The sequence below is a fragment of the Nerophis ophidion genome, linkage group LG15, assembly GCF_033978795.1.
Source record: "Nerophis ophidion isolate RoL-2023_Sa linkage group LG15, RoL_Noph_v1.0, whole genome shotgun sequence".
In the NCBI taxonomy this organism is placed as follows: domain Eukaryota; kingdom Metazoa; phylum Chordata; class Actinopteri; order Syngnathiformes; family Syngnathidae; genus Nerophis; species Nerophis ophidion.
The window spans coordinates 40,130,171-40,254,653 of NC_084625.1; the positions used below are offsets into that span (position 1 = coordinate 40,130,171).

Below are 124,483 nucleotides of genomic sequence, written 5' to 3' on the forward strand. Positions count from 1 at the left end.
AATATATAACAATTATTCTCAACAAAAGAGGAGAAATATAATCTTAGAGAAAAATGTAATTTAAAACATTTGTATGCACGTACAACACTTGAGACCTTCAGTACATCAGTATGTGGAAATAAATGATGGAATGGGTTAAGCAAAGCGATTTATGTACAAACCTCGTTTTCATATGAGTTGGGAAATTGTGTTAGATGTGAATATAAAGGGAATACAATGATTTGCAAATCCTTTTCAACCCATATTCAGTTGAATGCACTACAAAGACAAGATATTTGATGTTCAAACTCATAAACTATTTTGTTTAGCAAGTAATAATTCACTTAGAATTTCATGGCTGCAACACGTGCCAAAGTAGTTGGGAAAGGGCATGTTCACCAATGTGTTATATCACCTTTTCTTTTAAAAACACTCAATAAACGTTTTGGAACTGAGGAAACTAACGTTGAAGCTTTGAAAGTGGAATTCTTTCCCATTCTTGTTTTATGTAGGGCTGCAATCGTTCAACAGTCGTATTTTACGCTTCATAATGCGCCACTTATTTTCGATGGGAGACAGCTCTGGACTGCAGGCGGGCCAGGAAAATACCCGCACTCTTTTTTTTTTTAAGAAGCCACGCTGTGACTTGGCATGGTCTTGCTGAAATAAGCAGGGGCATCCATGAAAAAGACAGCGCTTAGATGGCACCATATGTTGTTCCAAAACCTGTATGTACCTTTCAGCATTAATGGTGCCTTCACATATGTGTAAGTTACCAATACCTTGGGCACTAATACACCCCCATACCATCACAGATGCTGGCTTTTGAACTTTGCGTCGATAACAGGCTGGGTGGTTCGCTTCCCCTTTGGTCTGGATGACACGATGTCGAATATTTCCAAAAACAATTTGAAATATGGACTCGTCAGACCACAGAACACTTTTCCACTTAGCATCAGTCCATCTTAAAGGATATTGGGCCCAGAGAAGGCGGCTGTGTTTCTGGATGTTGTTGATAATTTGCACTTACAGATGTAGTGACTAACTGTATTTAGTGACAGTAATTTTCTGAAGTGTACCTGACCCCATATGGTGATATCCTTTAGAGATTGATGTCGGTTTTTGATACAGTGCCGTCTGAGGGATCGAAGGTCACGGTCATCCAATGTTGGTGTACGGCCATGCCGCTTACGTGGAGTGATTTCTCCAGATTCTCTGAACCTTTTGATGATGTTATGGGTCGTAGATGTTGAAATCCCTAAATTTCTTGCAATTGCACTTTGAGAAACGTTGTTCTTAAACTGCTTGGCTATTTACACATGCAGTTGTGGACAAAGGGGTGTACCTCATCCCATCTTTTCTTGTGAAAGACTGGGCATTTTTTGGGAAGCTGTTTTTATACCCAATCATGGCACCCACAGGTTCCCAATTAGCCTGCACGTCTGTGGGATGTTCAAAATAAGTGTTTGATGAGCATTCCTCAACTTTATCAGTATTTATTGCCACCTTTCCCAACTTCTTTGTCACATGTTGCTGGCATCAAATTCTAAAGTTAATGATTATTTGCAAAAAAAAAATGTTTATCAGTTTGAATATCAAATATGTTGTCTTTGTACCATATTCAACTGAATATGGGTTGAAAATAATTTGCGAATCATTGTATTCCGTTTATATTTACATCTAACACAATTTCCAAACTCATATGGAAACGGGGTTTGTACTAATATGATCCACTTAAAGAAACTCTTCAAACTTAGTCTTTACAAAGTACAAAGAAGAACCACCATGACAAACATTCCTTATTTCCTCCATCCATCCATTCATTCTCAAAATAATCATACTTATCTCATAATGTGAAATATGACTTACTCCACCACTTATTGCTATTAAATTATTGTTTTTTTTATTTCTATTGTGATTACTTATGGAGTATATTGTGAATAAATTGAGAACAGGAAGTGAACAAAAAGTGTTTGCAACTGTTATGTAAAAGAAAAGGGGTTGGATTAAATAAGCTCTGTTTCTTCCTACTCCTTTTCGAACACGTTGAAAAGAAAAACTGGAAATTGTGATGTATGTTGTATGCTTGCATGTTCGAAATAAACTCCAACTCAACTCAACGCCCCTCTCGAAAACCTCCCGGGGCAACCATTCTCCCGAATTTCTCCCGATTTCCACCCAAACTACAATATTGGGGGTGTGCCTTAAAGGCACTGCATTTAGCGTCCTCTACAACCTGTCGTCTCGTCCGCTTTTCCTCCAAATAAACAGCGTGTCGGTCCAGTCCCATAATATATGTGGCAGTGAATGCAAAGCATACTTGATCAACTGTAACAAACCCGCCAGAGTTCTCCAGCTGTCGCTGCCACTACGCAATTATCGGAGTCACTGGTGGGACCTGATTTTCAGCCGCGAATGAATAATCCAATCCACTTTATTTATATAGCACATTTAAACAACAATAACGTTTCCAAAGTGCTGCACAGCCAAGTTAAAAACAATATTAAAAAAACAATATTATGCTCCACTAATGACTGAATAAAAACAAAAAATAAATAAATATAAAACCAATATAAAAAAAATATATTTTAAAGGGTAAAATCAATTAAAACAGTAAAATAGAAATCAAAGTGTATAAAAAACACAGAGGACAACAGAGGACAGAGGACCACACAACTCACGTAGTGTTAAAAGCCAAAGAATAAAAGTGGGTCTTAAGACGAGACTTAAAACACTCCACTGTGGAAGCAGTTTGAACATGGAGCGGCAGAGTGTTCCAGAGCTTAGGGCCGACCACAGAGAAGGCCCTGTCTCCCCTGGTCTTAAATCTGGTCTTGGGCACCACGAGCTGGAGCTGGCTCTCGGACCTCAGAGCGCGCAAAAGAATGTAAATTGGGATGAAGTCCAAGATATATTGAGGTGCCAGTCCATGTAAAGATTTAAAAACAAACAGCAATGTTTTAAAATCAATTCTAAAATGAACAGGGAGCCAGTGCAAACTCTGAAGAATTGGGATTATATGCTGGCGTTTCCTGGCCCCTGTTCTGGACTAACTGCAACCGAGAGAGAGCTTTTTGGCTAATGCCAGCATAAAGTGCATTGCAGTAGTCCAGGCGACTTGAAATAAAAGCATGCACGACTTGTTCAAAAAGGTTAAAAGATAAAAACGGTTTAACCTTTACTAAAAGACGAAGGTGATAAAAAACACGATTTTAAAACGCCATTGACTTGTTTGTCTAGTTTAAAATCGCTGTCTATAGTGACGCCAAGGCTGGTGACTTTGGGACGCACATAATTTTGCAATTGTCCCAAGTCAGTGAGGGCCGGACCAAAAACTAAAATTTCCGTTTTTCCCTCATTCATTATTAAAAAAATTCTGGGCTAACCAAGCCTTGACGTCCCATAGACAGTTGAGAAGGGCGTCAGGGGGCCGTGGCCTTTTGAAATCGGCATATAAATTTGGCAGTCATCTGCATAAAAGTGATAAAACACTCCATGTTTCTTAAAAATATCTCCAAGAGGGAGGAACTAAAGAGCGAACAGGATGGGGCCTGAATAAAACAATAAATAAACACAAGACATATGTAAACTATTAGCCACGACAAAACCTGGCTTATATGTAATATGCCACAAATTAATCCTGCATAATAAACACCTCCCCTCCCATCGATATAACCCGCTAACACAAATCAAACCCCTGCACAACACACACAATCCCACAGCCTATAGTGAAGTTCACCTCCCCAAAGTTTATACCGCACATATATTTCCCCAAAGTTACATACGTGACGTGCACATAGCGGCACGCACGTACGGGCAAGCGCTCAAATGTTTGGAAGCCGCAGCTGCGTACTCGCGGTACCCATCCAACTCAAAGTCTGTCATGACTTGGACTTTGGTGAGGTTTGTTTTCCTATGGTGCAAAGCGACTGGACCGGACACGGCGTGAAGGTAATGATATCTTTTGATTAATCACTCAAAAAAAGGAACAAACGAAAAGTGCTTTCAGCAGAGGTTCTAAACTTGGCTCTGAAAACAAAAACTCGCACAATGGCGGAACTATGTACAAGAAAAACGAAAAAAACTAACATGAAAAGTATGATTTTATGGCAAGTGAGCAATCCGGTATCAAGGGTGTGATGTCTCCAGGCTGACTGCCTGGCAACCACAGGCTTAAATGGTGCTGTGATTGACAGGTGCGTGAGTCCAAACAAATGAGCCAGGCGAAACTAATGGTTGTCATGGAAACTAAAACAAACCAGGGTGCGCAAAAACAGGAACTAATGGAGTCAAAAACAAAACAGAACATAACTAAATAGAGCATGATCACAAAGACATGACAAAGTCTTCCTGGCAAAATTCTCTGTTGTCCCGGTTCTCCACAGGCCAATGGTTATGTCCGCAAAACAGTCGAAAAATTAGGATCCTTCCATGAAGTGGCTACGTAGAAAAAACACCGTGGCTGACAGGTGGTCCAGGTGTGTGACGTCTATTTCCGCTTCCACCCAGTCCGATAGCACCGGATGACTTTTATATCCCCACATTCTATTAAGTTATATTATTAATATCAGCTGGGTTATTTAATACCCCTGTAACAGTTCATAGTAAGTAAAAGGATGACGTGATAAGTATATATATTTATTTTCCCAGCTGAGCACAAGTTAATTGTGACTGGCAATATTTATTATATATATGAGGTGGCGACTTGTCCAGGGTGTACCCCGCCTTCCGCCCTATTGTAGCTGAGATAGGCACCAGCGGCCCCCGTGACCCCAAAGGGAATAAGCGGTAGAAAATGGATGGATGGATAAATGGAGATATATATATATATATATACATTGATGGACCCCTATTGCCATTACACAACAACTATATAGGTCACACTGAGGGTGGCCTTATAAACAACTTTAACGCTGTTACAAATATGCGCCACAGTGTGAACCCACACCAAACAAGGATGACAAACACATTTCGGGAGAACATCCGCACCGTAACACAACATAAACACCAACAGAACAAATACCCAGAAACCTTGCAGCACTAACTCTTCCGGGACGCTTCAATATACACCTCTGCTACCACCTCAAAGATCAATAATGCAGGACACCATTGATTTTAATTATTTAATAGTTTTGAGTAATCACAGTGAAAAGTTAAATAAAATCCTACTAAATGTATTTGAGATCCGAAAGGTTCCCCACTCATAAAGTGATACATTTTTATTAGTTTTTTTTTTTTACTTTTAACACTTAAATTGCAAGATCAATTTCCGATATATCTGTCGATTTTAAGTTTGAACTATTATTTTGTTTGTTTTATCCTCTTTTGTCAAAACGTTGATGTTTTAATATGGCAACCACACAACAAATGCAATATTTTTTTCACATAAAACATTTTAAAGTGATAATTTTTAAGTAATAATTCTTTATAACATAGATTTATTTGTCCTTTTTTTTGGAGCAATGGGAAAAAAAAGAAAATAAAGACAAAAGGAACATTGTCATCATTGCCACTTTTTCTCATTAGATTTCACCTAATTCCACTTTTTTTAAATGTTTTATTTTTATTTTTGCAATACTATCAATTTTGCAATTTTTGCAGAATGTGTGGCGAGCCGGTAACGATTAGCTGCGGGCCGCAAATGGCTCCCGGGCCGCACTTTGGACACATCTGCCCTAAATGTTCTCAGGGGCATGCAGCATTAGTATCAGGAACCCGCATGGCTGCAGTTGTGTGTCCCTGAGTATGCAAGAATCCAGGAGAGTTGAGTGAAGGTAAGAATATTTAATCCATCCATCCATCCATTTTCTACCGCTTATTACTCATAAGAAAATAGCAAAAGCAAACATAAAGCAGTCGTGCAGATAAACGTTCTCAACATTGATTTTATCATCGAGTACTGAGGAGGGCTCGAGCGAAACCTAAATAGACAAGTTGATTGGCAGCAGGTTTGGACCACTGCCAATCACCGGCAAAAGAGAAAAAAACAGTGCGCCGTGAAATAAAACAGGAAATGCAACAAAATAAGAGCACTGAACAGGAAGTAAATACAAAAACACGAAAAACTAACAGAAATGAAGTGACAGATTGTCACAATTAGTGCCGTCTTGTAAGCAGTATCAATCATTGTTTATTTATATAGCCCTAAATCACAACAAATAATGCTTGGTTCGATCGAAATACGTTATGTTTGTTAATTTGCACTAAATTTGTTGAACCATTTGTTTTCCATGAATTTGTTTTAGTATAAAACATGCATCAAATTGAATTCAAGTTTGGTTAAAACAGTTTAAAAATAGTTTCACATAAATGTGGAAATCAGGCAGAGGGGCAATCCATCTATACATTCATCACTGGGTCACGGGGGCATCAGCCTAAGCAGAGAAACACAGACCTCAGTCTCCCCAGTTTACTTCGTTCAGCTCCACCCGGGGGATCCCAAAGTTTTCCAAGACCAGCTGGGAGACTTAGTGTCTCCAACGTGTCCTGGGTTTTCTATGTGGCCCCCTACTGGTCGGGTGTGCTCTGAATACCACCCCTGGAAGGGGTCTTGCCTGGGCCAGCTCATTTGGCCCGTCTTGATGAGGTAGAGCAGTGACTTTACTCCAAGCCCCTCCCGAATGACAAAGCTTCTCACCCTATCTCTAAGGGAGAGTTCCCCCGCCCTACGAAGGAAGCACATGTTTTCTGCTTGTCCTTGCAATTTTGTCCTTTGGTCCCAACCCAAAGCTTGGAACATACAGTAGATTGACTGGTAAATTGAAAGTTTTGACTTCCGGCTTAGCTACCGACTACTTAGCTCCCGACTCACCACAATGGACGAATGCAGTGTCCAAATCACTGCAGACGCTCGTGAACAAGACCCAAGGTACATGAACTCCTCCACTTGGGGCAGGATCTCATCCACAACCCGGCACAGAGTTCTACTTAGGGCCCCTTGGGTCAACCTGTCAGTTTAATCATAATGTTGTATTTTTCACATCCCCCTGAGAACCAGCAGCCTCTGGAGTGGAAATGTGTGTTTTGTATGTAATTGCGATGTCATTTTTTTCAAAAATTTGCAACCCAAGAAATAGACCAGCCCTGCGATGAGGTGGCGACTTGTCCAGGGTGTACCCCGCCTTCCGCCCGATTGTAGCTGAGATAGGCGCCAGCGCCCCCCGCGACCCCAGAAAGGGAATAAGTGGTAGAAAATTGATGGATGGATGGATGGATGGAAATAGACCATAAAAAAAATGTCCACTGTAGAGGATGCTGGTTCTCCAGTCACCAGTCAATCTGTCCCAGGGCAAAAGTCTCATTCTGTAACCTCGGACTTCCTGCTACCTGGTTTACAGTCAACTCTTCCAGTTCCCACTGGAGGAACATTGAAGAGTCAGCTGTGACAAGACATAATTCAGCACGTGTTACAACAGCGTGGCTTCGTAAAAAAAGGGTGGGTACTTTCCTGGCCTGCCAGCAGTCCAGACCTGTCTCCCATCGAAAATGTGTGGCGGATTATGAAGCGTAAAATACGACAGCGGAGACCCCAGACTGTTGAACGACTGAAGCTGTACATCAGGGGTGTCAAACTCAAATACAGAGTGGGCCAAAATGTACAACCGAACAAAGCCGCGGGCTGAAGTTGAACAAATTAACCTTTTAATAGGGACCCAAACAAGTTTTGCATGGCAGCTCCCTCCATCAGTGTGTCAACATGTAAGTGAATGGGTAAATGTGGAAGTAGTGTCAAAGCGCTTTGAGTACCTTGAGGGTAGAAAAGCGCTATACAAGTACAACCCGTTTATTTATTTATTTATTAATATTGAACAAGCAAGGCTTATATAACTTTATAGTGACATGCAAAATCGAGTTTCAAATAATAATAATAATTTAAAAATATCAATGGCATATAAAATACAATTTAAATAAAAATTGAATGCCTCTTTTCGGCGGTGGAGTTGAGGTGGACGGGGTTTGATGCTAGTGGGGGGTGTATATTGTAGCGTCCCGGAAGAGTTAGTGCTGCAAGGCGTTCTGGGTATTTGTTCTGTTGTGTTTATGTTGTGTTACGGTGTTACTTGTTTGGTGTGGGTTCACAGTGTGGCGCATATTTTTAACAGTGTTAAAGTTATTTATACGGCCACCCTCAGTGTGACCTGTATGGCTGTTGACTAAGTATGTCTTGCATTCACTTGTTTGTGTGTATAAGCTGCATATAGTATGTGACTGGGCCGGCACTATGTTTGTATAGAGGAAAAGCGGACGTGGAGACAGGTTGTAGAGAACGCCAAAGGCAGTGCCTTTAAAGCCCACCCCAAATATTGTTGCCCGGGATGAAATTCAGGAGGGGCACTGAACTTCGGGATTCTCCCGGGAAATCGAGAGGGTGTTAGCGGTGAAAGCGGTGTTTTAGCGGCGGGCCAGCTCTAATGTTAATTTGATATTGCCTCAAGGGCCAAGTAAAATTACACGGCGGGCCAAATTTGGCCCGCGGGCCAGAGTTTGACACCCATGCTCTACATAAAACAAGAATGGGAAAGAATTCCACTTTCAAAGCTTCAACAATTAGTTTCCTCAGTTCCCAAACGTTTATTGAGTGTTGTTAAAAGAAAATGAGATGTAATACAATGGTGAACATGCCCTTTCCCAACTACTTTGGCACGTGTTGCAGCCATGAAATTCTGAGTTAATTATTTGCAAAAAAAAAAAAAAAGTTTTTGAGTTTGATAGTCAAATATCTTGTCTTTGTAGTGCATTCAATTGAATATGGGTTGAAAAGGATTTGCAAATCATTGTATTATGTTCATAACTATATTGGATGAATAGTCAATTTCCCAACTCATATGGAAACGGGGTTTGTATTTCCACTGTCGCTGGGATGCCGACCGACGGGACCCTCGCATAATTTCGTTTGGATGAAATATCAACCGCAATCCTCACGAAGGGTTAAAAAAAAGTTCCTGCGGGAAGAGTATTTTTGTGTCTTCTGCACAACTTTGGTGATGTCAAAGTCGACCAAGCCTCTCAAACCATGGCCACATTTGTATCCTACCAGGTGAGAGATGCATGAATTATAATCTAGAATTGACTTTTGGCAAAGTTTGAGACAAAGTAGAATAGTGAACAATAGCATTAAGCTCACTGCTATCAATGTGTTTATAAAATAGTCCATTTGCGTTGGCGCTTATAATAACAATAATACTCCTATTTGGTTCATTTTCAGGTTATGACATGTAAACGTAGTTTTGCTGGCGCTTTCTGGATGTTTTTAGAGAGAGTATAATGAGTGCAACAGAGGACCCTCGATCTATCTACTCAATTGTTAGCTATGTATTTACAATTTTGAACAGTTTCTTGACTTACATAAGGATTGTGAATGATAAACGCCACATCTCTTTCCAGTTTTTGCGTATTCACAGTATGACTGATCTGATAACATGGTCAGAGTGCAGAATCGTTACGACAGTGACGTAAATCTCCGAAAGTAGCTGAATGTAGGGCTGGGCAATATATCGATATACTTGATGTATAGCGGAGTTGTCTCTGTGCGATATAGAAAATGACTATCGTGATATTCGAGTATATGTTCTCACGCAGTTTCTTTTAGCTGCTGGCATTGAACTACAGGCTTTTATTGCTAATTCTTGTCTTTCCTTCTCACATACAGCAAGCTGTCACGTCATACGTCACATACGTATACGTCCTCGCGGAGCAGAGAGGTAGCAGCATGGCTAACGCTAACTGTAATACTAGCGGTAACAAATGAAGGAAGAATTAATTCCCAAGAAAAACAGCAGGGGGTCCATCGTCTGGCGGTGGTTTGGCTTCAAGTGGGAATATGTCGAACAGACAACCGTAATTTTTCGAGTGTGGGGCAAAAGCGTTGCTACAAAATGTAGCATTACTGCTAATGTGTATCATCATTTGAAAAGTAACTTGCTAGAGAATGAAGAGTGATTACTCTGCATGTCAACATCTCCATTCGGTGTCACACCAACAAAATGCCAAAGCAACCATTTCCACATCAACATTGTATGAAAAAAATAGTGAACAACATAAGGAGATAACGTCCGCAATAACCGACCACATAGCAATTTGATTTCCTATTATGCAGCTCATTTTTATTTGACAGTTATTGAAATATCTTGTGTGACATCATGCACAAAAGTGCACTTTATTTGTTTGAACTATTGTAGTGGCGTTCCGTACAAAAAGTGCACTTTAATTTAGTGTTTTGATATGTCATCGTACTGACATCATGCACAAAAGTGCACTCAGAGCTTGTTTTAAAATGTCTCTGACAATCTTGCACTTTCTGTGTTGAGATGACATGAATATTTGTGCCACTGCTTAATAACTGTTTATTAAATACTGTTTTGGTCAATTGACTTAGTTGTGATTTCCTTCACTGCATGAAAGTTTAACATGAGTATATATTAATGCAGTATGAAGAAGAATGTTTTAATGTAGACACATAGAATCATCATACTGCTGTGATTATATGTATCAAGTGTTAGTTCAAGGCTAAGACAAAATATCGATCATATCGTGTATCGCGATATGGCCTAAAAATATCGAGATGTTAAAAAAAGGCCATATCCCCCAGCCTTAGCCGAAGGTATCCGGATCGGAATGTTCAAAATAGCTGACTCAGTTCGTGGCTTTTTGTGATGTTTAAACAGTGTTTTCACATACTTTGCAAATTGTAAATACAATTGGATATGGTTTAATGCAGTGGGCCCCAACCACCGGGCCGCGGCCCGATTGGTACCGGGCCGCAGAAGATTGTTTTATTCATGTTTATTTAAAAAAAATAAAAATAAATGTTTGTTTTTGTTTTTTTATTAAATCAACATAAAAAAACACAATATACACTTACAATTAGTGCACCAACCACAAAAACCTCCCTTTTTCATGACAAAAACGTCCCTTTTTCATGACAAAGAAAAAAAAAAAAAAAAAAAGGATCCCCCCCCTGGGCCGCGGGACAAATTATTAAGCGTTGACCGGTCCGCGGATACAAAAAGGTTGGGGACCACTGGTTTAATGGATACAAAGAAACACAAATGAGCATATAAAGTCATCTTGTTCTTCTACTCTACTGGAACTTTAAGAGAACCAACTGAACCCCAAATGAATAAGCAGTTAGTGAAAGGATAAACCTCAGACAGAACCTCTACTCTGTGCTGTGGCCATCTATGGCTTGTGCAGCCCTTTGAGAACCTCTACTCTGTGCTGTGGCCATCTATGGCTTGTGCAGCCCTTTGAGACACTTGTGATTAGGGGCTATATAAATAGCCCTTGATTAATCGATTGATCTCTCTCTACCAGTTGGGTTGGTGAGATAGACGAACAGAAACAAAGGGTAGTTTGTGACAGAAAAGGTTTTTTTTTTTGACGCGGATCGGGATAAGAAATAATAGACACAATTGTTTTATACAGAAAAACTGTTTTAATCGTTTATATAGAATGTTTTGTGTACTTTCTTGTGTCATGCAGTGTTTTGTACATCATATTTTTTTCAAGGTGAGGGTGTTGCAAAAATATTTCCCTTCAGACTTCACAAACCCAGGACACGTGTCAACAATTAAAATTATTAAGATATTACCTCCTTGTATTGTAGAGAAATAGTTGTTCGGGGTGTTCCACATATTTTGATAGAAACCAAAGGCGTTGGATTCAGTTGCTAGTGTCTGCGGGTTGATCGTCGTCATGGCTGTCAGCGTCTGCGTCCCCTCAGCATTTAAATTGTGAGACTGAGGAGGCTAAAATAAAAGAAGAAAGAAATTAGTCGATAGGAAAGTACAGCTGTGTAAAGCAAATTCAAGCCGCATGTTCAATCCATTAGTGTCTTCCGATGATTTGATTTGGAGGAATCTGATACCTAGACTTGGTTTGAGGAAACATAGAAGGTAGGATAAAATATTTTCATATGATCTTAGCATAGGCAGAGTAGCACCAGCATAAGACATGCAATGAATGACATGAACCCTGTTAAAGGCAGATTTTTTTATGCAGCTCTGTATTGATCTTAGAGTGGGGATACAACATTTCCAGATCAACACCGTATGAAAAAAAACAGTCAACAACAAAAAGAGATCATGTCCGCAGTAACCTACCACATAGTGAAGGACGAACACTATTTGATTTCGTATTATGCAGCTCATTTTTATTTTACAGTTATTGAAATATCTTGTGTGACATCATGCACAAAAGTTAATGGCAGGGAAGGACGAACACTATTTGATTTCGTATTATGCAGCTCATTTTTATTTTACAGTTATTGAAACATCTTGTGACATCATGCACAAAAGTTAATGGCGGAGGATTGATCATACTAGGTACCTAATCATGTTGTGAACAGGTGAATCTATACAAGTTTATTTTCTATTATGTCTGGAAAAAACAATATTGGTGATATTTATTGAAACAGTGTTGATTTTTAAAAGGTAAATGATGATACTTTTGGGAGGGCTGAGGCGTGGTTTCATTTGCAATCTGGGAATTGCCTCCAGAATCAAACGTTTTTGCAGACATACTCAGAAAGTAGGTTGAAAAAGCAACTGTGGAGCGAAATTCACACAAAATTTCAACCAAAGCATATCTAATATATGTACACCATATGTTGTAAATGTGGATTAAAATCCGTGGTCCAATTTTTGATGTGTGGCCCATCTCCAGCAACGTCTTACGGCTTGAGGACTGAACTCCGACAATTCGACTGAAGTTGATAGTCGAATCAGACTCCTCCGAAGTGTATGGTCAGATAGTCGACTATTCTAAGCCAGGGTTTTTCAACCTTCCCATCTCCAACAACCTCCTACGGCTTGAGGACTGAACTCCAACAATTCGACTGAAGTTGATAGTCGAATCAGACTCCTCCGAAGTGAATGGTCAGATAGTCGACTATTCTAAGCCAGGGTTTTTCAACCTTCTTTGAGGCAAGGCACATTTTTTTTCATAAAAAATTCCGAAGGCACACCACCAGCAGAAAACGTTAAAAAACGAAACTCCACCAGGTTGTCGTGCCTTATTTTGAGTTTGTTGGTGTTTTCCTGTGTGTGGTGCTTTAGTTCTTGTCTTGCGCTGTTATTTTGGTGGCCCTTCCTGTTTTGTTAGTGTTTTCCTGTAGCAGTTTTAAGTCTTCCTTTGAGCGCTATTCCGCGCACCTGCTTTATGTTGACAAGCAAGGCTATTTACGTTGTTGCTATCCTTCTTTGTGTGGACATTGTTGATTGTCATGTAGGGATGTACTTTGTGGATGCCGTAAGTTTTTGCTGTCATCCAGCATTCTGTTTGTGTTTACTTTGTAGCCAGTTCAGTTTTACTTTTGTTTTGCATAGCCATTGCCTTTTCCTTTCCCTTTTGTTTATTTTGGTTTAGAGGCCTACTGAAACCCACTACTACCGACCACGCAGTCTGATAAGTTTATATATCAATGATGAAATATTAACATTGCAACACAGGCCAATACGACCGGTTTAGTTTACCAAATTACAATTTTAAATTTCCCGCGGAGTTTCTTGTTGAAAACGTCACGGAATGATGACGCGGTGCGCTTGACGTCTCGAGTTAGAGGGGACATATTAGCGCAGCACCACTAGCGGCTAAAAGTCGTCTCTTTTTATCTCTTAATTACACAGTATTCTGGAAATCTGTATTGCTGAATCTTTTGCAATTTGTTCAATTAATAATGGAGAAGTCAAAGTAAAAAGATGGAGGTGGGAAGCTTTAGCCTTTAGCCACACAAACACACAGTGTTTCCTTGTTTAAAATTCCCGGAGGTGAAGCTTTACTATGGATCAGAGCGGTCAAGCGAACATGGATCCCGACCACTTGTCAACCGGCAGGTTTCGGTGAGGAAATTGTGGTAAAAAGTGGCCTCTTACCGGAGAGCAACGGAACTTCTGTCGTGCTGCTGCTGCCGTGACTAATTCCCTCAGAGACTGGCGTCAAGACACCCGTGGACACACCCCTCCGACTATCAGGTACTATATAATCTCACTAAAACACTAGCAACACAATAGAAAGATAAGGGATTTCCCAGAATTATCCTAGTAAATGTGTCTAAAAACATCTGAATCGCTCACAATGCAATCGCCTTTTTTATTTTTGACTTTATTTTTTTATTTTTGTAGTCCTTCGCTATCACTATCCTCAGCCACAAATCTTTTATCCTCGCTCAAATTAATGGGGAAATTGTCGTTTTCTCAGTCCGAATAGCTCTTTTTGTTGGAGGCTCCCATTATAAACAATGTGAGGACGTGAAGAGTACTCATACGGGTGACGTCATCGTCTGCGACTTCCGGTAAAGGCAAGGCTTTTTATTAGCGACCAAAAGTTGCGAACTTTATCGTGGATGTTCTCTACTAAATCCTTTCAGCAAAAACATGGCAATATCGCGAAATGATCAAGTATGATACATAGAATGGACCTTCTATCCCCGTTTAAATAAGAAAATCTCATTTCAGTAGGCCTTTAAACATTACATACTTGTTTACCTTCACCCTGCCTCCCACTGTGGATCACAGCAAACCATCCTCGTCTCATCCTACACATTCCAACTTTTCCAAAGCAATTAACTACCTGCTGCCACGGAGTATTACGTGGTTACCCTGCCGAGTTTTACACAGCACAGACACTACACAACGGCACATTATTTGCAGATTTTAAGTATTGATTTGTAAAAAATATATATTTTTGGACCAATTAGGTGAAGTTGCATAATTTCCCACAGCACACCAGACAATATCGCACTGTTCTAAGCTATTCTTAGCCGCTTCAGTACACACGCTTAGCCTTTTGAGTGCATAAGTATGTCTGTCAAAATGCAGCAAAACAGCCAAAATGGTGAGTGTGAAGGGCTGGACACTTACATTCTCGTTTGTCTCCATTTGTCATCTTGGCTACCAAGCATAAACGGAGGGACTAACCTAACTGGTAGCAACCCGCAGCAAAGGAAAGTAGTGAACTGAAGAAGAAAAACTAATGTGATTGTCTGTTCCAGTAAGGGCAAAACAATCGTAATATTTTTGGGCCGGCCTGACACTGTCATAATCAGCACACTTTTCCTGCACATGTGCAGTACGTGAACCCTTACAAAGACAACCGCATACAAAGGGAGGCTGTAATTGTTGTAAGTACAGTGAAAATTGTGTCCAGTACAGAACCAATGTTTGATGTTTGTTCCATTTGTACATACAGTTCTGCACACCGCTGTGATATATAACATTACTATTGTTATAGACTGCCTGAATCCTAATTGTTTCCTTATTTTTTTCTCACATCCATCATATCCAACTATTATTCAAACATGATCCAACTAAGCATAGAACTCTGTTTTTAAGTGAGTCATTTATTTTTTTCTGGGATGTGAGCACCCTTGGAGAAAAGAAAAGGACGAATTCTATCAGCACAAAGAAAGTTTTGAAAAATCAAGACTATATTTCCTGTAATTGAGTGCATTTCTGCACTGTATTTTAATTTTAGATTTATTCTCATTGGCCAACCTGTTTTGAATGCTTTTTGACACATGTTCCATGGAATGTACCACAGAAATGTTTGTTGTTTTAGGTACCGTATTTTTCGGAGTATAAGTCGCACCTGCCGAAAAGGCATAATAAAGAAGGAAAAAAAAAACATATTTTTGGGGAAATGTATTTGATAAAACCCAAAACCAAGAATAGACATTTGAAAGGAAATTTAAAATAAATAAAAAATAGTGAACAACAGGCTGAATAAGTGTACGTTATATGACGCATAAATAACCAACTGCCTGGTATGTTAACGTAACATTTTATGGTAAGAGTCATTCAAATAACTATAACATATAGAACATGCTATACGTTTACCAAACAATCTGTCACTCCTAATCGCTAAATCCCATGAAATCGTATACGTCTAGTCTCTTACGTGAATGAGCTAAATAATATTATTTAATATTTTACGGTAATGTGTTAATAATTTCTCACATAAGTCGCTCCTGAGTAAAAGTCGGCAAAACTATGAAAAAATCTGCGACTTATAGTCCGAAAAATACGGTAGATTATTTACTAACAATGTTATTATTGAAAATGTATATAAAAAAACCCCAAACCAGTGAAGATGGCACGTTTGTGTAATTCGTAAATAAAAACAGAATTCAATCCTTTTCAACTTATATTCAATTGAATAGACAACAACGACAAGATATTTATGTTCAAACGGAGAAACTTATTTTTGTTTGTGCAAATAATCATTAACTTTGGATTTAATAGCAGTAACACGTGGCAAAAAGGTTGGCACAGGGGCATTTTTACCACTGTGTTACATGGCCTTTCCTTTTAACAACACTCAGTAAACGTTTGAGAACTGAGGAGACCAATTTTTGAAGCTTTTCAGATGGAATTATTTCCCATTCTGGCTTGATGTACAGCTTAAGTCGTTCAACAGTCTGGGGTCTCCGTTGTGGTATTAATAGTTTGGACTACATGCAGGCAAGTCTAGTTCACGCACTCTTTTACTATAAAGCCACGCTGTTGTTACACGTCTTGCTGAAATAAGCAGGGGCGTCTATGATAACGTTGCTTGGATGGCAACACATGTGGCAATAATGCCGCCTTCATAGATGTTTAAGTTACCCATGCCTTGGGCACTAATACCATACCTAATACCATCACAGAGGCTGGCTTTTGAACTTTGCGCCTGTAACAAAGCGGATGGTTCTTTTCCTCTTTGTTCCGGAGGACACAATGTCCACAGTTTCCAAAAACAATTTGAAATGTGAACTTGTCAGACCACAGAACACTTTTCTACTTTGTATCAGTCCGTCTTAGAAGAGCTCAGGCCTAGTGAACCCAGCGCCGTTTCTGGGTGTTGTTGATAAATGGCTTTGGCTTTGCATAGTAGAGTTTTAACTCACACTAACAGATGTAGCGACCGATTCTAGTTACTGACAGTGGTTTTCTGAAATGTTCCTGAGCCCATGTGGTAATATCCTTTACTCACTGATTGCGCTTTTTGATCCAGTACTGCTTGAGGGATCGAAGGTCCGTAATATCATCGCTTACGTGCAGTGATTTCTCCAGATTTTCAGAACCTTTTGACTATATATTACGAACCGTAGATGGTGTAATCCCTAAATTGAAATGTTGTTCTCAAACTTTTCAACAATTTGCTCATGCTTTTGTTCAGAAAGTGGTGACCCTCGCACCATCCTTGTTTGTGAATGACTGAGCATTTCATGGAAGCTGCTTTTATACCCAATCATGGCACCCACCTGTTCCCAATTAGCCTGCACACCTGTGGGATGTTCCAAATAAGTGTTTGATGAGAATTCCTCAACTTCCTCAGTCTTGTGTGCCACTTGTTCCAGCTTTTTTAAATTTCAACGTAAAAAAAAATACACAATTTTTGAATATAGAGTAATTTGGTTTAAAAAACATAGTACATTTTACGGTAAATATGGTGATTAACCTGCTAGGATATTTTTTAACGTATAATCAATAAAATAGTTACGTTTGGAATTGAGACCCCTGCTCTATGGTAGGCCTGGACGATATGGCCTTTTATTATTATCTCCATATGTTTGGGGCATATCTCGATACACGATATATATATCTGCATATTTTGCCTTAGCCTTACATGAACACTTGATACATATAATCAACATTCTTCTTCATACTGCATTAACATATGCTCATTTTAAACTTTCATGCAGAGAGGGAAATCACAACTAAGTCATTTGACCAAAACTGTATTTATTAAACAGTTATTAAGCAGTGGCACAAACATTCATGTCATTTCCAAAACAGAAAGTGCAAGATTGTCAGAGACATTTTAAAACAAGCTATTAGTGCACTTTTGTGCATGATGTCACTAAGATGACATATCAAAACAACACTAAATTAAAGTGCACTTTTTGTACAGAACACCACTACAATAGTTTAAAAAAAATAAAGTGCACTTTTGTGCATGATGTCACACAAGATATTTCTATAAGTTTCGAATAAAAATGAGCTGCATAACATGAAATCAAATAGTGTATGTCCTTCGTTGTTTGCTAGGTTCTTGCGGACGTTATCTCCTGTTGTTGACTATTTTTTTCATATGATAATGATCTGGAAATGGTTGCTTTGCCATTTTGTGGGTGTGTCAGATAAAAATGAGCTGCATATTTGGAAAGCAAATAGCAGTAATGCTACTTTTTGTAGCAACGGTGTTGCCGCATAATTGTTCAACATACCATATTTCCTTGAACATGGCGCATGTAATATGCGCCTGCCTTGAATTACTGCCGGGTCAAACACGCTCACCTAATTAATAAGCGCAAGCTTACTTATAACACCGGGTCAAATTCGTGACGTCATGAGTGACGCTTCCCCTGCCGTTATTCTCATTTGCATCATACTCTCTCATTTTTTGCCTTTAGTGGGTGTAAACCAGGGTCTTGTTCCACAGCCATACAGATCACACTAATGGTTGTGATATAAAAAAATTTTAACACTCTTAAAATATGCGCCACACTCTGTGAACCCTAACCAAATAAGAATAACAAACACATTTCTGGAGAGTATTGGCTCTGTGGCACATTATAAACGCAGCATAGGGATTACCCATAATGCCGTGCATCCGTGACTCTTGGATATATTATACACGCGCGTTGGTTGAGATGGGCGGGGTTGGGGGGCGCTTGTATTATTTATCCAAGAGTCACGGATGCACGGCATTATGGGTAATCCCTATGCTGCGTTTATAATGTGCCACAGAGCCAATACTCTCCAGAAATGTGTTTGGTGTGGGTTCACAGAGTGTGGCGCATATTAGTAAGAGTTTTAAAGTTGTTTATATCACAATCGTCAGTGTAAAAGGTATGGTTGTTGACCAAGTATGCATTGCAAACTTGAATAAGAAACAGCGAAATGCATGCGTCCGGCAGGCACACAGACAGCATGGTGTAAAGGCGAGCATGACATCCTGTAGAACAGTGGTCCCCAACCACCGGGCCGCGGACGCAGAATCATTTATTATAATTTTTTTATTGTTATCACACTCAAATTTTTACTGCATGCCATTAGTAAGCGCAGGGGTGAGAAGAGTTTTTAAATTATTAGCGCATGTTTACTTTTACCGCATGCTTTGAATAAGCGCAGGAGTGAGAAGAGGTTTTAGATTAATTGGCGCCCCGGCGGCTATTCAAGGAAATACGGTATTCCCGCTTGAAGCCAAACGATGCACCGGATGCTGTTTTTCTTGGGAATTAATTCTTCCTTTATTTGTTACCAGATTGGCACCTTCTCTCTCTCGTATTACCACCCGCACCGCACCGTTAGCATCACAGCTAATGTTACCCATGTCGCTACCTCTCTGCTCGGGGAGGTCGTGTGACGTTGCACGTTTGACGTATGTAAGAGGTCTCTGTGAGAAGGAGAGACAAGAAAGAGTGGAAAAAGCAAGTAGTGTAATGCCCGCAGCAAAAAGCAACTGCGTGAGAACGTATACTCGAATATCACGATAGTCATTTTCTATATCGCACAGAGACAAACCCTCGATATATTTACTATATCGATATATCGCCCAGCCCTATGTCAGGGTAAAATTTGAAAGCAACCAAATGAAACTGGTTCCAGAACACCTGGAAATGGCAAAAATCTGCAGAAATTGACCTTTTTGAATGTTTTGGGGTTAAAAATGTACATAAAATGCAGACTAACTGAATTAGGCAGATGACTGTGATAAAAAACCAACAACTACAACCTTATATTAATTTTTGCACGTATAAGGCAATAAATTACTCACTCATGTTGCTGCTGCATGGTAAAAGTCGCTGTTTGGACCACAGACCATTGGCAAATTTTCACTTTGGCCCTTGGAACCAAAAAGTCTGCACAGCCCTTCGGAACTAACCGTGTTTGTCATTCAAATATAATCAGCAGCAAAAAAGATAGCCGGCAATGTTGTGGCTTGGACAGCGATTGGCGAAGACAACCAGTAAGCTTTGTTTCGGTACTCCTGATTGGCTGTCCGTAATACAACTCAGTGCAGCATTGAGGCAAGATGAACAACGAGTAACGTATTTTTCTGAATTTAGGGCGCACCGGTTTATAAGGTGCACTGCCGATAAATGGTATATTTTCGAACTTTTTTCACATATAAGGCGCACTGGATTATACGGCGCATTAAAGGAGTCTTTTTTTTTTTTCCTTCTTTCTTGTGGTCTCCATCAATGTTTTTCAACCTTTTTGAGCCAAGGCACATTTTTTGCGTTGATAAAATCTGGAGGCACACCACAAGCAGAAATCATTAAAAAAACGAAACTCAGTTGACAGTAAAAAGTCGTTGTCGGGTATGACTTTAAACCATAACCAAGTATGCGTCAATATAGCTCTTGTCTCAAAGCAGGTGTACTGTGACTTATTTGGAGTTTTTTGCTGTTTTCCCGTGTGTCGTGTTTTAGTTATTGTCTTGCGCTCTTATTTTGGTGGCCTTTTCTATTTTTTTGGTATTTTCCTTTAGCAGTTTCATGTCGTCCTTCGAGCGATATTTCCCGCATCTACTTTGTTTTAGCAATCAAGACTATTTCAGTTGTTTTTATCCTTCTTTGTGGGGACATTGTTGATTGTCACATCATGTTTGGATGCACTTTGTGGACGCTGTCTCTGCTCCACAGTAAGTCTGTGCTGTCGTCCAGCATTCTGTTTTTGCTAACTTTGTAGCCAGTTCAGTTTTAGTTTCGTTTTGCATAGCCTTCCCTACTAAGCTTCAATGCCTTTTCTTAGGGGCACTCACTTTTTGTTTATTTTTGATTTAAGCATTAGACACCTTTTTACCTTCACCCTGCCTCCAGCTGTTTCCGAGAGCTACAAAGCAATTAGCTACCTGCTGCCACCTACTGATATGGAAGAGTATTACGCGGTTACTCTGCCGCACTCTAGACAGCACAGAGACTCAACAACAACACATAATTTGCAGACTATAATTACTGGTTTGCAAAACATATTTTCAACCCAAATAGGTAGAATTACGTCATCTACCACGGCACACCAGACTGTATCTATTGTGCCGGGGCACAGTGGTTGGAAAACACTGGTCCACATAACATGTAATGGTGGTTCTTTGGTTAAAATGTTGCACGGATTATGTTTTACAGATCATCTTCAAGCCGCTTTCTGACTATTGCTTCAGGATGCACCGTTTTGTGGGCGGTCTTATTTATGTGGCTCACCGTCTTCTCCCCGTCATTTTTGTTGTAGCGGTGTAGCGTGCAAGGATGGGAATGAAAGAAGTGTCAAAAGATGGCGCTAACTGTTTTATTGACATTCAGATTTTACTTAAATCAATAACGGAGCAGCATCTCCTCATTCGGAAACAGCAATGCAACAATGTGTCCCTTGAGAAACGTCTGACCATAACGCTCTAACAACTAAAGTTCCTTTGGTGGATAATGTAAACTCACTACACACCGGTGTATGTTTTAGCTCCTTCATGGCGAGTTTACTGACAAGGTATAAGTAAGAACCATACACTATTTTATATCAGGAATGGCAACAGTGGAGGATGAATGTCCCAAAACAAGAAAATAAGAGAAAATGAAGAAGCTTATCAACTACGGGGTCGAAAAAGGACTACAAAGGCGGACGCGCGCAATTTTTTTGGACTTATGCAGATCCCAAATACAGATCAGCAGGTACCAGAAGGTAAGAAAAGTTGCTTTTGCATAATATTGCGAAACAAAACGCCAGTATGTCTTACATGATACACACCACAATAATACCTGTATGTTAAAGCACAGTACAATCCATCAAGCAATGCAAATTCATAGCTTACCAGAGTCGTACTAAAACATTTTGATAGATTTATGAGCGCCATGTGTAATGTTCTTTATTTTCAATGGAACATAAAAAATGTTGGTGTTGTTTACTTGAGTCATATTGCAGTCTACACGTATCTCTTGTGTGTGACTGCCATCATATTGCAGTCTACATGTATCTCTTATGTTTGACTGCCATCTATTAGTCACACTTATCATTACACCATGTACCAGATAAAATAGCTTCAAGGTCGGTAAGCAAAACCAGAAGTATTCCGTGCATTAGGCACGGGTTGTAAGGCGCAGTGTCGAGTTCTGAGGGGAAAAAAAGGATTTTAAGTGCGCTTTATAGTTTGGAAAATACAGTACCTGCGGCTGAGAGAAGCGTTCAACAAATTTAGTTTGGATGGTGTTTTAATTGATATTTCATTAAAAAACCCGTAAGTGATTATTTTAAAGTGAAAATGAGTGTTTGTTTAAAAATGTGGGTTTTCGCTGACACTTTACGTGCCTGTTTAGTAAAGGAAAAAAAACTGTCCAAACCTGCATGCTATTTAAGTGAAGAAGTAATAGATCCGCTTGTTAATTCACGCAGTATTTTGAATTATATTTTTGAATTATATTTTTTATATAGCGCTTTTCTCTAGTGACTCAAAGCGCTTTACATAGTGAAACCCAATATCTAAGTTACATTTAAACCAGTGTGGGTGGCACTGGGAGCAGGTGTGTAAAGTGTTTTGCCCAAGGATACAACGGCAGTGACTAGGATGGCGGAAGCGGGAATTGAACCTGCAACCACTCAAGTTGCTGGCACGGCCGCTCTACCAACCGAGCTATGCCGCCCCATTTTTAAGGTTGTACGCCACATTTCTTGAAAAGCACAGGCTTGATTAGTGCCAAACCTGTTAAATCAAGCCCAGCACTTACAGTAAATAAAACCGTAAAACTAAATTATCATGTCGTTTTCCAAAAGACTTCAGGAAAAGATGTGAAACAACGTATTTGACATCTATATAATTATTGAATTATAGGTAAATTGCTTCGTCGGCATTGTCGACAATAAAAATTTGTCACAAATTCATTTGTCGACAAGTCGTGACATCATAATTTGTGTTAAAAAAATTACAAAATTTTAAATAAATAATAATTCGTGTTTTCTGGACAGGCGCAAGTCAATACCGCCAATCGCAACAACATCGCGTGTAAAAAATGTAAAGTGTGGAAACATTTCCTCTTATTTAAAAAAATATATATAAATACCATATTTTCGGGACTATAAGGCACACTTAAAATACTTTTTTTTCCCTTAAAACTTCACAGTGCGCCTTATAACCCGGTGGACCTAATGTATGGAATAATTCTGATTTTCCTTACTGACCTCGAAGCTATTTCATTAGGTACATAGTGTAATAAGTGTGACCAGTAGATGGCAGTCAAACATAAGAGATACGTGTAGACTGCACTATGATGGCAAAATGACTCAAGTAAACAACACCAACATTTTATATGTTCCATTGAAAATATATATAAAATATATACACATGGCGCTCAAAAATCAATGAAAATGTTTTAGTACGATTTTGGTAAGCTATCAAGCCGCACTTATTGATGTGCTTCAACATAAAAGTATTATTATGGTGTGTGTATATAAGGTAAGACAGAATGTGGCATTTTGGTTTGCAATATTATGCAAAAGCAACTTTTTTTTTACCTTCTGGTACATGCTGATCTGTATTTGGGATCTGCATAAATCCTGAAAAATTGCACGAGTCTGCCTTTATAGTTTGCGGTTACCCCGTAGAACATAAGCTTCTTCTTTTTCTCTATCTTCTTGTTATGGGACATTCATCCTCTGCTGTTGCCATTTGTGGTATAAAGTAGTGTAAAGTTCTTACTTATATCCGTCAGTAAACTCGCCATGAAAGCGCTAAAACATACCGGTGTAGTGAGTTTACATTATTCACCAAAGGAACTATAGTTATTAGAGAGTTCCGGTCAGAAGTTTTTTCACAGGAGAACATTTCCGGCATTGTTGTTGTTTTCGGATGAGGAGATGCTGTTCCGTTATTGATTTAAATAAAGTCTGAATGTCATTAAAAAAGTTAGATCCATCTTTTGACACTTCTTCCACTCCCATCCTTGCACGCTACACCGCTACAACAAAGATGACTGGGAGAAGACCCTGCCGAAGGTGAGCCACGTAAATAAGACCGCCCACAAACCAGCGCATCCTGAAGCGATTGTCAGAAATGGGCTTGAAGATGATCTGTAAAACATAATCTATGCAACATTTTGACCATTTAAACGCCATTACATGTTATGTAGACCACAAGGAAGTGCTTTACATTTGAAAAAATAAATGACTCCTTTCACGCGCCTTATAATCCAGTGCATTTTATGGTCCGGAAAATACAGTACTTTGCTTATTTTGCAAAGCAGATCTTGTTTTTAGACAGTACATCTGTGATACGGGAACATTCAAAGCGGTGAAATGTCGGTGAAATGGAGGACGCGATCTCCATACTTGTTTTTTGCAAGAAACCTAACAATGGTGAAACAAAGTTGTGTAAAAATAACTTAACTATCATTTGAACCAAAGTCCGCAAACTTCACTTTGTCTGAATCAATTTAAGAACTGGTAGGAACTTCAGGTCTTAACAGTGTCAATTTGCATGGCAATAAAGAAAAGCACGATAAAAAACGTCAATCACGTATGTACGCACCACACACACAAAAAATTAGGGCACAAATGCGCCAATATCATGGAAGATTAAACATAGAAGATTAAACATAAAATCTATTATTTGCTCAAATGTTTCGAATTGTATCAAGGATTAACTTTAACATCAAGTCAATCCGATAGCTAAAATTGCCAGCAGTTCCTCAATATTCACCTGTGTGCAGCTTTTTAAACACATAATCACAAAATGCTAGTTTAATTTTGAGGATTTATGGTGGAATTATAGTGGAAAATAAGTATTTGGTCAACCATTCAAAGCTTTCACTGATGGAAGGAGGTTTTGGCTCAAAATCTCAAGATACATGGCCCCATTCATTCTTTCCTTAACACGGATCAATCGTCCTGTCCCCTTAGCAGAAAAACAGCCCCAAAGCATGTTTCCAACCCGTGCTTCACAGTAGTTATGGTGTTATTGGGATGCAACTCAGTATTCTTCTTCCACCAAACACGACGAGTTGAGTTTCTACCCAAAAAGTTCTATTTTGGTTTCATCTGACCACATGACATTCTACCAATCATCTGCTGTATCAACCATGTATCCATTTTGGTATAAACTCAACTTGTTGTGTTTGGCAGAAGAAGAATACTGAGTTGCAGCCCAAGAACACCATACCTACTGTGAAGCATGGGGGTGGAAACATCATGCTTTGTGGCTGTTTTTCTGCTAAAGGGACAGGACGATTGATCCGTGCTAAGGAAAGAATGAATGGGGCCATGTATCATGAGATGTTGAGCCAAAACCTCCTTCCATCTGTGAGAGCCTTGAATGGTTGACCAAATAATTATTTTCCACCATAATTTACAAATAAATTCTTTAGAATTCCTACAATGTGAATTCCTGGATGTTTTCCCACATTCTGTCTCTCACAGTTGAAGTGTACCTATGATAAAAATTACAGACCTATGTCATCATTTTAAGTGGGAGAACTTGCACAATCGGTGGCTGACTAAATACTGTTTTGCCCCACTGTATGTGCGTGTGTGTGTGTGTGTATACATATATGTAAATCTGTATATATATGTCAAATCTGTATATATATATATATATATATATACATATATATATATATATATATATATATATATATATATACACACATACATATTTATTTAATATATGTATGCATATATGCAAATACTGCATATGTATATTCATGTATGTATACACATGTATAATATACATGTATTTTTATATATATGTCTATACATAATATGTATACACTGAATGTATGTATGTATGTATATATATATATATATTCTAGGGATGTGGGAAAAATCGATTCAAATGTGAATCGCGATTCTCACGTTGTGCGATTCAGAATCGATTCTCTTTTTTTTTTTTAAATCCTTTTTTTTTTTATCAATCCAACAAAACAATACACAGCAATCCCAAAACCAAACCTGACCCAGCAACACTCAGAACTGCTATAAACAGAGCAATTGAGAGAAGACACAAACACGACACAGAACAAACCAAAGTAGTGAAACAAAAATGAATATTATCAACAACAGTATCAATATTAGTTATAATTTCAGCATAGCAGTGATTAAAAATCCCTCATTGACATTATCATTAGACATTTATAAAAAAAAAAAGAACAACAGTGTCACAGTGGCTTACACTTGCATCGCATCTCATAAGCTTGACAACACACTGTGTCCAATGTTTTCACAAAGATAAAATAAGTCATATTTTTTTGTTCGTTTAATAGTTAAAACAAATTTACATTATTGCAATCAGTTGATAAAACTTTGTTCTTTACAATTATAAAAGCTTTTTACAAAAATATTCTACTCTGCTTGAATGTCAGTAGACTGGTGTAGATCTTGCTGAAATCCTATATATTTAATGAATAGAGAATCCTTTTGAATCGGGAAAAATCGTTTTTTAGAATAGAATTGAATACAATAGAATACACTTTATTGTCATTTTATTTGCATATAACGAGATTAAAGACTCCAACTTAAGTTTTTGAATTGAGAATCGTGTTGAATTGAAAAAATCGATATTGAATCGAATCGTGCGACACCCAAAGATTTGCAGCCCTAATATATACTGTATATGTGTGTATATATATATATATGTATATATACACATGTATATTATACATATATCGATCCATCCATTTTCTACCGCTTATTCCCTTTTGGGGTCGCGGGGGGTGCTGGCGCCCATCTCAGCTACAATCGGGCGGAAGGCGGTGTACACCCTGGACAAGTCGTCACCTCATCACAGGGCCAACACAGACAGACAGACAACATTCACACTCACATTCACACACTAGGGCCAATTTAGTGTTGCCAATCAACCTATCCCCAGGTGCATGTCTTTGGAGGTGGGAGGAAGCCGGAGTAGCCGGAGGGAACCCACGCATTCACGGGGAGAACATGCAAACTCCACACAGAAAGATCCCGAGCCTGGGATTGAACCCAGGACTGCAGGACCTTCGTATTGTGAGGCAGACGCTCTAACCCCTCTCCCACCGTCAAGCCCTAATATACATATATATGTATAAAAATGTTTATATATAATATGTATATACTGAATGTATGTATATATACTTATTATAAAGGTAATATATATATAAAAATGCATGTATGAAGATTTTATATATATATATATATATATATATATATATATATATATATATGTATATATACATATATATATGTATATATACATATACACATACATATATATATATATATATATACACATAAAATATGTATGTACGTACGTATATATACTTACTATATAGGTAATGTATACAAAAATGCACATAAGATTATTGGAGGGACTATATATATATATATATATATATATATATATATATATATATATATATATATATATATATATATATATATATATATATTAGGGCTGCAAATCATTAGGTGTCCAACGATTCGATTCAATATCGATTCTTGGGGTCACGATTTAATATTATATCGATTTTTTTTCGATTCAACGCGATTCTCGATTCAAAAACGATATTTTTCCGATTCAAAACGATTCTCTATTCATTCAATACATAGGATCAGCAGGATCTACCCAGGTCTGCTGACATGCTAGCAGAATAGTACATTATTTTTTTTTAAAAAGCTTTTATAATTGTAAAGGACAATCTTTTATCAACTGATTGTATTAATTTAAATTTGTTTTAACTATTAAACAAACCAAAAATATGACTTATTTTATCTTTGTGAAAATATTGGACACAGTGTGTTGTCAAGCTTATGAGATGTGATGCAAGTGTAAGCCACTGTGACACTATTGTTCTTTTTTATTATTTTTATAAATGTCTAATGATAATGTCAGTGAGGGATTTTTAATCACTGCTATGCTGAAATTATAACTAATATTTATACTGTTGTTGATAATATTCATTTTTGTTTCACTACTTTTGGTTTGTTCTGTGTCGTGTTTGTGTCTCCTCTCGATTGCTCTGTTTATTGCAGTTCTGAGTGTTGCTGGGTCAGGTTTGGTTTTGGAATTGGATTGCATTGTTATGGTATTGCTGTGTATTATTTTGTTGGATTGATTGAAAAAAAAAAAAAATACAGTTAAAAATCGATTAAAAAAAAAAAAAGAGAATCGATTCTGAATCGCACAACATGAGAATCGCGATTCGTATTCGAATCGATTTTTCCCACCCCCCTAATATATATATATATATATATATATATATATATATATATATATATATATATATATATATATATATATATATATATAGGCATCTGCCTTAACAACACCACAGAATATATGAGGTTCTTCTTCGTTATGTCAATCCACATAGCCTGCCTTAACTTTCTAACAGAGGAAACAATGAAGAAAGTCTTTAAAAAGTATTCTAGACAGACTCCACATCAATTAACCTCATGAATGGTCAGAAGTGCCGAGTTGGCGATCACATGACAGTAATAGTGGTTTCTATGAGGAAATTGGGATAAGATAGTGAAGATGACTGCACCAGATGGTTAAAGGGGAACTGCTTTTGATTCACAATCCCTAAGACAAGAATCCTTTTTTTGAATGTACTCTAAGTCTTAATATACGGAAATATATCATTTTTCTACACTATTCCGCCCATCTAAAATCCACTAATATTGATACTCTTCCATTTTGTGACCCCATTAACCATAAAGTATTTGTGATACTGTTATTATAAGCACTAAAAACACAAGACAAAATACTTTAGCGGCGCCGTGATTACAGAGAGCTAATTAACTGCAAACATGGCCGTAACTACTATTGAGTAGTTTTTAAGTGACAAGAAGAAGATATGGCTGAGTGCAAATATACTCAGTGTGAGGCTTATTGTGCACTGAACATCTCTCAATATACAATCTTTGGTCATGCAGAGCTGAACCCTCGACAACTCCAGACATCAACTCGTCCTCCGTTACTTTAAACCAGGGGTCACCAACCTTTTTGAAACCAAGAGCTACTTCTTGGGTACTGGTTAATGCGAAGGTCTACCAGTTTGATACACACTTAAATAAATTGCCAGAAATAGCCAATTTGCTCAATTTACCTTTGATTAATAAATCTATATATATATATTTAAAAAATGGTTATTTCTGTCTGCCATTCCGTCGTACATTTTTTTCCTTTTACGTAAGTTTTTTTGTAGAGAATAAATGATGAAAAAACACTTCATTGAACGGTTTAAAAGAGAAAACAGAAAAAAATGAAAATTAAATTTGATCTTTTCATCAATTTCGACTCTTTAAAATTAAAAATTCAACCGAAAAAAATTAAGAGAAAAACTAGCTAATTCGAATCTTTTTGAAAAAATTAAAAATAGAATTTATGGAACATCATTAGTACTTTTTCCTGATTAAGATTAATTTTAGAATTTTGATGACGTGTTTTAAATAGGTTAAAATCCACTTTGAAATAAGATTTAAATTTGATTCTACAGATTTTCTAAATTTGCCGGAATAATTTTTTTGAATTTTAATCATAAGTTTGAAAAATATTTCACAAATATTTTTCATCGAAAAAACAGAAGCTAAAAAAAAAAAAAACTTGAACATTGATTTAAATTGTCAGGAAAGAAGAGGAAGGAATTTAAAAGGTAAAAAGGTATGTGTTTAAAAATCCTAAAATAATTTTCAAGGTTGGATTTTTTTCTCTAAAATTGTCTTTCTGAAGGTTTTAAGAAGCAAAGTAAAAAAAATTTATGAATTTATTTAAACAAGTGCAGACCAAGTCTTTGAAATATTTTCTTGAAATTTTCAAATTCTATTTGAGTATTGTCTCTCTTAGAATTAAAAATGTCGAGCAAAGCAAGACCAGCTTCCTAGTAAATAAATACAATAAAAAAAAAAAAAATAGAGGCAGCTCACTGGTAAGTGCTGCTATTTGAGCTATTTTTAGAACAGGCCAGCGGGCGACTCATCTGGTCCTTACGGGTTACCTGGTGCCCGTAAATGTTGTCACCACATTGGTGACCCCTGCTTTAAACATTGTCCAATCCTGAATGCGCTGTCAACGTTAAATTATACCGACGTCACTAATGTTTGTTTCACCTGAGTGAAATTGGTGTGAAACGTTGTCAGGTGCTGCTAGCTCAGAACTGGACAATCAATTAAATTGCTCTTTTTTTATGTTGTCATCACAAATTTCCGAATGAGAAAGTGTGAGCACTTCAAAACTGCATGTAAAAATTGACTTTATGAACTATATAATAGTGAGACAAGAAGAGTACATGCCTCCATTGGAAAAGAGAACTTCATGACCAGAAGCATCTTTCAGAACACATGGAAGACATACCGATAAAACTGGCAAGATGGCAAGCTGTTCCTCTGCATAACAAAGAAAGTAACTACCACAGGACATATTGCAAAATTAAGACATTTAGAAAATTTGCAAGTTGTTTTTTTTAAGTACAAGAAGGCAGGAAATAACCCAAAATAAAATATAATTAATGAGTATCAATGATATCCTGAATGTATTTATTTCTTTTATGTATGAAGATGCGGGAAATCACAAAATCTAAAAATTGATACGACACCGTGGGCCTGCTGTAAAATAGATTTTAGAATTTTTTTTAAATGTGGAGTTGTTTTTATGTGCGAATAGGCGGGATATCGCCAAATAAATATAATTGAGGTCATGCTGTAATATTTTTTTCTATTTTGTTGTGAGTTTAAGAAAAGGGGAAATAAATACATTTTTCTCATTATGAATTTATTGATATCATATATTTTTTTATGTAGGAACAGGTGTGTTATTTGCATTCATTTAAAATAAATGTATGCCTATATTTTAACACTATTATCAATAACATTAGCTTGTTATTGTAAATAGCTTTTTTATTGTATAGTTCCAGAAACCAAGGGGAAAAAAAAAACGCACATAACTTTTTTTCTCTTTAAAATGTTATTTTTAGGTGCGAATAAGCAGGATATCACCAAATATAATTGAAGGCATGTTGTATTTTTTTTTCAATTTTATTGTAATTTAAAAAAAAAGGGAAATATTTAAAAAAAATTCTCATAAGGATATAATATATTATGAATTTATTGATTTATCATGGGTGGCGTTGAAGGGGCTATTTTTGATGTCAAGTGTGTTATTTGCATTTATTGTAAAAAAAAAAAATGGTATGTTTGTATATTGTATCACTATTAATAACAACAATAACATTCGCATGTTATTGTAAATAGCTTGTTTTTATTGTACTGTTCCAGAAACTAAGGGGCGAAAAAAACAAAACGCACTTAACTTTTTTTTTTTTTTGCTTTTTCTTTGACCATGAGCCAAAATAAAATATAATTAATGAGTATTAACTGTATTTAATTTCATTTTATTTTTTTTAATGTAAGAAGAGGCAGGAATTCCCAAAATCAAACATTTTTTACGACATAATGGGCCTGCTGTAAAATAAATGTTATGTTTATAAATGTTATTTTGAGGTGCAAATAGGAAGAATATCACCAAATAAATATAATTACATGTTGTGATATTTTTTTCAATTTCTTTGTGAGTTTAAGAAAATGGGAAATATTGTATGTTTATATATTTTAACACTATTAATAACAACAATAACATTTGCTTGTTATTGTAAATAGCTTGTTTTTATTGTATAGTTCACTGATCCAGAAACTAAAGGGCGAAAAAACCAAAACGCACTTAACTTTTTTTTTTTTGCTTTTTCTTTGACCATGAGCCAAAATAAAATATAATTAATGAGTATTAACTGTATTTATTTATTTGTTTATTTTTTTTTAATGTAAGAAGAGGCAGGAATTCACAAAATCAAAAAATTTATATGACATAGTGGGCCTGCTGTAAAATAAATGTTATAATTTTTATGAATGTTATTTTTAGGTGCGAATAGGAAGGATATCACCAAATAAATATAATTACATGTTGTGATATTTTTTTTTCAATTTCTTTGTGAGTTTAAGAAAATGGGAAATATTTTTCTCATGAGAATATAATATATTATGAATTTATTGGTATCATGGGCGGCGTTTGAGGGGCTAGTTTAGATGTCAAGTGTGTTATTTGCATTTATTGTAAAAAAAAAATGTATGTTTATATATTTTGACACTATTAATAACAACAACAACATTCGCATATTATTGTAAATAGCTTGTTTTTATTTTATAGTTCACTGATCCAGAAACTAAGGGGCAAAAAAACTTAACTTTTTTTTTTCACTCACATCGACAAGCCAAAATAAAATAGAATTAATGAGTATTGTATTTAAAAACTTTTTTTTTTTTTTTTTATGTACGAAGAGGCAGGAATACACAAAATCCAAAAATTTGATACAACACAACAATTTTAGAATTTTTATAATTGTTGATTTTAGGTGCGAATAAGAAGGATATCACCAAATAAATAAAGTTGAGGACATGTAATATTTTTTTCAATTCAATTGTTGAGTTTAAGAAAATGGGAAATATTTTTCTCATGAGTATATAATATATTATGAATTTATTGATATCATCGGCTACGATGAGGTGGCGACTTGTCCAGGGGTACCCCGCCTTCCGCCCGAATTCAACTGAGATAGGCTCCAGCACCCGCGACCCCAAAAGGGACAAGCAGAAGAAAAATGGATGGATGGATGATATCATGGGTGGCTCTGGAGGGGTTATTTTTGATGGCAGGTGTGTTATATGCATTTATTGTACAACATTTTTTTATTTATGCCTATATATTTTAACACTATTAACAACAACAATAACATTAACTTGTTATTGTAAATAGCTTTTTTATTGTGTAGTTCGCTGATCCACCCAAAAATATTACAGCATACCCTCAAAATGCTTTTTTTTTTTAGCATTTTGTTTGACTCTCATCAACAAACCAAAATAAAATATAATTAATGAGCATTAACTCAGAGCCAGATGAGGTGGTTCGGGCATCTGGTCAGGATGCCACCCGAACGCCTCCCTAGGGACGATTAAGGACTGTCTCCCTGTTGACCTGGGAACGCCTCGTGATCTCCCGGGAAGAGTTGGACAAAACGGCTGGGGAGAGGGAAGTCTGGGCTTCCCTGCTTAGGCTGCTGCCCCCGTGACCCGACCGCGGATAAGCGGAAGAACATGGATTTTTTTTATGTAAGAAGAGGCAGGAAATCACAAAATCAACAAATGTTAAACGACACCGTGGGCCTAATAGGTTTAAAAAAAAAATAGTTGTTTTTAGGTGCAAATAGGAAGGATATAACCAAATACATATGATTGAGGAGGGCATGCTGTATTTTTTTTTCTATTTTTTTTTGTGAGTTTAAAAAAAAGGGATTTTTTTCTTTTTTCTGATGAGGATATATTATATTATGAATTTATTGATATGATGGGTGGCGTTGGAGGGGCTATTTTTGATGCCAGGTGTGTTATTTGCATTTATTGAAATAACAAAAAAATATGCCTATATATATATATATATATATATATATATATATATATATATATATATATATATATATATAACATTAGCCTATTATCGTAAATAGCTTTCTTATTGTATAGTGCACTGAGCCAGAAACTATGGGGGGAAAAAACACTTAACTTGTTTTTGCATTTTGTTGACTCACATCAACGAGCCAAAATAAAATAAAATAAATGAGTATTAACTCAGAGGCAGTTGAGTTGGTTCGGGCATCTGGTCAGGATGCCACCTGAACGCCTCCCCTAGGGAGGTGTTTCGGGCACGTCTGACCGGTAAGGAAGCCACGGGGAAGACTCAGGACACGTTGGGAAGACTATGTCTACTGGCTGGCCTAGGAACGCCTCGGGATCCCCCGGGAGGAGCTGGACAAAACAGCTGGGGAGAGGGAAGTCTGGGTTTCACTGCTTAGGCTGCTGCCCCCGCGACCCGACTTCGGATAAGCAGAAGAAGATGGATGGAGTATTAACTATATTTTAAATAAGTTTTTTTTTTTATGTAAGCAGAAGAAGGAAATCACAAATAAAAAAAATTAAAGACACCTTGGGCCAGCTGTAAAACATTTTTTTTAAATGTTTTTAAAAATGTGGCGTTGTTTTAAGGTGTGAATAGGAAGGATATCACCAAATAAATATGATTGAGGGCATGCTGTGTTTTGTTTTTTTTAATTCAATTTTATTGTGAGTTTTAAAAAAAAGGGAAATCTTTTTTTTTTTCCTAATGAATATATAATATATTAGGAATTTATTGATATCATTGGTGGCGTTGGAGGGGCTATTTTTGATGCCAGGTGTGTTATTTTAATTTATTGAAATAATAAAAAAAATATGCCTATATATATATATATATATATATATATATATCTATATATATATATATATATATATATATATATATATGTGTGTGTGTGTGTGTATATATATATATATATATACATATATATATATATATAGGCATATTTTTTTTATTATTTCATTTATTGAAATAATAAAAAAATATGCCTATATATATATATATATATATATATATATATATATATAACATTAGCTTATTATTGTAAATAGCTTTCTTATTGTAAAGTTCACTGATCCAGAAACTATGGGGGGAAAAAAAACACTTAACTTGTTTTTGCATTTTGTTGACTCACATCAACGAGGAAAATAAAATATAGTTAATGAGTATTAACTCAGAGCCAGATGTGGTTGTTCGGGCATCTGGTCAGGATGCCACCTGAACGCCTCCCTAGGGAGGTGTTTAAGGCACGTCCGACCGGTAGGAGGCCACGGGGAAGACCCAGGACACGTTGGGGAGACTATGTCTCCCGGCTGGCCTGGGGACGCCTTGGGATCCCCTGGCAGGAGCTGGACAAAACGGCTGGGGAGAGGAATGTCTGGGCTTCCCTGCTTAGGCTGCTGCCCCTGCGACCCGACCTCGGATAAGCGGAAGAAGATGGATGGAGTATTAACTATATTTTAAATAAGGTTTTTTTTATGTAAGAAGAAGAAGGAAATCACAAATAAAATAGGAAGGATATCCCCAAATAAATATGATTGAGGGAATGCTGGGTTTTTGTTTTGTTTTTTTCAATTTTACTGTGAGTTTTAAAAAAAAGGGAAATAAATAATTTTTTCTGATGAGTATATAATATATTAGGAATTTATTGATATCATGGGTGGCGTTGGAGGGGCTATTTTTGATGCCAGGTGTGTTATTTTCATTTATTGAAATAATAAAAAAAATATGCCTATGTATGTATATATATATATATATATATATATATATATATATATATATATATATATATATATATATAACATTAGCTTATTATTGTAAATAGCTTTCTTATTGTAAAGTTCACTGATCCAGAAACTATGGGGGGGAAAAAAACACCTAACTTGTTTTTGCATTTTGTTGACTCACATCAACGAGGAAAATAAAATATAGTTAATGAGAATTAACTCAGAGCCAGATGAGGTGGTTCGGGCATCTGATCAAGATGCCACCTGAACGCCTCCCAGTGGAGGTGTTTCGGGCACGTCTGACCGGTAGGAGGCCACAGGAAGACTCAGGACACGTTGGGAAGACTATGTCTCCCGGCTAGCCTGGGAACGACCGGGAGGAGCTGGACAGAACGGCTGTGGAGAGGGAAGTCTGGGGTTTCCCTGCTTAGGCTGCTGCCCCCGCGACCCGACCTCGGATAAGCGGAAGAAGATGGATGGAGTATTAACTATATTTTAAATAAGGTTTTTTCTTATGTAAGTAGAGGAAGGAAATCACAAATAAAAAAATGTAAACGACACCTTGGGCCTGCTGTAAAATAGTTTAATATATTTTTTTTTAAATGTGGAGTTGTTTTAAGGTGCGAATAGGAAGGATATCACCAAATAAATATGATTGAGGGCATGCTGTGTTTTTTTATTTTTTTATTCAATTTTATTGTGAGTTTAAAAAAAAAGGGAAATACATTTTTTTTTCTGATGAGTATATAATATATTAGGAATTTATTGATATCATGGGTGGCGTTGGAGGGGCTATTTTTGATGCCAGGTGTGTTATTTTAATTTATTGAAATAATGAAAAAAATATGCCTATATATATATATATATATATATATATATATATATATATATATATAACATTAGCCTATTATTGTAAATAGCTTTCTTATTGTATATATATATATATATATATATATATGTATATATGTATATGTATATATATGTGTGTGTATATATATATATTATATATATATATATATATATATATATATATATATATATATATAGAAAACATTAGCCTATTATTGTAAATAGCTTTCTTATTGTATAATTCCACTGATCCAGAAACTATGGGGGGAAAAAAACACTTGTTTTTGCATTTTGTTGACTCATATCAACGGGCCAAAATAAAATATAGTTCATGAGTATTAAGTCAGAGCCAGATGAGGTGGTTTGGGCATTTGGTCAGGATGCCACCTGAACGCCTCCCTAGGGAGGTGTTTTGGGCACGTTTGACGGGGAAGACTCAGGACACGTTGGGAAGACTGTCTCCCGGCTGGCCTGGGAACACCTCGGGATCATCCGGGAGGAGCCGGACAAAACGGCTGGGGAGAGGGAAGTCTGGGTTTCCCTGCTTAGGCTGCTGCCCCCGCGGAAGAAGATGGTTGGAGTATTAACTATATTTTAAATAAGGTTTTTTTTACGTAAGAAGAGGAAGGAAATCAGAAATAAAAAAATGTAAACGACACCTTCGGCCTGCTGTAAAATCGTTTTTAAAAATGTTTTTAAAAATGTGGAGTTGTTTTAAGGTGTGAATAGGAAGGATATCACTAAATACATATGATTGAGGGCATGCTGTGTTTAAATTTTTTTTTTTTTTTTTTTTTTATTGTGAGTTAAAAAAAAAAAAGGGAAATAACTATTTTTTTCTGATGAGTATATAATATACTAGGAATTTATTGATATCATGGGTGGCGTTGGAGGGGCTATTTTTGATGCCGATTGTGTTATTTGAATTTATTGAAATAATAAAAAAATATGCCTGTATATAAACTTTTATATATAACATTCGCCTATTATTGTAAATAGCTTTCTTATTGTATAATCCCACTGATCCAGAAACTAAGGAAAAAAAAACTTTTTATTTTGCATTTTGTTTAACTCAGCCATGTTTTCCATTACAGATACGAATGTAGAAAATGATAATTGTTACAGGCTTTAATGATGAATGTTTTATTATCCACGTCAAATCGGCCGTCTCCTCTCGTTTGCTCGCATTTTAAATGACAACAACGACTCGCACTTTTTTCGTTGCACTTTCTTCATGGAGTTTGGCGAACTGGGGGGGAAATAATTGAACTGTCGTAATCGCCGCGACTTTCTGATGAGTCCATTGTTGGCAGACTGACGCAGAGAGAGCGATGGTACTCACATCCATTGGTGGAAGTGGCGGAGGTTCCCTGCTGAGACCGAGGACGGGCTGAATCACGTATGTCTCCTAGTCCACCTTTGGCGCTTCATTAAAACTTACATGTTATTCAAAAATGGGCAAGAACAATGTCTGCAGTGGTTGGAATATGAGAGGGCAGCAAGAGCCATCGGGTTTCCTTTCAACCCGAGGTGTTTATAGCGTCATCAAGCCCTTTATTAGGTCAACAAAGCTCTGAATGCAAAGATTCTCATAACACTTAAAGTAGCGCAATATGAATTACTTTGTTTGACGTCACGTGACTTGTACGTCGACGCCGGTGACCAGCACCGGCATGTGAGGTTCATGTCCGCTCGGAAATATTAAACTTCTCATATATGTTTTACTTCAGCCGCAAAACCAAGCTGGGGTGTGGATGTCTCGTTCAGCATTCGCATCTTAATTACGCGAAATATGTCATGGTTATCATCATTTTACTGCCCACGAGTTTATAAAATTGATTGATTGATTGATGGATTTATTGAAACCTGTATTAGTAGATTGCACAGTACAATTGACCATTAAATGGTAACACACGAATACGTTTTTCAACTTGTTTAAATCGGGGTCCAAGTCCTTTTTTATTTGTATATATTAAAAAATATATTTAAAATATGCAACATTTTACATAATTACGCAAAATATATCATGTTTAAAATAATTTTACTGCCCACGAGTTTATAAAATTTAGTCATTTTTCATATTGTATTTGTATTTTTTCATTTTATAAACCTTTATTTAGAATATGCAACATTTTCATATCATAAATAAAGGTTTATAAAAATGTCAAAATGTCTAAATGTCATAATTATCATTTTACTTCCCACGTGTTTATCCAATTGAGTCCTTTTTTTATTTTTATTTATTATGTTTTTATTTTATAAACCTTTGTATTATGCAACATTTACAAAATTACACAAAATATGTCATAATTATCATCATTTTACTGCCCACGAGTTTATAAAATTTTGTCTTTTTTTTATTTATTTATTTATTATGTTTTTATTTTTATAAACCTTTATATAATGCAACATTTACATAATTACGCAAAATATGTCATAATTATCATCATTTTACTGCCCACAGCGTTTATAAAACTGAGTCCTTTTATTATTATCTATTTTTATTTTTTAAACTTTGCCAAATATGTCATATTTACAATCATTTTACTGCCCACGAGTTTATAAAATTGATTGATTGATGGATGGATTAAATGAAACTTCTATTAGTATATTGCACAGTACAGTACATATTCCGTACAATTGACCACTAAATGGTAACACACGAATAAGTTTTTCAACTTGTTTAAGTCGGGGTCCAAGTCCTTTTTTATTTGTGTATTATTAAAAAATATATTTAAAATATGCAACATTTACATAATTACGTAAAATATGTCATATTTACAATAATTTTACTGCCCACGAATTTATAAAATGGATTGTTTGAAACTTTTATGAGTAAATTAAACAGTACAGTACATATTCCGTACAATTGACCACTAAATGGTAACACCCCAATAAGTTTTTCAAATTGTTTTAGTCGGGCTCCACGTTCTTTTTAATTTAAATTTTATTTTTGAAAATAATTATACTAACGTTTATTTATAATATGCAACACTTACGTGATTACGCAAAATATGTCATATTTACAATCATTTTACTGCCAACGAGTTTATAAAATGTTGTCATTTTTCATATTTTATTTCTATTTTTTATTTTATAAACCTTTATTTAGAATATGCAACATTTTCATATCATAAATAAAGGTTTATAAAAATGTCAAAATGTCCTAATTATCATCATTTTACTTCCCACGAGTTTATCAAATTGAGTCCTTTTTTTAATTCTTATTTATTTATTATGTTTTTATTTTATAAACCTTTCAATTATGCAACATTTACAGAATTACACAAAATATGTCATAATTATCATCATTTTACTGCCCACGGGTTTATAAAATTGAGTCCTTTTTTTATTTTTATTTATTTATTGTGTTTTTATTTTTATAAACCTTTATATTATGCAACATTTACATAATTACGCAAAATATGTCATAATTATCATCATTTTAATGCCCACGCGTTTATAAAATGGAGTCCTTTTATTATTATCTATTTTTATTTTTTAAACTTTGCAAAATATGTCATATTTACAATCATTTTACTGCCCACGGGTTTATAAAATTGATTGATTGATTGATGGATTGATTGAAATTTGTTTTAGTAGATTGCACAGTACAGTACATATTCTGTACAATTGACCACTAAATGGTAACACACAAATACATTTTTCAACTTGTTTAAGTCAGGGTCCAAGTCCTTTTTTATTTGTATATATTAAAACATATATTTAAAATATGCAGCATTTACATAATTACGCAAAATATGTCGTATTTACAATAATTTTACTGCCCACGAGTTTATAAAATGGATTGATTGAAACTTTTATTAGTAGATTGCACAGTACAGTACATATTCCGTACAATTGACCACTAAATGGTAACACCCGAATAAGTATTTCAAATTGTTTTAGTCGGGGTCCACGTTCTTTTTAATTTTGATTGTATTTTTTTAAATAATTATAATAACCTTTATTTATAAAATGCAACACTTACATAATTACAAAAATATGTCATATTTACAATCATTTTACTGCCCACGAGTTTATAAAATTGAGTCATTTGTAATTTTTCATATTTTATTTGTATTTTTTATTTTATAAACCTTTATTTAGAATATGCAACATTTTCATATCATAAAGAAAGGTTTATAAAAATGTCAAAATATCAAAATGTCATAATTGTCATAATTTTACTTCCCACGAGTTTATCAAATTGAGTCTTTTTTTAATTTTTATTTATTTATTATGTTTTTATTTTATAAACCTTTTTATTATGCAACATTTACAAAATTACGCAAAATATGTCATAATTATCATAATTTTACTGCCTACGAGTTTATAAAATTGAGTCCTTTTTTTATTTTTCTTTATTTATTATGTTTTTATTTTTATAAACCTTTATATTATGCAACATTTACGTAATTACGCAAAATATGTCATAATTATCATCATTTTACTGCCCACGCGTTTATAGAATTGAGTCCTTTTATTATCATCTATTTTTATGTTCTAAACTTTGCAAAATATGTCATATTTACAATCATTTTACTGCCCACGAGTTTATAAAATTGATTGATTGATGGATGGATTAAATGAAACTTTTATTAGTAGATTGCACAGTACAGTACATATTCCGTACAATAAGTTTTTCAACTTGTTTAAGTCGGGGTCCAAGTCCTTTTTTATTCGTGTATTATTAAAAAATATATTTAAAATATGCAACATTTACATAATTACGCAAAATATGTCATATTTACAATAATTTTACTGCCCACGAGTTTATAAAATGGATTGATTGAAACTTTTATGAGTAAATTAAACAGTACAGTACATATTCCGTACAATTGACCACTAAATGGTAACACAAGAATAACTCCATGTAGTTTTTAATTTAAATTTTATTTTTTTAAATAATTATACTAACCTTTATCTATAATATGCAACACTTACATGATTACGCAAAATATGTCCATCCATCCATCCATCCATTTTCTACCGCTTATTCCCAAATATGTCATATTTACAATAATTTTACTGCCCACGAGTTTATAAAATTGAGTAATTTTTCATATTTTATTTGTATTTTTTTATTTTATAAACCTTTATTTAGAATATGCAACATTTTCACATCATAAATAAAGGTTTATATAAATGTCAAAATGTCATAATTATCATCATTTTACTGCCCACGCGTTTATAAAATTGAGTCCTTTTTTTATTGTTATGTATATTTATTTTTTAAACCTTTATTTATAATATGCACATTACCATACTTACGCAACATATGTCATATTTACAATCATTTTACTGCCCACGAGTTTATAAAATTGATTGATTGATGGATGGATTGATAGAAACTTGTATTAGTAGATTGCACAGTACAATTGACCATTAAACGGTAACACACGAATAGGTTTTTCAACTTGTTTAAGTCAGGGTCCAAGTCCTTTTTTATTTGTATATATTAAAAATATATTTAAAATATGCAACATTTACATAATTCCGCAAAATATGTAATATTTACAATAAATTTACTGCCCAGGAGTTTATAAAATTTAATAATTTTTCATATTTTATTTGTATTTTTTCATTTTATAAACCTTTATTTAGAATATGCAACATTTTCATATCATAAATAAAGGTTTATAAAAATGCCAAAATGTCTAAATGTCATAATTATCATCATTTTACTTCCCACGAGTTTATCAAATTGAGTCCTTTTTTTAATTTTTATTTATTTATGTTTTTATTTTTATAAACCTTTATATTATGCAACATTTACATAATTACGCAAAATATGTCATAATTATCATCATTTTACTGCCTACGCGTTTATAAAATTGAATCCTTTTATCATTATCTATCTTTATTTTTTAAACTTTGCAAAATATGTCATATTTACAATCATTTTACTGCCCACGAGTTTATAAACTTGATTGATTAATGGATGGACTGATTGAAACGTTTATTAGTAGATTGCACAGTACAGTACATATTCCATACAATTGACCATTAAATGGTAACACCCGAATACATTTTTCAACTTCTTTAAGTCGGGGTCCAAGTCCTTTTTTATTTGTATATATTTAAAAAAAAAACATTTATAAAGTTTTATTTAGAATATGCAACATTTACATAATTATGCAAAACATGTCATATTTACAATAATTTTACTGCCCACGAGTTTATAAAATGGATTGATTGAAACTTTTATGAGTAAATTAAACAGTACAGTACATATTCCGTACAATTGACCACTAAATGGTAACACCCGAATAAGTTTTTCAAATTGTTTTAGTCAGGGTCCACGTCCTTTTAATTTTGATTGTATTTTTTTTTAATTATACTAACCTTTTTTTTATAATATGCACCACTTACATAATTACGCAAAATATGTCATATTTACAATCATTTTACTGCCCACGAGTTTATAAAATTGAGTCATTTATCATTTTTCATATTTTATTTGTATTTTTTTATTTTATAAACCTTTATCTAGAATATGCAACATTTTCATATGATAAATAAAGGTTTATAAAAATGTCAAAATGTCAAAATGTCATAATATCATCATTTTACTTCCCACGAGTTTTTCAAATTGAGTCCTTTTTTTATTTATATTTATTTATTATGTTTTTATTTTATAAAACTTTGTATTATGCAACATTTACAAAATTACGCAAAATATGTCATAATTATCATCATTTTACTGCCCACGAGGTTATAAAATTGAGTCCTTTTTTTTTTTTTTATTTATTTATTATGTTTTTATTTTTATAAACCTTTATATTATGCAACATTTACATAATTACGCAAAATATGTCATAATTATCATCATTTTACTGCCCACGAGGTTATAAAATTGAGTTCTTTTTTTATTTTTATTTATTTATTATGTTTTTATTTTTATAAACCTTTATATTATGCAACATTTACATAATTACGCAAAATATGTCATAATTATCATCATTTTACTGCCCACGAGTTTATAAAATTTAGTCCTTTTTTTATTGTTATCTATTTTTATTTTTTAAACCTTTATTTATAATATGCTACATTACCATAATTACGCAAAATATGTCATATTTACAATCATTTTACTACCCACGAGTTTATAAAATTGATTGATTGATTGATTGATTGATGGATTGATTGAAACTTTTATTAGTAGATTGCACAGTACAGTACATATTTCGTACAATTGACCATTAAATGATAACACCCAAATAAGTTTTTCAACTTGTTTAAGTCGGGGTCCAAGTCCGTTTTTATTTGTATTTATTTAAAAAAATATTTTTATACAGCTTTATTTAAAATATGCAACATTTACATAATTACGTAAAACATGTCATATTTACAATAATTTTACTGCCCACGAGTTTATAAAATGGATTGATTGAAACTTTTATGAGTAAATTAAACAGTACAGTACATAATCCGTACAATTGACCACTAAATGGTAACACCCGAATAAGTTTTTCAAATTGTTTTAGTCAGGGTCCACGTGCTTTTTAATTTCAATTTAATTTTTTAAAATAATTATACTAACCTTTATTTATAATATGCAACACTTACATGATTACGCAAAATATCTCATATTTACAATCATTTTACTGTCCACGAGTTTAAAAAATTGAGTCATTTTTTTATATTTTATTTTTATTTTTTTATTTTACAAACCTTTATTTATAATATGCAACATTTACATAACTACGCAAAATGTCATAATTATCATCATCATTTTACTTCCCACGAGTTTATAAAATTGAGTCCTTTTTTATTTGTATTTATTAATTATGTTTTTATTTTAAAAACCTTTATATTATGCAATATTTACATAATTACGCAAAATATGTCATAATTATCATCATTTTACTGCCCACGAGTTTATAAAATTGAGTCCTTTTCTATTTTTTATTTTTTATTTTATAAACCTTTATTTACAATATGCAACATTTACATAATCACGCAAAATATCTCATATTTACAATTATTTTACTACCCACGAGATCATGAAATTGATTCCTTTTTTATATTTTATTTTTTTAATTTTATAAACCTTTATATATAATGTGCAGTATTTACATAATTTCGCAAAATGTCATAATTATCATCATTTTACTTCCCACGAGTTTATAAAATTGAGTCCTTTTTTATTTTTATTTATTATGTTTTTATTTTATAAACCTTTATATTATTCAACATTTACATAAGTACGCAAAATATGCCAAAATTAGCATCATTTTACTACCCACGAGTTTATAAAATTGAGTCCTTATTTATTGTTATTTATTCTTATTTTATAAACCTTTATTTATAATACGCTACATTTACATAATTACGCAAAATATGTCATATTTACAATCATTTTACTGCCCACGACTTTATAAAATTGATTCCTTTTTTTATATTTTATTTTTTAAATTTTATAAACCTTTATTTATAATATGCAACATTTACATAATTTCGCAAAATGTCATAATTATCATCATATTACTTCCCACGAGTTTATAAAATTGAGTCCTCTTTTATTTTTGTTTATTATGTTTTTATCTAATAAACCTTTATATTATGCAACATTTACATAATTACGCAAAATATGCCATAATTATCATCATTTTACTGCCCACGTGTTTATAAAATTGAGTCCTTTTTTATTGTTATTTATTCTTATTTTATAAACCTTTATTTCTAATACGCTACATTTACATAATTACACAAAATATGTCACATTTACAATAATTTTACTGCCCACGAGTTTATAAAATTGAGTCCTTTTTTTATATTTTATTTTTTTATTTTATAAACCTATATTTATAATATGCAACATTTATATAACTACGCAAAATGTCATAGTTATCATTTTACTTCCCACGAGTTTATAAAATTTAGTCATTTTTTTATTTTTATTTATTATTTATTATTTTATAAACCTTTATAGTATGCAAAATTTACATAATTACGTCAAATATGTCATAATTATCATCATTTTACTGCCCATGAGTTTATAAAAATTGAGTCCTTTTTATTTATATTTGTTTTTATTTTATAAACCTTTATATTACGCAACATTTACATAACTCCGCTAAATATGTCATAATTATCATCATTTTACCGCCACGAGTTTATAAAAATTGAGTCCTTTTGCATTTGTATTTATTATGTTTTATTTTATAAACCTTTATGTTATGCAACATTTACATACTTACGCAAACAATGTCATAATTATCATCATTTTACTGCCCACAAGCTTATAAAATTGAGTCCTTTTTTATTGTTATTTATTTATTTTTATCTTATAAACCTTTGTTTAAAATATGCAACATTTTACACAAAATCAATAAATAACAATAATCAAAACAAGTACAGAAATAGTACAAAAACCACTACAAAACAGCTCCAGGAGGTTGTAAACTCAATAAAGCACCGTATTTCCATATAGTATGCGCCTGCCTTGAATTACTGCCGGGTCAAACTCGCTTCCCAAAATAATTACCGCATGCTTAGTATTACCGCTCGGTCAAACTTGTGATGTCACGAGTGACACTTCCCAGGTCATCATTTTCAAAATGGAGGAAGCTGATTTCAATACCGGTAATTTGAAATCACATAAAGGGAAGAAGATTAGGAGCTATTCAGTAGGATTCAAGGTCCAAGCTTACATCACACTCAATTTTTTACTGCATACCTTTGGTAAGTGCCGGAGTGAGAAGAGGTTTTAAAATAATTAGCGCATGCTTACTTTTACTGCATGCCTTTGGCAATATATATATATATATATATATATATATATATATATATATATATATATATATATATATATATATATATATATATATATATATATATATATGTGTGTAAAATGTTCCGTAAATAATCCAAATATGGAACACAGCATCTTAGTTTTAAAAGCTTTTTGGTTGTTAAGAGGTAGAAAGCGTTTTAAAGTAGAGTTCTAATTTTTTTTAAAGGCACACAAAAAACAGGTCCGGTATTGACAAACTTACATTTATGATTATAAAACTTAGCCAATACTATAATGAGGTTGTTTTCTTTTTTTTTTTTTAATATTCAGTGTAAATCCAAATAGCATAAATTTGTCACGAACATTGTCCAGGGTGAAAAGACAGATTCAAAATGCCGCCCTTTATTCAATTGTTGTGGATGACCGTGACGTATGACGCGGATGAGGATCAACTCGCTGGAGCCATGTGTCGATTGTATCGATACCAAGGACAGCAGTAAAATCAGCTCGATTGGTATTTCTCAGTCCTTGCGTGTGTTTATTTTCAAGTGTAGTTCATATTGTTGATGACTCAAGGACAGTCGCTATCCGTATCATTTGCAGCACAATGGCCGCTTGGGGCGGCAGTGTCTGCTGCGCATGTGTCGGCGAAGAAGACTGTTGCTATGGTAACGACCACGTCCTCTTTTGCGGCTAAAGCGTAAGCTAGTTCGCTACATACGACAGCAACTTTATTTTGTTCCAACACGACAAGACGCCACAAAAGGTATCTATTTAGTTTCGTAGTGTTCCGGTGATTAAGTGTTTACGTTTTTGGTGAATGCTAAGCTAACGTCACTGACGACGTTTATGGAACCACGCACGTCGTGAGAGGAGGTCAACGAGAGTCCACACTCTATATTTATTTATAGAATATCTTCCCATTGTTCCATTTTTTCACCAGTTGACAATGGCAATTAAAATGCGTCAAAACCCATGTCGCCTGCGTCAATAACTTAACAGTAGTTAAGAATCGCCGCCACTGTATTTTGAATATGATGCAAATGCAGAGAACCCTGCACTATTAAGACATTTTCCTGATTTGCTTCGACGAAAGTAGGTACGATTTAAATTGAATACTCCGTAAGGGACAAGCGGTAGAAATGGATGGATAAACAACCTGGATGAGTTTCCCCCCTCCCAAACCCTAACTTTTACAAATATCTCTAAACTTGACCCAATCGTTTGTGCTGCAAAAATGTTAGGGTTTTTAAGTTATGAACGTGTTATGGTTTTTATACATCAAATGTATTGTCATTCATAACGAGCCCACCAACCATGTTAAAATCTCCCCAAACTTGTCCCCATTGTTTGTGCTATGTTTGGGCTGAAAAATGTTTTGGTTTAACTATTACGGTTGTTTTTCATTTAACGTTTTATGATTCATAACCAGTACCCCACACCTTCTGAAAATGTACCTAAACCAGTCCCAGTCTTTTGTGCTGTAACATTTTTTGGTGTATCTATTACAGTTTTTAGGTTATTAACAAATTATCAATAATAAGCCGTTTCAAAACGTTAAGAACTTAAAAACTATAACAGTTAGACCACACTTGAGCAAATTAAGGCCCGGGGGCCGAATGCGGCCCCTTAAAGCTTTTCAATCCGGCCCCTAGTCGCTAGCCGTGTTAAGAATAACCTCCACTGTATTTTGAATGTAGGTACGAATGTGATGCAAATGCAGCGACCTCAGAGAAACCTGCACTAGTAGACATTTCCCTGATTTAATAATGAATAATAATAATGAGGTACGCTACATACGCTACATTGTAATGCTCTTTACATTTGTTAAAATCTCAAAGTACTACAAAGTACTACAAACATCCATCCATCCATTTATTTTCTAGCTCTTGTACCTTTTGGGATCACATGGGGTGCTGGAGCAAATCAACAAAACAAAAAAAAAAGGTAAAAATTGAAAGTTAGAATATATAATATAAAAAAAAAGTAGAAATAAAAACACAAGATAAACACAAAATAAAACATGGAAACATAGATAAAATAGAAATAAAACATGAAAGCACTGGATAAAAACATTGATGAAAGTAGGTATGATTAAAATTGTAATACCCCCTATTGCAGGGGTAGGGAACCTATAGCTCTCGAGCCAGATGTGGCTCTTTTGATAACTGCATCTGACTCTCGGATAAATCTTAGCTGACATTGCTTAACACGAGAAGTAATGAATAATTCTGCTGATAATCCATCCATCCATCCATTTCCTACCGCTTGTCCCGTTCGGATCGCGGGGTTGCTGGAGCCTATCTCAGCTGCATTCACACTGTTAAAAATAACGTTCAAAATATAAAACATTCTCATGCATTTTAATCAATCCATCCGCTTTTTAGAAGTCGCATTCATGGAAAGAAGTATTTTATTTATTACCGGTTAGCTTCAGAATAACAGTGTTATTTAAAAAGAACAAGAGACTTATTATACTCTAAAAATGTTGTTCTTACTTAAAAATGCACACATTTAGTTGTATTCAGAGTTAAAAAAATATTATGTGGCTCTCACTGAAATACATTTAAAAATATTTGGCTTTCATGGCTCTCTCAGCCAAAAAGGTTCCCGACCCCTGCCCTATGGTGTAACAAAATGAGCAACTGTTAAGATATGCGTTCCCTAGAAACTATTGTTTGTGTTACAACAGGGACATTATTCAGTGATGCACCGGAAAGGGAGTAGAGCTTGCGATGTTCTGCAATGAACGTGTCTGCTGAAGTTGCATAATAAAATACGGCCCAGTTTGGTCTAAATCATAAATTCTCTAGTCTGTGTGTGATAGAGAACAGAATTTACCATAAGGGACAAGCGGTAGAAAATTGGATGGATGGATAAACAACCTGTGTGAAGTTTGCCCACCCCCACCTTTTCCAAATACCTCTAAACTTGACCCAATTGTTTGTGCTACGTTTATGCTGCGAAAATGTTAATTTGTGCCGTTAGGGTTTTTAAGTTATTAACCTGTTACGGTTTTTATACATTAAATGTGTTATTATTCATAACGAGCCCACCAACCATGTTAAAATCTCCCCAAAATGTGCTGTGTTTGGGTAGTAAAATGATTTGGTTTAATTAGTAATGTTTTTTTTTCTTCCATTTAACGTTTTATGATTCATAACCAGTCTCCCACACCTTCTCAAAATCTCCCCAAACCAGTCCCAATCGTTTGTGCTGCAACCTTTTTTGGTCTATCTATTAGAGTTTTTAAATTATTAACAATGATATCAATAATTATCAATAATAAGACTCTCCAAAATATTGATAACCTAAAAACTATAATAATTAGACCAGACCTGGGCAAATCAAAGCCCGTTAAACTTTTCAATCTGGCCCGCCGGACATTCCTAAATAATATTTTTTAGATCTTTGAGATGGAAACTGTAGCTGCCATTATGATGTGCAGTGATGTTTTCATATGACCGAAAGTCTTGAACTATACAAAGTATTTCAATGGTTGGAATCTGCGCTTTTGCATGATGTACTAGTTACTATGGTAATCTAATTAGTTACTATGGTAATCTAAGTCACAGGAGCTCAGACGAGGCACCAAGCAGTGTGGGTGGGAAGTGTTTCCACAGAGTGTTTCCATTGCGGCCATCCTAAAATGTGGTTGTCAGGGACAGACGCGGAAGGAGAATTTTTCAACAAAATTTGAAAGCTTAGTGATATATCAGATTGTAGTTGTTTTTTGTTTTTTTTACTCTTAGCGTTCCTATTTTGCTGTGTTAGTTGCATTTTGTTTGAGTTTCAATTGATTGTAAAATGTGTCGATCAAGAGGGGGTGTGACGCTCATATGTTGTCAATATTCAGTGTTTTATCGTTCATAGTTAATATTGTAAATCCCACTTTCATTATTTTTATGTACATTCTGGGTGTCTCATTTAGTAAAAAAATAAAAAATTCCATTCCGTTTTTTAGGCGGTCCGTCATAACGTTTTTAGCATTCAATCAGACATTATTGTGAAGTTTTTGTATTGGTGTTCCTAAAAATAGATATACCGGCCCCCATACACATTTCTAGTTATGATTAATAACGCATAAATTATATGTTAATAACATAAAACGAAAATTATTTGCAGCACAAACGACTTAAACAGGTTTGGGGTGATTCGGTCAAGACGAGAGGGCTAATGACATGATGTTACTAGTCAGAAAATGTTTTCTAGAATAACTTAAAAACCCTAATGGCTCAAACAAAACATTTTGCAGCCAAACAAATGGAGATTTGGACAAAGGGGGGGTCAACTTCACACGGTGCACGTATAGCAGAAGAAGCGTGTTTTAATGTTGCTAGTTGGAGAGACTTACTTATAGATTTGTGCTTTGGCTATTGTTCCATCATCGGCGGTCACTTGAACGAGGATGACGATCCTCCTGATAGGGGTGTATCCCTTTATGGAGGATGCCTGTGCGTGACTTTGTTTAATGTGGGGAGACTGGTGCACCGACAGTCACCACACGATCCTTGACAGAATCGGGTCAGGGACCAGTGGTATGGAGTCCAAGACGACAGGGGACCGTTTTCTGCTGCAGCCTTTTTTCCGCCATCGCAGCTGTTGTGGTAGTTTTTAAATCTACCGTCTTCCGCCTGCTCCGCCGTTGAGGTCTATTGTTTGCACCTACGGGAACTTAACTTTAACATTTTCCTAAATTTGGTGTGAGTTCTTAAATGTATGCTTGTCGTTATTTTTTAACTCGACCTACATTTTTGTGTAGTAATAACGACATGTGAAAATGGCACCTTTCAAAGACCATAAAATCCAGCAATCACATAAACGCTGCAGGTTTAAAGACAAAGGAAAAACTCCCACACACTCCCAAAACAACTGCATCAAGAGAAATGCTACAACCTTACTGAAGTAAGCCAGGTTGCCAAGGAAACCGTTTTTAAAGACTTTTACAATATTGTACAGCTATGGATTTTTATGGTCTAGTGTTTAAAAATGACAAAGGAAAATGTTCCTTCTTATTTCTACCAACTATCCTCTGAGAATTATGCTCATGTCTTTAAAAACTGATATCCTTCGATCTGGTTCCCCTGGTCGCCTGGTTACCTCTCTGTTTTCCCGGTTAACTTCCCATTTTTCGAGCTAAATTCCTGGGAGCCTGGTTTACTTCCTGGTCGCCGGTGTAACTTTCTTGGTAGTGTGGCTAAATTCAGCTGTTTGCCTGGTTAATGTCCTGTTTTTCTGGCTAACTTTCTCTTTTTCTGGCTAACGTCCTGGTTGCCTGGCTAATAATTTCCTGTTTTTCTGGCTAACTTTCTCTTTTTACGGCTTACGTCCTGGTTGCCTGGCTAACTTCCTGTTCGCCTGGTTAACTTTCTGGTCTTTTGATTGATTGATTGATACTTTTATTAGTAGATTGCACAGTTCAGTACACATTCCGTTTAATTGACCACTAAATGGTAACACCCGAATAAGTTTTTCAACTTGTTTAAGTCGGGGTCCATGTTAATCAATTCATGGTACAAATACTATATACTATCAGCATAATACAGTCATCACACAGGTTAATCATCATAGTATATACATTTAATTATTTACATTATTTACAATCTGGGGGGTAGGGATGAGGAGCTTTGGTTGATATCAGTACTTCAGTCATCAACAATTGCATCAACAGAGAAATGGACATTGAAACAGTGTAGGTCTTACTTGGTAGGATATGTACAGCCAGCAGAGAACATAGTGAGTTGATATAGCATAAGAGCATGTAAATACATTAGAAGTACATTTGATTATTTACATTAGGTTATTTATAATACGGGGAGATGGAATGTGAATGGAGGAGGGTATCAGTAAAGGGTTGAAGTTGCCTGAAGGTGTTGTTTTAGAGAGGGTTTGAAGGAATATAGAGATGCACTTACTTTTATACATTTTGGGAGTGCATTCCACATTAATGTGGCATAGAAAGAGAATGAGTTAAGACCTTTTTTAGATCGGAATCTGGGTTTAACGTGGTTTGTGGAGCTCGCCCTGGTGTTGTGGTTATGGCAATTTTTTTCTGGCTAATTTCCTGGTTACTTCTTGGTAACCTGCTTAACTTTTTATTTTCCTGGGTAACGTCCTGATTGCCTAGATTGCTTTTTGGTTAATTTACTGGAAGCTTGGATGAAGGACTCCGGCTTATTAGTGATTCCCAAAGCCCAAAAAAAGTGTGCGGGCTATAGACCGTTTTCCTTTCTGGCTCCAGTACTCTGGAATGCCCTCCCGGTAACAGTTTGAAATGCCACCTCAGTAGAAGCATTTAAGTCTCACCTTAGAACTCATTTGTATACTCTAGCCTTTAAATAGACTCCCTTTTTAGACCAGTTGATCTGCCGTTTCTTTTCTTTTTCTCCTATGTCCCACTCTCCCTTGTGGAGGGGGTCCAGTCCGATCCGGTGGCCATGTACTGCTTGCCTGTGTATCGGCTGGGGACATCGCTGCGCTGCTGATCCGCCTCCGCTTGGGATGGTTTCCTGCTGGCTCCGCTGTGAACGGGACTCTCGCTGCTGTGTTGGATCCGCTTTGGACTGGACTCTCGCGACTGTGTTGGATCCATTATGGATTGAACTTTCACAGTATCATGTTAGACCCGCTCGACATCCATTGCTTTCCTCCTCTCCAAGGTTCTCATAGTCATCATTGTCACCGACGTCCCACTTGGTCATCATTGTCACCGACGTCCCACTGGGTGTGAGTTTTCCTTGCCCTTATGTGGGCCTACCGAGGATGTCGTAGTGGTTCGTGTTGGTGTTTGTGCAGCCCTTTGAGACACTAGTGATTTAGGGCTATATAAGTAAACATCGATTGATTGATTAATTCTGTTTTTCTGGCTAACTTCCCTGGTAGCTGGGTTCACGTCCTTGTTGCCTGAGTAATTTTCTGTTGCCATGGCTAATGTCTTGGTTTCTGCAGTAACTTTCTTTCCGGCTAGCTAATGTCCTGGTTTCCTGGTTAACTTTAGTTTTGTTCTGTGAAGTTGTTCTTTTCAGCCTTTGCACATTCATTCGGATTTGGGAATATAGAGTTAATCTGGAAAGTATTCACAGTGCTTCACTTTTTACACATTTTGTCATCTTACAGCCTAATTAGACAAGACCCCATAATGACAATGTGAAAAGTGTTCTTTTTTAATTTTCCAAACTAATGAAAACTAAAAAGGCACATGTAAATAAGTTTTTACAGCCTTTGTTGATGCACCTTTGGTATTATATATACATACATTTTCATAACATGGTCACTACTGCCTAGTTTCTCTTGTTATATTCTAATTTTTACTGTTATATTTTCCTTTTGAATACTAAGTCTTTTTGAATACGATACCCCAAGCCTTTTTGAATATGAAGTCTTTCTGAATACAATACCACAAGCTTGGCACACTTATCCTTGGGCAGTTTTCCCATTCCTCTTTGCAGCACCTCTCAAGCTCTATTAGGTTGGATGAGAAGTGTTGGTTTTCCTTCAGGTTGCCTCTGTACATTGCTGCATTCATCGTTCCCTCTATCCCAAAAATATTAAAAACACCTCCTTGGGTATGACGTTTATTTCTACCTCACTGTATTGTCATTAAAAATGATACCTGTAATAAAGACACTAACAAAATGTAGACTTTCAGTGTAGTATTTTAAGTTTACTAAAATATTTACATTATATATATATATATATATATATGTATATGCATATGTGTGTGTGTATATATATATATATATATATATATATATATATATGTATATGCATATGTGTGTGTGTGTGTATATATATATATATATATATATATATATATATACAAACCCTGTTTCTATATGAGTTGGAAAATTAAGTTAGATGTAAATATAAACGGAATACAATGATTTGCAAATCATTTTCAATCCATATTCAGTTGAATATGCTACAAAGACAACGTATTTAATGTTCAAACTGATAAAGGAATGCTCATCAAACACTTATATGGAACATCCCACAGGTGTGCAGGCTAATTGGGAACAGTTGGGTGCCATGATTGGGTATAAAAGCAGCTTCCATGAAATGCTAAATAATTCACAAACAATGATGGGGTGAGGGTCACCACTTTGTAAGCAAATTGTCAAACAGTTTTAGAACATTTCTTGACGAGCTATTGCAAGGAATTTAGGAATTTTACCATCTACATTCCGTAAAATCATCAAAAAGTTCAGAGAATCTGGAGAAATCACTGCACGCAAGGGAAGACATTACAGACCTTTGATTCCTCAGGCGGTACTGCATTAAAAACCGACATCAGTGTGTAAAGGATATCCCCACATGGGCTCGGGAACACTTCATAAAACCACTGTCAGTAACTACATTTGGTCGATACATCTGTAAGTGCAAGTTAAAACTCTACTATGCAAAGCCAAACCCATTTATCAACAATATCCTGAAACGCCGCCTGCTTGGCTGGGCCCGAACTCACCTAAGATGGATTAAAGCAAAGTGGAAAGGTGTGCTGTGGTCTGACGAGTCCACATTTCAAATTATATTTGGAAACAGAGGACATGGTGTCCTCCAGAACAAAGAGGAAAATAACCACTCAGATTGTTATAGGCGCAAAGTTCAAAAGCCAGCATCTGTGATGGTACGGGGGTGTATTAGTGCCCAAGGCATGGGTAACTTACACATCTGTGAAGGCCCCATTAATGCTGAAAGTTACATACAGGTTTTGGAGCAACATATGTTGTCATCCAAGCAGCGTTATGGACACCCCTGCTTATTTCAGCAAGACAAGTGTTATAACAGCGTGGCATCGTAAAAAAAGAGTGCAGGTACTTTCCTGGCCCGCCTGCAGTCCAGAAATGTGTGGCGCATTATGAAGCGTAAAATACGACAGCGGAGACCCCGAACTGTTGAACGACTGAAGCTCTACATAAAACAAGAATAGGAAAGAATTCCACTTTCAAAGCTTCACCAATTAGTTTCCTCAGTTCCCAAACTTTTATTGAGTGTTGTTAAAAGAAAAGGTGATGTAACACAGTGGTGAACATGTCTTTTCCCAACTACTTTGGCACGTGTTGCAGCCATGAAATCCTAAATTAATTATTATTTGCAAAAAAAATAAAGTTTATGAGTCTGAACATCAAATATCTTGTCTTTGTAGTGCATCCAATTGAATATGGGTTGAAAAGGATTTGCAATTCATTGTCTTCTGTTTATATTTACAAAGTAGTTGGGAAAGGGCGTGTTCACCACTGTGTTATATCACCTTTTCTTTTAACAACACTCAATAAACGTTTGGGAACTGAGGAAACTAAATGTTGAAGCTTTGAAAGTGGAATTCTTTCCCATTCTTGTTTTATGTAGAGCTTCAGTCGTTCAACAGTTCGGGTCTCCGCTGTCGTATTTTACGCTTCATAATGTGCCACACATTTTCGATGGGAGACTGGTCTGGACTGCAGGCGGGCCAGGAAAGTACCCGCACTCTTTTTTTTTTACCAAGCAACGCTGTTGTAACACTTGCTGAATGTGGCTTGGCATTGTCTGGCTGAATTAAGCAGGGGCGTCCATAAAAAAGACGGCGCTTAGATGGCAGCATATGTTGTTCCAAAACCTGTATTTACCTTTCAGCATTAATGGTAGCTTCACAGATGTGTAAGTTACCCATGCTTTGGGCACTAATGCACCCCCATACAATCAGATGCTGGTTTTTGAACTTTGTGTCGATAACAGTCTGGATGGTTCGCTTCCCCTTTGGTCCGGATGACATATTTCTAAAAACAATTTGAAATGTGGACTCGTCAGACCACAGAACACTTTTCCACTTTGCATCAGTCCATCTTAGATGATCTCGGGCCCAGAGAAGCAGGCGGCGTTTCTGGATGTTGTTGATAAATGGCTTTTGCTTTGCATAGTAGAGCTTTAACTTGCACTTACAGATGTAGCGACCAACTGTATTTAGTGACAGTGGTTTTCTGAAGTGTTCCTGAGCCCATGTGGTGATATCCTTAGAGATTGATGTCGGTTGTTGATACAGTGCCGTCTGAGGGATCGAAGGTCACAGTCATTCAATGTTGGTTTCCGGCCAAGCCGCTTACATGGAGGGATTTCTCCAGATTCTCTGAACCTTTTGATGATATTATGGACCATAGATCAGAATCAGATCAGAATCAGAATCATTTTATTTGTCCGTTCCAACATGTACAAGACACATCAGAACTGAAATTACATTTTCGGCACAGTCCCGCTAAGAGCAGACATACGTTACAGGAGGGGCGGGGACAAGACGAGACCGCCGAAGGATCAGCCGGTTACAGCGCTCCTTAAAAAGATAAGAAAAGGGTGACATTAGGAAAGGGGGGGGGAGTAAACAAAATATCAGTCCAAGGCTAGACCCTCAGCAGAGGTCTAGTCTGAGTCCAAGGAAAAAACCTCACATAGCATGGCACACATTAAACATACATATATCACACCAACTTGCAACAGAGGGAGGGTTGGGTTTGCGCAGGCCCGCTGTTCGCTCTGTCGCGCCGCTCGGCCATTTCACAACCCCATGGAGATAAGCGTTGGTGAGGGTGTTGATTTAAGGGTCGGGGTCATGTGTGTGCGTATGCCCAATTAACTCGGGAGAGGTGAAGTGTTTTTTTATGGCTGTGGCCGATAAAGTTCGGCTACAGATTTTGTTGACAAAAAGGAAGGTCAAAAGCATCTATCTTTGAGAAGTCTTCTTCGGGAGATTTTCTTCAGAACAGCCTGCTCCTTGCCAAGGCCATTCAGGGAGTCCAAATCGTAGATAAAAAGTTATTTTCCTTCGAGAAGACAAAATATTGACTTGTCTTCTCTGCTTGTCCATGCTGGACCTCTTTTACTTCCAATTAATTATTCCTTCTCTGCAAACTTTTCCAAGATGAGATCCATTTTGCGATTCAACTCAGAAATCGCACAAGTCTGTGTTCCCACAGCCCGACCCAATCCTTCCAATGCGTTGAACAGCCGTTGGGCCCCTTGAGTGGCTGCCATCGTCTTCCGAATTTGTCGATACACCAGAGCAATGCCCAGCCCAATCAGCAAGTGCCCCGTGATCACAGATCCAAATAGGTAGATGTCTTCGACGTCCTCGATGGAAAGAGCTGAGAGGCACATGATCCTCCATGAGTTCCAGGAGTCCCGCACGTAACCCGCAGCGATGGTTCCATCAGGGCAGCCAGGCTCCCCCGAACCTCTTTTTCTTGTCGAAAAGACTGTGTCAATAGCGTCAAGAGTCCAGCTGATCATATCCATATTGAAATTTGGATTAGAGGACAGCGCAAAGAAAGAGGCTTTTAAAAAGTTCAGACAAGGACAAAGACAAAGAGAGCAAGCAGGGAAGGAGGGAACGGAGAATGCGACCGCCCTCACCAGAGGCTAGGATGTTGAAATCCCTAAGTTTTTTGCAATTGCACTTTGAGAAACGTTGTTCTTAAACTCTTTGACTATTTGCTCACGCAGTTGTGGACAAAGGGGTGTACCTCGCCCCATCCTTTCTTGTGAAAGACTGAGCATTTTTTGTGAAGCTGTTTTTATACCCAATCATGGCACCCACCTGTTCCCAATTAGCCTGCACACCTGTGGGATGTTCCAAATAAGTGTTTAATGAGCATTCCTCAACTTTATCAGTATTTATTGTCACCTTTACCAACTTCTTTGTCACGTGTTGCTGGCATCAAATTTTAAATTGAATGATTATTTGTAATTTTTTTTTTTTTATCTGTTTGAACATCATAAAAGGTGTCTTTGTAGCATATCCAACTGAATATGGGTTTAAAATGATTTGCAAATCATTGTATTCCGTTTATATTTACATCCAACACATTTTCCCAACTCATACGGAAACAGGGTTTGTATATATATATATTTGTAAACTTAAAATACTACACTGGAAGTGTACATTTTGTTATCGTCTTTATTACATGTACGCGACTCCAAAAGGGACAAGTGGTAGAAAATGGATGGATGATGGATGTGTGTATGTATATATATAAAAAACACAGAGTCTATTTATTCCCTAGAAGCCTGTTTCCCAATTTTCCCTGTCAAAATATTAGCAAAACCCCTCACTGGAAAGCATAGCAATAGAACAAGTAACCACAACAGTGTCTATGATCCTGGGATAACTCTTTGGGATGTCTTCTGGGTTCTCCACTGCAGATACAAAACCACTACAATAGATTTCCTTCAAGGTTGATTGAATCAGTTACTTTTCCCTTTGCCGTGGGTTTGACTTAGTTTTTTGTTCACAGGTTTCCACATCATGGCAAGTCAACGGCCTCCTTCCAGCATGGGTCGACCAATGAGCCGTGCAGGATCAGCAGTCCCCGGAACCGGAAGACCATTGACAGCTGTCCGACCTCCTCCTACAGCTATACGCGTACCCACTGGGGTAAGCCATTTGTGGGATGGCATTTTTATTACTTTACAATGGGACTGTCTGTAGATAGCGTCATAACTCTTCTTTTTAATACACAACATACTATACATAATCATATGACAAACATACAATGACATGGACATTATCTTTAAAATCAGCACACACTCACATCAAGCCTAGGAAACATCATGAATGTTTTTCTTAATCTCTTGTGCACAAGCATCTACTGTTGCACAAAATTAAACTAACCCGTAAATCCAAAATGTCATGATCTGTTGTTAAATGAGGTTAAAACCAGAGATACTGTGGCACATTTATCCAGCCACATAATCTTTTGCGCCATGTCCATTAATACAAATCAGTAGGTGTGTCTTAGAATTAGGGGTGTCACGATACAACGTTTTCACTTTCGATAAGGCCAGTAACGGGGTGGGAGTGGAGCTGGACTCTTTGGCGGTGGTGTCAGAGAGGAGAAGTCTAGCAAAACTCCTAGCCATTATGGACAACACCTCCCACCTACTACACTCGGACTTTGCGGAGAGAATGAGCACGTTCAGTGGAAGGCTCAGACTCCCTAAATGAAACACGGAACGACACAGGAGGTCCTTCATACCGACAGCCATCCGACTGTATAATGCATATGTTCCTTCTTGACTGCACTTAAATGTAGAATATATGTAGAATATATTTATACTATTCATATATTATATATATATAATATATGTTATATATTATGTATTATTATTATTGTCTATTGTGAGTGAACTGTGGTGCGGAATTTCCCCCAGGGATCAATAAAGTACTTTCTATTCTATTCTATTCTATTCTATTCTATGATATACTGACACTGATGCCTTATGTGTTGAATTGCTTGAAAATACTAAACATTATTTTCATAGAGGTCAAGGTCCTATACTGATCATGATCTGATGTATCAGCAGGCATAATACTTACCATTTACTTATTTTGTAGTGTTGACTATTAGAAAATATTGATGAAGTGATTTGTTGTTGTGATTGCTGAACTGGATCATGGCAAGGCTGAATGGAAGTGCTTGAGCTGAGTCTTGATTAGACTGTATAAATTTAGTGTTGTGATTTTACATCCATCTAGCCAGTTTTTACTGCTTGTCCCTTTCGGGGTCGCGGAGGGTTGGGGGTGGCAGGCAAAAAAGTTGGTCAACTTTGACATTTAAGTTAGACCCAGAGATGGCGAGAAAGACACAAAAAGACACTTTTTTTTTTTTACCTAAGTAAGAACTATGGTAAATTCCTAATCTAAACGGGAAGAACTGTACAAAACCCAAAACCAGTGAAGTTGGTAAATTGTTTAAATCGTAAATAAAAACTGAATACAATGATTTGCGAATTCTTTTTAATCTAATTGAATATACTGAATAGACAAGATACGTAACGTTCGAACTGGTAGACACTATTTTTGCAAATGTAAGCTCATTTGGAATTTCATGCCTGCAACAAGTTTCAAAAAAGCTTACACAAGTGCCAAAAAAGACTGAGAAAGTTGAGGAATGGTCATCGGCCACTTATTTGGAACATCCCAAGAACTTAACCTCTGAACCTTTAGATGATATTACGGACCGTAGATGGTGAAATCCCCAAATTCCTTGCTGGTTGAGAAATTTTGTTCTTAAACTGTTCGACAATTTGCTCACGTATTTGTTCACAAAGTGGTGACCCTCATCCCATCCTTGTTTGTGAATGGCTGAGTATTTCACGGAAGCTGCTTTTATACCCAATCATGGCACCCACCTGTTCCCAATTAGCCTGTTCCCCAGTGGGATGTTACAAATAAGTGTTTGATGAGCATTCCTCAACTTTCTTTTTGACATTTGTGCCAGCTTTTTTGAAACAGGTTGCATTCATCAAATTCAAAATGAGCTAATATTTGCAAAAAATAACAAAGTTTTCAAAGTCAAACATTAAGTATCTTGTCTTTTCAATTGAATATAGGTTGAAAAGGATTTGCAAATTAATGTATTTTTTTTGTATTTATGATTTACACAGCATGCCAACTTCACTGGTTTTGGGGTTTGTATATTAATAAGCCCTAAACACGCCCTCACCGCCACAGTTATTTTGGCAATCTCAGGGTACCTTGGTAGTTGTTGAAGAAAATAGTGAACATTGTGACGCATTTGTGAAATTATGTACGTAATACATAAATGTTACGTGTTATTATGGATGTGCCGGTTACTATATTACATATATACTTACATCGTGTACATAGAATGTTGGAGGTTTTTAGATGTTTTTTTAGAGCGCATTATATGCTGAACAGACGCAATGACATAACTCCCATTACCTTCATTGTTAACCGACTTTTATTTACGAGTTAGAATGCAACAAAAAAAGAAAAACATATATATGTGCTTGTCTCACAAAATAAATGCAAAAAAGTGTTTTTCACCTTTTAAAAGGCTCTTTAATGGAGACAACCTGTTTTCTATCTGCAAAGCTAGCAAGAGGCATGGGGCGGCATGGCGTAGCGGGTAGAGCGGCCGTGCCAGAAACCTGAGGGTTGCAGGTTCGCTTCCCACCTATTGATATCCAAATCGCTGCCGTTGTGTCCTTGGGCAGGACACTTCAGCCTTGCCCCCGGTGCCGCTCACACTGGTGAATGAATGATGAATGAATGATTGGTGGTGGTCGGAGGGGCCATAGGCGCAAACTGGCAGCCACGCTTCCGTCAGTCTACCCCAGGGCAGCTTTGGCTACTGATGTAGCTTACCACCACCAGGTGTGAATGAATGATGGGTTCCCACTTCTCTGTGAGCGCTTTGAGTATATAACAATAGAAAAGCGTGATATAAATCTAATCCATTATTATTATTATTATTATTATAAGATACATCAGCGGGAGCAGAACAAACTTGCTTGTATTGGAGATTTCATATCAGACATTTAAGATGCTACCCGATATAACTCAAATACCTGTTTTTATTTTTGTTGATATCAGAATGATATCCGATTTGCAATATCGTGTTGGCCTTATGTTTAAGTACCTCTGCAAAAGACCATGCGTTCCACTTACTGAACGCAAAGGGAAAGGCAGTAAGACCCATAGACGAGCAGGAAACTGAAGGCCTGGTGGAGCATGGAAGGAAATAGAAAACAGAATTTGACGAGGCCCAGGCTTCAATCTTTAATCATGAAATCCATTTTAGTGGTGTAAAATAGCACAATCAGAAAAAAGTCCCTTATTGTCCAAAATACTTCTAGACCCACCAGTTTTGAACTCCTTTAGTACAAAATGTTAGTGTTTGCTGTGAACACAAGCATTTACATTTTGTCACATTGATTTATCATCATTATTATTATCATTTAGATGGTTCCAGGTACAGGTGTTCATCCTGGCATGAGGGCGAGTATTGCAACTCCTGGTGTCCTGTCAGCACAGATCAAAGTGACTGATAGGCCTGTGACCCAGCAGGGCCTCAGTGGGATGAAGACTGGGTTGAAAGGTAAGATGCAGTTCTTCATATCTGTTATTAATGTGAGTTCTGATTATTATACAGTAGTTTGAAAAAGTATTCATACCCTTTCAACTTCTCCACATTTTATATTGTTGCGACCAAAACCATACATATTTTATCAGGATGGTTTTAATTGAAAGACACAATGTGGCATATAATTTTGAAGTTAAAGGGAAACAGTACCTTTTTTCATTTAATTTGTTCACAATTGTAGTCCACAATTGTAGTCCTTATTCTGGCCTTTCTGGAATAATTTTTCGCTGCAATTACACCTGCAAGTTTTTTTGGGTACCGTATTTTCGGACCACAGGGCGCACCGGATTATAAGGCACACTGCCGATGAGCGGGTCTATTCAGGTCTAATTTCATACAAAAGTTGCTTTAAAGGGGTCATATTATAATTTTTTTATACATTTAAAACACTTCCTTGTGGTCTACATCAGTGGTCCCCAACCACCGCGGGCCGAGGCTCGATTTGTACCGGGCCGCAGAAGAATTTTTTTATTTTTTTATTTTTTATTTTATATTTTATTAAATCAACATAAAAACACAAGATACACTTACAATTAGTGCACCAACCCAAAAAACCTCCCTTTTTCATGACAAAAAAAAAAAAAAAAAAAATCCCCCCGCCGGGCCGCGGGACAAATTATCAAGCGTTGACCGGTCCGCAGCTACAACAAAGTTGGGGACCACTGGTCTACATAACATTTAATGGTGGTTCTTTGTTTAAAATGTTGCATAGATTTGTTTTACAGACCATCCACAAGCCACTTTCTGATTGTCTCTTCATGATGCACTGTTTTGTGGGCGGTCTTATTTATTTACGTGGCTGTACTTCGACAGCGTCTTCTCCTTGTCATCTTTGTTGTTTTTAGCGCTTACATACAGCAAGTCTACTAATAGATATAAGTAAGAACTGTACACTATATTGTATTAGAAATGTGAGTTCAATCCAAAAATATATCTGCCAGAAAAGCGTGCCTGAACTTTTACATTCAGCACCCCATAGAAAACTGCACCGTGGTGGTAATAGGAATCACCACCTTTGCCTGCTACACACCAATGTCCAATCGCGAGAGAAGAAAATGTCAGTAAAATATGTTTCAATTCCAGGGAATCAAATGTGAGGGTGTTCATAGAAACATGGCTCAAAAATATATTTTGCAGACTCTCATTGAGTTTCAGACATTTCTCTTTTATCCCAGCACAGCTGTCAGGAAGAGCCAAAGGACCGTGGTCTGTCTGTGAATGTCAGCTGATGCAGACTGTATGCATGGCCGTTATAGAACTGCCTGTCCCTTTCGGGGATGCAGGGGCTGCTGGAGCCTATCCCAGCTACACTAATTTGGTGTTCACCCTGGACAAGTTGCATCGCAGGGCCAACACAGATAGACAACATTCACACTCACACGCTAGGGCCAATTTAGTGCATGTCTTTGGCGGTTTGAGGAATCCAGAGTACTCGGAGGGAACCCACGCAGTCACGGAGAGAACCTGCAAACTCCACATAGAAAGACCCAGAACGGTGCTGACCCGCCAGGTTTTCATTTAGATTTAAATCCTTTGGTTTAGCTATCCGTGATCATTTAGCTAAATGCTGGCTCGCATTGTATTTGTTTATCTAATAGTCGTTTAAATAAATAGTTAAATCGTTTATCAAAGTTTTGGTGTTGCTTGCTTACGGATACTCGCTAGCTTCATTTATAGAACAGGGGTCAACCTTCAGTGTATATGTATCTCTTATGTGTGACTACTATCTACTGGTCACACTTATCATTAAACCATCTACCAAAAAAAAATGCTTCGAGGTCAGTAAGCAAAACCAAAATTCCATCCATCCATTTTCTACTACCGCTTATTCCCTTTGGAGCGCTGGTGCCTATCTCAGCTACAATTGGGCGGAAGGCGGTGTACACCATGGACAAGTCGCCACCTCATCGCAGCAAAACCAAAATTAGGTGCACTGTGGATTGTTTAGAAATCAAAAGATTTTTAAGTGTGCCTTGTAGTTAAAAAATTGCGGTATGTCTCGAATAGTATTTACATCTGGAGACTGAAATATTTGCCCATTCTTCTTTCAAAAACAAACTCAATAATTGTCAGATTAGATGGAGTGCAAAGAAGCGATAGTGGTAATTTTAGAGTTGGGACACCAAGGACAGGAGTCATCATCTGTTGATCAACAGCAGCCATCAATCAGACCCAGGAGAGAGATTTGCTTTCCACAATATTTGACGTAACACGATGTCGCTCTCATTCCCTCTCAACTGCCTGCTGCCCAGGTTTCCTCACTACTGGTAGGACAACACGGTGAGGCAAAGCCGACCAGAGCTAGGAGTGCGTCTGGGTACCAGTCGTCTGCTTCATCACGTCGATCCTCTCAGCTATCACATGTGCTTCAACGTCTTCAAATGATCTCTAATGATCAAACAGGTGCACTTGAGTAGCAAATCAAAGGTTCGGAGCTCATAACCTACAGCAGGTGTTAGAGGAGGAAGGGAAAGTTGATTTGGAGGCCAGGTATTGGATACACAAGTTATACAAGGACAGGCTCCAAGAGGAAGCTTACCTTGCCAAAGACAATATGGCAAGAGAAGTGTGACAGCCCAGAGGCTTAAAGTAACTGGAGAAAGACTTACACGTCACCCATATGGTTAAGTCCTTCTTGTCAGAGTAATATGATGATGCAATGTCAACACTGTCAGCTATATTACATTAGCATAGCCAGACATAATTTCTAATCTATGGCAATATTACAGCAGACATCATGTACAACAAGAACTGGGCTGTTGACTTGTAAGGAGCCACAAAGATGCCTTGTTTTGGTGTGACGTCATAGATCAATCGGAAAAGCGATACATTAATCCACACCAAAAGGAAATAAGCGACCTCTCTGATTAGTCCTCTCCGTGTTTAGTCTGTAAATTCATGTGGATGGCTGTGTCTAGGTAAGTTTGCATTTGTACCAAAGGGAAGTCTGGGTTTCTTTATTCAGACTGCTGTCCTCGTGACGCGACCTTGTATAGTCAGAAGAAGATAGTAGGATGGATGGATGGTGTTCGATACCCAATAATCAAACATCAGAAGCTGTCAAAGAACATCTCTACTTGTTTTAAAATAGTGTAGGATTTGTCTATCAACCTTGCAGTCATATCGTCGGACATTAAACCCCTCTTTAAACCATGTTCCTGTGGGTGATGCAGCACACATTGGGACATGCCGACGTCAATCACAGAGCTCGCTGTGCTGCCACGTGACATAGCCACCGGAAACTAAACACAGTGACAGTCAGGACACACCGCTGTCCCCCGGAGGTGTAGCTTCCAGTTGTCTCGAGCAGGAGGCCGGCCTTACTGCTCCTATCTGACAATGGAGTGATTCTTCCGCATGTTCACATACGGAATCTTCGTCATGACTTTTACTTCCTCGATATTGGCAAATTTGATGTGTTCTCGGCGATGCGCCAGAACCAAGGACCTAACTAAACTATCCAATTCTACAGTGTTTTTGTTTATCAAACTTATAGCCTTTTTGTGTGAAGTGGAAAATGTCGCAAATAAAATCTGTTTGGTTCTCTTCAACAAAAGTCTGTACGGAGCCCATAAGGGAACATGGGGGAAAACATTTTTTTAGAGAAAACTATCTCCTGCTCACGTAAATGTTTCTCGTGCGCTCAAGTTAGTTTCTCGTGAGCAAAAGAAACATCTTTAAAACATTTTTTCCCCTTGTCCCTTTAGGGCAGGGGTCTCAAACTCAATTTACCAGGGAGCCACTGCATGCAGAAACTGGGAGAGGCTGGGCCGCCCAATAAGAATTCTTAACAAATCTAACATGCACTTTTTAATGTATTCACCTTCTTTGAATGGCTTTCCCGCCTTAGCAACATACTTTCCGACCCTCATGATTCTTCCGGGAGACTACCGACCGATTTTCAGTGCACCTCCTGACAATCGCCCGGGACACCCACTCTCCCGAATCTATCCCGATTTTCACCTGGCCAACTATGTTAGGGGGGTACCGAGATAGTGCCGCCTCTAACATCCTCTACAACAGTGGTTCTCAAATGGGGGTACGCGTACCCCTGGGGGTATTTGAAGGTATGCCAAGGGGTTTTGTGAGATTTTTCAAAAATATTAAAAAAATAGCAACAATTCAAAAAGCCTTTATAAATATATTTATTGAATAATACGTCAACAAAATATGAATGTAAGTTCATAAACTGTGAAAAGAAATGTAACAATGCAATATTCAATGTTGACAGTGAGATTTTTTGTGGACATGTTCCACAAATATTGATGTTAAAGATTTCTTTTTTTTTTGTGAAAAAATGTTTAGAAAGAAGTTCATGAATCCAGACGGATCTGTATTACAATACCCAAAGAGGGCACTTTAAGTTAATGATTACTTATATGTGTAGAAATCTTTTTTTATAATTGAATCACTTGTTTATTTTTCTACAAGTTTTTAGTTATTTTCATATCTTTTTTTTTTTTCAAATAGTTTAAGAAAGACCACTACAAATTATACGATGTAATAAATCAGAAACTGATGACATAGTGCTGTATTTTACTTCTTTATCTCTTTTTTTCAACCAAAAATGCTTTGCTCTGATTAGGGGGTTTTTGAATTAAAAAAATGTTCACAGGGGGTACATCACTGAAAAAAGGTTGAGAACCACTGCTGTACAACATAACATCACGTCCGCCTTTACGGCGGCTCGGCCACATATTGTGTTGAGCTTTTAATGACACACATAAGTGACTGCAAGACATACTTGATTAACAGCTATACAGGTTACACTGTGGGTGGCCGTATAGACAACTTAATCACTGTTACAAATATGCACCACACTGTGAACCCACACCAAACAAGAATGACAAACACATTTCGGGAGATCATCCACACCGTAACACAACATAAACAAAACAGAACAAATACCCAGAACACCTTGCAGCCCTAAGTCTTCCGGGCTACAATATACACCACCTCAACCGACGCATGGGAGGGAAGGGGTTAATGTGTGGGGGGCAGGGTTGGGGGGGACGGGGTTTGGTGGGATTCTGGGTATTTGTTCTGTTGTGTTTATGTTGTGTTATGGTGTGGATGTTCTCCCGAAATGTGTTGTCATTCTTGTTTGGTGTGGGTTCACAGTGTGGCGCATATTTGTAACAGTGTTAAACTTGTTCATACAGCCACCCTCAGTGTGACCTGTGTGGCTGTTGATCAAGTATGTCTTGTAGTCGCTTACATGTGTGCGTTCAAAAGCCAAATGCATCATGTGACTGGACTGGCACACATTTGTACAGGTCAAAGAAGGCGCTAAATGCAGTGCCATCAATACCCTCCCTAAATACTGTTGGTTGGTTGAAAATTTACAGAAAGTTGAGAGGACGGTTGCTCTGAAACTCGGGAGTCTCCTGGAGGGTTGGCAAGTATGACGCTGCCAAGCGCCATTCATAAAAACTTGCGGGCCGCACTAATATTACATTTTCACATTAAGGTGCGGGCCGCAAAATACCGTCTCGTGTCTGAGACCCCTGCTTTAGGGGCTCAGTAAATCCGTATTCCTTTCATATGTTTATTTTATTACCTTTGGAAGGGTCATTATAGTGGCTAAATCTACATCAATGTGATGTTACTGACACCTGGTGACCAGTCAGTGTATGGTGATCACGATCTGGTTTCTCAAAAAACAAATAAACCACGCCATATACAAGGCTGATCGGGATAATGGGCAAAATCTAATTAATCAGATTTGACTATGAAAATCTTTAGTTGAAGACAGCCTAAACTGTATTTTTCTGAAAATACATTACCCACAAGGGGATTCTGTTTAATAATAACATTCAGTCATTCAGCAATTTTTAGGCAACTGCTGAAGGCATTGTTTTTCATTCAGGATAAAGTTGCCTGACTCTTAAACACACCACACTTTTCACTTTTACAATTTCGAAAAAAATTATGTGAAAATTCTGTAAAATGTTGTTTTCAATTGTGAGCTGCTTTGTGTTGGTCTTTCACATAAAATCCTATTAAAATATATATGTGTTTGTGGGTCTGATGTAAGAAAATGTGGAAAAGGTCAGCATGATTGGAGTAGTTTGTATATCTGTTGCGTGGCCACAACTTTTTGTATTACATACATGCCCGTCCGTGTACAACATGATTTTTGCATGGATTTGACCTTTTGAAAGCTGTGATCTTAAACCTTTAAATTGAAATAAATGGTATATGGACTAAATTGGTCCTAGTGTGTGAATGTGAGTGTGAATGATGTCTGTCTATCTGTGTTGGCCCTGCGATGAGGTGGCTACTTGTCCAGGGTGTACTCCGCCTTCCGCCCGAATGCAGCTGAGATAGGCTCCAGCACCCTCTGCGACCCCAAAAGGGACAAGCAGTAGACAATCAATGGATGAATGGATGGATGGATTATACCTGTATAGCGATTTTTCTACTTTCAAGGTACTCAAAGCGCTTTGACACAATTTTTACAATCACCCATTCATACACACATTCACACTGATGGCGGGAGCTGGAATGCAAGGCCGTAACCACGACCTATCAGGAGCGAGAGTGAAGTGTCTTGCTCAAGGACTCAACGGACGTGACGAGGATGGCGGAAGCTGGGGATAGAACCAGGAACCCTCAAGTTGGTGGCAGATCAAAGCCAAACCTTTGATCAACACCAATTTTTTTATTCAGGATATTTTCTCCAGTGCTTTATCAGATACATTTTTCTAAAAATGTAAAAAATGGGTCCCTTGGTTTTTGTTAACAATGCATGTAATTACTAACCTATTTTTCCTACGTTTTCTCTTACCCACTCCCCTTTCTTTCCCCATCCCATATTAGGACCCCAGAGACAGATTTTGGACAAGTCTTATTATTTGGGTCTTCTCAGGTAACGTATGCATTTATCCAACTGCCACTCACTGTAAATCTCATTTGGTTTGACTCCTTCTTTGAAACAGAAACAAAAAAAACACTAACAAAACTCAATACACTACTTGGTAATTGTTCACAAGAGAATTAAATCTAATATTTATTTAATCAATTTGTAAATGTCTCAATGTCTAGCCACCCCTTTGCAAGTGACTAGGTACTAGTAGCGTACAGTTAGCACGGTAAGTTTCGATGCACCTCAACCTCCCAACAAAACGCAGCAATTCAAAGCTTCTCTACTGATGCATTCCTGTCTCACAGTTGCATTTCCACAGTTTGACGCATACCGCTCAATCTTCCCAACCCCTAGCTTACACAACGCCAAAGGGTTGAGGCATTTCGCCGCATTGACAACATGGGAGAGGAATTTAGTTGTGAAGCATAACTAAAACGTTTTAGCTAACATTTTAACTTTTGCAAGTCGAATACAGTGTGTTGTACTGCCAAATTATCTCAAAGTTTTAAGAAGTAAGTTTCTGTTTCACAAATATTTTCAAATCAATAAAGACTAGTACCTAACTCACTGTCATGTTTTTAATTTGCACTGTTATGTTTTTAATTTGCACTGTTATGTTTTTAATTTGTTTTGTCGAAGTTAAGTAACTTCAGGTTATATTTACCACACTAATGTAATGTGTAAACTGAAGTTAAATGAAAGCTTCTTTGTAAAATATGTTCACATCTAGATTAGTTTCTAACTTTATTGCATACTTTATTGCTGACAGGAGTAAAATCAATGAGCTAACCACAGAGATCAGCAAACTACACAAAGAGATCGACACCTTCAATCAAGAGAACTCAGTCTATCTGTCCTACGAAAAGAGGTATGTGAGCATTGAGGCCTCCACAGAAGATGTATGGTTCTTGATTTAATTAATAGCATATCTTCTAAAAATACGTGCCATGTTTTTTCTCAGAGCCGAAAGTCTGGCTGCAGAGATCAGGGATCTGCAGGGCCAGCTTGCTGATTACAACATGGTAAGCAGCCAGTGTGTTTCTGCTTTCTTTGCTTATCTGTGTGTGTAATTTGTATCATCAGTTAATATTTGAGAAATACACACACACCATTACAATTTTACGGGCTGATCTCCTCATTTATAAGTAATCATATTTTTTGTTTTATTTATAGTTGATGGACAAGCTCAACACCAACTCCGACATGGAGGAAATGATCAACGACTACAACCACGTAAGTACACTGCTTTCTTCCTATACATAATCAAGGCATGAAAAGTTGGAAATGAATGGATGAAGTTCAAAACACACATTAAAATCTTTTTATGGAAAATGACAACGTGTATATGTGTTATGTTTTTTCAGTTGAAGGGCCAAAATGACAGAGAAGCTGAAAGCATTGACAACATCTTCATTGAGAGAAGAGAGTAAGTATTTTTGAAAAGCTTTAACACCAGTCCTTTTTTACTTACACTCCCAATTGGCAACGTACCAATTCAACAATTACATTGCCTATGCCAGGGGTCCTGCTGTAATAACAACATGAATATAAATGAAAATATGAAGCTAAAATAACTATAATATTACAATTTTAAATAATTTTAATGTAAATAAAATTTGAATAAAAACTGTTTTTTTGTCATAGAAAATGTGTCAATACAGGTAATTTGGATTATTCTATTCTGCCTGTAAAACCCTAAAAAAAAAACCTCCAACAAGGCATTATATAAATACTAGAACCAGAAGTTTTGATAGTTCTAGCGTTTTGGTCATTTTAAGGATTACTGCTACTTCTTTCCTGGGTGCACTGATTTCATAGAACGTATAGCAATAAACATTAATTCTGTCAACAACTACCACTAAACATGGTAGACTTGATAATAGCCAACAATGATTACTTAGGGAGAAATAATGATCCAGACATTTATTTTTTCGCTCCTGACTGCAGAATGAGTTGCACATTTTAGAAGTTGGGAGCTAAGCAGACCCAGCTATAGTGAAACCCTAAACACTCATGTAGCACTAGTGCAAAGAGCCAAATGTTTTTATCAACAAAATAATGACATGCCAAAACAGTCACTTACAATCTCCACTCTGATTGGATGGTTGCATCTTGTTGTACAAGACTTTTGCTCCCGGTTTGGCTGGTAAATTCAACATGCACATCACTTCTCAGGAAAAAAGTTAAAACAAACGAGCATCTTGCCGAGTCTTCCTAGCGACAGAGCAGTTTCCACAGCTTCGGTACTGATTTTTAGTTGGTAGCATGTGGAATATCGGAGTTCACCTACTAATCGGCTTATTGCCCCAACATTCTGCTATACAAGTGTGAAGCATGATTTTTAACTTAGCATTACCTTTTCAAAACTGATCGATTGATTGATTGAGACTTTTGTTAGTAGATTGCACAGTACAGTACATATTTTGTACAATTGACCACTAAATGGTAACACCTGAATAACGTTTTTCAACTTGTTTAAGTCGAGTTCCACGTTAATCAATTCATGGTAAACACTTTTGTCAACACAAAATCTTTAGAAATGATCCCTGAAAGTATAGTCCTCAAAGTCACTACAGCACCAGCTCTCCTAGCTAACTTTAGTGGCTAGAGCTACTGTGATCAAAGCGCTGTCTTACTAAACCAGAGATGTTTTCCAGCGGCATTGGCATGGGTGATAATATAATCTATAAAAGCGCATGCTGGCCAAATAACAAAATATATGACACTTTGGTGTGTGCCTGAAAAATTAGTTTAAAAAAATCCCGCAACATGTTAACTTTAGCATGTGTCAAGTATCTCAATTTAAGATTTCAGATGTATGTAAAATTTATATGAAAAAAGCTACACTATATTGCCAAAAGTATTTGGCCACCCATCCAAATGATCCGAATCAGGTGTCCTAATCACTTGGCATGGAGACTGTTATTACAAACATTTGTGAAATAATGGGGCGCTCTCAGAAGCTCAGTGATTTCCAGCGTGGAACTGTCATAGGATCCCACCTGTGCAACAAATCCATTCGTGAAATTACTTCACTCCTAAATATTCCAAAATCAACTGTCGGCTTTATTATAAGAAAATGGAATAGTTTGGAAACAACAGCAACTCAGCCACAAAGTGGTAGGCCACGTAAACTGACAGAGAGGGATAAGCGGATGTTGAAGTGCATAGTGCAAAGAGGTCGCCGACATTCTGCACAGTCAGTCTCTACAGAGCTCCAAATTTCATGTGGCCTTCCAATCAGCCCACGTACAGTACGCAGAGAGCTTCATGGAACGGGTTTCCATGGCAGAGCAGCTGAATCTAAGCCATACTTCACCAAGTCCAATGTAAAGCGTCGGATGCAGTGGTGTAAAGCAGTGGTCCCCAACCACCGGGCCGTGGCCCGATTGGTACCGGGCCGCAGAATAATTTTTTCTTAAAAAAAAAAAAAAAAAAAAAAATATATTTTTTTTAAATCAACATAAAAAACACAATATACACTTACAAATAGTGCACCAACCACAAAAATCTCCCTTTTTCATGACAAAAACGTCCCTTTTTCATGATAAAGAAAAAAAAAAAAAGAAAAAAAAAGGACCCCCCCCCCAGGACGCGGGACAAATTATTAAGCGTTGACCGGTCCGCAGATACAAAAAGGTTGGGGACCACTGGTGTAAAGCACGTCGCCACTGGACTCGAGAGCAGTGGAGACGCGTACTCTGGAGTGATGAATCACGCTTTTCCATCTGGCAATCTGATGGACGAGTCTGGGTTTGGAGGTTGCCAGGAGAACGGTGCATTCCGCACTGCATTGTGTCGAGTGTGAAATTTGGTGGAGGAGGAATTATGGTGTTCGGTTGTTTTTCAGGAGTTGTCCTTGGCCCCTTAGTTCCAGTGAAAGGAACTTTGAATGCTCCAGAATACCAAACCATTTTAGACAATTCCATGCTCCCAACCTTGTGGGAACAGTTTGGCGCGAGGCCCTTCCTCTTCCAACATGACTGTGCACCAGTGCACAAAGCAAGGTCCATAAAGACATGGACGACAGAGTCTGGTGTGGATGAACTTGACTGGCCTGAACCCAATAGAACACCTTTGAGATGAGTTAGAACGGAGATGAGAGAGCCAGGCATTCTCGACCAACATCAGTGTGTGACCTCACCAATGCGCTTTTGGAAGAATGGTCGAAAATTCCTTCCCAGAAGAGCTGAAGCTGTAATAGCTGCAAAAGGTGGACCGACATCATATTGAACCCTATGGGTTAGGAATGGTATGGCACTTTAAGTTCATATGTGAGTCAAGGCAGGTGGCCAAATACCTTTGGCAATATAGTGTATCGTGTTAGCTTTATTTTGATTTTATATTTGATTATTTAGATAGGCGCCAGCGCCCCCCGCGACCCCGAAAGGGAATAAGCGGTAGGAAATGGATGGATGGATGGATTTTGGTACTTTACACATGCTAAAGGTTAGCATTTGTAAACAATATGCAAGATATTCAAAATAACATATTTAACTCTGAGGCACGTACGGAACCTTTAAAATGAGTAAAAAATAACTAGCATGCATGCTAACATTAGCATACATTAAGTACCAACATATGTCTCTGAGGTATGTACATGCAAAAGAGGTACAAAGTTAGCATGCTAACAGTTAGCATGCATTAGGTGCCAAAATGTTTGCTGTCCAGCATTTACACAACAAAGTAAATACGCAAACATTTCTTCTGATGACTATCAGTTAAAAAAAGAAAAGAAAACCAATGCATGGTGTTAGTTGCTAAACCCAGGTTAATACTGCCAAAGCTTTTATTTCAAAACTTACTTTGCACTGAACAGGAAGTCACTGAGACATGTCATGTTGCTTCTTGGTGATAATAATGATGATATTACAAAAATACTTCATGAAACACATGTCAACATGAAAAGTTGTACGTTATGTCAACTTAAGCAGACACTTTTTAGTATTAAAATGTTATTGTGGACTGGGACTTGATGAGTTGGTCGACATAAATGTGTTGTCAATATATGTGACCTGAGTAGTATGTACAGATTTAACTTTATTTAGGTTAAATCTGTACGTTATGTCAACTTAAGCAGACACTTTTTAGTATTAAAATTTTATTGTGGACTGGGACTTGATGAGTTGGTCGACATAAATGTGTTGTCAATATATGTGACCTGAGTAGTATGTACAGATTTAACTTTATTTAGGTTAGCCCACTGCCTTTATGTAAGGATCCTCAAAGTAGTGCACATCCTCTTCCTCCTCGGACCCATGACGGTCAAAGATGAACGTCTTCTGGTTCATGTATCTCCCAGTCTCTGAGTAAATGCTGGAGGCTCCGTGGCCGTCTTCGTTCTCTTCTTGGCGCAGATGTCGATGCCGGTAGTTGTGGAAGAGCCGATACCACGAGGGGCCTTTGATGGCGCACACGATGAGAACAGATGTAGTCAGTGCCAAGGCTGCAACGCATGCTGTAAATTTCCACGTGTTTCCAGAAACAGGCTTTTGGTCTAATTGGGATTGAAGACAGTTTAGTTGGGTTTTACTGATGCATACACACATTAATATGAAATGCACATTACCGATGTTGAAACTGTTCTGGCTGGAAGTCAGCATCGTATTTGGCAATGTGGTTTCCAGCTTTGATTGTTTAACGCCACTGGTTGTGTGTATTGCATCTGGAGCGGAGTAGGTCAGTGATGTTGGATAGCACTGAGCCATTGCCTCAAAAAGATCCATTCCAGCACGTTGCGCCGGTGAAGCACATTTTGTATTTGGCCGTCCTGTGCATTCAGACACAAAAAACAAATTATTATTTTTTAATATGATCAAAGAAGCGTTATCTAAATGTTCTGAACTCCTGTTTTAATGTATATATATAGTATGTTCCTGAGAACCAACCTCCTTGTAGTGGACATTTGTGTTACTTTTATTAGAGTTACATATTCAGAAAAGAAAATATCAATCTAATGCAAAACATAAATGGTTGTCAAGAAGATATTTAGCAGAATAATGTTGCCCATAGCAGTTAAATATTTTAGTTGACATCATATATTTTTTTCTTCAGGCCGCAAGCTCAAAAACTGAACTCTACAGTGCCTCTTCCGGATCAAATTAATTGATTACAGATGATCCTCGGGTTACAAACAAGTTTCGTTCCTATAGAACAGTGTAAGCCGAAACTTATTTTGACTTATGTTCTGTACACAGAACCATGGGATGTCACTTTAAGTTCATATGTGAGTCAAATCAGGTGGCCAAATAACTTTGGAAATATAGTGTATCATGCTAGCTTTATTTTAATTTTATATTTGATTATCTATTAATATTTTGGTACTTTACACATGCTAACAGTTAGCATTTGTAAACAATACATAAGATATTCAAAATAACCTTTTTGACTCTGAGGTACATACCGTACTTGTAAAATTAGTTTGGAAAATATAACTAGCATGCATGCTAACGTTATCCTGCGTAAAGGACCAACATGTGTCTCTGAGGTATGTACATGCAAAAGGAGCTACAAAGTTAGCATGCTAACAGTTAACATGCATTAGTTGCCAAAATGTTTGCTTTCCAGCATTTATACAACAGAGTAAATGCGCAAACATTTCTTCTGATGACTAACAGTCAAAAAAAGAAAAAACTGATGCGTGGTGTTAGTTGCTAAACCCAGGTTAATACTGCCCAAAGCTTCTATTTCAAAGCTTACTTTGCACTGAACAGGAAGTCACTGAGTGCATATTTTAATGCTGTGTAACTTGACAGTAGCCAGGAAAACTTCACTTTTGGGGGAATTTTGCCCATCATCCACCATCTTTGTGTGAGACAAGGAAACAACTGTCTTCCCCTTTATGTCTCAAAAGTTCAATTTTTGACCTAAGAAAGGAATTACAAGTGAAAGTGTAATTACAACATTATACATAACAATATCCAGTTTTGCTTTCTAACATCTTTGAAAAGGAGTAGAAAGAAGCAGACCCTATTTAATCCTACCCCTTTCCATTAAAGGCCTACTGAAATTAGATTTTCTTATTTAAACGGGGATAGCAAGTCCATTCTATGTGTCATACTTGATCATTTCGCGATATTGCCATATTTTTGCTGAAAGGATTTAGTAGAGAACATCGACGATAAAGTTCGCAACTTTTGGTGCTGATAAAAAAGCCTCGCCTTTACCGGAAGTCGCAGACGATGACGTCACAAGGAAGAGGACTCCTCACGTCCTCATATTGTTTTTAATGGGAGCCTCCAGCACCAAGAGATTTTGGACCGAGAAAACGGCAATTTCCCCATTAATTTGAGCGAGGATGAAAGATTTGTGGATGATGATATTGATAGCAAAGGACTAGAAAAACAAAAAGATAATAAAATAAAATAAAAAGCGACGACTCCGGGCGGTGGCAGTGTGAGCGTTTCAGATGTAGTTAGACACATTTACTAGGATAATTCTGGAAGATCCTTTATCTGCTTATTGTTTTAATAGTGTTTTAGTGAGATTGTAAAGACATACCTTGAGGTCGGATGGCTGCGGTGAACACGCAGTGTCTCAGAGAGATGTTGAGGAGCCAAGCTCACAGCTGCCTTTTAAACATCTACTGCAGGAGGATGAATAATCCAATGATGTCTCCGGTAAGATACATATCACAATTTTCCCATCCAAAAACATGCTAGTTGACGTAGATAAAACATGTTCGCTTGACCGCTCTGTGTTAAAAACAAAGAAACACTGGCTGTGTCTCGGTGCTAAAGGCAGCTGCAATACACCGCTTTCCACCAAAAGCATTGTTCTTTATAGTCTCCATTATTAATTGAACAAATTGCAAAAGATTCAGCAACACAGATGTCCAAATTACTGTGTGATTATGCGATGAAAAGAGACGACTTTTAGCCGTAACTGGTGCCGAGCTAATATTTCCTGACAGTCGGTGACGTCACGCGCACGCCTCATCATTCCGCGACGTTTTCAACAAGAAACTCCGCGGGAAATTTAAAATTGCAATCTAGTCAACTAAACCGTCCGTATAGGCATGTGTTGCAATTTTAATATTTCATCATTGATATATAAACTATCAGACTGCGTGGTTTGTAGTAGTGGGTTTCAGTAGGCCTTTAGATAGCAATTGTTAATGCTTTTGTTCACTTCCTTTTCTCAATTTATTCACAATATACTCCATAAATAATATCATTAAAAATAAAGCAATTATAATTGTTGAAGTAAGTTGTATTTAATATGGTGAGATAAATAAGATTATCAATACATTCAGAATGTTTATAATGGTTCTTCCTTTGTAATTTGTAAATGTAAACACTTTGAGTTTGAACAGTTTCCTAAAATGGATCATATCAATACACTGTTTGATTTTTTACTCAATTAATTCCATAATTTAATTCCTTCTACTGATGTTCTAAATGTTTTAAGTGTTGTCCTGCATACAAATGTTTTTAATTACATTTTGCTCTAAGGTTCTATTTTTCCTTGTGAATTGATATTACAAAATGTAAAATATATCAATCAATGATCGACAAAATCGATCACTTTACCCAGCCCTAGTCATGAGAAAGTTGGCATTGTGGTTAGCTTTTGTTATTGCTACATTTGTAACGTACTTCAGTAGCATAAGTTATTAATTATTAAATTGAGATAATTACTGATGGCTGCTCTTATTTCTTCAAAGTGGCTCAAAAATGGACAGGAACAATTCCACGGGTTGTCCTGCAGGTCCACCACCTAATAGGGAGCAGAATATATTAGAATCATGTATTAATGGTTTCAATAGCTGTACCTTAAATGACAAATATACTTTTGTTTGTGTATACTTTGTTAAAGCAATGCTATTTTATTATTTAACTATTAAATAACAGCAAAACAAGTTGTAAGGTCACTAATAAATATACTACCAGCTTGCCAATGGATATTTTTTCTTCTTTGGCCCATGCACCCCCTTTTTTTGTGTTATACATGTCATATTTTCAACTATATTACTACTTACTGTTTTACAAAGTTATAATGCACAAAGCTACTGGTGGCCTGACCTGACACTTTTTTTTACAGTACTGTACTCCTCTTCGGATCCAAGTACTGCAGTAAAAGAGTGTTTACCTGTAGATTATTAAGCCCTCTGAATAGTTGAGCAGGGAGATGTGTCAATTGGTTGTAGGATAGGTTCATCATCTTCAGGGCATAAAGGCCAGAGAAGGACTGTGCTTCTAGGCTGTAACACAACCCAAATGTAATTGCAGACAGGGTAAATGCACATTATAGTCAACGTTCCTGTGCAATTGCACATTGCTCACACGTCCTCTGCGCACGGCAAATCTAGGCCTTGAACAAAATCGGATAAAAAAATAAGCGCATAACAGTGTGCACGTCTGCCGTCGCTCACATGTGCACCACTGAATGCTCAAGGAGTTTCGGCGTTTGCCCACGCATATGAAAAATTGGAGGGAAAATTGATTTCAGTGATAGTTCAGGTTTGTTCGTGAATCCGTTCCAGAAGGTCTAGCAAAGCTAAAGCATTTTTTCCACCTAAGAAATAATGCGAATATCTTTGATCAGTTAATGACATCCAAACATATGAACAAAACTTATTTTATAGAGATTATAGTTTTATAGGCAGAAAACTTTTTGAAATACATATACAGTAAATTAACATTTAACATCACTTTTACCTTTATTAGTTGGCAGAGGTGGGTAAAATATACTATATTTACACATTAACATTTACAGAATTGTTTGGATAAATTGTACTTGTCAAAGTAGTTCTAATGTAGCATATATTTACTTGAGTGTTTTTGTGAAAAAAATGATACTTTTATTCAGTTACACTGAGTTTAAAACAGAGCACTACATTTATTTACATCATAGTTATTATCTATTGATTACTGCTGAAGACGTACGCATTCATCTGGCTAGTCAGCGAGCCTTTTTCCAGCGGGCACTGTCACACGACAGAAAGTACAGATATATAAGCTGAAAAAAGTAAATTTGGTTGAGGTATAGGATGATATAAAACATTAGTTGTTTATTAATAAGTGTCTGAATGTTCTCAAAGAAGACACATTAATTATGTGACATGATGCCAGCACATCCTGGTTGATGGAGAGAACCGATGAATAGAAACCTCCTGACAAACGTATTTTGACACAAAAAGTTTTATAATTACACAATGAAAAACAAAGAGTAAAAATACTGTGTGTATGTTTCGACAACAATAATAAATACCGTATTTCCTTGAATTACCGCCGGGCATGTAATATGCGCCTGCCTTGAATTACTGCCAGGTCAAACTCGCTCCTCAAATTTATTAGCACACGCTTACTTTTACCGCCGGGTCAAATTAGTGACGTCACGAGTGATGCTTCCCCTGTCGTCTTTTTCAAAATGGATGAGGACTCTTTTTTTGCTTTTACTATGTATAAACCAGGGGTCTTGTTCCACAGCCATACAGATCACACTGATGGTTGTGATATAAAACAACTTTAACACTCTTACTAATATGCGCCACACTCTGTGGACCCACACCAAACACATTTCGGGAGAACATTGGCTCTGTAACACATTATAAATGCACTTACCCAGAATGCCATGCATCTATGACTCTTGGCTATATTATACACCCCGCTAGCACCAACAACCCCCCCCCCCCCCCCCTTCTCCGTGCGTCGGTTGAGGTGGGTGGGGTTGGGGGCGCGTGAATAATATAGCCAAGAGTCATGGATGCATGGCATTCTGGGTAATTATTATGTTGCGTTTATAATGTGTTACAGAGCCGATGTTCTGCAGAAATGTGTTTGGTGTGGGTTACAGAGTGTGGCGCATATTAGTAAGAGTGTTAAAGTTGTTTGTATCACAACCATCAGTGTAAAAGGTATGGCTGTTGAGCAAGTATACATCACAATCTCGTATGAAAAGCAGCGAAAAGCATGCGTCCGGACGGCACGCAGATAGCATGGTGTAAAGGTGGGCGCGATGACATGTTGTAGAGCAGTAGTCCCCAACCACCGGGCCGCGGCTGCAGAATTTTTTTTAATTAATTTTTATTTTTATCGCACTCAATTTTTTACTGCATGCCATTGGTAAGCGCAGGAGTGAGAAGAGGGTTTAAATTAATTAGCGCCCGCCCCGGCGGCTATTCAAGGAAATACGGTAGTGGTAAATCATGTGACTTCAAGAAAGCATTTACCTTATTCATTCATATCATCCACAACAATATTGTTATTTATACTTTATTTAGTGATGTAGGTATTAAATGTCCTAAATAAACAATTTAGACAAAGGTATTGACACATAATTCACTGCTATTTGTACAAACAGTAAATAGTCAAATAGTTCACTAATAGTGAGCTTATATGTCTCTGAGGATCATAAAGTACCAGTAGAGTGGAAAAACAAGTTGCCTCTATGTTGAACCTATCATATATATCTGATGTGTGACACTGAAAGACTTCCAAGGTTTGCAAGTAAATAAATATCATCAAAATAGTATCAATCTCATGGAGATTCCCGAGCCATTTTGAGAGATAATTAGTCAGCCAGTTACATGATCGCATGACACAGAGGTAGGGACCGCAAACCCCTTTCCCACCAACAACAATGCAAAGCATGCAGACTTTGTGAGAGCCAACAATGATTATTTTGGTAAAAATGATGATCCAGAAACTTACATTGTTGATCCTGAATATAAAGAGGATGAGCTACAAGGTGGCGACTTGTCCAGGGTGTACCCCGCCTTCCGCCCAAATGCAGCTGAGATAGGCTCCAGCACTCACCGAAACCCCCAAAAGGGACAAGCGCTAGAAAATGGATGGATGGATGGAGCTACAAGTTTTAGAACCTTTGCTAAACAGATCCAGCTTTAGTGAAACACTAAGCATCATGTCGCAGTTTTGCTAAGAGCTGAGCAACAAATACAAACTACAAACATAATGAAACAATAGCTTAATGTACCATGTCTGCTCTTACTTTGATGACGACTGATAGGACGTCCATATGTTCCTGTTTATATGAAGAATTAATCATGATGCACACGAAGGCTTAACACGGAGAAGTCTCTGCAGACACTGTCTTCGGTTGTTTGTCTCGGGGTATAAATTGAAACAGATGAACAACTTCTAGATTTATGGCTAAATCCTACGAAGATGAAACGCATGATTTATAATCTAGAATAACTTTGATGAGCCAAGTTGAAATGTTGCAGTAGCAGCCAGATGTCGCTGCCAGCTCACAGTAAGACAGCAGGGGGCTACTTGCTATGTGTTATGAATCTGCAGCTAAAAATAGTCTGTCTGCATCAGGGCTTATAATACCAACATCGCTAATATTTGGTTAGTAGTCAGAAAATGGAAAAGTATTGAATTATTTGACACATCAGAATCATTTACTGCATGGAAACTTACTGTCTGTAAAAATTTACATGACATCATACAAGGCTGCACAACTTAACTAGGAACTGGGAAAAAGAACATTTAGACTATGCGCAATTTATGTCTGCAGAAATGTTTAACTTTCACCCAGTAAGAATTCATTCCCTTCCAACTTGGTTTTACTATGTATAAACCAGGGGTCTTGTTCCACAGTCATACAGATCACACTGATGGTTGTGATATATATATATATATATATAAAACAACTTTAACACTCTTACTAATTTGCACCACACTCTGTGAACCCACACCAAACACATTTCGGGAGAACATTGGCTCTGTAACACATTATAAATGCAACATAACACTTACCCAGAATGCCATGCATCTATGACTCTTGGCTATATTATACACCCCGCTAGCATGTTGCATTTATATGTTTTACACACATCCACACACATAGAGACACACAAACATACACCAACTTCTGTAGTAGTCCAAGAACCATTAAAAAATAGCTAATACATCAATTAGAAGTTACTAATTGAGTAGTTGTTTTTTTTCATGAAATAATGCTTACTCTCTTACTCAATGAATTATTTTGTTGACAACTTTATACTTTTATTCCAGTCATATTACTCTAAGGTAAAAGTACTCTTAATAAGGAGGGGAATAGAGAGATGATTCATAAAAAAAAAAAATGGTGGGTTCTTTTTTTTGGTCACCTTGTATACTTATTATGTATTATTATTTGAAAAAGTGTGGGGCCTTATACAAAGACAGGTGTCGGCCTTTCCAAATCATGTCCAACCAACTGAAATTACTTCAAGTGGACTACAGTTAAGCTGTGGGAACATTTTAAGAATGATTAGCATAAACAGGATGCCCCTGAGCTCACTTTTGAGCTTCATAACAAAGGCTGTGAATATTTTCAGTAAATTTACAAAAGTGTCTAAAAACAATTTCACATTGTAATTTTGGGGTATCTTGTGTATAATTAATTTATTCAATTTTAAAATAAGGCTGTAACATACAAAAATGTGGAAAAAGTGAAGTGCTGTGAATACTGTTTGGATGCACTGTACATACAGTATATCTGCCCTTTTCAGATGACCATTTCATGCACTGTAACATTTTCATTGTCACAACAAAACAGGAACATATAATGTGGTTTAGAATGTTTTACATGTTAAAATCAGCACTTTTATTGATATATATTTTTTTGGTGATATCTGATAATATCGGACTGCCAATATTATCGGCCGATAAGTGGTTTAAAATGTAATCGGAAATTATCTGTATTGGTTTCAAAAAGTAAAATTTATGACTTTTTAAAAAGCCCCTGTACGGAGTGGTACACGGATGTAAGGAGAAGTACAGAGATCCAAAATGCTATTTTATTTGAATTGTGTATATGATGTTTAAATGACATTTTTCTTCTCGAAATTTTAGTTTTGTTTAATTTTAGATACATTTCAACCTATATTAATCCATCCGTTAATTATAACCGTATTATTCCATACCACCATCAAAAAAATGTCCATCCATCCATCCATTTCCCACCGATTGTCCCTTTTTTGTTGTCGCGGGGGGTTGCTGGAGCCAATATTTTGAAAAAGTATCATAAAAAATGTAACAAGAAGACTACCGGCTAGCGTATGTTACCATTTGTGGTTTGACAGAACACACTGTATATAATTTCAAAGGGTTTATGGTTTTCACAATTATACATTACATTGAATAAAAACTGCTCGTCGGGCCGAGAAGTTAGTCTGGCACTTGTCCCTCACCGCTGTCTCATACACAAGAGCAGTCCAAGAGAAACAACTAATAATTTGGATTTATGTTGTTGTTATGATAGAATATGCATTCAGTGATTGCTAACATTAGCTATCCAGATCACTATCATTAGCTGACAACACAAAGCTAATTTGTGTGCACGTACGGACGTAGTTACGTCTTTGCACGCAGGAAGACGTAAAAAGGGCTGGATTTAAAGTAATGCTTAAAACAAATTTGAAAGTTAGCACCCTGTCGACATCCACGTAAATTGTGCAAACAGACCCTTTTAGTGGGGATCCACTGAAATTTCCAGGGACCCTCTCGAATTACTTTTGCTCATTTAACACAGTCCTCAGCGCACAAGTTTAGTAAATCAGCTTTGCGCACTATGAAGTTCAAATGTGTTTTTAAAATCATGTCCTAAGTGTGCGAAGATTGACACACACCCTATTTACCTGTTGATTTGGTTCCTAGACAGTGACAGCACCCTGAGGTTTGGTACAACCATGAAGTACGTGACTGGTATTTTGTCCACTTTGTTGGCATCTAGGTAGAGCTCCATCAGTTGGGAATAACTGGCCAGGGATAGTCTGTCTTCTTTGGAGAGAGTAATCTGATTCCCCTCCATCACCAGTTTAGTAACAGAGGAATTGCAGCTGTTAGGAGGGATAGCCGTCAGAAGCTTGTTGGTTAAGTTTTCAACCTGCCAAATGATGCACAGATTGATAGTTAAGAGCTGTGATTCTCAACCACTGTGTTGCGGCACATTAATGTGTCGTGAGGAGAATTCCTCAGGTTATTTGATTTCACTTAACCGGTCTAAAAAAGTTATTTAAAAAATCTACTGTATCTTTCTTTATATATGACAGCAATGTTTATAGTTAAGCAGAACAATGCTCATCGACTAGATGGTAGAAGGTAAGTAATTAATGTGTCTATAAATGTTCTCATTCATCCAGGTCATTGTAATCTCAGGGCATTCAATCGATCGCAACTGGACTGTTTGGTTTGTCTTAGAAGAGGTTTAGCCTCTCATCCGATTAGGCTTCATCAGTTCATGCTCCTAGAGTTAGATTGGTCAGATCTAGTCATAGACTTAGATTGGTCAAATCTAATCATCAACCGGGCATTGTATTATCGATTATACACACAAGAATCCATTCCAAAAATATACAAAGATGGGGCTCCCCTCAAACCCATTGTCAGCAGCATTAGCTTTGTGACATACAATATTGCTAAGTATTTGGCCAACATCTTCGCATCTCCGGTTTGCAAAACTCAGTTGATTTTGTAACTAACATTAGAGATCTAAAACTGCATAGGAATTAAACTATAGTTTCATTTGATGTCACCTCTCTGTTCACCTGTATTCCAACCCAGAATGCAATAGACACAGTGAGGCAGCGTCTACTAGGTGATCACACCTTACAGGATAGATCCACACTAAACTCAGAACAGATTAGTCTTTTGCTGGAACTTTGCCTTAACACCACTACTTTCAATTCATTGAAACATTTTACGGACAAAAACATGGTTGTGCCATGGGATCACCTCAACCGTAGCAAATCTTTACATGGAGAACATGGAAGAGAAAGAGAGCTCTGAGCTCTTTTATGGGAACAGCACCAAGTCATTGGTACAGATATGTGGATGATACATGGGTGCAAATTTAGAAACCAAGAAGTGCAAGCCTTCGCTGAGCACATTAACTCGGTGGACAAAACAAAAAGTTCACCCGTGAGGATGTCAAAGAGAGTAAGTTGCCTTTTTTGGACTGATATCCAAACGGGGGCCTCCATGTCAGGGTTACCGAAAACCCACACATACTGATCAATACCTACTTTTTTACTCACACCACCCACTGAAACACGAACTAGGCGTTACCAGAACCCGACAACACAAAGCTGATAATGTTCCTACAAGCTCACAGGCCAAAGAGAAAGAGCATAGGCATTTGAGGTAAGCTCTCAAAACCTGTGGTTACCTAACTGGTCTTTTGTGAAAAGTACCTCCAGGTCCAGAAATGACAAGAACAGAGTAGATGTCCATGCGACGTCAAGGCTTGGTTAGCCCAGAATTTTTCAATAATGAATGAGGGAAAAACGGAAATTTTAGTTTTTGGTCCGGCCCTCACTGACTTGGGACCATTGCAAAATTATGTGGGTCCCAAAGTAACCAGCCTTGGCGTCACTATAGACAGCGATTTTAAACTAGACAAACAAGTCAATGGCGTTTTAAAATCGTGTTTTTATCACCTTCGTCTTTTAGTAAAGGTTAAACCGTTTTTATCTTTTAACCTTTTTGAACAAGTCGTGCATGCTTTCATTTCAAGTCGCCTGGACTACTGCAATGCACTTTATGCTGGCATTAGCCAAAAAGCTCTCTCCCGGTTGCAGTTAGTCCAGAACGCGGCAGCACGACTTTTAACAGGGGCCAGGAAACGCCAGCAGATAACCCCAATTCTTCAGAGTTTGCACTGGCTCCCTGTTCATTTTAGAATTGGTTTTAAAACATTGCTGTTTGTTTTTAAATCTTTACATGGACTGGCACCTCAATATATCTCGGACCTCATCCAAATTTACATTCCTGCGCGCGCTTTGAGGTCCGAGAGCCAGCTCCAGCTCGTGGTGCCCAAGACCAGACTTAAGATCAGGGGAGACAGGGCCTTCTCTGTGGTCAGCCCTAAGCTCTGGAACACTCTGCCGCTCCATGTTCAAACTGCTCCCACAGTGGAGTGTTTTAAGTCTCGTCTTAAGACCCACTTTTATTCTTTGGCTTTTAACACTACGTGAGTTGTGTGGTCCTCTGTCGTCTGTTGTCCTCTGTGTTTTTTATACACTTTGATTTCTATTTTACTGTTTTAATTGATTTTACCCTTTAAAATAGTTTTTAATCATATTTGTATTTATATTGTTTTTAATTGGTTTTATGTTTATTTATTTTTTGTTTTTATTCAGTCATTGGCGGAGCATAATATTGTTTTTTTTTGTTTTTTTAATATTGTTTTTAACATGGCTGTGCAGCACTTTGGAAACGTTATTGTTGTTTAAATGTGCTATATAAATAAAGTGGATTGGATTGGATTGGATGAGGAGGAACAAGGTGACAGACGCATGAATATAATTATTCCATATGTATCAGGTCTATCTGAGAAACCATTTTTAACCAACATAACATCCTAGTACACTTCAAACCAGGCAACACCCTGAGACAGACTAGTACATCCTAAAGACCGGACACCCCAAACCCACAAGGACATTCTGGTGTATGCTATCCAGTGTAATGATGAATGCACTGATTCATATATTGGGGAAACAATTCAACCACTAAGCATAGACGGTCAAACTCTTCAGGCCAAGACTCAGCTACGTACCTGCACCTCAGGAAAAAACAGCATTCCATTGAGAACCTGATTGTACAGATTCTGGACAGGGAGGACAGATTGTACGAAAAACCATCCCTGGACAGAAGACAGTCTGCGACACCACCCGTCTTCCACATACAACACTATCCTTTCAACCATTCCTAAAAGACTCTGCAATTTAGCCTTTACAAATAACAGGAGTTAGAAACATTCAGGTCACGGAAGGTTACCAGAAAGCCATTTGTGCCATGTGTTTACAACTAAATAGAATGCTTACACGGGGGATTCCGATTATTTTGGACTGTAGTAGTCGATCCACAGCCATCGTTCTGCCACACAATACCTCAATGCTAACGAGGGGAAATTACACTACAACGACTGTCGTTGGCTGTGACAGTAGGATTGCTCGTTTGCATCAAAACAGTTGTTTTTGAGAAACCATCCTTGCCCAGGCACACACTCCTGGTTTTGAAGTATAAACATTTGGGGTTTTGGCACTAGCCGCTAAACGAGATCTGACCAATCTATGTCTGTGAGCACCAACTGATGAAGCCTACTCAGATGAGAGGCATAACGTCTTCTAAGACAAACCAAACATTTGCGATCGATTGAATGCCCTGAGGTAAGTAATTAACCTCCGCCTGTACCATTCATACAAGTGTTTTGAGTTTTATTCAAAGTAAAGCATGTGCCTTGGCTCAATAAAGGCTGGGAAACACGGGTTAAGACCATGGCAGAATTTTCAAACTATTTCAATAGGACACATTTAAAAATGAAATCAAAGACGGAATGATCTTACAAGTCCTTCATCTTCAACTTCAGCACAGTTATTCTTTGTAATTATTGCCACTACGGTGACCAAGCACAGCAGCTGGAGAGGCTGCATTGACCGGCCCATAATTCCGCCCTGAGAGGAAGCAAGATAAACACGTTATTGCCACTAGAAGTAAGGTTGGGTATTGTTTACACATTATCCAACATTACTACCAACTTGATTCTTTAGAAAAACACTGCAGGTGTTTAAACAGTGTTCGGACCTTACTTAACTCTACTTTAAAAAATGTACAAATCTTATCCAAAAACATTACAGAATTTTGTGACATACAAAGATTGAACAGAAAATGTATTGGTAGTTATTTAAATAATTCTGTGCAATTAATAACATTATAACAAAGTGATAAATTCACCAAGATGCAAAAAAAAATCACAGAAAATTGCAGATTTGTGCAAAATTCTGAATTCAAATTTTAATTCAAGTCCATTAATTTGAATTGAGGTTGCAAGTAAAATTACATTTAATTCCAATTTTATTGAGAGAAGTAGAATTTAAAATTTTATGGATTTGTAATGGATAATTAAGATGTAATCCAGAATCATGCTTTATATTACATTCCATCCATGACTATGTGGCATATTTCACAGAAATATTACTACTATGAACCTCATGTAATAATCACAGCACACGTTTTTCAATGTAATTTATGAATAAACGCCTCTTCTATAAAACAGGTAATATATGTTGACTTTTAAATTGAACATGTTTACCTTGATTAAATGAATTTCTCTGAATTGCAATCTATTTTATTTCACTTCCTATAATTCAAAATCAACATCCAACAGCCGATCCAATTTGAAATAAAATTCAAACTTTTCAAATCAATTAAATTGAAATGACAAATACTCATAATTAGAAAAACACTTGGCGAGCGCAGATATCAGCCAGGTGCTATCTTCAAAAAGTAAAGAATTCTTAAAAAAACTAAAAAAATCCTGAGTCCAAACAGTGATCCGGATAACCCCCAAAATCATTATCCCATTTCTGACATTTTCTGAAAGTTCAATCAAAATGTGTTTGTAACTTTTTGAACTATGCTGCTAACTAACAGACAGAAAAAATACAGCGTTTAATTACGGAGATAACTAATGGAAGGATACATTAAATTAATGTTAGTTCTTTCGTCTGTCGCTTCTAAACAGGCTGTAAGAAGGTTAATTCACTCCTTGGAATGGTCTCAGCACCTGAGCGTGTTTGTTCCATTACGGAATGAAAGAAAAACTGAGTGAACCCTCTGGTTATATCATCCACTATCTTTGTCTCTGTGAAGGAGCAAGTTCAGCCTCGCAAAGTAACCGCAACTGTAGTAGTGATGATACAGATACCCGCTATTATGTAATCACCTGTTCCTTATTCCATTTATGACATTTCCCAAATGTTTCATTAAAATTTGCCAATAACTTTTTGAGCTATGTTACTAACCAACAAACTAACTCCTATAACTAACTGACAGGCAAAACAACCTCAACAAATACATACTGTAACTATAATATTCATCACAGCAAAACCAGCAACCTTTCAAGCCTTGAGTAATTTAGTTAGATGCTCATATTTGTGGGTGAATTTCTCACCCTAATGGAATTTTGACAGAAACTCATCCAGCCTCAGTTCAGTGCCACTAAATTAACTGTTCATTTGGCACCAAAATGAGGCAGCAAAACATACTCAGTTTGTCTGTCTTTTTACTACCCTTTGCTGGTCTCAGGTTATGGTAGGCATCCCAAATGTGTACAATGTGACAAGGGCAAACAATAATGTAATTTGAAAACACATAATAGGAGTTGCCTAAAATTTCTATGAAATAAGTGTTGCAAATATGTGTCGTCTGACATTGTTTGTAAATAGCTCACTGATAATAGTTTAACTCGATCTTGAACTAGATATTAAATATGAAGAAAAATCACATACCTTTATGTTCTGTGAGCAGGAGTATTGTGAATGACACCCGTCAGCAGGTGCAACCAGAGCAACAAAAGACCTTTGATCCTTGTTGTAAAATCTGAAAGCTGACATGCAAGGTTTTACTGCTTTTAAACGGATGTTTGATAAAGTCAGTCTTTATTCCATTCCATTTTTAGCTCTTCATGTCACAGTGCAGCAACAAGCAACGTTAATAAAACTGTTGCCATTACTTACACACCCAACCATCACTGTCATCATATTCAGTGGATACAGGTGGTCCTCCAGTTATGAACAAGTTCAGGTCCTATGACTCATTGCAAGTCTAAATTTAGTTTAGTCCGAAGTCTGTATACAATAATAAAAACGCTAAATACAACACACTGGGATTGATTCTTCTCTTCCTGTTATAGCAACTTTTCCATCTCAATAATGAAACCACAATGCTGCTTATTAGTTACTTTTGCTTTCATAATATACTGGTAATGTTTTATGGTAATATTTATCCGTGATCAGTCCCTCCAAAAGTTGCAAATTCGCTATCACACTCATTCACACAAATGTAATCAATCCTCGCCTTGCAATTTTGTCTAATGCCCGAAACTTTTGGTCACCGTCATGGGACAACAATGTGAATAATATACCAACTATTGTACAATTGTAGTCCTGTGTGTAACTCTACATAATGCATGTTCATGTCTACAGTGCTAGACCTTCTGGGTATGATAATTGAGAATATATTTTCCTTTTTAATGCTGACCTAGCAAAGACGCAGCATTTACATGACATTTTGAAATATGTTTATTATCTGTCATTGTCTCTCAATAATCAACAAACATTAACACTATAATTCACTCTCAACAGTTCACAAATGCTCCTAACATGCAGAGGTAAAAGTGTTTTAAAATAAATGAGTAAGATGGTCAAATATTTTTCAAGCATAAAACATTCATAGAAAATGTTTGCAACTTCTGGCAGACAGAGCAGACAACGGACAATACGCAAGCCCTTGGTGGTGTACGATGAATTGATTAACGTGGAAAAACCTATTCGGGTGTTACCATTTAGTGGTCAATTGTACAGAATATGTACTGAAAACTGTGCAATCTACTCATAAAAGTACCAATCAATCAATCAAAGTGTTTCTGAATTTATTATTATTTACTACTATCATTAGTTATAATAAATGAAGATAGTACAGTAAGTGTACAGTGAGTATATGATTTTACTGCCATCTCATGTCTACTTTTCCAAGTCTGTGTGGTATAAAACCAGCATTTGTAAATACATACGGTCTATTCAAAATTGTATTGAATAGACCAGACTATATTCAGTAATGCTTCAAACACTGACAACAAATGTATAAACTCACAAGTTGATTAATAGTTATTGTAAACATTCATCCATCTATTTTTTACCGCTTCTCCCATTCGGGAACGCTGGGGGTGCTGGAGCCTTTCTCAGCTGCATTCGGGCGGAAGGCGGGTTACACCCTGGACAAGTCGCCCTCAATAAGTCTCAAAACATCTCAATGTATTTTTCTAATTCAGACATTTTCGGTCACAATAATCGCAGACAAGCCTGTAAAATCCTGGAGCGACTACCAAATACATGATGGTTGTGATAGTCGAGCGACCGTGTCCAAAATTAGGGCCAATATTGATAAGCGTGTGTTGTCCATACTTTTATGATGTTAATTTCCGCTTCCATTACTTTTCTTTGCCGCATTGTCACCAAACATTTGTTCACATAAATAAAGTTAACGGATAAACAAAATTATTATTTCTTAGACAGTCCAGGTGCTCCGGTGAATGTACGGTATACTTCCCTTTCTGCACTTTAATGAGTGTAATCTGAAACCTTTCATAACATGTTTCCTGTTGTGTCTCTGCACTGCAGGAGGGAGGAGGCCATCAGAGCCGTTGAAGAGGAAATCAAGAAGGAGAGGCGTGTTGCTGACGAGATCATCCAGTCCATGCCAACAGCAAAGCAGGAGAAGTACTTCACCATGACAACAGCCAATGAGGAGCTACTACAGGTCTTTATCTTTCAATATCAGTTTCAAAATACAGTAGTGCAGGATTTACTGTTATGCTCACTAGAGTTGTCAAAAGAACAGTGCATCCGGCACTTCACTTTTTCCGCATTTTGGTATGTTACAGCCTTATTCCAAAGCCTTATTCATCTTTGTTTTTAAATTTTAGAGACAATAACCAGTAATGACAATGTTAAACATTTTTTTTTGTTTATGCAAATTTATTTAAAAAAAATAAATTCCATCTTCTATGGATAAAATGTAAAAATAGAGCAAAAAGCATAATGTAAAGAGAAAAGGCTGAAATGTTTATTCTAATAATGCAGGGGTAGGGAACCTATGGCTCTCGAGCCAGATGTGGCTCTTTTGTTGACTGCATCTGGCTCTCAGATAAATCTTAGCTGACATTGCTTAACATGATAAGTAATGAATAATTATGCTGGTAATAACAGTGTTAAAAATAACGTTCAAAATATAAAACATTCTCATACATTTTAATCCATCCACCTGTTTTCTACCGCACCTGTTCAATAAGTCGCATTGATGGTAAGGAGTATTTTTTTTTTATCATCGATGAGCTTCTGAATAACAATGTTATTAAAAAAGAATAACAGACTTATTATGTGAAGATCTGTCACTTAATTTCCATTTGTGCTTCTTTGTTTTGTATTTACTTCCTATCAGTGCTCTTATTTTGTTTCCATTTCCTGCTTGTGCCACTGGGCGCTGTGTTATTTTCCCTCACCTGCTGTTGATTGGCAGCTGGTCCACACCTGCTGCCAATCAGCATGTTTCTATTTATGCTTTTCTCACGCGCTCCTCATGGTTCAAAGATTGACTATTGTTTAGAACTCTACATGCAAGACTGCTTCATTCTCCTCTGTTGATGATATTAAAAACATCTTACCTGCTCTTCGCTCTCCTGGTTCCTGCTTCTTGGGGTCGCCACTACTGCTGCCACGCGAGTTTGTGACATATTATACTCTATAAATGTTAGTCTTACTTAAAAATGCAGACATTTAGTGGTATTCAATGTTAAAAAATATTATATGGCTCTCACGGAAATACATTTTAAAATATTTGGCTTAAATGGCTCTCACAACCAAAAAGGTTCCCGACCCCTGTAATAATGCAAAAAAACACAAAGGCCTATTTTATTACAAATGACTTGATGACATAGCAGTATCACTATATTGAAAGAAAATTAACAACATTGTTTGTTTTATGTACTTAAAGGCTCCATGCTACTGTTCTTATTGAAATGTAAAATAGTTGACTATTGTTGTCATACATGATCATATTTGTAAACACAGAAAGTTTCTATCCCTGTCATTTGGTTTTAATGTCACAGGAGCTTTCGCTACTTCAAGAAGAACAAGATGCTCTGGTCACCAGGAAGGAGGAATACGAAGCGGTGAGTTTGTTATAAGAGAAGCAGAAAATAAATATAGTAGACATGACCACTGACTTGTGAGGGTTGCAGGAGAAGCAATTGCAGTAATTCATTGACTTAAAGTAGTATGTGCATGCTGAGTGAGCAAGTGTTCCATGTTTTGACTGGATGGATTATTTTCATTTTTTTCTATTAAAGCCCTCTCATGAAGAACACCATAAAAACTATAGAACGTTCATTTCAATCAGAACAAGACGAGGACTTTAAGGACAACAATAATAGTCATACAATCATTGTGTGGTGTGTACAATAGGTATTGTAAGTGTGGGAAAATAATAGTTCCTAAAGAATTTCAATATAAATTTGTAGCAAGAAAATGGTGATGCCCATTTTTTTTTTTCAGAGTCAGGCAGCCATGGAAGTGATGTTGGACGCATCGCAAACTGTCGCAAAAGAATAATGTGTTTTTGTTCTTTCCTTTTCGTGCAGGAGCTGGCCCACTCGCAGATTAAACAGGAAGTGGTTCGGCTCCACAAGACTTTGTCAACACTGGAGGCAAAGCGGGACACCATGGAGGCCGAGCAAAAGAACTTCAGCACACCACAAGAGGAAAGAGAGAAACTATTGAAACAGGTTGGTTTTATTATCTGTAACAATGATATTATAGATATTTATCACAAAACAACTTTCACATGGTTCACATACATCCAAAATAATACCAAAATGTGACGCTGATGGATTTTAACCAATAAATCAGATAAATGACAAATATTACAATTTTTAATTTTAGAAAAATTTAAATCATCCATGGGCTTCACGGTGGCAGAGGGGTTAGTGCGTCTGCCTCACAATACAAAGTTCCTGCAGTCCTGGGTTCAAATCCAGGCTCGGGATCTTTCTGTGTGGAGTTTTCATGTTCTCCCCGTAAATGCGTGGGTTCCCTCCGGGTACTCCGGCTTCCTCCCACTTCCAAAGACATGCACCTGGGGATAGGTTGATTGGCAACACTAAAATGTTGTCTGTCTATCTGTGTTGGCCCTGCGATGAGGTGGCGACTTGTCCAGGGTGTACCCCGCCTTCTGCCCGATTGTAGCTGAGATAGGCGCCAGCGCCCCCCGCGACCCCAAAAGGGAATAAGCGGTAGAAAATGGATGGATGGATAAATCATCCATATTTATGTATGTTTTGGTTTTTATTTTACAATTTTAAAGCATTCAGTATGAAGGGCTGGGGTGTGCTGCCATGCCATAATCAAAGTATGTACTCAGTGGCCTTGTGGTTAGGGTGTCCGCCGTGAGATCGGTAGTTTGTGAGTTTGAACCCTCGCTGTGTCATACCAAAGACTACAAAAGTGGGCCTCCCTGCTTGGCACTCAACATCAAGGGTTGAAACTGGGGTTCATGTCACCAAATTAATTTCACCACACCTAATGTGTGTGTGACTATCAGTGGTACTTTAACTCTACAATTTTTAACAGCAACATTATGTACCATGAACATAAAAATAAAAATAAAGCACAAGCTTTATCAGCATTCATTTTCAATGTTTAAATCAAAACATAAACAATGTAAACATGTAAGTATATTGTAGGAGTTTTTGCCCTGTCCAAGTTTTGAAATTTTTAATGACAGAAGTTCATGAGTGTGTGCTTTTAAAAAACAGCCTGTGTGTCAGCGACGGTGAGAAGCATTCGCTGCTGTCCGCGGGATTGACTGGAACTACGTGTTCTTGCTGAACGCAGTAGTTAATCAAGCAATTGAACACGTTTCGGTGGCTTTTTCTTTCTTTGTCCACAAACGGGCTTTTGTGGGATTATATGATTTGTTCAGTTTGTTGAATTGTTGGCCATTATTACCAGTTAGTGGTAGTTGCTGCAGTGTTGTGTGACTGTCAAAGTAAACCTCTACAGTACAGGTGCAGCATTAAAGTTAAAGTACCAATGATTGTCACACACACACTTGGTGTGGTAAAATGGGTTCTCTGCATTTGACCCATCTCCTTGTTCACCCGGGAATCAACCCCCAGTTCCAACCATTGATGCTGAGTGCCAATGTCAGGTTCAAACACCGATGACATTTATTAATCAGACAAGAGCCAAGGAACCAAGCAGAGACACAGTTCAATATAGCTCATGAGGAGAACGCATGGCGCTGAACACTTAGTCACAATCTCGCCCTACGCTCTATGGTTCAGCTCTCGCGTCCTTTTTATTCAGAGTTCCATAGTCAACAGAGGAGTGGTCACATATATTATGCAAAGCAGGTCCAGGACGCACAGTACGTGACGGAATGGGCTGGGGGCCTTGTGATTTCGCTTTGTCCCCGCTTCGTCTGCGTGTTGTCATCTTATCTTCGTTGAGGTCCTTAAAGTCTCTGTCTCGTCTGCGTGCTGTCATCTTATCTTCGTTGAGGTCCTTGAAGTCCTTGGCTGTTAGCAGGCTAAAAAAAAGATAACATCTTTGGCTGAGGCCACCCCTCAGACAAGAAGTTTTGTTCTAGCATAGATTAGAAAAAGTCTAACTTGAGCACAATGGCTAATAACTAAAGCAACAGACTTTAAGGATACTAAAGTTAGTGTGATAATATATACATAATTATTCTAACAGCCAAGCAGGGAGGTAATGGGTCCCGTTGTTATAGTCTTTGGTATGACTCGGCCTGGGTTTGAACTCACAACCTACCGATTTCAGGGCGGACACTAACCACTCGGCCCATCCCTACCTTTAACCAAAGGTTCAGACTCCATATTGTCCTTTCTACTATTGCTAGCCATGACTCCTCCTAGCCAAAGGATGGACTACACTCTCTTTGTTTAATGCGTACGTGTGTCACGCTTCCTGTCCCTTACTTTCAATGTGAACCGACCAGAAAGTTCCATACCAAAAAATCAGTTCACAAATACATATCCTGTACACTCTTAATGTGCAGTGTTTTCGTCAAACTTTTTTAATTGTACAAACCTACATGGAAGTGCTCATATTGAAGTAATCGTCACATGCCTTCATGATTTGTTTTCCAGGTGAAAGAAGACAATCAGGAAATTGCCAGCATGGACAGACAGTATGTAGATTTTGTAAATCACCTCCTGAGTAAATGACTTGAACTAAACTGATTAGTAACCAGTCAGACTGTCCTGATTATGGTCTTTGATGTGTTTGTGTGTGTGTGCGTTTGTGCTCAGGCTGTTGGAGATCAAGGACAGGACCGGTCAAATAACAGAAGACATCCAACAGCTGGAGCAGGACTCAGAGGAAGCTCAAGGTAACAAGCTCAAAGACGTAATAGACGTTTTCAGCTTCTGAATCAAAATAACTTTTTCTATCTTGCCCAAAAGGCACATGTGTTCAAAGTTGTATTTGGCCCGGCACATATTCCAAAAATCAAATGAACTCATCATTGATTATTAGATTAGATTCAAATTGGATAATGAGATGGCGACTTGTCCAGGGAGTATGCAGTCTGCCTTCTGCCCGAGTGCCTCTGACCTCTAGAAGGATAAGCAGTAGAAAATGGATGGATAAATGGATAGATTAGATCAGGGGTAGGGAACCTATGGCTCTCGAGCCAGATGTGGCTCTTTTGATGACTGCATCTGACTCTCAGATAAATCGTAGCTGACGTTGCTTAACATGATAAATAATTAATAAATCCGCTGGTAATCACCGTGGTAAAAATAACGTTCAAAATATAAAACATTCTCATGCATTTTTAGTCCATCCATCCGTTTCTACCGCACCTGTTCAAGAAGTCGCATTAAGGGTCAAAAGTATTTTATTTATCATTGGTTAGCTTCTGAATAACAATGTTATTAAAAAGAATAACATTGTTGTTGTAATCTGGGAAAGTCCAAATGAAAGAGGAGGCGTAGAATTCTCTTGTCAGAGCGTGGGACGACACTGTACAAGGGTACAGGTCTACGGGTTTCTCCTCATTGAGCTAAATTGAATCCAGTCTCTGTTTAATTAAATGGGTTGTACTTGTATAGCGCTTTTCTACCTTCAAGGTACTCAAAGCGCTTTGACATTACTTCCACATTTACCCATTCACACACACATTCACACACTGATGGAGGGAGCTGCCATGCAAGGCGCCAACCAGCACACATCAGGAGCAAGGGTGAAGTGTCTTGCTCAGGACACAACGGACGTGACGAGGTTGGTACTAGGTGGGAATTGAACCAGGGACGCTCGGGTTGCGCACGGCCACTCTCCCCACTGCGCCACGCCTTCCTTCTTGTCTGTTTAATAGATGTCATCAGTGTTTGAACCTGATAGTTGTATTCGATGTTAAAAATATTATACGACTCCCACGGAAATACATTTTAAAATATTTGGCTTTCATGGCTCTCTCAGCCAAAAAGGTTCCCGACCCCTTGATTAGATTATTATTATTACTCATAGCTCCTCCTTTGGAAACAATCTACCAGGGGTCGCCTGACCGGACACTGGCTGCACATTGATCGATTAAATTATTATTAGAGACAATGCAGTGATAAAAAATTTTTGCGCCTCGGCCTTGGATACTTTGTATGTGTATGTAATCTGCAACTACACTTGAAAAAATGCCCCTCTTAAAAAGGGTAAAAAAAATTATATAAGTTCATTTTTGCTTTTAATGAGCAAAGTCCAAATTGTTATGGTAAGATTTCTTAAAATTGGACATTATATTTAAGCGTTAAAAACGGTTGAGTGATCTTGAAAGTAGCAATTAAAACTTAATATTAGCTATACTTACTGGTATTGTGAAGTTGTGTGTCTTATAACAAACTTGTGATGCTCAAAAGTAGTATTTTTTTCCTCAGAAGTTCTATTCCTTAAAAACTATTTTTTATGTCTCAAGAAAAATACTACTCAGGGAATTGTGACTTGTATTAAGTTTGTTTAAATATTTTGACTAGAACTTAGAAATATATACTTGGTGAGATAGTGATTTTTTTCAGTTTGTTTATGTCTATGTTTATCAATCAATCAATCAATGTTTATTTATATAGCCCCAAATCACAAATGTCTCAAAGGACTGCACAAATCATTACGACTACAACATCCTCGGAAGAACCCACAAAAGGGCAAGGAAAACTCACACCCAGTGGGCAGGGAGAATTCACATCCAGTGGGACGCCAGTGACAATGCTGACTATGAGAAACCTTGGAGAGGACCTCAGATGTGGGCAACCCCCCCCCCTCTAGGGGACCGAAAGCAATGGATGTCGAGCGGGTCTAACATGATACTGTGAAAGTTCAATCCATAGTGGCTCCAAGACAGCAGCGAGAGTCCCGTCCACAGAAAACCATCTCAAGCGGATCAGCAGCGTAGAGATGTCCCCAACCGATACAGGCGAGCGGTCCATCCTGGGTCCCGAGGAACGGTCCATCCTGGGTCTCGACTCTGGACAGTCAGTACTTCATCCATGGTCATCGGACCGGACCCCCTCCACAAGGGAGGGGGGGACATAGGAGAAAGAAAAGAAGCGGCAGATCAACTGGTCTAAAAAGGAGGTCTATTTAAAGGCTAGAGTATACAGATGAGTTTTAAGATGAGACTTAAATGCTTCTACTGAGGTAGCATCTCGAACTGTTACCGGGAGGGCATTCCAGAGTACTGGAGCCCGAACGGAAAACGCTCTATAGCCCGCAGACTTTTTTTGAGCTCTAGGGATCACTAATAAGCCGGAGTCTTTTGAACGCAGATTTCTTGCCGGGACATACGGTACAATACAATCGGCAAGATAGGCTGGAGCTAGACCGTGTAGTATTTTATACGTAAGTAGTAAAACCTTAAAGTCACATCTTAAGTGGACAGGAAGCCAGTGCAGGTGAGCCAGTACAGGCGTAATATGATCAAACTTTCTTGTTCTTGTCAAAAGTCTAGCAGCCGCATTTTGTACCAACTGTAATCTTTTAATGCTAGACATGGGGAGACCCGAAAATAATACGTTACAGTAATCGAGACGAGACGTAACAAACGCATGGATAATGATCTCGGCGTCTTTAGTGGACAAAATGGAGCGAATTTTAGCGATATTACGGAGATGAAAGAAGGCCGTTTTAGTAACGCTTTTAATGTGTGACTCAAAGGAGAGAGTTGGGTCGAAGATAATACCCAGATTTTTTACAGAGTCACCTTGTTTTATTATTTGGTTGTCAAATGTTAGAGTTGTATTATTAAATAGAGGTCGGTGTCTAGCAGGACCGATAATCAGCATTTCCGTTTTTTTGGCATTAAGTTGCAAAAAGTTAGCGGACATCCATTGTTTAATTTCATTAAGACACGCTTCCAACTGACTACAGTCCGGCGTGTTGGTCAGCTTTAGGGGCATGTAAAGTTGGGTGTCATCAGCATAACAGTGAAAGCTAATACCGTATTTGCGTATGACGTCACCCAGCGGCAGCATGTAGATGCTGAAGAGTACAGGGCCAAGGACCGAACCCTGGGGAACTCCACACGTTACCTTAACATAGTCCGAGGTCACACTGTTATAGGAAACGCACTGCATCCTATCAGTAAGATAAGAGTTAAACCATGACAGGGCTGAGTCTGACATACCAATTCATATTTTGATACGCTCTAATAAAATATTATGATCGACGGTATCGAAAGCAGCGCTAAGATCGAGGAGCAGCAACATAGATGACGCATCAGAGTCCATCGTTAGCAATAGATCATTAGTCAATTTTGCGAGGGCTGTCTCAGTCGAGTGATTTGCCCTGAAACCGTATTGAAAGGTTTCACATAGATTGTTAAACGCTAAGTGCTCATTTAGCTGCTCTGCAACAATTTTTTCGAGGATTTTCGAAATAAAGGGAAGGTGAGACACCGGTCGGTAGTTTACCATGAGGTCAGGATCGAGGTTAGGTCTTTTAAGGAGAGGATGAATAACCGCTTTTTTGAATGCAACGGGAACAGTGCCCGAGGAAAGTGATAAGTTTATAATATTTAGCACTGATGGACCTAATAATACAAAAAGCTCCTTGATAAGTTTCCCAGGAAGTGGGTCAAGTAAACATGTTGTTTGTTTTATTCCATTTACACGTTGTAACAATCCTTCTAATGTTATTTCATCAAAACGAGAGAAACTATTTTGGATATTTTCAGTATCCGCCGTATATACAATCGTATCTGTGTTACTATAACCCAGTTGTAGCTGGGACGCATTGTCTTTAATCTCCTTTCTAATAAGTTCAATTTTCTCATTAAAGAACTTCATAAAGTCATCTGCCGAATGGGTGGAGCTACTGGAAGGAGTCCCTTGTTGGGTTAGCGATGCTACTGTACTAAACAAAAATTTTGGATCGTTTTTATTAATGCGGATGAGATTTGAGTAATAATTAGTTTTAGCTAAGGTAAGCATGCGTTTATAAGTTATTAAACTATCACTCCATGCTTGATGGTGCACCTCAAGTTTAGTCGTGCGCCATTTGCGTTCCAGCTTTCTACATAATAATTTCTGAGCTCTAGTTTCTTCAGTAAACCATGGCGTACGCCTTTTTGGAGCCTTTTTTAACTTCAGCGGTGCTATACTATCAATGGTTTCGCGCAGGGCGTTGTTAAAGTTGTTAGTGAGGTTATCAATAGAGCCCACATACTTTGGGAACGGTGCCATTACCGAGGGCAGTAGGTCCGCAAGAGTCGTCGTTGTGGCAGCATTAATGTTGCGGCTGCTATAGCAGTTATTATTATTATTAGCTTGCCGAACATGAGTCTGGACTTCGAATTTTATAAGGTAATGATCGGACATTACTTTAGTATACGGGAGTATCATAACTTTGGAGACGGTGATACCTCTGACAAGCACTAGGTCTATCGTATTACCGCTGCGATGCGTCGGTTCATTTATTATTTGTGTAAGACCACAGCTATCAATTATAGTCTGGAGCGCCACGCACTGTGGGTCCAATGGGGTATTCATATGGATATTAAAGTCCCCCATTATAATTATATTATCGGCGTGCATCACTAGATCAGCAACAAACTCTGAGAATTCACTAATAAAGTCCGAACAGGGCCCTGGGGGGCGGTAGATAACGGCCAGGCACAGAGGCAGAGGTGTGGCAGACTTCATAGAAAGCACCTCAAACGATTTATATTTATTATTTAAGTTAGGACTAAAGTTAAAGTTTTCGTTGTATATTAGTGCGACACCCCCTCCCCTTTTGAGGTGACGGGCAATATGCGCATTCGTATAGTTAGGAGGGGATGCCTCATTTATCGCAAAAAGTCGTCTGGTTTAAGCCAGGTTTCTCTAAGACCGATAACGTTAAGGTTGTTGTCTCTAATGACCTCATTGACTAATAACGTTTTGGGAGACAAAGATCTGATGTTTAGAAAGCCCATATTATAGGTAGTGGGCTGTTTTAAGGAGTTGTTGATAAAATTATCCGTAGTAGCAATATTAATAATGTTGCGTTTATTATGCGCAGTGTACTTAAAATAATTACGACCATATCTAGGAATTGATATGACGGGAATTTTCAGATTGTCTACTTGGCGCTGCGATAAACTGAACGCATCATAATTTGCCACCTCAGTAGAACGCATGTCTAACTCTGACGTAGTCATAGACACAGTAGAAAAAACATTTTGTGAGTTGTGTATTATTCTACGAATTTACAAATGTGTATTTTAGACTGCAATAATGTTTAATTAAGGACACCTATTTCGTATGCCTAGCTTGTGAGCTATTGCGTGTTAAGCTGGTGTGTAGCTGTTTACCTTTTGTAAATGATTTGAGTAAAATACAAGAGAAGACTAACCTTGTGTGCTTTTTGGAGAACATTTAAATGTTAACTGGCTGTCTAGATTTGCACTAGTAATGTTCCAACTGCTTGTATTGGAGATTTTAGATGCAAGCCGATATTATCCTGTTCTTGTCTTTTTCTGCTGATGTAGGGCTGATATCAATATTGGATAGGGACACACCTAATTTTGTTTATGCGCTACTCTTTCTTCTGGTGTCTAACAATTAAAAAAAAACTATTACGAGTGTATTTTGTAAGTTCCTGTGTCAGAATCATGGTTATTACTGCATGCTGTTATTTTGAAAATTACTTTACACTAAACAGGAAGTCAGTGTGTGCTTGTTTTATTTTTGTTCAATCAGGCCAGGGGTTTGCAAACTTTTTGGCTCAGGGGCCACATTGGCTTTTGAACCTGGCGAGCACATCTGCAACTGTTGGAACTATGAGTAGACTTCTCAAACATGGTCTATTTAATTATAATACATCTATTTTCAACAATATCATATCAAAACTTCAAAGAAACATAACATGTATATTACAGGGTTAACACTTACATTCTCTTTCCTTGGGAGGGGTGTTGTTGATCACCGCTTTTTGCCAGCGCATTGAAGTTTAGTATCAGTTTTTTTGTGGCAATTCTGAAAACAAATCTGTGCTAAATTCTGTTCTAATATTTGGCAGGCTGGATTAAAAAGACCATAGTTTGCTCATCCCGGAATTAGGCAGTAGTTATGCTTAGTGATAATGATAATGTTACTTAACAATACCACAACACGTGTAAACATAAACGGAATTGTTTTTCACAGAAATTCTTTCTTTAGCTCTCATCACACGGACGGATTATTGAAATTTACTGGGGTTGGATGGAGCCCATCCCAGCTGCATTGGGGCGGAAGGTGAGGTAGACTCTGGACATGTCGATGTTGAGGTTTTGGTCAGATAATTTAGCATATATTTACCTGCATTTTTAATGCACAAAATGTATAAACGTAAACCCCTTTACCATCCTTCAATTTTTACAAACCATATAAGACAAAGATACCCTGTCATTTGGTAATGTTGATGTCTCTGTCATTAATAGTCCATAAAATGGATAATATAAGATAATACATGATGCTTAGAAATAAAATAATTGGCTTGTCTTTCATTAAAGGGGAATGTCAGCAGAAGTACAAGGAACTGAAGAGAAAAGAAGAAGAAATTGATGGTAAGGAAAATAGATGGAGGTTTTTATGAATGTGAGAAATCATCTAAATCAGTGGTGCCCAACCTTTTTGTATCCGCGGACCGGTCAACGCTTAATAATTTGTCCCGCGGCCCTGGGGACACATTTTTTTTTTCTTTGTCATGAAAAAGGGACGTTTTTGTCATGAAAAAGGGAGGTTTTTGTGTGATGGTGCACAAATTGTAAGTGTATATTGTGTTTTTTATGTTGTTTTAATAAAAATAAAAAAAATGTTTGTTTTTTTTAATAAAAATAAATAAAAAATTCTTCTGCGGCCCGGTACCAATCGGGCCACGGCCCGGTGGTTGGGGACCACTGATCTAAATAACGGAAAGTCACTGGAGTGAGTCTTTAGCATAGAATTGAACATTGCATTTATGCTAGTAGCTTGTGGACACTAACCACACTAAAGTGATTCATTTTAGATCTTTCAAAAACAATACAATTAAATTTATAAATAAAATCAATTAACCAAACAAAAAAGGGTTTAGGTAACAGGAGTGTGCTGAGGCTGTTCTTCCATGGCCTGAAGAGGATGCGAATGATGACTTGTAGAATATTTAACATTTTAGAGGTGTTAATGGTAAATGGGTTATACTTGTACGGCGTTTTCTACCTTTTTTTAAGGAACTCAAAGGCTTTGACACTATTTCCACATTCACCCATTCACCTACATTCACACACTGATGGTGGGAGCTGCCATTCAAGGCGCTAACCAGGACCCATCAGGAGCAAAGGTGAAGTGTCTTGCTTAAAGATACAACGGACGTGACTAAGATGGTAGAAGGTGGGGATTAAACCAGGAACCCTCAGGTTGCGGGCACAGCCACTCTCCCAACTGTGCCACGCCGTCCCAATGTGTCCTCATGGACACTATTGCTTAAATTGTGATTTTTTTAAAGACAAATATACCTAAAATATGGTAGGGTTAAATAATAACACACATGGACAAATAAAAATATCCGAAGAATTAAAATGGTTATATTTCATTGTAATATCACATTGACCAGCAAACGGCGGCAGCAAAAACATTTTTTCCAGCAAATATATTCATTTGAATAATCTTTTAAATTGGAGTGATTAAATCATATTAATGTGCAGGACACTCTGTTTAATTAAAACATGTTAATTTCATGATGCATTTAGACATTTTATTGCCTTGGTACACAAGTGGCTCGGATTCAGGGGCCAATGTTTGATGTACTTGAAATACATTTTATGTGATCATCGTTATCATGATTAATGACTTATTGCACACATGGAGCTCCTTGTAGCTGGCCCTCACATTCTTCATCTTTTCTTCTCAGGCTTCTTGCACTCCTTTGAGGAGTTGAGGGGTCAGGAGCAGAACAAGATGACCCACAGCCAGGAAAATATTGTCTCTCTCTTAGAGCACTGCAGCAGGGTGAGTGAAGAATTATAAATAATTAGAAGTATGATGGTAATAGCAATAGCCATGCATAAAGTGTTATTTTTATATACAAAGTGTCATGTACTGTAGGCTGCATACTTTGAAAACTATAATACTTTCTTACTGTATGTTTGTACTTTTAATCTGATATCTCTGGGCTTCACGGTGGCAGAGGGGTTAGTGCGTCTGCCTCACAATACGAAGTTCCTGCAATCCTGGGTTCAAATCCAGGCTCGGTGGAAGAGGGGTTAGTGCGTTTGCCTCACAATACGAAGTTCCTGCAGTCCTGGGTTCAAATCCAGGCTCGGGATCTTTCTGTGTGGAGTTTGCATGTTCTCCCCGTGAATGCGTGGGTTCCCTCCGGGTACTCCGGCTTCCTCCCACCTCGAAAGACATGCACCTGGGGATAGGTTGATTTGCAACACTAAAAATTGGCCCTAGTGTGTGAATGTGAGTGTGAATGTTGTCTGTCTATCTGTGTTGGCCCTGCGATGAGGTGGCGACCTGTCCAGGGTGTACTGCGCCCGATTTTAGCTGAGATAGGCGCCAGCGCCCCCCGCGACCCTGAAAGGGAATAAGCGGTAGAAAATGGATGGATCTCTTCCTCTGAGAATCGATCCCGGTACCTGATACCCATTTTTGGTACTCTGTGTCGTCATCAGTGTTCAGAATAATGTTGTTCGATAAGTATTAGATTACTTTTCCTGGTAATGAGTAATCTAATTGATTACCTGTATGTATGTTACTGATATGTTTGATGTAACGTGGCTCGCTACTTTTGATTTGGTTGTATGTCAACAAGACAGCGTCAAAAGCGCTGCAAGTTCAATGCAGGAAATATATTTTTACTACTGAAAGTAACAACAAGATCACACTAAAGTGAATTTAATATCAAATAGAATAAGGTAACATCACACAGCAAACAACATTTAAGTACACAAACACACTACTACGAGTGAATAATGAACAACAAATCAATGATTGAAGTGACAAATTTGAAATCCTACAATACCCCGTTTGTTAACAAGGAAACTACAGCCTTTGAAGCACATTCAATCTCTTTTATTAACCAGCAGTAACAAAAAAGAGGAAAAAGATTCAACAGAGCTGACACACACAGCTAGGCTAATGCTGCTCTGTCTGGCTCTCTCGCTGACGTCACACGTCACTTGGCAACAGGCACCACCTTTTGAAAGCACACACTCCTGAAAACATCTCTCAACTCCGTATGCATCTACATATTAATTACATTTACTAAAGGGTAATTCTGTTAGTAATTCAATTACCCTTTTTCTAGTAAAGAAATGAATAACTATGATTAATTACTTTTAAAAGTAATTTGCCCAACACTGGTTGTGGTAAACTGGTAATTACTAGGGTGTCCTGATGGATATTAATATCAGCTATCAGTCGGATGTCAGCAAAAAAAACCAAGTATTGAATTACAAACCCTGTTTCCATAGGAGTTAGAAAATTGTGTTAGATGTAAATATAAACGGAATACAATGATTTGCAAATAATTTTCAACCCATATTCAGTTGAATATGCTACAAAGACAACATATTTGATGTTCAAACTGATAAAAAAAATGTTGTTGTTGCAAATAATCATTAACTTTAGAATTTGATGCCAGCAACACGTGACAAAGAAATTGGGAAAGGTGGCAATAAATACTGATAAAGTTGAGAAATACTCATCAAACACTTATTTGGAACATCCCACAGGTGTGTAGGCTTATTGTGAACAGGTGGGTGCCATGATTGGGTATAAAAGAAGCTTCCATGAAATGCTAAGTAATTCACAAACAAGGATGGGGCGAGGGTCACCAATTTGTAAGCAAATTGTCGAACAGTTTTAGAACAACATTTCTCAATGCACTATTGCAAGGAATTTAGGGATTTTACCATCTACGATCCGTAAAATCATCAAAAGGTTCAGAGAATCTGGAGAAATCACTGCACGTAAGTGATGATATTGCGGACGTTTGATCCCTCAGGTGGTACTGCATCCAAAACCGACATCAGTGTGTAAAGGATATCACCACATGGGCTCTGGAACATTTCATAAAACCACTGTCAGTAACTACAGTTGGTTGCTACATCTGTAAGTGCAAGTTAAAACTCTACTATGCAAAGCAAAGCCCATTTACTGTATCAACAACACAAAGGAACGCCGCTGGCTTCGCTGGGCCCGAGCTCATCTAAGATGGACTGATGCAAAATGGAAAAGTGTTCTGAAGAGTCCACGTTTCAAAATATATTTGGAAACTGAAGAGTCCACATTTCAAATTATTTTTGGAAACTGTGGACGTGGTGTCCTCCGGAACAAAGAGGAAAAGAACCATCCGGATTTTTATAGGCGCAAAGTTCAAAAGCCAGCATCTGTGATGGTATGGGGGTGCATTAGTGCCCAAGGCATGGGTAACTTACACATCTGTGAAGGCACCATTAATGCTGAATGGTCCGTAGAGGTTTTGTCATCCAAGCACCGTTATCATGGAGGCCCCTGCTTATTTCAGCAAGACAATGGCAAGCCACATGTTACAACAACGTGGTTTCGTAGTAAAGGAGTGCGGGTACTTTCCTGGCCCGCCTGCAGTCCAGACCTGTCTCCCATCGAAAATGTGTGCCGCATTATGAAGCGTGAAATAAGACAGCGGAGACCCCCGACTGTTGAACGACTAAAGCTCTACATAATACAAGAATGAGAAAAAATTCCACTTTCAAATCTTCAACAAATAGTTTCCTCAGTTCCCAAACGTTTATTGAGTGTTGTTAAAAGAAAAGGTGATGTAACACAGTGGTGAACATGCAAGCCTTTCCCAACTACTTTGGCACGTGTTGCACCCATGAAATTTTAAGTTAATTATTATTTGGAAAAAAAAAATTAAGTTTATGAGTTTGAACATCAAATATCTTGTCTTTGTAGTGCATTCAATTGAATATGGGTTGAAATGGATTAGCAAATCATTGTATTCTGTATATATTTACATCTAACACAATTTCCCAACTCATATGGAAACGGGGTTTGTATATCGGCTTGCATCTAAAATCTCCAATACAAACAGTCAGTCCTGCAACGTGTTTACTTGTGAAAAGCTGTACACCCAGTTAACATCTAAATGTTCTCCAATAAATGAACATAGTTGTTTTTTTCTTGTTTTTTTAGTCAAGTAAATTAAAACATTTAAACATGGTAGGCTATAGGCTACTTGGGGACACAGTAGCAGCTACAGAACAGAAAGCACACACAACTTTGGCATTAAGCTCTTCATTGAACAAATATCAAAATATTATAGTTGCATAATACTTACATATAAAGTCGCCAAGACAGAAGCGTATCCAGTAACATGTGTCCGCATCGTTCAACTTACTGCAATATCATGAACGTAACTTTATGAATTATTTTGGGCACTCGGTGTTGCCAAACATTTTTTTGAATGTACCAGACTTGTATTTTGTTGAGTCCAAGAAAGTGTTTCATTGAATTTTTGTACTTGTTACAAATCAGCTGTTTGATTGAACTACTTAAATGTAGTTTTCTTTACCAAATTTGGAGATGTTGAAATCACAATGTAAAATCACTAATGCAAATCGGTAGCACGTGTATGGCATATCCAATGTAAATTAGCAGTGAGCTAGTGCATTTTCAGAAGTGGGTCTTTACTTTTGAGTGTTGTTTTTTATCAGACATGCATGCTTACTTTGTCGGCATGGAAAATGCAAACATTAACTGGAGGCAGTATGCTGCAAGTACGCCTGTTTGCCTGCCAAGTGTTTGAGTCTATTCCGAATCTGCAACTGGACATGACGTCACATACTACGAAAGTACCAACTTAGGCACAGTTTATTTTTGTTATTTGGTTCCCTGCTCGCAATGTGCTAAACCAGAAAGATGACAAATAGTTTCTATGATGCATTTTAACAATCATGTACAGCAAAAAGTACAAATTATTTGTTTGTTTATGTCAGGTTTATTTACAGAGATAGACATAATTTCTACATTTTCGTTGAAAACCAAATCAAGACAAGACCTACTTACTAGAGGTGTAACGGTACACAACAATTTCGGTTCGGTACATACCTCGGTTTAGAGGTCACAGTTCGGTTCTTTTTTGGTACAGTAAGAAAAGAAACACAATATTAATTTGTTGGTTATTTATTTACCAAATGTGTAAACAATGGCTTTATCCTTTTAACATTGGGAACACTATAATAATTCTGCCCACGTTAATCAACAGTAAACAGCTTCAACTTGTTGCTCAGATTAAATAAAATGACAAAACTTTTCTTCTACATATAAAAAGTGCAACATTAAACAGTTTCAAGTCAACTCATCATGCTTAATTTATTACAGCATTTGGGAAGCCTGTAGTTGAGTTTTATTATGTAAATGTTATTTTTTTATTAACATGTGATAGCAGGGACCCTGCCATTCAAATTAGACTGCTACATTACTAATGATTAATGTAACTATACCTGAAAAAATAGCACAACAGCAATAGGAGAGACTACTCATCCCTGAACACCATGGAGTTCATGTAGGCTTAATGATGCAGTTACATTATTATATCACTAGCATACACACACGCACAATTAGCTGACACACACACCGCAAAATGAGCTAACGTTACGCTAAAAGTTATTTAGCCTTCACCTCAAGCCAGGACTGTGAGCGAGCTGAGCTGCAGTTTGTTCCTAGAACGTCATCTAGAACGTTGACTGGGAGGTGTTTATTATAATTTGGGGAGAGTCCGCTGCTCAACTGCTAAACACCTATCTGTTCGACGCTGAAGCGCTGACTACATGCGCTCTGAATACGCACTGCTAATTGGTTGTTACCGCTCTGAATACGCACTGCTGATTGGCTGTTACCGATATATATGTAACCAATCAGATGGTTGTGTGGGTGGGACAATGCTGGGTGCTGTGTAGGAGACAGAGGCAGGACAAAGCAGAGCAGCTTGTTAAGACTTTAGCTTAGGCGGCTACTTCATATGTTCGTGTGGAAACTCGTTCGGTACACCTCCGAACCGAACCGGAACCCCCATATCGAAACGGTTCAATACAAATACACGTACCCTTACACCCCTACTACTTCTATTACTTAACACGTTTAAAACACTCCATTGTAAGTTAAGCAGTACTAAGCTGTTCAATATATTTAAATTATTAATGTGAGTGTGATATCTTTCTGAGTTCCTCTGTGCCTGAAGGATGCAGCAAATGAGAATGCAGTCAAATCTGATGCTCATCTTCTCACCTACAGAACATGTTGCGGCTCCGTCAGGTGGATACAATCACAGCCAGCGAGCTGAGGAACATGCAGGACGTGCTGGTCAGTAAAGAGACAGAAGTGTCCCAATCAGCGAGTACCGCCAGGGGACTGACCACCGGTCAGTGACGCACCGGAGATGACGCACGTTATGCCCTTTTATCGTGTATTCCAGTTTCTTATCGTGTGACCGCTACCCAGAGTCCCAGCGTCTGCAGCAGGACCTGGACAAAGTGCAGCAGCTGGAGGGCAAGATCACAGGGGAGCTAAACACCCTCAAGGAACATGTCGGCCAGATGGAGTCGGAGCTGATTACCTATAGCGACCTGGACACGCTGAGACACACTGCCGAGGACAGAAAGAAGGTAAAAGAAACGAGTATACATGGTGGGAGTGTCCTCATCTGATAAGATATCTGTCCGGTATTAGTGTGAAAGATCGTATGTGCTTGAATACTTTCCGACATAATCTTATCGAACACAATTGACATGTGTATACATAGAATAAACCACTTCGGTCTCAGGATCGACCCCTGTGGTACGCCGCAAACTTCAATAATGGCTTTCTGTCTGTTAAGTAGCTTTTCACCCAGTTCTGAACCTTCTAATTCGTTCACTAAGTTTCCATGCACTAAACTAGTCTGATTTTTCAAATAGATTGCTTTTTTTGTATTATCACACCTACGTGAGAAGTCCAAGTGTCCATGCACGCGCTCTAATGGTAAATGGGTTATACTTGTATAGCGCTTTTCTACCTTCAAGGTACTCAAAGCGCTTTGACACTTTTTCCACATTCACCCATTCACACACACATTCACACATTGATGGCGGGAGCTGCCATGCAAGGCCCTAACCACGACCCATCAGGAGCAAAGGTGAAGTGTCTTGCTCAAGGACACAACGGACGTGACGAGGTTGGTAGAAGGTGGAATTGAACCAGGAACCCTCAGGTTGCTGGCACAGCCACTCTCCCAACAGCGCCAGGCCGTCCCCAACTATTGGCTGCACACTGAGGGGCGCTACTTCCTATTATTGCGTATAAATTACACTCGCCATCCGCGGATCCCTACAACTCGTTCTAATTGATGTCCGCTGTAATATCGGCAGAGATTACACATTACATCTCTAATGGCTATGTTGGTGTTAAATAGCAGACGGCATCAAGAAATAATATTGGATTGTGCTACGAACATGACGCTACAACCAAGAATGTATCGGGCGGATGCATTGAAAGACCAAGTTTTTTCCAAAGGAATTTTCGGACAGAAATCATGGGGAAACATTTTTGGAATGTCTTTTAGTTCATTCAAAAGACTTTGTGAATTGATGGAAGGAGTTTTAGATCCGAAGGTAAAGACTGTTTGTGTCTCGACTGATATCCAGAGGAAGGTTGCTATTGTGTGCAGAATGTTAATCAGTTGGCTTGCACAACTGCAGGTTTGTCTACGCTTTGTTATTCGCCTTTAATATGCCTGCTCCATTCTATGTCATCTCATTTGTATTTTGTTCAGGTGTCCAAAATGTTTGTAGTGCATTGATGACAGAAAAAAAAGAAACGGATATTTATTTAAGAATGTAGCTAAAGAAATGTAGGGCATTCTACATTTCTTTAGCTACATTGTTAAATAAATGTAGGGCATTCTACATTTCTTTAGCTACATTGTTAAATAAATGTAGGGCATTCTACATTTCTTTAGCTACATTGTTAAATAAATATCCGTTTCTTTTTTTCTGTCATCAATGCACTTCAAAATGTTTTGTTCTTTTAATTTGTGAAGCAAATAAACACTCTCCTCTTCATGACAATTGTTTTTTCTAAATGGTATCTGCTCAGGTTTTTTTTTTACCGGGACTTGAAACTGGCGCATGCGCGATACGAAGGCTCATTTCCTGCCGTACACCCCCCCCCCGAGAGATCTGGTTTCCAATCGCATAATACAGGTGTTAGTCCGACTTTTCAAAAATCAAAAACGATCGGATTAAGGTGTTGCACATGACCTGTAGGAGGTTTATTTAAGTTAAGTTAAGTTAAAGTACCAACGATTGTCTCACACACACACCAGGTGTGGTGAAATTTGTCTGCATTTGATCCGCATTTGATCTGCATTTGGGACTTTGTGGCGCAGTGGGAGAGTGGCCGTGCGCAACCCGAGTGTCCCTGGTTCAAATCCCACCTAGTACCAACCTCGTCACGTCCGTTGTGTCCTGAGCAAGACACTTCACCCTTGCTCCTGATGGGTGCTGGTTGGCGCCTTGCATGGCAGCTCCCTCCATCAGTGTGTGAATGGGTAAATGTGGAAGTAGTGTCAAAGCGTTTTGAGTACCTTGAAGGTAGAAAAGCGCTATACAAGTACAACCCATTTATCCATCCCCTTGATCACCCCCTGGGAAGTGAGGGGAGCAGTGGGCAGCAGCAGTGTCGCGCCCGGGAATCATTTTTGGTGATTTAACCCCCAATTCCAACCCTTGATGCTGAGTGCCAAGCAGGGAGGCAATGGGGCCCTATTTTTTTTTTTTTTAATAGTTTTTGGTATGACTCGGGCGGGGTTTGATTCACAACCTACTGATCTCAGGGCGGACACTCTAACCCAGGGTTGTCAAACGTAAGGCCCGCGGCCCAGGTTTTTTCCGGCCCACGGGATGAGTTTGCTAAGTATAAAAATGAGCCAAAATTTTTGAATGGAATAAACTGCTATTCTAAATGTGTCCACTAGATGTCACAATAGCAACTCTTTGAAGAACATGCTACATATGCAAAAAAAAAAGTGATAAACCACATGAGGTTCGCGCTCCAGTCGAGGAAAATAAATAACATCCTGTAATTTGATATTGATATTTTTTATCTTCATTGAAAATTAACACCAATGAGTTAACAGATGACCATTATTCAGAAAATATAAATAACGACAAATAAAGATAGAATACTATTAACCGCAACATGTAAGTGTAAAAAAACAACATTATGATTTGTACAATTTCAGATTGTGCTTGTTCTATTTTTAAACAAAGAAGACAATCTGAAGTTGTCTTTATTTTTAAGTTATCGTGCCAGTCCGGCCCACTTGGGAGTGGATTTTATCGATGTGGCCCCCGATCTAAAATGAGTTTGACACCCCTGCTCTAACCACTAGGCCACTGAGTAGCTATGCCTACTCTAGTAGAGCCAAACTCTTTGAGAAATCGGACTAATTTAGTGCATGGACACATACTGATTGATAGATACTGTATATAATGATGTGTATGGATGCTTGGAGTGTCTCGTATATCGGTGTGATACCAGCAGAAAAAACAATTATCGAGTGATGTGGGCTTACATGTGAAATGTGCGATTATAATCTCTGATACGAGCACTCCTGAAGCATGTTTACTTGTGCAAGGCTGGATAGCCAGTTCACATCCTAATGTTCTCCAATAAGCATACAAGTTTGGTCTTTACTTCTAATTAAGCCAAGTCATCTACAAAAGGTAAACATGTTCGGCTATAGGCTACTAGGAGATAGCAGCTACACAACAGCTAAGCAAACAATAGAACACAAGCTAGCCATACAGGATGAGTGTCCTTAATTGAACAATATTGCAGTCTTTGTCAATATAAACAAGCATCAAATAATTAGAGTTGCATATTACTTAAACCTAAAAAGCCTCAGAGGCAGAAGCATATTAGACAGTATCCAGTAACAAACATGTCTGCATCATTTAACTTACTGCCCCTTTGCTCTTTCATTATTTTTTGTGACTACTAGGTGTTACCAGTAAATAAATAAATAAATACCACGCCACAGATAGCATAGGTCCGATACTGATGTTAATAAAATGTAGGTTAGCGTTTTCATACCTGCAATTGTTCTCTGTTTGATTAATTGTGCTGAAAATGTTAATTTTCCTGAAGGAATAAATAAAGTACTATCTGATCTAATCTAATTACACAGGAGCAAACCATTTCTAACATTGCACTTGGTATGGTATAGGACAGTAGTTCTCAACCTTTTTTCAGTGACGTACCCCCTGCGAACATTTTTTTTAATTAAAGTACCCCCTAATCAGAGCAAAGCATTTTTGGTTGAAAAAAAGAGATAAAGAAGTAAAATACAGCACTGTGTCATCAGTTTCTGATTTATTAAATTGTATAACAGTGCAAAATATTGCTCATTTGTAGTGGTCTTTCTTGAACTATTTGGAAAACAATATATAAAAATAACAAAAAACTTGTTGAAAAATAAACAAGTGATTCAATTATAAATAAAGATTTCTACACATAGAAGTAATCATCAACTTAAAGTGCCCTCTTTGAGGATTGTAATAGAGATCCATCTGGATTCATGAACTTAATTCTAAACATTTATTCACAAAAAAGAAATCTTTAACATCAATGTTAATGGTATATGTCCACAAAAAATCTAGTTGTCAACACTGAATATTGCATTGTTGCATTTCTTTGCACAGTTTATGAACTTATATTCCTATTTTGTTGAAGTATTATTCAATAAATATATTCATAAAGGATTTTTGAATTGTTGCTATTTTTAGAATATTTAAAAAAAATCTCACTTACCCCTTGGCATACCTTCAAGTACCCCCAGGGGTACATGTACCCCCATTTGAGAACCACTGGTATAGGAAGTAAGAAATTTGTATCAGGACTATCCTATTTTATGGTGAAGTCAAATTTTACAAAGCGGTGACAGGCAAAAAAATGCTATTAATACTAGTTTAAATGAGTAGTTACGAATGTGTTTATTAAATGTGCAATTAGATCAATCTGTTGGATCCTTTGTTTGACAAAATAAATTAATTGATACATGTTATTTAATGAGGGTGCAAGAATGGCCCAAATACTCCTAAACAAGAGAATTGTAACACTAAAGTAGGACCAATGTTGAAAAAGTCCAAACCTGCACTAATGTCGTATTGATGTTTAAATAATCATTATTTTTCTGGTGGTGCAGAGATTGCAAGAAGAGCGAATCTCCCTTACACAACATCGAGATTCATTCCGACAGCTGCTGGAGGAGATGAACCACAAATATGAAGCACTGAAGAGCAAGCTGGAGGAAAACGAGACGCATGCGCAGGTTTGTGACATAATGAAGAAGCAGCAGCCATTATTCAGCAGCTAATAACATGTTTGTTACGTCTTTTTGTGTTGTTGGTAGCTGTCTAACCTGGAGAGGAAGTGGCAACATCTGGAACAGAACAACTTTGTCATGAAAGAATGTATCCTTCTCAAAAACTCACATATGTCAGTCAGTACTGTTCAATAAGTGTAAAGAAGTCACTCTATATGACAACACATTTAGACCATACAGACTTATTTCATAGAAATGATCTCACATTTTATGTTGACAGAAACAAAAAACTTGTTGGTCTACATGGAGACGTTGTCGACATAAACGGGACCGATTTAAGAGGTTTCCACTGTACTACTTGTAGTTTTTTGTTAGTATAATAGTTAAATGTAAAAACCACAATACTATTATTAGCACATTAGGTGCATGCAAAAAGAATAATATTGATTGTAAACTACAATATTTATATTTTTATTGGTAAAATAGTTCAATGTAAAAACTACAATATTAATAGTTTTTGGATAATACAATAGTTAAATGATATGTTTATTGTTCGAATAAAAATAGTGCAATAGTTTAGGTAAAAATGACGGTATTGATAGTACAATAGTTTACTGTAAAACCTCTACTATTAATATTTTTATTAGTACAAAAGTTCAAGTAAGAACTACATCATTGATATTTTTATTGTACTAAAAAAACTTATGCAATAAAAACTACAGTATTGATAGTTTTTGAAAGTAAAATATTTTACTGTTAAATCTCCACTATTGATATTTTTATAAGTACAATAGTTCAAGTAAAAATTACAATATTGATAGTTTTTGTTCATACAATAGTTACATGTAAAAACTACAATATTCATATTTTTATTAGTACAATAGTTAAGTAAAAGCTACAATAATGATCGTTTTTCTGTTAGTACAGTAGTTACATGTAAAACTACAATATTTATATTTTTATTAGTACAATAGTTCAAGTAAAAACTACGATATTGATAGTTTTTTGTTAGTGCAATAGTTTAATGTAAAAACTACAATATTTATATTTTTTTAGTCCAATATTTCAAGTAAAAACTACAATATTGATAGTTTTTTGTTAGTGCAATAGTTTAATGTAAAAACTACAATATTTATATATTATTAGTACAATAGTTCAATGTAAAAACTACAATTTAGATTTTTATTGTGCTAAAAAATGTGCAATAGTTTTGAAACTACAGTATTGATAGTTTTTTATAGTAAAATAGTTTACTGTAAAACCTCCACAGTTAATATTTTTATTAGTACAATAGTTCAAGTAAAAACTACAATTTTGATAGTGTTTTGTTAGTGTAATAGTTTAATGTAAAAACTACAATATTTATATTGTTTTAGTCCAATATTTCAAGTAAAAACTACAATATTGATAGTTTTTTGTTAGTGCAATAGTTTAATGTAAAAACTACAATATTTATATATTGTTAGTACAATAGTTCAATGTAAAAACTACAATATTGATAGTGTTTTGTTAGTCCAATAGTTGAATGTAAAAACTACAATATTTATATTTTATTAGTACAAGAGTTCAAGTAAAAACTACAATATTGATAGTTTTTTGTTAGTGCAATAGTTTAATGTAAAAACTACAATATTTATATTTTATTAGTACATTAGTTAAATGTAAAAACTGCAATATTAATAGTTTTTGGATAACAAAATAGTTAAATGTAAAAACTACAATATTGATATTTTTATTGTACTAATAAAATAGTGCTATAGTTTAAGTAAAAACTACAGTATTGTATTTGATAGTAAAATAGTTTACTGTAAAACCTCCACTATTGATTTTTTTAGCAGTACAATAGTGAAAGTAAATACTACAATTTTGCTATTTTTTTGCTGGTTTAGTAGTTATATTTTTATTATTACAATAGTTCAAGTAAAAACTACAATATTTATAGTTTTTTGTTCGTACAATAGTTACATGTAAAAACTACAATATTTCCATTTTTATTAGTAGAATAGTTCAAGTAAAAACTACAATATTGATTGTACTAATAAAAAGAGTACAATAGTTTAAGTAAAAACTACAGTATTTATAGTTTTTGATAGTAAAATAGTTTACTGTAAAACCTCCACAATAGATATTTTTATTTGTACAATAGTTCAAGTAAAAACTACAATATTGATAGTATTTTGTTAGTGCAATAGTTAAATGTAAAAATTTAAATATTTATGTTTCATCACTACAATAGTTAAATGTAAAAACTACAATAGCAATAGCCATTGGATAATACAAAATAATTAAATGTAAAAACTACAATATTTATATTTTTATTAGTACAATAGTTCAATGTAAAAAATGCAATATTAATAGTTTTTGGATAATACGATAGTTAAATGTAAAAACTACAATATTGATATTATTGTACAAATAAAAATAATGCAATAGTTCAAGTACAAACTACAGTATTGATAGTACAATAGTTTACTGTAAAACCTCTACTATTAATATTTTATTAGTACAAAAGTTCAAGTAAAAACTACAACATTGATAGTTTTTGTTAGTACAATAGTTACATGTAAAAACTTCAATATTTATATTTTTTTTAGTACAATAGTTAAGTAAAAACTACAATAATGGTCGTTTTTTTGTTAGTACAATAGTTACATGTAAAACTACAATATTTAGATTTTTATTAAAGTTAAAGTACCAATGATTGTCACAAACAATATTAGTACAATAGTTAAAGTAAAAACTACAATATTGATAGTTTTTTGTTAGTGCAATAGTTTAATGTAAAAAATACAATAATTATATTTTATTAGAACACTAGTTGAATGTAAAACTACAATATTTATAGTTTTTGGATGATAAAATAGAAAAATGTAAAACTACAATATTTATATTTTTATTGTGCTAATAAAATAGTGCAAGTGTAAGTAAAAACTACAGTATTGATAGTTTTTGATGGTAAAATAGTTTACTGTAAGACCTTTGCTATTGATATTTTTATTAGTACAATAGTTCAAGTAAAAACTACAATATCGATAGTTTTTTGCTAGTACAATATTTATACTTTTATTGGTACAATAGTTCAAGTAAAAACTACAACATTGATAGTTTTTTGTCAGAGCAATACTTACATGTAAAAACTACAATATTTATATTTTATTAGTACAATAGTTAAATGTAAAAACTACAATATTAATAGTTTTTTGATAATAAAACTGTTAAATGTAAACACTGCAATATTGATATTTTTATTGTACTAATAAAATAGAGCAATAGTTCCATGTAAAAAAATACATTATTGATAGTTTTTTGCTAGTACAATAGGGGCAGTAGTACAATATTGATTTTTTTTTTTGTGATAAATTTGATGAATTAAAAACGTAATTACATTACACCTGCAAATAAAATTAATAGCTGGCAAATATAACAGTTTTTTTGTTTCTTAATGATGTTAATATTTCCCGATAAAGTTTTGTAATGTTAAATTTGTTGTTTTGCACCAAGCAAATATTGAATTATTCATTTCCCACAAATTACTTTTATTCCAAAATGGGCATCCAATTAAATTAGGCATAAAAGATAATAAATAAAGGGTTTTACATTTTTTCAAAATGGGTTGGTGTAACAACATATTGTGTAATGTTACAATATGCAATAATGTACTACATGTATACTTTATGTTATCATGCCACAGTTTATACTCTATTTTATAATACAATTCTTGAACACATTTTGTAATAGGTGTTGATGCATTTTGTAATAACTTGTTACACATTGCAAAACTTATTACAAGATGCAGGTGCTGCATTTTTTAATACAATTTGGTGTATTGTATAATAAACCATCAGAATTGACGTCTTAATTCCCAAAACTACCACAACATCAAAAAAACATTTATTCTACATTAAAATTAATTTTAAAACCCTAATCAAATGTTTCATCGATCAATCATGCAGAATTTAGGTTGGGGTTCCAACCTAAATTCTGCTTCCGGCCCCAATATAGTGTACTAGATTTTAAAAGTACTTCTCAGTGCAAGTGTACTTATGTACTCAATTATATTAAGTACAGAAGTACAACTTCACTGCATGTTTGATGTTTGATGAATTTGTGCAAGTTTTTTTCTTGACTTGAATGTCAGTCATCGCCTCAAAGTCTCAGGAAAGTGACTTTGCTTCAGTGGCCAAGAATGTTTACCAGCAAGTGTCGGATTACAACAAATGTCTCATAGACTCACTGCAGAACATCAGGAGCTGAGTACACCATTAATAATAAAACGTGAAATCAATACATCAATAAACATGTTCAATCATATTCGACCAACAGTAACTTTTTTCAGCCAGTCCTCAAAGAAAATCAAAGGATGGAGATACATTTTTTACGATGTTAAAGGCCAACTGAAACCCGCTACTACCAACCACGCAGTCTGATAGTTTATATATCAATGATGAAATATTAACATTGCAACACATGCCAATACGGCCTTTTTAGTTTACTAAATTGCAATTTTTAATTCCCCAGGAGTTTCTTGTTGAAAACGTCGCGGAATGATGACGTGTACGCGTGACGTCGCGGACTGTAAGGAAATACGAGCGCTGCACACACACACAGCTATAAGTAGTCTGCTTTAACCGCATAATTACACAGTATTTTGGACATCTGTGTTGCTGAATATTTTGCAATTTGTTCAATTAATAATGGAGAAGTCAAAGTAGAAAAATGGAGGTGGGAAGCTTTAGCCTTTAGCCACACAAACACACGGTGATTCCTTGTTTAAAATTCCCGGAGGTGAAGCTTTCCTTTGGATCCGAGCGGTCAAGCGAACATGGATCCCGACCAAATGTGAACCAGCAGTTTTCGGTGAGGAAATTGTGGTAAAAAGTCGCCACTTACCGGAGATCAACTGAGCTTGTGCCGTCCATACAGCTGCCGTCGACTTCCCTCAGACACTGGCCTCAAGACACCCGTGGACACACCCCTCCGACTATCAAGTACTATTAAACTCACTAAAACACTAGCAACACAACAGAAAGATAAGGGATTTCCCAGAATTATCCTAGTAAATGTGTCTAAAAACATTTGAATCGCTCCTAATGCAATCGCCTTTTTTTTTAACTACATTTTTTTTTTTAGCCCTTCGCTATCAATATCGTCAAACACAAATCTTTTATCCTCGCTCAAATTAATGGGGAAATTGACGTTTTCTCGGTCCGAATAGATCTTTTTGTTGGAGGCTCCCATTAAAAACAATGTGAGGATGTGAGGAGCCATCAACGGGTGATGTCATCGTCTGCGCCTTCCGGTAAAAGGCAGGGCTTTTCTGTTAGCGACCAAAAGTTGCGAACTTTATCGTCGATGTTCTCTACTAAATCCTTTCAGCAAAAATATGGCAATATCGCAAAACGATCAAATATGACACATAGAATGGACCTGCTATCCCCGTTTAAATAAGAAAATCTCATTTCAGTAGGCCTTTGAAAGTAATAAACTATATGTACTAATCATTTTATGTTATTAGCAAATAAGTGTATTATATGTATATATACATATATATGTGTATATATATACATATATATATGTAAATATGTTGGATTTACTATGTGTATTTGTTAAGTGTATATGTATTTATGGCGGGCTTGCTTGGAAATTATAAGAAGGGCGTGGCTACCACTGTCATGTCACTACTTAGGTAGATTTAAAAACAGCGTCATTGTTAGTTTGGTAAAAAACCAGCGTGCTTCGTCACCAGCATACCACACTGGTAAGATCATTTTATGTCCGCTTTTCTTGGTCAGATCGACTGAACTATTGTTTGAAATCCATACTTGCTTGCTTCCTATCTATTTCGTTTGTTAAATAAATGATAAATGGGTTGTACTTGTATAGCGCTTTTCTACCTTCAAGGTACTCAAAGCGCTTTGACACTACTTCCACATTTACCCATTCACACACACATTCACACACTGATGGAGGGAGCTGCCATGCAAGGCACCAACCAGCACCCATCAGGAGCAAGGGTGAAGTGTCTTGCTCAGGACACAACGGACGTGACGAGGTTGGTACTAGGTGGGATTTGAACCAGGGACCCTCGTGTTGCGCACGGCCACTTTCCCACTGCGCCACTGTTGTGTGTTCGCTAAGTCCGCGGCGCTTGTTGTGCGGCTGGCTGGCAGTTTTGACAGCCAGAGCAAACACTGTTTTAGCTTTTGAACGACATCGGCAAAATGGTTAAGTTAAAGGGTAGAACCACAGTAATGTGCGGATTGAAATATGTTGTATTAGAGCATAGGAGCTGTGGGGAGTGCTCAGAGAGTATGGGGTATCGGACTGTCTTATTGTGGCGGTCCGCTCCCTGTATGATCAGTGTCAGAGCTTGGTCCGCATTGCTGGCAGTAAGTCGAACACGTTTCCAGTGAGGGTTGGACTCCGCCAAGGCTGTCCTTTGTCACCGATTCTGTTCATAACTTTTATGGACAGAATTTGTAGGCGCAGTCAAGGCGTTGAGGGGTTCCAGTTTGGTAACCGCAGGATTAGGTCTCTGCTTTTTGCAGATGATGTGGTCCTGATGGCTTCATCTGACCGGGATCTTCAGCTCTCGCTGGATCGGTTCGCAGCCGAGTGTGAAGCAACCGGAATGAGAATCAGCACCTCCAAGTCCGAGGCCATGGTTCTCGCCCGGAAAAGGGTGGAGTGCCATCTCCGGGTTGGGGAGGAGACCCTGCCCCAAGTGGAGGATTTCAAATACCTAGGAGTCTTGTTCACGAGTGGGGGAAGAGTGGATCGTGAGATCGACAGGCTGATCGGTGCGGCGTCTTCAGTAATGCGGACGTTGTACCGATCCGTTGTGGTGAAGAAGGAGCTGAGCCGGAAGGCAAAGCTCTCAATTTACCGGTCGATCTACGTTCCCATCCTCACCTATGGTCATGAGCTTTGGGTCATGACCGAAAGGATAAGATCACGGGTACAAGCGGCCGAAATGAGTTTCCTCCGCCGTGTGGCGGGGCTCTCCCTTAGAGATAGGGTGAGAAGCTCTGTCATCCGGGAGGGACTCAAAGTAAAGCCGCTGCTCCTCCACATCGAGAGGAGCCAGATGAGGTGGTTCGGGCATCTGGTCAGGATGCCACCCGAACGCCTCCCTAGGGAGGTGTTTAGGGCACGTCCAACCGGTAGGAGGCCACGGGGAAGACCCAGGACACATTGGGAAGACTATGTCTCCCGGCTGGCCTGGGAACGCCTCGGGATCCCCCGGGAAGAGCTAGACGAAGTGGCTGGGGAGAGGGAAGTCTGGGTTTCCCTGCTTAGGCTGTTGCCCCCGCGACCCGACCTCGGATAAGCGGAAGATGATGGATGGATGTATTAGAGCAATGGTTCCCAAACTTTTGCAGGCTGGCGCCCCCTTGGCTCCCCAGTGAATTCCTAGCGCCCCCCCCCACAGACACATATGGAAACAAACACCTCTTTCTTGATATTTGGTATGCTGCAATGTGAAAAGAGAAAAGTTAAACACAAATGTGTATTTCACAAATAAAACCCAATTTAGTAAACCAATTTATTTTTTAGCAGTTTTAACTGTTTCAGCAACATAGATGGTAAATAAACATTCCACCAGTAACCTTCATTGTCTCACAGTTAATATTAATGGGATGGATGTGCTTGGTGCAGGGACATAAGCTTCTCAACACCAGGCTGGAACTCACTAAGAAGAAGTCGTAGATCCCCGCAGTCAGTCATTTTCAGTCGGTTTCTTTGCTTGGAAAGAAGCAAGGCGACTGCACTGAAGCCCCGTTCTACTAAATATGATGTTGGGAAGGCAATAAAGTACATCTTGACCTTGTTCCACAGCACTTGATAGCAGTCAGAGATTTTTTTTTGTAACCAAAAATCTTGATATGACTTTTTGAACTTTGGCCTTAGCTCAATGTCATTTTGAATTGAAATCAGTTCTTCCTCTGCCACTCCAGTTTCTTTACCGTCGACATTTAGGAATGGATTGATCACCCAGTCTGGTATTTCAAGCAATAAAATGTCCTCAAATCTCTCAGACATGTCTCTGTGCAGTTCATCCAGGTGTGTACAATACAGTTGAAGGTCATCGTCTGGTATGCCTTTTTCCTTCTCCAATTCAGCGAGGCTTGGGAACTGGTAGAGTGCACGGCAAGCTATGTTTCGTTTGAATAACTAACTTGGCCAGGAAGGTGGCGATAGCTGATTTGACTTTAATTAGGTTAGCCTCATTTCCTTGCAGCTGCAAATTAACTTCATGGAACTTTGTGAATATATCTGCCAAATAAGCAATGTCATGCTTCATGTTTCTTAGTTCATCACACAGAACAGAATTGGAGTCTTGGGAGAATTTAACAACTGTATCAAACAGTGAATAGAAACGTCTCAGGCAGTTTCCCTTTGACAGCCATCTAACTTCTGTGTGCAACACTAAACGTTCAAACTCTTCATCATTCTCAGTGCACAGCTGTCGAAACAGTCGGGAATTGAGGGCATGTGCCTTGATTTTATTTATTCCTGTGATAACAGTACTCAGTGATTTGTGTAGTCTACCACTCAGGTTTTTTGCGACCAGATGCTGCCTGTGGATTACACAGTGCACTGTAAGTACTCCAGGTACATCTTTTTTCAAGAAACTAATGAAGCCACGATGACGACCTACCATTGATGGTGCCCCATCTGTTGCACAAGCAAGAATGTTAGAAAGTGGGATGTCTTTCTCTTTGAAAAAATCATCGACGACACGAAATACTGACTCCGCTTTTGTGTCTGTTTCAAGCTGTCTTGCAAATAACAGCTCTTGAACCAAGCTTTCATCTTTGACGAAACGAACATAAGCAAGAAGCAAAGATTCATTGCCTGGCAGAGTGGACTCATCTACAATCGGAATGAAACTGGACTCACTGGTGACGGTGGCAGAGAAGAGGACTGTTGACAAACTAGTGAGCATCCTGGATGATGCCAGTCACCCTCTGCATAGCGTTATCAGTAGCCAGAGGAGCCTGTTCAGTGCTAGACTGCTTCATCCCAAGTGCAGGACTAATAGACTCAAGAACTCCTTTGTCCCACACGCCATTAGACTGTACAACTCCTCTCTGGGACGGGGGACGGGGGGTACTAGGATGACAGGGGATGCAAAACATTAACAGTGCAATACGTTTTCATAACATGGGCACTACTGCCTACTTTGTCTTGTTATATTCTTATTTTACTGTTATATTGTTATTCCCATTGTTTTTTATTATTTTTGTAATATTTCTCTATTTTGTTTCCTTTTAAACCCCCATTATTTACTTTTTTTTTTTTCAAATTGATCTCAACTCTGTACACTGCTGCTGGAATTTTAATTTTCCTGAAGGAACTCTCCTGAAGGAATCAATAAAGTACTATCTATCTATCTATCTAACTGTAAACTAAATTATGTTGTCCTAAGCATGTTACACAATGTTTCTTCGATATTTTCAGCCATTTCATCTATTCTTCTCTGAACAGAGTTATCACTGAGAGGAATAGCTTTTATAATTTGGTCAGGTGACTTGTGTAGAACTGTGTGTAGAACCTCTCTTACTGCTGGTAGAATAAGCTCTTCTCCAATTGTATGAGGCTTACCATATCTAGCAATCAGCAAAGAGATGTTGTATGACGCTCGCAAACCGTCAGTAGATTGTTGTAAAATGCTGTCAAATATATTTCCGATGGTTTTCCGTTTCCGAACGTTGTCTCGGAGTGACTGAAAATAGGCCAAGTTTTTGTCTGCTTTATCAGAGTGCATTTTCTTCAAATGTTCCAAAAGCCTCGAAGGTTCCATAGCTTCATTTGAAAACACTCCATCACACAGTAGACACATTGGTTGCTGTTGGTTGTGTGGTGCTGCGACAAATCCATATTTCAGATATTCCACACTATATTGCCGACACTTCTTTTTTGTTTGCTGTACCAAGGCCAAGGGGGACAGGGCTGCGGAGCTCGCACTGAGCGCTGGGACGGAGAGGCTTCGCGGTGTCTTGACTGGGTGAGCAGGTGTCGGACACCTCAGTCACCTTGGACGTATCCTCGCTCATCCATGCGGACTGGACATTGGCTGAGAGTGGAGTCTGCTGTCTTGGTTGCTTTGTTGGGTCTGCTCCTGTCTCTGGCCATGCTCCCTCCACCCCAGCGGACGATGGCGTGGAACACCGCAGAGGCCACCACAGTGTATATGTTTATTTTACTTTTTATTCATAGCTGTATGTAGAAGTGTCTGGTTGTATCTGCTGCTTTAATGTCTTTAATGTCCTCTGTGTTCTTTGATGTTTGATGTTTCCCTCTTACACACATGTAAGAGGGATGTGTACTATGGCTATGAGTTGTTGTTTTTTTCTTCTTTTTTTTTTTCCCTTGGCCTCAGTCTGCACCCCCACTCCAGGGGCCAGGCTAAGACCGATTTTTTTTATTTTATTTTAATCTTCTATTCTTTTCTCTCCCCCCCCCTTGTTTACCTGTATGTCATCTTTTTTGTAAGGGGCGCTGGAAGCCGGCAGACCCGTCAGCGATCCTGTTCTGTCTCCCTGTAATGTTTGTCTGATCTTGAATGGGATTGTGCTGAAAATTGTAATTTTC

General features: G+C 37.2%; 2 protein-coding genes across 3 annotated transcripts; one reads left to right on the forward strand and one right to left on the reverse strand.

The window, feature by feature from the left end:
• The first annotated feature begins 37,260 nt into the window (after positions 1-37,260).
• On the forward strand, positions 37,261-118,195 carry ift74 (intraflagellar transport 74). 2 transcript variants are annotated; one of them, XM_061922171.1, is made up of 20 exons: positions 37,261-37,389; positions 57,993-58,132; positions 61,466-61,601; positions 68,469-68,517; positions 69,284-69,382; positions 69,476-69,536; positions 69,688-69,747; positions 69,879-69,940; positions 90,647-90,785; positions 92,134-92,196; positions 92,665-92,808; positions 95,194-95,234; positions 95,356-95,435; positions 102,063-102,116; positions 103,442-103,539; positions 108,814-108,940; positions 109,021-109,184; positions 113,765-113,890; positions 113,972-114,032; positions 118,023-118,195. In XM_061922171.1, the coding sequence occupies exons 2-20, from the start codon at positions 58,004-58,006 to the stop codon at positions 118,136-118,138; spliced, it is 1,809 nt and encodes a 602-aa protein (XP_061778155.1). In that variant the 5' UTR covers positions 37,261-37,389; positions 57,993-58,003; the 3' UTR covers positions 118,139-118,195. The 2 variants fall into 2 exon arrangements, with proteins under 2 accessions (XP_061778155.1, XP_061778153.1); XM_061922169.1 differs by lacking the exon at positions 37,261-37,389 and adding an exon at positions 46,298-46,498.
• LOC133569660 (leucine-rich repeat-containing protein 19-like) lies at positions 73,268-88,832 on the reverse strand. The gene is made up of 7 exons (XM_061922168.1): positions 88,757-88,832; positions 86,813-86,920; positions 83,105-83,352; positions 77,605-77,716; positions 77,154-77,232; positions 74,084-74,284; positions 73,268-74,011 (listed from the first exon to the last, which is right to left on the reverse strand). The coding sequence occupies exons 2-7, from the start codon at positions 86,909-86,911 to the stop codon at positions 73,710-73,712; spliced, it is 1,041 nt and encodes a 346-aa protein (XP_061778152.1). The 5' UTR covers positions 86,912-86,920; positions 88,757-88,832; the 3' UTR covers positions 73,268-73,709.
• Positions 118,196-124,483: the final 6,288 nt, after the last annotated feature.

What these genes read in the sequence shown, in the direction of transcription:
- ift74 (XM_061922171.1), top strand. Translation starts at nt 58,004, where the DNA reads ATGGCAAGTCAACGGCCTCCTTCCAGCATGGGTCGACCAATGAGCCGT. An exon ending in ATCTTCATTGAGAGAAGAGA is followed by an intron (nt 69,941 to 90,646) that starts GTAAGTATTTTT and finishes TCTGCACTGCAG; the next exon opens with GAGGGAGGAGGCCATCAGAG. An exon ending in CGCCAGGGGACTGACCACCG is followed by an intron (nt 108,941 to 109,020) that starts GTCAGTGACGCA and finishes ACCGCTACCCAG; the next exon opens with AGTCCCAGCGTCTGCAGCAG.
- LOC133569660 (XM_061922168.1), bottom strand. Translation starts at nt 86,911, where the DNA reads ATGGGCCGGTCAATGCAGCCTCTCCAGCTGCTGTGCTTGGTCACCGTA. An exon ending in AGAAATAAGAGCAGCCATCA is followed by an intron (nt 74,285 to 77,153) that starts GTAATTATCTCA and finishes CTGAATGCACAG; the next exon opens with GACGGCCAAATACAAAATGT. An exon ending in CCAGAACAGTTTCAACATCG is followed by an intron (nt 74,012 to 74,083) that starts GTAATGTGCATT and finishes AATCCCAATTAG; the next exon opens with ACCAAAAGCCTGTTTCTGGA.